At 38.6% G+C, this 144179-nt stretch overlaps 4 protein-coding genes across 5 annotated transcripts; 3 read left to right on the top strand and 1 right to left on the bottom strand.

Annotated features, from left to right (window-relative positions):
- The first annotated feature begins 83117 nt into the window (after window positions 1-83117).
- Window positions 83118-91838, top strand: FRG1 (FSHD region gene 1). 2 transcript variants are annotated; one of them, XM_053459024.1, is made up of 10 exons: window positions 83118-83280; window positions 83487-83590; window positions 85319-85386; window positions 86367-86489; window positions 86864-86921; window positions 87149-87263; window positions 88264-88368; window positions 88635-88726; window positions 90764-90874; window positions 91676-91838. In XM_053459024.1, the coding sequence occupies exons 2-10, from the start codon at window positions 83529-83531 to the stop codon at window positions 91710-91712; spliced, it is 771 nt and encodes a 256-aa protein (XP_053314999.1). In that variant the 5' UTR covers window positions 83118-83280; window positions 83487-83528; the 3' UTR covers window positions 91713-91838. The 2 variants fall into 2 exon arrangements, with proteins under 2 accessions (XP_053314999.1, XP_053315006.1); XM_053459031.1 differs by having other exon boundaries at window positions 83119-83241.
- Window positions 91839-93492: 1654 nt separating this feature from the next.
- Window positions 93493-103912, top strand: ASAH1 (N-acylsphingosine amidohydrolase 1). Its single transcript, XM_053459012.1, has 14 exons — window positions 93493-93710; window positions 95005-95051; window positions 95604-95694; window positions 96216-96302; window positions 98213-98291; window positions 98659-98733; window positions 99069-99114; window positions 100164-100308; window positions 100544-100598; window positions 100704-100785; window positions 101221-101352; window positions 101432-101555; window positions 101837-101893; window positions 103205-103912. The coding sequence occupies exons 1-14, from the start codon at window positions 93633-93635 to the stop codon at window positions 103292-103294; spliced, it is 1188 nt and encodes a 395-aa protein (XP_053314987.1). The 5' UTR covers window positions 93493-93632; the 3' UTR covers window positions 103295-103912.
- A 2651-nt stretch (window positions 103913-106563) lies between these two features.
- On the top strand, window positions 106564-110113 carry LOC128482978 (general transcription factor IIE subunit 1-like). The gene is made up of 4 exons (XM_053459001.1): window positions 106564-107011; window positions 107766-107967; window positions 108544-108773; window positions 109562-110113. The coding sequence occupies exons 1-4, from the start codon at window positions 106564-106566 to the stop codon at window positions 109948-109950; spliced, it is 1269 nt and encodes a 422-aa protein (XP_053314976.1). The 3' UTR covers window positions 109951-110113.
- Window positions 110114-113330: 3217 nt separating this feature from the next.
- On the bottom strand, window positions 113331-143621 carry PCM1 (pericentriolar material 1). The gene is made up of 39 exons (XM_053459043.1): window positions 143572-143621; window positions 140067-140180; window positions 137271-137513; window positions 136094-136369; window positions 135485-135655; window positions 135248-135361; window positions 130981-131158; window positions 130570-130679; window positions 129437-129644; window positions 129031-129211; window positions 128491-128679; window positions 128225-128382; window positions 127829-128040; window positions 127318-127472; window positions 127109-127238; window positions 126702-126842; window positions 125667-125851; window positions 124617-124826; window positions 123730-123952; window positions 123490-123635; window positions 122970-123166; window positions 122025-122202; window positions 121538-121887; window positions 120921-121079; window positions 119316-119488; window positions 119113-119235; window positions 118337-118454; window positions 118043-118174; window positions 117742-117875; window positions 117339-117473; window positions 116544-116741; window positions 116177-116233; window positions 115806-115935; window positions 115324-115481; window positions 115170-115236; window positions 114878-115071; window positions 114400-114489; window positions 114177-114306; window positions 113331-113595 (listed from the first exon to the last, which is right to left on the bottom strand). The coding sequence occupies exons 2-39, from the start codon at window positions 140160-140162 to the stop codon at window positions 113576-113578; spliced, it is 6069 nt and encodes a 2022-aa protein (XP_053315018.1). The 5' UTR covers window positions 140163-140180; window positions 143572-143621; the 3' UTR covers window positions 113331-113575.
- Window positions 143622-144179: the final 558 nt, after the last annotated feature.

Below are 144179 nucleotides of genomic sequence, written 5' to 3'. Positions count from 1 at the left end.
GAAAAAAAAAATCTAGCACTGAAATAAGAAGAGGCAACTTCATAAAAATCCTGTAGCGATTATTAATATGCTAACCAATTTAATCAGCAGAAACCTCTAATCCAGTATGATAAAAATACATCAAAGTCGATATAGCATAAAAGAGGAAAAGTATTGGTACATTCTCAGACATGTATGAATAGACCTGTAAGGGAAGAATATATATTAGTGTTTATTGCTATTTGACCTTGATAACCCTAGTTGCTCAAAATGTTTCTAAATAGGTTGTGCCAAAATTAGCTATCCAGCTGTTATTGAACTAGAGGTCCCCTGGTCTTTGGAAACAAAACCTCCCAACTGTCCTTTTCTAGAAGAGACAAACCCCCTTTACTCGCCTGTTGTCTGTCTTCTAGGAGCTCATATTGTTTGGTTCGTGGATCACAGTTTTTTACACCTCTAAAAGTCTTATTAATGTATATATTGAAATAATGACACTATAAATGCAGAATTCCTTAGTCAATTACATAAATATAAGCCCTACCCAGTGAGCAATTGGTGCCTACCTCCCAAGTGTCCCAATTTAGAAGAGGCTATCCTTTTCTTCGCTCAATCTCCTCTTTTGTAGGAGCTCACTGTGCTTACTGGGAATTAGTGCAATAAGTATAGAAACAGCAGAACATTTTTTTTATAAATTAAATTGTGTAGGTCAGTGGCACCAAGTGAAACCATCAGCAGGGATGACACCCTAAGCTGCCATCTTTTGATTACCTTTTTTTCTGCTCACGTGTGGAGCTTGCGTTCCTCCTTTCGGGACACTGTTGCGTAATCTGAGGTTTAAGCTTTCACAGGGTTGAGAGAGTGACAGCAGTGGGGACACATCATAGTTGACACATCCTGACTTCTGCACACTGGTACAGGAGGAGGTCCATGGGGTGACATCATGAGTCACCACACTGGGTGACACCAATCCTAGTGATCCCACTGGTGTATGGACAAATAGTCATGATCTAAATGCCTTAATCAATTAAATTAAGTAGCTGTCAACATGTCAATAAAGGTCATAGTAAAGCCCTGCCCCTAATCACACCTCTTAAAATAAAAATGTACCTTACTAGCCATTTGAAATGTTTAGAGGTATACTGGTGGCGGTGTTAAAGTATTGTAATACCTTTTCCTATTCTGGAATCTTTAGTTGGTTGAAAGGTTATCAAAACATTTCAGGTGCCCAAATCGGTGAAACGAGGGAGAGGCTGTCCAAGTGGTGCGTGCCATGGCTCCACCTTTTGTGGAAGAATTCCAGGATGCCTGGTCAACTGAGCTTATACTAGGGAGAAGCGGACGAAGAAAGAAGACAGAGAAAAGAAGACAGAAGAAGAATGGGCAAGAGAGCAAGTGGAACTGCGGAAAAGGAGACAGAGACATGGAAGCAGCAGGCAGAGAAGGTAGGGAGACAGTGAAAGAGAGGGAATTTCTGGGAGACTTGGGACAACTGTGCGTAACCCCTTGATGAGTGGCACCAGGGGCAGACCACCCCCTCAGTAAACCATTGGAGATGGGGATTGGACAGGACCAGAGCCATGATCACCTGTCCACCTTAACCAAAGGACAACCTTGCTCATGATCCCCACTGCCCATTAAGACAGTACAGTGGGGGAGCTACATGAGGCAGTATCTAAAAATTAGGACTATACTGAAAAACTGTGAGGTATGAGTTGCATATCTGATATAATAATGACCTTTTGAGCAGTTAGTAGCATTTAATGAGAGCTATTACTGTTATAGGGTGCCATGGTGGTTGGTAAGAGGAAAATTGTATTTTCATCTTGCTAGATGTTTACCTTTCCTGAACTTATAAAGGCATTCCACTGGCTGCTAGGCAAGTTGACTAATTATAGCCCCTAATGCAGAGGACTGCTGTAGAATATCAACTGCCCTGTAATCATGATGTAACAAAATTCCAAAAATACTTCAAAAATAATTTAAACTAAATATATATATATATATATAAATATATATATGTAAAGAAAATATCAAAATGCAGGTCAAACACATTGCAAAGAAGAACAACACTCCAAGGACTCAGTTTGACTTTGTCAGACCATGATTGAATGTATTTCTTGCTCACTACAAATGCATTTTAAGGGTATGATAAAAGTCAGAAAGATTTAATAGATGGATAGGATATAAAAAGAGAATCAATCTGAATTTTTCATGGATTTTCAACAACTTCATTATAGACAAATTATTCCTTTGAAACAACCTTCCATATTTTAAAACTTTAGCAGTCAACAATTAAGTCGTTTCTAATTTATACACAGAAGACTCACCAATTTCTTCTCTATTTTTCACTAGACTTTCTTCTTTAATTCATCTTAGACAGGCTGTGTTCAATAGAAGTTAGCCGCAATGAAGCCACAGTATAAAGTCCTCAATGGGGGCTTATTTCCTGGTCCAGTCCTTTTAAATGGTCCATTTCTGCGCCCCACAACAGGCATATGTCCCATTAATCCTAGAAAACTGTGATTTGACTGTTAATTATTTTTGAACACACTCTCATTAAAAGCTCACAAGCACTAGAAGCACCAGTCACCTTGTCCTGGTGAGCACCTTTAAGAAAACAGCGTCTATACCTGGGTGGTCACATGGCTTATAGTCATATTCATAAGAATTTTTTGCTAGTATAAGGATGCTATACATAATACTATACATAAGTTCCTTAAAAGAAATTGTAGTATATGGGTTTTGCAGAATATTTACCATTTTTAAATGTTGTTCCTACTTGCTGGTAGGCGTGGTCCCTTTTGTTCCTGTAATGTCTATATAAACTGCAGAAAATGCACTTAAATAATAAATTATGTACATAAAATAAATTTTTTATCTTGTAAATACCCCACCCTATTAAATAGATATTAATAGGTCACAAAGTAACAAACAGTTGTGTTAAAGTCGTGCTCCCCTAGCTATGTGAATTTATGTGCACTGCATGTATGCAGACAAAATAGAACATTTGACTGTTCAGACTGCTTGGTAATTATTTTCCTATCTAACTACACTATCTCTAAGTGTGAGAGAAGATAATAATCTACTAGATGGTAATTCCTGTTAAGATATTATTTGTAAAAAAAAACAAAAAAAAAAACTTTATTGTAATTAGCACATTTCAGAACTTAATAAACCCTCGTGTTTTGTCAAGATTAACTGTTTATACAGAAGCATGTTACCAGTTGCTGGTGCCATGTTGATTTCTAATTTATGCTGCATTTTTTATTTATAATAAGACTTTCAAATTGATGGATTATAATGAGATTTCATATAAATCCATAACACTAATACCTGCGGATGTATATTCTATGACAATTTCCCCTTTCAACGGTAGTAACAACCTAAAGCTGTTAAATTTCCCTATGAAAACTAAACGCAAAACATGGATAGTTTAAAAAAAAAAAATGAAAACCATTACCGGCCCTTATTATTGGCAGGTGTGAAGTTAAATTTGAAGCTATGTTTTGAGGAAATGAAAGCAAAAACTATACCTGGGAATCAAATAAACAGGGAGCTCATGGCCATACCTGGGAACTCTCTGGGTTTGGCCCAGACAACTCTGGGAGTAGCGCCACTTCTCTGGTTCTCCAGGTCAACACCCGAATCCTCCGGGTCATGGGTGCTCACACACATTTCCCCCTGGTTGCGTCCCCTACGGTTATGCTATGGGTAGCCAGGGCCCAAAAGTTTCCAGGTATGCTCATGGCTCTTCAGATATTAATCTTTTAAAAGTGCATCCATCAATCAAAGGGACCCGCTAATGATGACAAGTCACATATTCACTAAAATAAGTTTTGTTTGTCAGGGTATCCGAGTGTCTGCAAGACAAGGGCATGCAAATTCAATTAAGTATTCAATTTTTACATCTGAAACTTCCAACTCCAACTGCAATGTAAATATATTTATGGAAAGGAAGTCACCAGAATGTCCAATTAACCAACCTCACCCTTCCTCTGGAAGCCAGTGCATGGTGAGGGGTAATGAAATCAACTTGGGGGGTATAGTACCAAAGAAGAATGGGAGGGTTAAAATATATAACATTTCTAAAGTTACTCAATTGGAGGCAAGGACCTAAAGCCATGCTGCTCCCTCACCCACCTCACCATCTGGTTTCTGTTGGGACGGGGGGTTAAAATTAACTAAATTATTCCACTCCCTAATATTTTATTTTTTTATAATGACGTTATTGTGTAGGAGAGGTATGTGGACTCATTCATAGCTTGCAGGTTTATTTGCAAGTTGACTGCTTTTTTTACAACTCACATCCACCAGACTCTCCTGTAGGCATGTGGATGTTAAGAAGTCAAAGCAAGTTGTCTTCAGTCAAACTTTCAAGCACTCAAAGTTTAGAAAATAGACCCCATTAAGTCAGACTAGAATGTGAAGGAGTCAGTTCTAGATATGTGACCCTCAGACTCGGCCCATTTACGCTGAGACCAAAGAGTGGGAGTTATATGTAACAGGCATTTCTGGTGCATAGTTTGAAAAGTTGTCTTGTCAACTTGTCATTTTATTGGTGGCTATCGTGATAACACCACTTTCTAAATATGCTTCAAAATTACTTTTTTTATATACAGTACAACCCCTGTTGTATTTCAGATCATTCTGCAGGTTTGGAGTTTACAACCATACCTCAGTCCATGACAAATTATAAATATGAGTCATAGAGCATGTTGACAGCAGAACAATTGAACTTATATTACAAGTCTTACATTTCTTAATCCTTGAAAATATTCCAGTAGATTTATGATGATTGCATTATGATTCACATTATGAAAGTGCTTGAAAAGGTATTCTAGCCATGGATTGTTATTATAAAAAGTATGAAAAAATAATGAAAATAATATCCGTTATTTATGCTGTCACCCGAAACCACTGTAAATTATACAGTTATAATCAATTTAAATAATGCATAGTTTATAGCTTTCTTAGATTACTTCCAAAGTCAGGCAATATATAAAGTGGTTTTAGGCTAATTATAGTTTGCCACAAGGGTTGTCCACTTGTAATAAATTGTTAACCACTAAACAGGAATTTTAAAAAACAAGACTTACTGTATAAAGTGTCCTATATTTATGTTTAACAGAAAAGCAATGTACAGTATGTTATCAGTCCCTAACTGCTGCTTCTTGCAATTGTTGTTGTATTACCCTGACTGTGCGATATGTTTAATGCAACAGTCTAGTGTTAAATCATATTGAAATATTTGATAGCTCATTAATATGCATTTGTTAAACCTGTAGAAAAAATACAAAAGTACTTAACTTAAGGAGAAGCTGTGGCTTGAGAGGTGCAGTGCACTTCCCCCCCCCCCTCAGTCTGACTTTTCTTGCCGCTTTGGGCTGCTTGTAGCATACTAAACATTTCTAACAGAATTCCCTCTGGAGCAGCCAGTCAGGGTTAACTTGAATGAACAGACACAACTTAGGTTGCATGCCCTCACTTAATAACAGGGGCGTAACTAGAAGCCTCAGGGCCCGGGTGCGAGAATCTGTTACGGGCCCCCCAAACCCCCAAAAAACATGATTTTAACACAACAATTTTTTTCCAACAAATTACATATTGAATCATATTTGTCAAATGTTTCAACTTTTTACAATAACAGAATACCACATTACAATCCCAGGAACCAAAAGTGTTAAAAGGCCAAAATAAGTAGCAGGGAATGGACAGAATATTAACTCCTCACCATCCATGTATGCTAGATAAAGGTGACATCAGAGCTCGGCAGATGTATGAGATAGAATCTTTTGTGATGGGATTGGGAGTACATCGATACACTAAAAAAGTCATGTTACATCTGAAGCCACAATTTAGTGCCATTAATCATTTTTAATAAAATATGCAGATTGAAATCGAGTAAATAACATAAAACCTTTACCTTTCTTCTCACTGATTTCAGGGCCTAGAATATTTTGTCCACTGAAGTGACTACAAATTCAGAAAGGGCGTTTTATCTTTTTTTTTTTTAGGGCGTTTTATAACGTCTGGTCTTGAACATCCTGAGGAGTGTTTTGTCGAGGTTGCTGCAGTGCATTGCTAGGGGAGTCTTGTTTATTATTTTTACTTTTAATTTGAACACATATCACGTGATAGGGTGATCTATATTTGTTTTTAAGCCTTATTTATGTATACCTGTAAATACAGGGTTTTATTCAGTTGAGCTATACACGAACGTACTGTTTACATGTGTTGTTTATTTGATCTATATACGAACTACAGGGAGTAAGTAAGAGAGGTATGGTTTAGTGAATGAGGGACAAGGGGACTCTGGGGATGATTACGGGGGCAGAGTACCATGGTCAGGGTCAGAAGGAGGGAAGACTGCACCCTAATGTTAGGCAATTTTTTTTACTTTCTGTGGGAATAAATAGAACTGTGTAATTTTTATTTATCCAGAGATAAAACGTCCTTTCTGAATTTGTAGTCACTTCAGTGGACAAAATATTCTAGGCCCTGAAATCAGTGAGAAGAACAGTTACGTCCCTGTTGCTTAGATCTCTCCCTCACACAGTAATGATGTGGACATGATTCAAAGTAAAAAGTACTGTATGTACATTCACTGGTTTTCAAATGATTTATGTTGTATGGCCTCAGCATACCACTGTCTCTTACCATCACCTAGTATGTTGAGGTTTTGAGCATAGAGAGAATTATAAGGTATATTACACTATTGACTCTCAGACAGCCTCTGCCAAGTAATAGCAAGACTTGGGCAATTATACATACCAGAGCTGACATGTAGTCAGCTGTATGTTTCATGTGAAGATGATCCACTGCAGCATCTAGAGTGAAAATGTCATCCCTATTGTTCAGCAATGTGTTACCCTCAATTGGGCAAAGGACCTGCAATAGGACCTATTACGTAACTGTCAACAATTCCTTCCTTAGTTTCTATCATTCTACAGTAGAGCACTTAATTTTATGTTGAACAGGTTGAAGAATTCAGTCCTTGTTTTGCTGTTCCTTGGCCTAACTCTCGAGCAGGGCCGTCTGCTAAGATCTTCTCCAAGGACTTCTGTACAATTAGCTCATTAGCTTCCTCCCTGGCATGCTTAGGTACCTCTGTATGCATAGCAAACGTGTCTGTCACACTCTAAACATGTAATAGTGACTTTACAAAATTAGAAATTGTTAAGAATCTCCTTAGGTTTTTCTGTCAAATCATAACATTTTTAAGGGAGTGAGGCTTCTTGTGTAGTAGACACTGACATTCTGCTGAGAAGACAAACATGCAGTAGGATGAAGTCTTTTGGACAGACGCTGCCTTTCTATCATAACTCATAGCTTCACTATATGGACAAAAGTATTGGCATCCCTGACCATTACATCAAAAATTTGGACTGTTCCTTTAACTACTTTGGTATATTTCTCTCAGTGGAGCTGGTAGTGCATATGGCTTTAAAAAGCAAACACTCCAGAGCTGACCCCATCTGAAAAGCTCACATATACCTACAATGGAACAAGGAGGTACACATCAAACAGAATCAGGTCTATATCTGGAGGCAATGTGCAATAGGTATAGACAGCGAGATTATAGTCCTGTGAAAAAGAAAGGACAGGATAACAATCATCTGTTCCTTAGGATCAAAAACTGGTAAAACAACCTCAGATGAACATTAACACATGACATATTACACAGTGTAATGATTTATGCAACAAAAATAAAGACAAAATGGAGAAGCCATGTGTGAAAAACTTTAAGTACACTCTTACTGCTTACTGCATAGGAATTCAGATGCTAAGTAGCTAAGTAGCAAACAGGTGCTGCAAATAACACGCCCTTGATTAATTGATCATCAGCAAGTGTGACCACCTCTATAAAAGCCAAAGTTTTAGCAGCTTGCTGGTCTGGTGCATTCAGGTTTTTGTTAACACAATGACATGAAGGAAATACATCAGCATTATTGATCTTAGAGGAGCAATTGTTCCTGCCCATCAATCTAGGAAGATATAGTTTCATTTCCAAACAAGTTAAAGTCCATCATTCTACAGTGAGAAAGATTATTCAAAAGTGGAAAACATTTAAGACAGTTGCCAATCTTCCCAGGAGTGGATGTCCCAGCAAATTCCCTTCAAGGTCAGACTGTGCAGTGCTCAAACAAATTGCAAAAACCCAAGACACTACATGCCTCAGTTAGCATGTTAAGTATTAAGTTTAATTTTTTGAAAGGGTTGCCAGGAGAAAGCCTCTTCTCTCAAAAAAGACGCCACAGCTTAGGTTTACAAAAGTTGCATCTGGATACGAAGATCTCACATTATGGGCATTTTGGTACAGATACATGGTTATGTATTATGAATGCTTCCACCCTCTACACCTCTATACCACACGATAGTAGTTTGAAGGGTGTTACTACAGATATAGATGCCTTTGGAATTGATGAGGAATATAAGAGCCTTTCTTTGGGTCTCCTCCAAAATGTTCTTAAAATTATTTTAATTGCATTTGTTTACAAGTACAGGGGACACCAATGGGGACCAATGTGGCCCCTTCGTATGCCAATTTGTTTATGGATGGGTTTGAATGTAATTTTGTCTACACACATGAATGTTTTGAGCTGCATGTGGGAGTATGGCTTTGTTTTATCGGTGACAAATTATTTATTTGGCTTTGAACTGAACATGAATTACTGGCTTTCTGTGATTACCTTAATTCTAGATTAGACACAACTCATATACATTAGAATATGATAAAACAACTATTCATTAGTTGGATGGTCGGGTTGCTCTTAACGATTTAGCTTTATCTTTTGACCTATACAGAGAGTAAAATGATCATACATCATGCATCTTCTTTTCACTCCAAAAGTTTGATAGAAAACTTTTGCTATTATGATTATGTCATATAATTTATAATGAGCATACATATTTGTCAAGAGCTGAGGAAATTACTAAATATTTCATTTCCGTGGGCTATGACTCTAATCACATTAAGCATTGTGCAGTAAGGGCCCAGCAGGAAAATAGGAATGAGCTACTTTCAGGACAGTCCTATAAAAGCATCTTGAATAGAATTCAATGTGTAACTACTTGGTCCACCAAGTCAGGACAGGTGCACAATATTTTGATTTGTGCTACAATCAGATAAATAGATTGGTGGTTGGTTGGTGTTTGACCTTAGTGCAAACAGCATTTTCATCTGGGGTAACTATGCCTTTATTTGCAGGCTTATATCTTTAGATCACCCTTAAAAAAGGCAGCTAGCTGAAATGTTGGGGGCTCTCCACAACACAGCTCTCCCATCACTCTATTTTTTCTTTATTGTACATTATTTCTTCAAGAAAGAATGATGTATATTGGTATATTTTTCATTTTGTATTCAGAGTAAATACTTTGTTTTTGCTTAGAATTTTTGGTGTGCACCACTTTGTTCTATTTTTTTGGTGCATTTGACTTTACTCTGAGCTGTGTTATGCCATTGACACTTAAAGGTTCCTTGACTAATGAGTAAAAAGTTATTCTTTTGACTATACTGTTTTAGTCTACTATGATCGTATCTAAATCGATGTTGCTGATTCCAATATCCTTACAGTGAGCAGCGAGCTTTATTGACACAAATATGAACCGAGCATTAATAAATATGTAGAGATATATTACAAAACGGACGCCAAGGTCATGTGCATACCTGGAAACTCTCCAGGTTTTGCCCAGAGACTCTTTTCTGGGTCACCACTGGGAGACTTCGAGCCATAGGGGCACCTTTGAGGCATGCCAACTCCCTGCTCAATTCCCCTCCAACAATCGCCTGTGGTTAGCTGATATAACAATAAAAACGGAAGTGTCCTTTTTGGAGGGTGATCTGTTGGTGAGAACTTCAGTAAAAGACCCCCCCAGTAAAACAGCCAAAATGTGTATTGGGCTGGTTGAACTGTGCACATTAGAGACTTTAGAAGGGAAGAGAGGAACTGTGATGGCGCCAGGGAAACAAAAGGAAACAAGAATAATCAAAATAAAAACACAGAACAATTACAAATGGAATTACACTGACAACAATGGCAAGTGAATATTATCGTAAAACAACTAAAGAGATAACAACTTAAGACTAGACAGTAAAACATTTTTACAAACTAAACTAATACAAACTAATGGCACCAAGACAATAATAAAACAATACGCACCAAGACAATAATAAAACAAATAGCAATATGCTAAAGAGCATACTGTATATGATTGCTAATTATGTCATACATACAGTCACCTGAGCTTTGGGGACAATTTGCTGCTGAGTGTTAGGCCAGGTGACAATTAGACACCCCAGGAGTCTGGTGTATTATTGTAATCCATTAGATGAGCAAAGTGTTTATCTACATGGCTTCTTGTAAATCTGTCTAAATTTATTTGGCAGATCATTAGTACCAGGCTCGTTGCAGGATTATACATGTTGCTGTTTTCTGTGGTAAAAATAAAAGTAACCGGCAGTTATAAACAATGTTTTATACCTTTCTGGAAACTCAGCCAAATCTCTTCTGAAGTCGTTTTAGAAGTACTAGTTTTGCTTACTGAGGCTTCCTTCATTCAGCAGGGGAAGTGTGTGTTTGATATAGATGAGAAGCTTCAAGGATATTAATGCATAACAGCTATAAACAATCACTCTTCTCCACACAGCAAGATTTTCTTGAGGCAGATCTATCACTGCTTCAACTAAATGCCCTCACAAAATCTTATCAGAATACAGCGCTAAGTGCAGTGCCTCTCATGTCTGCCAAGAAAAGGAGTTCATTTATAAATAAAGAAAAAGAAGAACTACATGGACTTATGGATGACCTTATTGAAGCACTTTGGTCCTCCCAATGAACTTATGTCTGGAAGCTCTCACCTTTCTCCTAGAACATGGCATGATTAAAATATTTGATCCATGCACTTAACTAGACATAGAGAGCAGAAAAAAACAGGGGAGTGGAATGAAAAGGTGTTTGTCATGGAAGCCTCTGTGCCATGGACTCCTGGAGTGACCTGGTACAGAGTGCCACGTTTCCGAAAGTAAAAGAGACTCTAAAGACTGTGGAGCTTGGACAGATTTGGGGTTCCTGCATTTTGGGAGGGGGTTTATGGGTGTTTTATTCTCCATCGGACCAGGACTGGAGAGAGACTTCTATGGCCGGTATGTGTACCTGGATCTGATATCCAGCTGGTTTCAGCCAGAAGTCAGGGAAACGTGTTTATCATCCTCCCCACAGACTACAATAGCAACCCTCTTCTGGGCTGAGATAGAGAACTTTGTGCGGCTTATTGTGTCTATTGTATGTAAATTACCCCTTGTCCTGGTTAAATAACCCTATGTTTCCAAATAAACAGAGTCCTGTTTTCACCTCAACATGAGTGCTGTCTGATGCTTGGGATGGGCTGCTATGATCCTGTATTGTCCTTTTAGTAATTCTCTACACACCCTGGTTTGCTCTCCTCTTTTCCTCTCCCTCTAGTTGGTCTTGTCCCCTTCACTGTGGCAGCTGCTCCTTTATAGGCACACAGTTTAAGCAGAAACAGAGCTTGCCTGCTGCAGACACAAGGTAGTTTATTTGAAACATGTATTGTAGTCAGTGGCGGAACTACCGGGGTCGCAGGGGTCACGACTGCGACCGAGCCCTGGAGTTCTGCCAGTCAGGGGGGCCCAAGGGGTGCCGAGCGGTTGCTGAAAACGACCGCTCGGCAACCCTTGGGCCCCCCGACTGACAGAAATCCAGGATGCCTCTGCTCGCCTCTGCTCCCCGCCGCTGCTGCCGCCGTCGCCGCTGCTGCTGCCGTCGCCGCCGTCGCCGCCGCGCTGCCCAGAGTGCAGTGTTGGGAGCGTGAGGCGTTTGTCTCGGGTGCCGGCGCTTCACGCTGAACGCCGGCATATGACGTCATAGGGGAGATCGTGAGAAGGGGGGAGGGAGGGAGAGGGGAGATAGTGAGAAAGGGATAGATGGGTTGGGGGGGCCCTTAACAGATTCTCGCACCGGGGCCCTGAGGTTTCTAGTTACGCCCCGATTGTAGTCAGGGTTAGTTAATACTCCAGCTGTTGAGATGACATTTCCCATGATTCTCTGCCAGTCTGGTATGTTATGGATCATGGGTAAGTGAGTACTCAACAACTGGAGTCCCAAAAAGGTGAGTTTTTATAATTATGGATTGGTACTGCAGCTGTTGTAGAATCCACATCTCAAAATTCTCCCCTATCCATTTGGTTGGCTGAACATGTTTTTTTTATTACCCTTTAGCTACCCTACTAACTTTATTGCAATACCTCAGAATGTTTGCTGTGCATCACAGGGCTACACTACACTACACTATCCAACATTAACTTTTCTCAACTACAAATCCCATTATGTTGAGCAAGCAGCGCCAATCAAGAGTGATGATCAAATCACTCCTGACCAATAGGAATGATGTGATCATTATGACAGCCTCTAGATGACCCCTGTCCTAGAGAGAGAGTACATCCAAGGTACAAAAAAACACACACACACACACGAATTAATAATAAAAAATTATTATTATTATTATTATTATTTTTAATATATAATTATTATTACTACAGAAGTGTGAAATTACACTTTTGTTTTTATTTCTTGTTGCAGGTAGCCCAGCATGCAGCATGCATCCCAAAACATGACTGGAAGGTGAAAATCCTGTGATTTGTGTTTCCGTGGGCCACCTAGAAAGGTAAGTGAGGGGTGTGCGTTCCCACAACATCTGAGAAACCTGTAATCACCATGCATGTGGGTTATTGCTGTACCCAGGGGGTGTTGCTGAATACAAATTATAAGTTGTTTCAATAATTGCATGTACCCTGGGAAAGAAATGTACTGAAATACTCAATTTCTATATAATGGTTTGTTTGTTAAAATTGTTACATTTAACTGCAATGTTTGGCACAGGTTGGAGCTAAAACTGTTAAAAAGAAAAGTGTTAAAACGTGCCTAGTAAAATACTTTGGTTGTCAATTTTCAAAAAATTTATATTTTTGTTAAGTAGTTTTGCTTTTTCAAGCCACTATTGGGGCCCAACTCTCAGTATATCACATTTTGAAAAGATCTAATTTGGAAAAAGCAATGCACTTCACTAATATTTAGCCATGTAACTACCAAAATAGATGAACATACAAGGCATATGAGATGTTTTTTTAATTTGCACTGGATATGTATATTTTTATTAGGTGAAACTGTGAAAAAGTTGGCTTTTGTTTCTTATTTTTTTATTTTATTTTTAAGTTTTTTCATACTTAATGATGGTTTACATATATAATTATTATTTCAAAAGAAAGCCCTATTTGTCCCGATTAAAGCAATATATAATTTATTGGGGTGCACTAAATGAGTGGGAAATCACAGTTGAATAAAGACAACAACAAAAAAGTCCTGTAGCACAAACTTTGTAAAATAACCCCCTTAAAGGGTTAAAGGGAAAGCATACAAGTGTTTTGGGCACACATTTTATTGATAAAAGAAACACCTAGGTCACTTTTCAATATATTGGTTGACAGGCCAGTGGATAGACAAGCCTACCACCTTGTTGCAACTCAAACTCCCAAATTTGTGGGAGCGAATGGGGTTTGGTTGCCTTAAGAGTTAGGCGGACCAGAATGAACCAGGATCAATCATTATTTTTTTAATTTGTTTTGTGTTAAAATCATCCCTCTCTCTTACTGACACAATTTGATCTTATTGATCAATAATGTTTTTTTTTCATTTTCACAAAGGGTTACATCTCTAAAAACAACAATCTCAAAAGAAATCCTTATCTGTCCTTAAAAACCTACTCTAACAAGAAGGGGGAATAGAGGAATGGGCAATGTATTTTATAGTGATTGCTTTTCCTGCTTGTCTGTAACTCGGAGCTACTGGAACACAGGCATATAATTTCTCTATTGTACTGATGTACAATGTTGATGTATATCTTTTCATATGAAAACAATAAAATGTTGTTTTTTTTAAATAAACCTCCACTTTATTACCCCCACTCCTGCGCAACCTTAACTTACGTAAATGTGTGTATGAGTGAGTGCTAGGGTGTAAGTATACATATGGTATGAGTAATTGGCAGAGTGTAAGTTTTTATTTCATTAAGTTCCAAAGCTTGGGGGGGGTCTCCTTATAATCAGGGTCATCTTATAATCGAGCAAATATGGTATTTAAAATATATTTGATATTGAGATTGAAGTGCTGGGGATATCATACACTGATCAGCCATAACATTATGACCACCTGCCTCATATTCTGTAGGTCCCCCTTTTAGCACCAAAACAGCCCTGCGGTCGAGGCTGGGACTCCACTAGACCTCTGAAGGTGTGCTGTGGTATCTGGCACCAAGACATTAGCAGCAGATCCTTTTAAGTTGTGTAAAATGCGAGGTGGGGCCTTGATGGATGCATCCCGGTACCATGTGTTCTCCAGCTAAGCATCACACACACACACACACACACCAGGCCATCCGTGTAATGTAAAAGAAAACTTGATTCATTAGACCAGGCCAACTTCTTCAATTGCTCTGTGGTCCAGTTCTTATGTTCACATGCCCATTGTAGGCGCTTTTGGGTGAACAGTGGTCAGCATGGGCACCCTGACTGGTCTGCAGCTATGCAGTCCCATATGCATCAAACTGCGATGCACTGTGTGTTCTGACACCTTTCTTTTAGACCCAGCATTAACTTTTTCAGCAATTTGAGCTACAGTGGCTTGTCTGTTGGATTTGAGCATAATGGCCAGCCTTTGCCCCTCCACGTGCATCAATGAGCATTGGCCGCCCGTGACCCTGTAGCCGGTTAAACACTTTTCCTTTTTTGGACCACTTTTAATAGGTACTGATCACTGCAGATCAGACACACCTCACAAAAGCTGTATTTTTGGAGACACTCTGACCCAGTCATCTAGTCATTACAATTTGATCTGATCCTTACGCTTGCCCACTTCTCCTGCTTTATCAACATCAACTTTAAGGACGAAATGTCCACCTGCTGCCTGATATATCCCACCCACTGACAGGTGCCATGATAACAAGATTATCAGCGTTATTCACTTCACTTGTGAGTGGTCATAATGCTATGGCTGATCTGTGTACGTTTGTAGTCTTTTGGACCCTGGCTGGCTAATAATAACTTATCCACTTGGTTTGTAATGAATAAATGTATGTACGGTAAGGAAGAATTTATATAAAACCCTCATCGTTGAGTATTAATGATCAAATAATCCCTGACATCTACACTTCTCATTTCAACAAGCAAAAATCAGCTTTATACTCCCCTAAAATGTCACTATTCGTCTGTGAACAAATTTACAAGAGTCAAATATTTGGCAATGATATAAGCAAAAAGGGATGTTGTTCATTAATCTCAAAAGATACGGCTGGCAATTTTATCACATTTTCTTTAAAAAAAATCTATAAAGATTTAAGGTTAAGTTTTGAATTTAATTGAAGTAACCTTTTGTCCAATCCCACTTTAATGAAGTAAAATGCAGTTAAACTCCATGGGGGCTATTAATCTAAAACACTCCATTAAAACAACCAGAGGAAGATTTTTAATAAACAGCGTGAACTAATGCCCACGTGGAAAGGTAATTGAGAGGGAGCTCGTGCCTTGGCTAGACTGTTTATTAAATCTCCATCAAAAGCATGTTAAGTTTAAAACTTCTCTTTTTCAGATATAGGCTCCCAGCTGATTTATAGTATCTGTACTGTCTCAACCTAAAAGAGTACATTTAATAATGCTTTTAAAACATAGAAAAAAAAATATTATGCCCAGGCAATGAAACAACCAAGCAATTACTTACAATAATTTATATAGTGTAATATTCTGACCTTATTCTGAGCATAAAATATAGAAAATAAATACTATCATAAAAACTGTGAACCACTAAAAAGACTAAAGGTTTTATCAATTTTTTCGTAGGCAGACTGTGGGGCTCTATAAATATAATGCACTTTAATAGACATTTAAAGCAAAGATCATAATTTTAATCTTTAAAAAAAGGAAAAGAAGAAAGCATTCGGCAGAAATTGACCCAAAAGCAATAGTTTATAGTTTCTGAAAGGCTCTTGTTTCACTGACTAAATGAGAAAAAATGAAACATCTGAAAAGGAAATCAAAATGTGCTCTATAACTAAATCAATATCAGGCTTCAGCATTTAAATCAGTTATTTCTTGTTCTTTCTCAGCACTAATAACCCTTGCCGTGGTGCTTGTTTTATGTTATAACAATATATATAAAAAGAGAGGTATGGTTTTGCATCTTTTGATATTATTGCATTCTCTCATAATAGAATCGGCTATGGCTGATGAAGGTTTAGCCCAACCATATATTATGTAACTATAACCCATCATTATTTGACTAAGACATAAAAAATAAGCACACTTTTTTTAGGGTACAATAACTTCCATACAACTAAAGCTGCGAAAGAAGATCGCCTCAAAATATATTCATTTACATTTAAAACCAAACCATTATATTATATATGCATAGGATTTCCATCTATTTGGGCAGAAAATACAAGGTTCACATCTTTTTTTAAGTTTTTGAATTTGATATGCTGGCATTGTAACTTCAATAGCGGCCACAGAAACAAAAACCGCCCTACAAAAGTGTATGTGTCTGAAATGGAGATAGCCTATGGTGTTTCACTAAGATCATCTTTCTCTTTTTTATAGAGCCATTTCACCACTAACCTTTAAGGTGGGTTTTATGCCAAAATGTTCCCTACTGAACAGTAAGCCATCCCCTAGTTATATCCCCTGAACTATGATTATCAGCATTGGCTTTGTCATGTGAACAAAGTGATAACTATTTCAGCAATCACTGAAGGACTGCCAAGGGCTGCCATAGTTGTGAGGTAACTCTCTATACCAGGAACCAGCAGAAACAATGGTACACAGTTTCCTAGTGACTGTCCATGCTTTTGCAATGGTCCTTAAGCACCATTGTTTACATGCCAGCATGGAATGTCCTTTCCAAAAACAGCAGAAGCCAGAGCACTGATACAGTGATACATTTGATATGGCCAACCATGCATTCAGGCTTCCCCTTTCAGTAGGTGTCAATGCTGGCACCTGCTGGAAGGTCTCTGGATCTCCAGTTTCTCCCCCTGCTAACTGATCACACTAATTGAGATCAAAGGGAAAAAATGGAGAAACAAAGATTTAAATGAAATATAAATGAACAAAGAAAAAAGAAAAATCAAATAAATAACCTAAAAAATAACTTTTCAGGGACCCCTGTGATGCCATTGTAACATCACCAGTGTATGTAAGATATACACTTACTTTTTGAAGTGCCCTAATATCACTACAAGTTAAAAAAAACTTCACTACCCTCAAACCCCTTAAGCCAGTAGTAGTAAAAAAAAATCAATATAGGATGTATGGGATGAATGTGACCATCTAGAACCTAAAAACCTATGTAAGGTTGCTGAACATAAATTGGGTCATGGTTCGTGAGTGGAACCTATAGATTTTTTACATATTAGCACTAATAATAATTATGCTTTATGTATTTCAGATCATAGCCTTCTTGACATTTCCCAATAGCATTGTGGGTTTATTTTAGAAATTAAATAATAATTAGCCTGTGAGAACAACATCCTAAACATAGTTGCCAACAGTCCCTATTTGTCAAAGAGAGTCCATACAATCAAATATGCCCTGGCTGCCAGTATTCAATCTCATCACCCCAATTATCTGTTTAAAAGTCAAGGTTTTCCATGGACTGCCATGTTGTTGACATCATAATGTTGTCTACTTTAATAAGTAGTGCTATTCATTAATACTGTCTCACTTATGCATTTAATTTTACTCATAGTGGAGTGTGGTAGAACATCAGCAGATTAATGCCAGTTCCTCTTCCAGAAGATATACCATCAATGACAGTATTATTCATGGATTTCATTCTTATTTTTTTAGGAGCAAAAAATCCCAAAATCTCATTCATTATGCTTGTTACAAAAATTATAAAACTAAGCTGCTTAAATTGTGAATTTAATTAAAAATCAATTAAGCTTTCTTGGCAAAACAATGTAACTCAACACATAAGGCTAATTTTACATACCAAAGTGGTTTTCAAGAGGTAATGTATCGTCATATGTTTATCTGAAATATACTCACTTTCCATTGTCTTAAACAAGCTGACTTATCTGTATTTCCCAGATGTAAGTTCTGGCTGGCAGTTACACTGCTATGATGTTTTTGAAGAAAGTTAACCTAACTGAGCAAAGAGAGCAAACATCAAAAGTTGTTCTTAACAACTTTAGGGTTATATTGGATGGCTTGTTTAAATCCGAAAAGTTTAGAGAATTATCAATATGTTTCAGCAGTATTGGGACAGAAATTCCTTTTAAAACATTCATGTGTATCTATAATGTATTCTAAGATCTTGCTAATCGCACCGGGTATGTTTGTTGTACAAGAGGAAAAAGCAAACGAGATCCTTTCGCTTTCTGCAGAACATGCTGCACAGTAGAAAAAGTCTTGTCTTTTTACTGATAAACTGTTAAAAGAAAACAGATTTTTTATTACCCCAGCATGCAGAATTATCTGCATTTGTGAGACAAATCATCTTACACATTTGGTTCTAAAAGGCTTAATATCGGTCAGTGAATAAATGTCTAAAAATGCACCTGGCCAATAACAAATTGATTTATGCTCATTCATATTGTGTATATGTGTGAATTTTTTATTAGTCAACTATTAGTTGATCAGATTACATTTTTTTCTAATTTGAACAACATATGCATGGGTCAGGATGTCTAATAAAAAGGGATTTAATAAGGATATTATAGGTAGATGGACTACCAAAAAATGATTTGTCTACAAGATGTGGCCTCCACCAAATATGTTCTTTTCATTGCGAAACAAAAATACATACTAGCAAAGTACATTTGTGCATAAAGTGTGTACAATGTGTCCATCCAACTGATTTCACTACAGACAGATGGAAAGCCAAGCTTATTGATTCCAGATGCCCCCGCTGAAATAACCAGGCAATGATGACATGAGTGAGTGGAATCATCGTAACACGTCACATACCACCTAGGTAATGTTCCTACCGCCCATGCACAATGTCTGTGCTCGAAAATCTGGCATGTTGAGACACTGGTCTGGATAGTTTCTTAGCCAGAAATGTCCCCTTCAAACTACAACAGTATGACACAACAGCGAGTAGCAAATTTTTTTTTATTATTAAACCATCATTTAACATAAGCAGTCAAATAATAGAAATATTCATTTTTTGAAAAAAGAACACATTAAATATAACATGAATTATTGTAAAAAAAAAAACATGATACAAAGCGGTAATTATAGAAAGCATTCCTAGTACCGTATTTGCTCAGTTCTAAGACTAGGTTTTTTTCCCCATACCCATCATACCTGCACTGTGGAGCAGCAGGGGACCTGGATCCTCCTCTCTGGCAGCCAGTGGACATCTAAGACTAAACTAAGCAAAGGAGAGTATACATTTACAAATCAGTATATTTTTAACTTAAGCCATGGCATAATGTACTAATATTGCTATTAACCTTCACAATAGAAAATGTTCTATATCCAGAAAAAACTCACACAACACAAAAGCATACCTTTGGGTCTCATGACTCTGCTGAGAACCCATGTTGTACATACTACGTATGCATACATAGAAAAAAATCAGTTCAACAAGTCTGGGACTCACATCTTCATTCTAGGGCTCTTCCATTGAAACCAGCGTTCCACCGATTCAGGTGCCTCAGTAAGCTACATAATTAGAATATTTAAACACCAAAACCTAATGCAAGGAGAGCACGTAAGGAAAAAAGGTATATATAAAGTAAATCTTTATTAAACAATATGATTAAATACATTTAAAAAAAAATATATATATATATATATATATATATATAAAATAAAAAAGCATCTCGGCACCAAGACACATATAGGAAGGTACATATGAACAAGGGTACAGGACTACAGGAACTAGGATGGAAATACGTATGTGTATGAAGGCACACATAATAAACACAAGGATGACCACAGCGATAAAGTAAAAAAGAACAAATGAAATAACATACAGCAATGGTACATCGGTGCTCAAAAGTTACTAACCAAACCTAGAAGAAAGGCTGAAAACAGCAAAAAGCCTGGTGATGAATGGTGCCAAGTCCAAACGTACCAACCCCAACGTACGTTTCGCTGCAATAAGCTTCATCAGGGGGGCGTTTTCCTTACGTGCTCTCCTTGCATTATGTTTTGGTGTTTATATATGTACAGTGCACGTATTTCTACCATTATTGGTAGTTTGTTCGTTTTTGGTGATTATAATTAGAATATTATATGTAGTTGTAATATTATTATAATGCACACAGTAGCAATTAATTGAGTACTTAGACGTTATTCTGCATATTACAGAGACAAATGACTTTTATGAGCTGCCCTTTAAAACATTATTTTCTAAAGTATCTTTTCTCACTGGGGGGAAAAAGGTTGTGCTACATTACAGATGGTTGTATTTAAAGGTAAAATGTATTGAATGAACATGTACCGTATATATATTTATACTGAAAAGCTGCAATGTCTGAACTATGAGAAATGTTCAATAATATCAGGTAAATTAAGTGTGTTTATGCTGCTGGCACTTTTGTAATTTGTGTAATTTGTAATAATAGTAGTAATTCAGGTGTTTATTGTATAAAATCATATGTATTTATATGTTATAGAATAGCCATCTGATTTTCTCAACCTGTGATACAACTACCCCTATGGGGTTCTGTTAAATGGCGGTTGCTCAATGGCTGTAAAGATGTCTTACTGGAAACAGTTGATGTAAATAAATGTAGATATTGGGGCCTTGGATATGTTACTTATGTTAAAGACAAGGCCTCAATAACAATAAGCTGTCCCTGTGTGCATGAGAGAGACTGAAGAGAGAGCTCACGTATATAATTTACTATTACCTTTTATTTATTAAGCTCCAACAAATTATGCATCGCTGTACAATTTAAGTGGGGCCGTTAACACAAACATAACAGATATACATTAATACGTACAGACATATCAAGTGTTGAGAACGTTCCCTGTGAGCTGCCTTATGGTACTTTTACACAAAGTTCCTGGATTTGAGGGCCCTGCTTGTGAGCTTACAATCTAAGGGAGTAGTAGGGGTAAACTATACTAAAAAGGGGTGTTTTTTAGACATAATCAGGGCTAAATATATAACAAATCCAGCATAAACATGAATTGCAAAACACAATTAAGTTTCATAACAATGCGGATCAAATAAAGTTACATTATTTAGCTAAAATAGTGTTTAATCTACACTAGGCTTTTTTCCTCGATAAGTCCAATAGAAATAACTACGTGATGGCTATAGCAAACTGTTTGCTATGCAGATGGAGTTAAATCCTCTGCTGAATGATGTTCTGTGTAATCTGCACTATCGATTTGCAAACTAAAAGGAAAGTAATAAGAGAATCAATTTACTGTTGTGATTGAGTTTAAATTCAGTCACTAGCATGGCAATACACGGTAAGTGTGCTTGTGAATAAATAAGGCCTCCTTAGTGATAAAGCATTAAGTGAATGCTGTACCTTGACTGCAATTTGTTTAATGTTACCGTCCCTTGCCAAACTGTAGATATTTTTTTTAAAAAAAGATATGCATATTTTCCATAGAACAGGGAAGACGTTTTGATATTTTTTTCTTTCCCCACCACCCTGAAAGAATGTACAGCATGTACAGCATGTACAATTTTCCTTATACCTTTGCTCATCACAGATATTGACTTGGTCTTCAAGTCAGCTCACCTTATATTATCTTATACTAGGCAACACTGTTTTTTTTTTGTTTATTCCCTTTCCTGTCACAGATATTCAGTTTGTCTGAATGGAAAAACCACTTACGCTGTTTTTGTTACATTATAAAAATACAACAGCAGTAATTAGAGAGCCTATAAACAGCAATATTATGGATCAAAGCAAATCAGATATACAGATGTCCCTCTAATTGTCTCAAACCCACAGGTAACCTTATGATTATAATCTTCTTTTCGTGACTTGATAACTCTGCTATTAGATCAAGCATATAATGTATATAGAATCAGGTATACAGTATAAAGGTATCCAAACCTTTGAGAGCACAGATTTGTTTGGTGAGGTTATAATTGATACCTGTCAGCCAATTCAGGTGATAAGGCTGGTTTCTCTCAGGTATAAAAGGTATACCTGAACCATTAGGCATAAAGCAGAAGCTATTAGAGATAACACTGAAATGAGAGACCGTTTCTTCAAAGTATTTCTACTTGAAGATACATTTTTCATATGACTTGGCATTGTGCAAATGGCCCATTCGTTTTCCGGCAACAAATTATGTTCCCATCCTATTCACTCTCTCCCGCTCTCTAAATGTTTCCATACCTTCGATGCAGACCACTTCGCAGCTTCTTGTTCTTCATCTTTTATCTTCTCTGTTTCGCCTTCTCTCTTTCATCTTCACTTCAATACAATTTAAGAAAATTTTAAAAAAAAAGCAGTTAATAATGTACAAATTGATTCTTTGCAATGCTTTTCATTTTTGTCTTTATCATTTCTGTGGCAGTAGACTTTGCCTCATCCCCAGAAAAAATGTATTAAGGCTATACAATTACCCTTTAAGCTATTATCTAAGAACTTTATCATGTGATCAGCCATACCATTATGACCACTGACATGTGAAGTGAATAACACTGATAATCTTGTTATCATGGCTCAGTGGGTGGGATATATTAAGCAGCAAGTGAACATTTGGTCCTCAAAGTTGATGTGTTAGAAGCAACCATAAGGATCTGAGCAACTTTGACAAGGGCCAAATTGTGATGACTAGACAACTCTGTCAGAGCATCTTCAAAACTGCAGTTCTAGTGGGGTGTTCCAAGTCTGCAATGGTCAGTACCTATCAAAAGTGTTCCAAGGAAGGAAAAGCAGTGAACCGGCGACAGGGTCATGGGCAGCTATGACTCATTAATGCATGTGGGGGGTGAAGGCTGGCCTGGGTGGTCAAATCCAACAGACAAGCTACTGTAGCTCAAATTGCTGTAAAAGTTAGTTCTGGTTCTAACAGAAAGATGTCAGAACACACAGTGCATCGCAGTTTTGTTGCATATTGGGCTGCATAGCTGCAGACCAGTCAGGGGGCCCATGCTGATCCCTGTCCGCTGCTGAAAGCAGTAAGCATAAGGACTGGACCACGGAACATTGGAAGAAGGTGACCTGGTTTAATAATTCACGTGGATGGCCGTGTGTGTGTGACGCTTACCTGGAGAACACATGGCACCAGGATGCATCCATGAAGGCCCACCTCGCAACTTTCAGGACTTAAAGGATCTGCTGCTGACGTCCTGGTTCCAGATACCACAGCACATCTTCAGAGGCCTAGTGGAGTCCTTGCATCAATGGGTCAGGCCTTTTTTGGTGGCAAAGGGGGATCAACACAATAATAGTATGAAGTTCCAAATGCTTATAATTTTGAAATATATATATATATATATATATATATATATATACCTCTGAGTCTTTAATACGCCTAGACAAAAACAGCGGTCTGTTTACTTTTCTTTTTTTTTAAATGGGCCTTAATCAAATTACATTACATGTATTCATTTAGCTCCAGCAGATTCCTTGCCCTTGTTAAAACAAAGTCAGTAAAATAAATTAAAATCACAAACAATAACCAACTGGTACAAAAGGAGAAGAGCACCCTGCTCTTGCAAGCTCGCAATATATTCACGATTCAGGTCATCAATAATTTTACTAAACCTCTACATACCGGAAGTAAAATAACTGCTCATTGTAATCTAAGGCTTCCATTTATGCTGTGGAGTGCAGCTCCGTGCAAACACTAAAGGTCAGTAGCTTACTTGTACATGTTGTGCCAAGAGAGGCACAGACCTGCTTTCTTCTTTGTTTGCCAGGTCAATGTGCGATATATGATCTCCCAAACCAGCACTTCACTGCACCTTTAAGGCAGATGCGCAGGTGTGGTACTTGGGCATTTCTTAAAAGACCTCCTTAGGAGGAACACATAGACAGTGTATGTGGACCCTTGTTGAAGATCTGGCCCTTGCAGAAGACTACACTGTCCTTTGTGAATTCTACCCTAACCTGTCGAGTAATGTGTGATAGGTACTTGCCTGATTATACTATATACCTTTCTTGTATTAGTAAACAGAAAGTAGGTAAACCCCAAAAACAAGAAAAAATGTGTACATTTTAGAGAATAATATATTATTTTTTATTATTAATTTACATACCAAAGGAAGTCCAGAGTAAGAAAGCAGGATTTCATTCATTATTTTTTAATTATTTAATGCAATTTTGAGCAGGAAATTGGACTTTGAAACTCAGTGTAATGTAGGATCAGTTTAAATCAGCTAAATCAAATTAACAGCTACAGCTGTAGCATTCATCACTCAAGTATCTTTTCTTGGAAATGAGTAATAGTCATATTTTTTAGTTCTGCATTGTCAAGAGGCTAGATATATTTTAGAAAAAGGATTTCATTGACCTGGCAATGTGTAATATATATATATATATATATATATATATATATATATATATATATATATATATATATATATATATATTATATAAGGCTACTGCAGAACTGTTCTTAAATATGTCCTGTCCACCAAAGCAGTTTGAAAAATGAAGCTACCTAAATGTAATGTGGGTATGAAGTTCCATTTGTCTACTACTGCCCTCTGCTGGTGGCCTCATCACACTGCTCAGGTTACCATCTGAGATCCTTCTCTTCATGCTCACATGTCTACCACAGGTAAGATAGTTAATGGTGTGTGCAATTGAGGCCCAGTTTAATTAATATACCCTCTTAGCTGTGAATCTAAGAGAAAACAACAATGGAAATTATTTCCCCATGATTAGCGGAGGAATATAAAACCACCGCTTTCAATTTATTTTCTTTTATAATGATGCTGTATTGTGGAATATTTTAGTGGGAGTTTTGAAGCTGAGCAACATTAATAAATAATCCTTAGCGGGTTACAAAACACACACCATTAAATAACAATAAGTGCATGGCATTTAAAGCAGATAATGTAATCTTTATGAATGTATTATATGTCTCATGGGGTTCTTCTACTTATGTATAGAAAATGTTCCAGGAATTATCTTAGGCAGAATGCAAGCAATTCCACATGACCGCCACTCATCCCACATAAAGAAAGTTTAAAACAAAAATATTAGAACATCATTTTATATTTACATTGAAACGTAGTAATTTAAAGAATGTAGAAGTTAACGATCGTTAATGTTTGTTGCACTTTAACATTGAAAGCCTCAGCATCTTTAAGCTTCCAGTACTCATCTTCAGATCCTTATTAAATTATTTAGAATAATGCTATAGGGGTGGGAAAAAAACAGGTAATAATTCCACAACGATCCTTTTGTGCGTTGCTGCAGGATCTGCTAGCACTATACAAATAAAAATAATAATTGTATTCTAGTTTGGATTCTAGTCTGTCCTATTATTTTATTCTCTGGTTGGACTATGCAACTGCTTTAACTAAATGTTCAGACAGGTAAGCTGCATTCCCCTACTGGCTATAAAGTTTTCGTGGTTAGGCACTTGCAGGCTCATGCGGCTCCAGGAAAACTATGGTTAAACTCAAACAATGAAAAATCTTGTGATCTTTTTGATGCAAAAATAATATTATTAGGTAGCATGCACCTCTAGATCCTGTAATTTAAACGGCACAGACTTGTGAGAAAGAAGGGAATTAGAATGGACGGTGTTATTGTGTCATGTGGAAAGTGATAGGATTTATAGGTGTATAATCACCACTAAAGTCCCCCTAAGAGCATTGCTTGTGTTTTATAGCTAAATCATTGTACGGCTATGGTCTATGGTCATATGAAAAGCAAGATCAGACAAGACTCTGCTACAAATAACGGTAGTGAATTTATACCATGGACTGCTACAATGAAAACAGAACGTCTAGCACACTATAGATTTTTCCTTATGGCAATGGCTTATTTCAGTGGGTAGTAACGAAAACAAGAGAGTTGGCTCTGTAACCTGTAACGGTCTGAAATCTATGCGCAGGACTGAATATAAACAGCTCTTGGGCGTAATGAAGGTTGGAGACTACATATTATCATAATGCACCGTACAGGTGGCTCACAAAAGAGTAGCACGCATTATTTTATGTAACGGCCATCAGAATGTCAAATTCCCAGGGTCTCACAGTTTCATATTCTACTCTGATTTAATCATATCTGTACCATTATAAAGCTATACAGCTGGGACGTTCAGCCATCAGCCTGTATGTCAGCATTTAATTTCATTGCCAGATGTGGCGTGAGCTACCACATTGTATATTCTTTTTGCGAATATGGTCATGGTATGACCTTTCTACTACGATCACATTGTATAAAGGCACCAAGAAATGGCATTTAATATAAATATAGAGCAAAAAAAAATTATGAGAGTAACTGGGGAATTATAATATCCATAACCTCCAAATAATTATGTTTAGTATTAGAAATCTGTAAACTACACTGTTACAGGCTTAACATGTTGGGGCACCATAGCAATGTGCAACACGGTACATAATCAGTTTATGTATTGTTATCAGTTTTCTGCCTTCTTCAATAACATAGAATTTTTCTTGTAAGCCCAATGGTAGCCCAGTGATTTTGCAATTCTGCACCAATTTTATTATTTTTATAGAAATTTTAATCTGCTATGAGATTTCAGATGGTGATTGATGAGTGTGTAACGGTTTCAGAAAGACGTTGCTGTTCTCTAATAAAGTGGTACATTTCCCCTGATATGAGCAGTAATTGTGTGTTTTTGTTTTTCATGGTTTCACCCCACTTACGGATAGACAAGGTTAAGTAGCGCTTTTTATACAGTTAGTAGTAATTGCATGTGTGTCAGAAGAGTGCATGTTTCTCAGTTTGAGTACAATATCAGGATATGCCGAGGCTATTTACAAGTGTTATGAGAAATTACAAGGCACTTATGCCTTCATTTTGCTCTGTTGAAGATTTATTAGCATCCAAGCAGTATCTTTTTCGGTATTGGCCCCATAAAGGTATCAATGTCAACTTAAGATTCCAAGCTCTCTTGGGCTAGTATGTCAATATCCATTTTTCTTATTTAGCAATAGGCACCAGGCTTGTTACCTGGATACCAAATGCTATTGTGCTTTATGTGCATTTGTGTCACTCTTATGACTGAAGGCTTAGGCTTAAGCAAAGAGTCACTTGGAGAGACCAAAATTCATAAACAGGGACACCAAGAATGATAAGGGTTGTCCACACAATTTCAGTTCATGGATTGGCTATGTTGACTCAATGCCAATAAGGGCACTGGTATTGGCAAAAGGCTAATTTGCCAACCATCCAGGGTAATTTCCTACTGGATATATGATCTCAATGACAGGATGATACATTAACAAAACCAGGGTGACCAGATGGTTTCTTAAACCTGGAACACACATGGTAAATGTATGGTGGAAGTCTGTATTCAAACCAGGACAGCCCAACAAAATCCTTTCATACATGTTTTTAGCTAAAGGACAGTTTTGACAGTTTTTCTTGAGAGAGTGAGAGAGTTCTGTGTAGTCTGGCTATTTTGTATCGCTTGTAGATATCTAACAACAATTTTGGGAGGTTTTCCAATAGATCTTCCCTAAAAGATGGATCGTTTTTTATGCAATCACATACTGCACCCAGGTATGTAATGTAGATGAACTTATTTATCCCGCGTTCAGAAAAGTAAAGCAAAGGGCTTTATAGGAAATCAGAACTAGAGAGAAACTGTATTTCTAAATTAATAAAAGACAGCATACATTGAATTACAATATACGAATTCCACAAGATACCAGATAATACCTCAGTAAATACATTCTATTCTATTCTACTCTTTTAGGCCCATAGTCATTTTTAGCCAATTTTGAATCCATGATGACTTATTTCCAATTATAACAAATGATCAGGAACCCTTCTCAAAGAATGTCTTCATAAAAATATTGCCTTTTTATTTCAATTTTAGGTATTAGGGTGTCCTCAGATAATTTAATCATAATGATAATAATTGTGGCTGGATGTAACTACCAGTTCCACCAAGCCATTTTATATTGCTGATGTCTGCTAGTGTATATTACCCCTCATTCTCCTGTGTCGCATATACTACCTATCAGCTTTAATTACTATATGGTTTAACCTCTCTGCATCATGGGGACCTGTAGGATGTTGCTGACCACTCTAGCAAGGACGAGTAACATTGCATTGACCTCTATTCACTTTGTGCTGTCATATTTTCTTTATCTGATTATCACAAGAAGACCAATTACCTTTTTCTAGGCTGCCTTTCCTGCAATGATTTTACAGGGTCATAAGTTCCAATATGCAGAGATACAGAAATGTATTGATGAAAAGCTCCGTGCTGTAAACCTAGCATGAAACATGCGCAAAATAATTGAACTAGATTTGTCAATGAAAGAAAAATCAATAGAATTCATTTTATTTAATAAATGTCTCCTTTTATTTTGTCCTAGCGCTCTACCTGGATATTGAAAAACTTTACAAGTGAAGATATAGTTGCTGTAATTCTAAAAATTGGCGTTACATTTTATAGTTCATTTGTGTTTTTTTCTTTGTTTTCTTTCTTGGTATTCTTTAGGGTCTTAAAGGACAACTTAAAAACTAATATGAAAAAATCTGTATGTTAAAAGTTGTAGATCTCTTTTTTACATGAATATACAAAATCAATAGAACATCTCACGTCACATGATCCTGTCTCAATCACACACTGTATACTAAGGCATGATGACCTGAGTGTGTATGCTCAAATGCTCCCTTACAACATTTATAATCATGCCTATGCTGTATTAGGGAAGTATCCTCCTCCAGCGCTAGGATCTCTTCACTGTCCATTACCACTTTAGATGAGATAGCCTCTGAACTAGGCTGCTGCAACAGTGCTTCTATCTAATTATTCCACTGTACATATTTGCCAACAGCCCAAACTGGTGACCAATTCTGCCCACCAAGCATGCACTCCAGGGCTAGAGGCAGGGATTTCCATTTGGTGGAAAACAAAACATAGGCGACCGTACTGTGATATTACAATTCTAAGAAGTAATAGTTACAAAATGTGGGAAATTTAAAACATTGGATGCCAGGGATACAACAATACAGGCTCTACAGGGTTCCTAGGATCTTTGCCCCCACGCCCATGTCTTGAATCTTTTAAAGCTGGCACTAAAGAAATCTACTGCTAATTAGTAAATTACTAATAACTAAATAATGTATTATTTACCATGTACAATTTGTTTGTTTGTTATATCAAAGGCTTTATGCAACACTGAAATCTTGTCTTTGCTTTATCTTTATTACAGTGCACATAAGTGAATACTGATATTGCAAATGTAAAGGTGACATATTCCGAGATACAGCCGTTCTGATCCAAGGAAGCCCTAAATACAGCTTGCAGGGGACCTCAGCTTTTTGGGTTATGCCACCAAGCAAAACATCATGTTGAGCTGCAACAATTATATTATGCGAAGAGCTACCATATAAAGACATAAGAATATAGACTGTGTTAAAGGCAAATGGCAGAAATAAATATAACTAACGATAGTGTTCGTTAATAGACAAAGATGGATAGCAAACACATTTTTAATACCAGCATGACCGCCCATATAAGCTCCAAGATGGATAAAAGGTGCTAAGAGATGCAAAAGCACGAATACCCTTCAATACATTTCAAAGAAAAATTATTCAGTTTCTTAAAGAGCTATATTGATATTAAGCCAAGTGATGAAGTACAGCTAATAATGATGCATCTCATTCAGCTCATAAACCCTTTCTAGACATTCTTAGTACTTTATCCCTGTGGAGCCTTGCTCAATGATATTCACAATGCTTTTGAGCTGTATAAACTGACTAATCATAAGGAAATCTTACATCAGCTTCATAAATCTTCTTTGTCTGCAGTCTGATTGGGTTCAATGAATTCCAGCGTACTGGCATTTACAATACTCTGTTTCATCTGCCTGTTTATCAAAGCTCGTAAAGCCACGCACTTTTTTTCTAATTACATCAAAATTCTAACATTGCACACTATTTTAGAAAGTACCATTATTAAGAAACATGGCGCACAGGGGAATTTGTGATTTGCAATATTATTAATAACATCATTCTTTTTAGCAAAATGAATTCATTTGTGTACATCAAAATAAATTGTGGTATCCCGTAAAATGTTAACAGACTGTTTTTTGCTTCCATTATATGTTCTATTTAATAAATATAGCCTGTTGTAAAATATTTTATACGTGGCTGTTATCATGCATATAAAGAGTGCATCGTTTTTTTTATTTTGCACACCAGTAATGTGGAGCCTGTTGAGCAATTTTACGCCAGCTCAGAGAATTCTATAATTTCACGCTTCCAGTAATGTGCTTGTGAAGAGGGTACGTTGTGTTGAATTTGATAAATTCCTTTGTGTAAAAGTAAGGGTCTGATTCTCATAATTCTGTCTACAACCAGTTGTGGAGTAATGTGAACATTTCTAGTAAAGGTGCTGCCTGATTTGGTTGTTCTCTGTAATATTAAATACAACTTTTTACTTTAAAAAAAAAGAATAAAACTGAACACACTTAATCTTAGCTTTTTTTAGTCAAAAACCACATATCAGTGGAGCATACCCTTGAACATCTCATTAAATCTTGTTCCTCTACCAGATGTCTGGATTCACCTGAAGGCCTTTCAAGACACTTCATATATCTATAAAGTTTACAATAAAAGGTTACAATAATTTCATAGACCTGTATCTTTTTTTAATTTGAAAGTTGTTTTGGCATTTTGTGAACGACTTTAAGAAAGGTTTTTCTCCCAGGTTATACGGTTGTTCTTTTTCTGTACAAAGACACGAGATATTTAATCTATACAAATTCTAATGAGGTCAACAGTTGAAAACCATTGTTTTAGAGGCACTAGGAAACAATGCAGGAGGTTGATATATGTATAGAAAATATACACAGCTTGTTTGGGAGTTGTGGTGTGATTGTTTTTTTAAGATATATGTGTTTTTCTTTATAACAGTAAAAATATTGGTAAAGGTGTGCAAGGGTAGGCTGTAAGTTGAAGTTTTTAAATTGAGGAAATATCTGTATAATTGAATTCAGGTTGCCACAGTTTGTGTATGCAAGTGGTGAATTCCTCCTTATAACAAAGCATGCTGCCTGTCCTCCAAAAGACTTTTTATTCCATTGTTAAATGCAAAACAGCCCAACATAACCCAGCATACTACAGATTGCACCATCCATGCAGGATGGTGGCAGAGAGAGACTGAACTAAGATTTTGCCCAATGAATTGCTTGTGAGATCATTGGAGGTGTGCCCTCCAATTGACAACAATACTTGTTATGTCACAACAGGACAGATGTGGCACAGGCAGCCTGCTAAAGGTGCAAAGGTGGCACAGGCAGGCTGTTTCAGGGGCAGAGTTGGCACATGCAGGCTGTTTCATGGTCAGAGGTGGCACATGAAGGCTGTTTCAGGTGCAAAGGTGGCACAGGCAGGCTGTTTCAGGGGCAGAGTTGGCACATGCAGGCTGTTTCAGTGTCAGAGGCGGCACATGCAGGCTGTTTCAGGGGCAGAGGTGGCACATCCAGGCTGTTTTAGGGGCATAGGCCTACTTAGTCAATGTCTGGCTCAGTGCATAGTGATGGGAGTTACGCTGTACCACCATCAATGTCTGGCTCAGTATATAGTGATAGAAGTTTTACTGTACCGTATCTGTTCTGTAAATGTTATTTATTGAAACTTATTTAATTTTTTATCAACAACCGTCATTCCTGTGTTCCAATAGCAGAAAACCCTTTTGCAATCATGTTAGCACAGCTAGAATATTTCTTGGTTTCCATAAAAACTCTGACTACCATCATAGATAGTCGTGTATATATACAGTGTATTTATATTTATATATATATATATATATATATATATATATATATACCCCTATTTAACACCCAAAGTCATATAAAGATAGATGTCAATAATGTACATAAATATTCAATCATTCTTACACCGATTTGCCCATGAACAACCTAGTAACAAACGTTTGCTGTGAAATTGCATACTGCTTGAATTTCAGTGCAGTCCAGGCATATTTTACATTATATATCCATTTCCCATCCACTGTATCACATCATTCACATGGTTTCTAATGCTTCTGTGTATGTGGATTACTAATGGATTACTAGGAGTTTATTAAATGAAGACTGAATTACAAGACCACTATCTCTGCCTATATAATGTGTAAAGTGAAATACAAAAACTCCAGGATATATTTAAAACACACTCCTGCCAGTTTGTTTCCATCGTAAAGAAAGAATTATGATCATGTTTTGTAAATCGTGATGAAATACTCCAGATCTCTTTTAAAACAGTATCTTCCCCTGGGGAGAAAAGGGCTTAAGTGTTGCTATAGCCTGTGCTCACAGAATTAATTCAGTCTAACTGATGGATATTCCAGGTTTCGAGTGAATGGCATCTCAAGAGCATATTCCACTTACATTTTATTGTATTGATGATAATGGGTTTCAGAGCTCACGCTGCCAAAGACCACAAGTAACAGCTCAGCTATCCCACGAGAAAAGCATATTCCTCACTGTAACTAGCAAAATAATGTGGCTGCCACCTAGTCTAACAACAGTCGTGTTGAGTACTAAGACCAGTCCTGTTTTCTAACATCAGTGATATGTAATAGAAAAATATATTTTGGTAGGGTAGGGTATAATTAGGACTGGATTTACTTATATAATACAGCATGATACTCATGTTTTATTTTTTTTATTATTTTTGCTTCAAATATTTTGCTCTAGCTAGTGCTTACCTCTCATGGTATCAACACATTAGCAGTATACCCAGTTTTATTATTTTATATGTATTGAAGGAAAAAATGGGGGATTTCAATTCATAAAGAATGTAATTAGTACCTTTATTGAGACAAATATAAAAATATAAAAGCTCTTGCTACCAGTTGGTTTGTCCAAAAAATAGAAACGATATATGTATGTAAATGCATATGCAAGTTTTGGCTACAGGTGGTGTTTGATTTCAGGCTTATTAGCTACTTTTCCAAGTCGTCTGAATGTTCTTTACCGTTTGTATATGTGATTCCATGGGGATCTGCTTCTTGAACTTTATTGCCTTCTGGAGGATATAACTCTATTGTCCTTTTTTCAGTTTACCTAGTCGAGTCACTTTATTGCCATTCAGGGCCTAATCATAGTTGACCATCATATTAAGTTAATCTTTAAATTTCTGGGTTTCCTTATCTGATGAGGTGGTTTTGGCTCAGAAAATGTAGTTTTACCTCCAATATCTGTATATGCTTATGTTTTGTTTTTTTTGTGAGAATGTATTTTAGCCTTTATGTAGCTTTACAATCATTACATAATGAACAAACCAGACACTAAACGATGCATGTGTTTGTTGAATGCAGTGGGACAATCTTAACCCATTAAGGACCAGGCTGATTTTTTCTTTTTTTGTACCCTTGGTGATCAAGGCTGTTTTAACACTTTTGCAGGGCTCATGTTTAGCAATAATTTTCTCCGCTTTTATTTAGTGTACCCACACAAGTTATATATTGTTTTTTTTCAATATGAAGTGCTTTCTTCAGATATCATTATTTTGATTAAATCATCGAATACTACTATAAAAAAATAATAAAACATGGTGAAAAATAAAAAAACCACCGTTTATGAATTTAAATTAAAAAATCTTTTACTCACCTACAAAAGCAAGTGAAAAAAACTAACTACATTTTGCTGTTTGTACTTAGTTTAGAAATACCCAATGTTTTTATGGGGGTTATTTTTTTTTTTGCAAGTTATTGGGCATAAATACAAGTAGCATTTTGCTATTTCAAAATATTTTTTCCGGTTATTCTGCCCATATGTGCTATTTGGGACATGGTTGAAGCTGAACAATGTAATTTACCCCATCAAACCATATATTTTTGAAAACTATCCTACGGCTAGGTTTCCACTTGGGTTTTTGTCCAGCGTTTTTTTCTTGATGAAAAACGCCAGGAAAACTGCCAAGAAAACTGCCACTGCATTTACCTGCGTTTTGGCGTTTTTTCTGGAGTTTTTTCTGGCGTTTTAGCCTTTCTGTGGAAATTGCTTTTTTTGACCTTAGGCAGTTTTTCCAGCCTTTACAAGTTAGAAGTTTCACCCAGCTAAAAGGGATTAGGATAAATGGCAAGTATCTGCCCTCTCCTGATGTCATTTACTTGGTAGACCCTTTTGTCTCTTTTCTGTGGTTTGTAAGGCATGCTTTATTTCGAATGTCTGCTCCTCTGGGAAGATTGGCCCCAAATGATGGTGCAAATTGTTTGCTGTTGCTTTTGGCACGCAGGATCCGGTCGCGTATGTTTGTTTGTAATGGCATGTTTGTTCCAAATGGTGTAAAATTCAATATGAACCAGTCCAGGACTTTGTTTTGTGTGAAACTGTTTGTTTTCAGCCTATTTCTCATAGGACACACAGATACTGGGTCCATCCTCTGCATTGTAACTGTGGAAAAAACGCCATAAAAAACGCCAAGACAATAAACCCACATGGCTTTTTCATGGCGTTTTTTCTCTCCCATAGACTTCCTTGCAAAAAACGCCAGAGTGTCAACATGCTGCGATTTTGAAAAACTGCCACAGAGCCCAAAAAAGCAGAAAAACGCCAAAGAGGACTGAAAAAACGCCAGACAGAAAAACGCCAAGTGGAAATGGCATTTTGCGATTTCCTATTGAAGAACAGCTAACATCTGGCTGCTGCGTTTTTCCACTAAAAAAAACGCCAGGTGGCGCTATTGGCGTTTTTATGGGCGTTTTTAGCAAAAAAAAAACCAAATGGAAACCTAGCCTACTAGTAGTTTCATTGCCGCCCTTTCTCAAACTTTATGATAGTAATTTATTTTGAGGTTTTTAATTACACAAATTGTAATTCAGGTATAAATGTACAGCTCCTGGTACATGTTATTGTCAAACAACACCCCAGTATGTATTCAGCAACATTTCCGAGTATAGTGATACCCCCAGGAATGGGTTTGTCAGGTTTTTTGAGGGGTAAAACGCGACATTTAGGAAGTACACATTTTTCAACTTGGAACTTTGGCTTCTGGTCGTTTTGCCCCATGTCCCATTTGTGACATCTTTGAAGCCCGCTAATTCAATTTACCCCATTACCTATATATATATATATATATATATATATATATATATATATATATATATATATATACATATTTATTTTTTTAAACAAGATACCCCAGGGTATTCCAAATGATGATATTTTAACACTTTATATGCACTAATTCTACCACCAGCCTTTGTCAAAATTTGTGCTTGTCATTTTTGTGTTTTTTTTTTTTAAGATTTTACTCATCTTTTTTCTGGGCAAAGATGGATCAGACAAGCCTTTTAGGGGCACTGACAAGCCATTTGGCCGCAAAGATGCCACAAACAAGCTGTTTGGGTGCAAGGATGGGGCAGACAAGCCGTTTGGGCACGAAGATGCCGCAGACATGCCGTTTGGGGACACTGGGAAGTTTGGCCACAAAGATGGAGCAGGCAAAATGTTTGGGGACAAAGACCTCATCTAGGGGATCGTCAGTAAGCTAGGGTGACCACATTTTATTTCTACCATTCAAGGACACAGTATGGAGCAGATCAGATTAAATTATATAAATATATATATATATATACCGTATTGGCTCGGATATAGGCCGCCCCCGTATATAGGCCGCACCCTAAAAGTTTGGTGCTTTTTTAAAGAAAAAGTTTTTTTCTTTAAAAAAGCACCAAAAAAAAAAACATGCTGCCAATCTGTCTCCCCCCCCGAGATATGCTGCCACTGTCCTCTCCCCCCGAGATATGCTCCCACTGTCCCCCCCGAGATATGCTCCCACTGTCCCCCCCGAGATATGCTGCCACTGTCCTCTCCCCCCGAGATATGCTCCCACTGTCCTCCCCCCCGAGATCCCCCCGAGATATGCTGCCACTGCCCCCCCCGAGATATGCTGCCACTGTCCTCCTCCTCCCCCCCCCCGAGATATGCTGCCACTCTGCCCACCCCGACTTACCGGAGCAGACTCCCGGGTGTCTTGCGGGGCCAGCGGGGGGCATCTACGCAATACGCGTATACAACCGGAAGTTGTATACGCGTATTGCGTAGATGTCCCCTGCCGGCCCCGCAAGACACCCCGGAGTCTGCTCCGGTAAGTCTTGGGGGCAGAGGTAAAACGAATCGCCCGGACGGTCACCGGCTGCGGCGATGCGGGTAAACAACCCGGAGGCTGTTTACCCGCATCGCCGCAGCAGGTGACCGTCCGGACGATGCGCTTAGACAACCTCCCGTGCCGGCACCCCCCCCCCGTGGGAAGTGCTGGCAGGGGAGGCTGTCTGAGCGTATCGGGGAGTAGGATGCAGGTCCCCTGCACCGCTGCGGGGGATCTGTATCCTAACCCCGCTGCCTGCCCGGCGCCCGGGACTCCATGTCCCGGGCATCGGGCGCTAGACCCCGAATATAGGCCGCACCCCCACTTTAAAGACTTAAAGTGGGGGAAAAAAGTGCGGCCTATATTCGAGCCAATACGGTATATATATATATATATATATATATATATATATATATATATATATATATATATATATATATACACACTACCATACAAAAGACTGTGGCCACTTAGATGTTTTCATGGAAAACAGTGAATTTTCAAGCTGTAACATAATTGCAAAAAGGGGTTTAAATTATCAATTAGACTTTTAAGACTTCAAAGAAATCAGCCATTCCACCTACTATAATCATTCACGACATTAACAATGTCTGTGATGTGTTTCTGATCCATTTCATGCTATTTTAATGGACGACATTTAATTTTCTTTCAAAAACAAGGACATTTGTGACCCCAAACATTGGTGTATATCTAACATAATCACTGATTCACATATGAACACACCGTCAAATATACATCAAATACTTTTTTATATTATAGAAATTATTAGGTTTTGGGAAACATGCTAGAAGAAATTATCGGATTGAATAAGGGCCGAGCCTAGGGTCACGAACGAGTGTGGCAATATTGCTAACTCCTCCCCTTAACAAACATAACCCCTCTAACCACACCCTACTTCACCTCACCTATTTCACCTCTTTGCCCCAAACAGTTCGTCAGTGCCATCTTTGTCCCCAAACAGGTTGTCTGTGCCATTTTGGGCCCAGACAGGTTGTCACTAATATATTTGCCCCCAAACAGCATTACACTAAATGTGTCAGTGACATCCAGTATTCTGACTTTAAAGATGCCGCTGAGCAAGAGGGGAAAAGCTGTAGCTAGCTCTTTTTGTGCCCAAGGCAAGAACAGAAAATCGCAAACCCCCCCCACTATATCTTTGCTGGGATTTTTTGAGGAAAGTAATTAGGAAATTCATGATATTAAAACTACACAGAGTATAAAAAATATATTTAAAAAAATCTCCAAATGTGATTAATTCACATTTTGACACTGCAGGTGCCCTTCATTGGTTGATGCCAGAGGAGGCCCCAATAGAGTCACTCTTACAGACCTTCAACTCCTGGCACGATCCTACAGGTCCCAGTTAACCCTGCTATGCTACGTAGACAAGGTAGGCTAGAGGCAGTGACTTGCATGGGGGGGAGGGGCCAGGGAGATTAGGTAGGAGGTATTAACGAAGTTGAAGACGAACACGAAGATTCTTTGCGTTGTACTTCTTCGTCTTTGTGTATGTTTACCTGCCACCATATTAGTTTATTCAGTATTCGGTTTGAACATGAAAAGGCACCATTTGTGTTCGTTTTCACGTTTTCCCCAATACTAATCCACAAATTTAATAGAAACATAGAATTTGACAGCAGATAAGATTCATTCAGCTCTTTAAGTCTTCCATTGTCCTAAAATCAGTGTAGCTTTATACTGTACCTACCCCATGAGCTCACTCCATTAGCTTCTACTACTGCTAGGAGGCTGTTCTTGGCTGCCATAATACTCATGGATGCGCTGGGGAGCATTTAATAGCTAAACCTAAAAAAACATAAATTCAAAAGCAAAGGATTAGCCTAATCCAACATAAAAGGAGATCATTTTAGAGATAGGGTAGTAAGTAAACAATAGGGCCCATATATCTAAAGTACATTAATCACTAATTTCTAGGATTCAGTGCTTTTTTAATTTTGGTAACTGGGTTTCTAATCAAAATTATATAATCCTGATTTTGCTTGGTTTGCGCATGGATTTCTTAAATAATAGCATATACATTTAAATGTGTAGGTGGAGTTTTAACTCATATCAAATAAGTGATCTTTTACAGTTTACAGTTGAGAAAACAGCAGCACTGTTTTCCTGGGGGTACAAAGCCACTTAATACAGTTCTAAATTGACATTTAAGATTCAATTTCAGGTTTATTATTCGGAAAGGTTATAAAAAGGGGGATGTATCAATCATGTAACCAATGCATGCACTGATCATATAGTCTTACCACGCGAGAGGCCATAAAAATAAAAAAAATCATAACATAATCTCAGAGTACAAATTCAATGGCATCATCATGTATCACTGTCTAAAGGCAGCTAATCAATCTTGCTAGATAGATGATCCAGACTCTGGAAAAATGTATTGCCACTGACACTAAACCTTATACGTATAGGGACATAGATAAATGCCCTCCAGATAATAAACAGAGCTTAAATCTCTCAACAAATGTTTGGTGAAGAAAAATGTGCAAAAAGTTTTCATGAATTCAGAAATAACCTTTACCTTGACTGTAATAAACTCTTATTGGAGATTGTATTGTAAAGAATAAAGCTAGATTACCATTGCATATAACAAATAGGTCTATTGGTGAAAAGTGAACAGAAAATATTCTTTATTCAAAATGTAATGTATTCTTTTATGTTGTAAATAACCGAGTGGGCCCTAGCAAAGTACGTATTAAACCACTATTTGTAAAGGTGACCTGCTATGGTAATGTCAGATTTACATATTTTCATGTTACTGTTAATTTTCACTGGTCCTCTATTATAATAGTGCTACTGAATCTGCTTCTGCTTTATAAATAAATGTAATGTATTGTTTTTGTGTAATGTTTGTGTTTGTTTTTGTTCTTTAAACAGATATATATCCAGTAGACATGTGCAAATGGGCCCAAAACAACTTGGACACATTTTTTGGTTTGTTTTTGGCCCATTCGTTTTCGTGCAACGATTTATGTTACATGCCCATTCGGTTCAGATGAAAATCGGGGGGTCATTTTTAGTTTGGGAACAAAATTCTTTGCCCGGTGCCCACATTTACTTTTAATTCACTCACACTCTCATTCACTCTCTCTCACGCTCTCTAAATGTTTCCCTAGCTTCTCTGCCGACCACTTGCACTTCTTTCCTGTCCATACGTTAAAGCCTTTGGAAGTGTAGATTAATGCTAAAAATTCAGCAGGATTATTTTCTAATTAATGATTTTAACCTTAAATGATGTGTAGATGGAATAATTCATTCAAGATGGGCTAATGGCAATATAATTAGGATCCCTTTTTCGGTAAATTGTATATTACTGTATATTTTTATGACAATACAGGAAACAGAGAGAATAGTGTGTTAACAGCAATTCACAATATGCACAGACATTCATAGTTAAAAAAGATGGTTTGAAAACATAATTGATTTTAAAGAGCCCTAGACTGGATGTCACAATGGGTATATGCCCAGCCCCCACTTGGGGTTGCCTCCACACCAGTAGTTGTTTCTGTATGCAACCCTCTTTAGGGAAAGACTGGACATCATACACTGACCATGTTATCAACAAACCTTGTTTGTAGACATTATATCTCTAGGACATTGATCTGAGCTTACATCATGGACTGAAAGGTACTAGCTCTTCCATGCTTACAAAAGGGTTGACAAAGAGGAAAGAAGGTATTGGGGTGATTTATTTACTTGAACAACATGCCTGGAGAGGCGACATTGTATCTGCAACAAAAATATGTATAAAAGCTTGAAATTCTGTGTAAATACAACATTCTGTTGCAGCTTTAGGCACGGTGTCTTTCATGCTGTAGCAGTTCCTTTATAAATCATCCCACAGACCTGTAGTTTTGTCTAAAAGTTGTTAGAAAAATCCATTCCTGTTTCCAAATGCAGTTGAATATATTTGAATATATATGCGGTAACCGTGAGCATGGAACTCTTCTGAAAAATATAAAATATATCATGGTTTGATAAAATTTTAATAATATAGATTCACATACATTTGTTACCAAAACTAATGCAAAAATTGATTGAAAATTAAAACGACATTAAAAGAATAACCAAAATAATTTTCTAATACACACTGTCTCTAAACACTTTTCATTCACCACAACAGTAATCCTAGTTATATCTCTATTACCATAAATAAATTAATTATTCCGTCAACTCATTATGCTAGGTTAGAAAGATTAATTAACAGATAATCTTTTAGGATTTTCAAGATGCATTCAACGGCCCAGAGGCTTAAATTACACCATTATAACTGCAGTATAAGGTTGCATTTGTTTAATAATGCTTAGTTGTTTATTATGTTTACTGGTTATCTGTTGATTGTGCTGTAATGTTAGTGTATATATATATATATATAATGAATTTCATCAAGGTTTCCGTTTTCTGCATCTGTTTCCATTTATAATTTTTGGCATATATATTAACATTATACAATGAGACTGTCTTTTTTTGCAGAAAAGTACTCAGATGCATACGCAAAATAGTTTATAGCATACCAGCAAAAAATGTTTCTAAGCAGGTGGAAAAAATGGTGTGTTCTTATCAAGTCATCAATATTTCTCACATTTCTCACATGTCTAATTATTCATAACATGGGTGAAAACTCCATTATCCATTCACCACAGAGCATAAGAAAAATAAGTGGTGACTTATGATAAGAAAAAGCAGTTACAGCAGAAATTCTAGAATCACTTAGCTCTTAGATACTGCTTCCGAATATGATGCAACCAGATGGAGCTAAACATAAAATGAGGTTGAGCTGTCACAGATAACACTGATATCCAAGATATTATGCAGCTGTTATAGAGTTTACTACTTCAGTGAGTCCATGAAATTCTATTGTAGTCAAATAATCTGAGAAAAGGATGTGATTTGTAGAAAAGATGAGTGATTGTTATGGAAACTTATGTTAACTACATAATACAAAAAAAAGGTGGATGGGTGTAATAGACTGGAGACGGGACATCAATTTTGTAGAATGACATAGTAGTCAAGAAAGAAGGTGAGAGCCCCATTAGCAGCCCAATAACATAAATGTGGGGTGGCAAAAAAGAACAAACATATGGTCCATTTAAGTTTGGGAATGAGTCCAGAATTACCACAAGTAAAAGACGATTTTATGTGTCTGGATTCATGGGGGAAATAGAGAACAGTATATAACAGAAGCTAACAAAACTAAGGTATACCAGCCATAGTAAAAGCTAGCGTAAGTATGGTACCATCCATTTTTAGTCAGAAAATCACCTAAAATCATAGTACATCAGTGGAACTGAATTCATGAATAGTTACACTGCTGAAGTTAAATGGGAATGTGGTGCCTGTTCTCACAACAAATACATATTCATGTCTTACATTTCTGCTTTAGCATGATTAATGAATGGTGCTAAAAGGTTTGATCATGCATTTCAGTATTATAATATGTTGTATCATTGTTATGTTCCCAGGGGTACACATAGAAAATAAACATTCTTTACTATCCAACATTAAACTGAATCCAAATCTACATACATAGTGTAAAGCTAGATGACAATAGTGTTTGGCAAGTAATGCTTCCTGGAGGCGTGAAGAGGTGACCGACACACACGTCAGGAGGTGTTGCTGGTTGGCGCAAGCTACCTTACCCTGCGCTCCCATCTTCCCGCTTCAAGTTTACATGCGCGAGGAGATTTCTCCTGCGACATGATGGATTCAGACTATGCGGGCCTGGTGAACTTAGCGACCTGAAAAACCTGGTGGACTGAAGTAGACACAAAGTGGAGCTGATTAGCGTGCAAATCAGTTAGCAGTGGCAGACCCTCCTGAGACATTGAGATGATTTTTTCATGTGGGTATGTGGTGCCCTTTTTTACATCATACATAGCGCTTCGTGTTCTACTTAACCTGAACAACTTAACCTTAGTTTCATCTGTCCACAAGAAATTTTCCCAGTAGCGTTGTGGAGCGTCAAGGTGCTCTTTGTGAAACAGAGATGTCAAATTGGAATGCAGAGGCTTCCTCCGTGGTTTTTCTGCCATGTTATGTTGTGCCCTTGGAGTCTTCTTGCCTGGGTGCCCACTTCTAGGGAGTAGCCACAGTACTAAATTGTCTCCCTTTATAAACAATTTGTCTAACTGTGGACTGATAAATATGTAAATTGTTTCAGATTATTTTGTATCCCTCTCCAATTTTATGCAAATCAACAATTTTGTTTGTCAAAGTACCTCTAAAACATACCTTCAATCCCATCGCATTGATTGGACTTAAGGTTTGCAAACTCCTGACTCTAATTAGCTTTTGTTGAAGTGATTAGCTTAGGGGTTTAGATACTTTTTCCAACCCACACTTTGAATGTTTGAATGGTGTATACAAAATGGGCAAGAACAATACAATAATTTCTGTCTTGTTTTTTATCATATTCAGATTTTATATTTTAAGGCAAATTTATACATACAAGCAGGTCATTTCAAAGTGTTCACTTACTTTTTCTTGCCACTGTATGTACTGTATTTCTTAATATATTAGTGTTTTAATTAACACACAATGTTGTCAATAAGTGCTTTATATGAGCACCTGTGTTTATGATATTCTATGAAATTGTTTAAAAAACAAAAACAAAAAAAGTAATGCTCCCTGATATTTTTTTTGTAATAAACCATAACAGGAAGCAGTATAATTATACCCAGAAACTACTTGGCTATACGTAAAGGCTGGGAGTATCGAAGTTGACCACAGGCCTTGGAAGCAGGCTTTAATCTCCAGGTGGGAGCAATGAAATTTGGTACTGGTTCTTTACCCCTTGTTTCCAATCTCACCACTTTACCAGGAGCTAGCCATGCACCATGTGTAAATATCACCACCTCCATAACTAGGAACTAGGTTTGACCCAGAAGAGGAAGTGCTCCAGGTAGCCTGCTGTGGGAAGTTCCTGGTTATGTCCACCTTCTTACTATGAGGATGCTGAGCGACAAGCCACAGGACAGTATGTACATTATTAAAACACAATGTACACATTTCATCTAACAAAACAGAGCAAAATGATGCTATAGTGTCTCTGTTGTCAGGGTGGATCATACTATGCATGAAGCCTGTAAGAAATAAAGACAAATCCCTATCGGCTGCCAGGTCTAGGCTGACTTTTGTCTTGCATAAAACATCAATTCACTTAACCTTAGTAAATAAGCTCAGAGACTGGAATTTGGTGATATATTTATATTTAAAATGTTCACGTGCAACCAACACCCAACAGGATTCAGTGCCATCTTTGTCAAATGTTTGAGCCTCAGTGTTTTTTTGAGTATTACAGGTTGAGTTGCCATCTTGGCTGCATGATGAAATATTGATCCGCTAAGGAGCTAATAGATGGCAAATACTTAAGTTGAGACTTAACCGGTTCCCCAGTGGAATAATAATTTTATTTAAGCTTTACTTAAAGTTGCCCAAACTTTAGTGAATTCAGTTCTATTATTATCAAAAACAGCAACAAAACAAGCAGGACTGGATAAAGGAAATATTTAGCCCTTCAATTTGTTCCAAAGCATAAAGAAATCTATACATGTGTGGAGCATGGTGATGTAGCAAACCATTTTTGTGCCAATCCTGTGATGGAAAACATAAGCAAAATTGCAAAAGGTGTTTTCATTATTTTAGATGAGGTTTTAGGGAAAATAGCTGCAAGTAAAGTGTTACAATGACCCTTGTGAAATAGCCTAGATCGTCTGCCTTTCAGAAACACATACTTTTTTGTAGGACAGTTTTGTAATCTGTGATCACTATTATAGCTACAGAGTCAGCATCCCGGATTTAAAAAACATGTTTGGAAACAGTAATTACCCCGTGATTAAAAACAAGTTAAAATCCTAGGCATATGATGCTTTTTCCAAAGTCAGGGCAAACATTTGCATATACAGAGTAACATAGTAATTTAGGTTGAAAAACAACGCAAGTCCATCAAGTTCAACCTTGCCATCGATCCAGAAAGAAGCAAAAAAATACACATTGAAGCAATTTTCTATTTAATTATCTGGCCCATATTTAAAGGTATCTACTGGATTTGATAGAACAGCATCTGTGGGTGGTATTCTACATCATTATTGTTCTTACTATAAACAACTCGTTTTGCTGCTTAAAATGAAATGCATTTCTTCAAGTTTGAATAAATAACTACTTGTTCTTTGCACTGTCCTATTAATAACAAAATGATCAGAAAGTATCTGGTATTATCCCTGTTCGTATAATGTTATCATATCTCCTCTAAGACTCTTTTTTCTCATGCAAATTCAACTTTTCTAGTGTTCTATACTTTTTCAAAACTCCATAATGTCAGGCGCCCACACTGCACTGCATATTCAAGGAGCCTTCTTACCATTCAATACCTTTTTTATGCATGGCATTATCTTACAGGGCCTTGCAGCAGCTGACTGACACTGAACACTCTTGCTAAGGTTATTGTCTATAATTTTCCCCCAAGTCCTTTTCATTCAATGATTTTCCTTACACAACTCCATTTAAGGTATATTTTATAGATTTTTTTTCCCAATATGCATAACTTTGTAGTTGTCAGCATTAAATGTCATCTCCCAGTTATCCGATTACTTTGCAGGGAAGTAATGTTTAGTTCAGAATATATTCATTTACCTAATTTTGTGTCATCTGCAAACACTGTCACATGACATTCAACAACTACAGCAAGATTATTAATAAAGATATTAAATAACAATGGGCATATGACTGAAACATGAGAAACTCCACTGAACTCTATGTTTAAGAAAGTTTTCAGTATAGGTGCAAAAATGTTGCTTTAGCCTATCGCTTTTAACTTGTGTTCCCTTTTGGCTCAACTGTAGGTGATAATTAGTAGAGAAGACCTATTTAAGTAGCCTGTATGAGACAGTTAGGCAGCCACACCGTGTGCTGAGAGAATGCGTTAAGATAAAGAGCTGTACAAGACTGGTTGGAAAGAGCTTAGCTGTCCAACACAGTAGTGTGCATTATGTATAGTTAGAGCTCTAAGTGAGATCTAGGCATTATTTTTTATCGTATTTTTTTGTTTATTGATATCTGATACAGCTCTACTAAAACCTGTTCTATTAAAGTTACATTTTACATTTGTTTCAGCCTTTCTCTGGGAGTACAAGATCCTTTAGCAATCCATAGATGTCACAGTATACAAAGGCAAAAAAAAATATTTTAAACTTCTGCTTTCTGCTGAGCTTCTTTTTCAACTCACCAAGTTTAGACTGGGCCAGTGGTTTACTCCCTTAGTCTTTTGTCATGTATTTAAATAAAAATGTTAGTCTTGCTGTCATTGGTTGTGCATTTCATATAACCTAACCACTCTACTCAATCTTTTGTAATTTTTGTTAGCATTGTCATTGTATTTTATAAATAATGCTGCTGATCCCATTGAGTTATATATTTAAATGCTTTTACATTCCATTATGCTAAATTGGTTTTAATTTGCTTCTTTTATATTTGTTACCCAAGGAGATTTGCTTATAAGTATAATTTGTTAATGTTACTTTGAAGATACTCCACTTCTCTTCCATGTTTCTGCCTGCAAACAGTTCATCCCAGTCAATTAGCTCCAGGGATGCCACTAACCTGTTGAAGTTGGCCTTCCAAAAATTCAGTGTTTTCTTGGCTCCTATGTCACCATGTCACTGTTCGCCAAATGATCCTTTATTTAATAACTGCTATGCTACTAGTTATCACTAGATCCAGAAAGGCATCCTTTCAAACAAGACATGATGTAGTCATTTAACAGTTTAAAAAAATTGATGCCCTTTGCTGAACTACTTGCCCTGATATTCCAGTCAATTTCTGGGTAACTTTCAGATGTCACTCATACCATTAAATATAATTACGGACTGGATATCTCTCAGAGATGTACATGTGGGAAAAAAAGGAGAAGTAAACATGGCATAATACCCATATATATAGGGGTATATACATGGATGGTATGTATACTAATACATACCATACAGCATACAGAGTATATATTTGCATATATATATATATATATATATATATATATATATATATAAACCCCTTCCCCCCCAGAAACAAATAGCAATCAGAGCAGCAAAATATATCCATTTATTAAAAATCATCATTATAATACATACAAACGGTTAACCTTACTATACACCATGTATTAATAATCTAAACCAATCAAGTACTCAAATATTTAACTTATCCTAAAATCATATATAATATGAAATTGCATCATATATGCTTAAGGAATCCAAATATCATACACAGGAATAGTTATCATCTCACACTGTCATGTATAATATATTTGAAATCAAACCCAATTATGTACAGGCACTTTGCCGACCACTGTGTATAATTATTGTAATTGGAATTGTGAAGGTTTGTTTGGTTTCTTCATTCTCTGCTTTTTTAGATTTTTTTTTTGTTCAGATTAAATGAGGTGGGAAAAAATAGTACAACTGAAATCAATCTATCATAAAAAGAGTTTTTCTTGAACTTTTTCAGTACTGTTCTTGAATGTTGGGGCACAGTCGATGGGTTCTAGTAATACAGTATACTTCTAGATTCACTATCATAAATTTCAACACTGGGATTTAAAGCAACTGAGAAAAAAAAATATCTGCCAACAAAAACAATGTTTCTTACCAGGTCTAACGTCCTTTTTTACAAATAATGCATGGAAGGACACGGAAGGTGAAAAGCTGCATACAGATATGACAGCCCAAATGTAATTTATCTTTATTAGCTTGCAGAATATCCATTATGTGTGCTGCTGGCTGTAAATAATTTATAACCTCAAATCTGAACACCTGTATGTTGTTTCGGAACTATAAACTCCCATCTTAAGGATCAAACCTGTAAAAAGTGCATTATTTGACGCATTAGAACGGTTTCCCTAACACAACAGAGCAGATGTAGGGCAGTCTGAATAAAATATATGTTTTTTACATCTGTTGCCATCACTGTAATACGAGATTTTCCAGGCATTTTCCTTATGTCAATTTGAAATAATTCTGTATTGTCAGAAGGAAATAAGCAGGTAAGAAACAAATTTAAATATACATTCCATATGTACTCCAGGCTAAACAGTAAATCAATAACGTATGTCAGTTTTCTGCAAACACAAATGGATCTGCAGCGAAATAATTCAGCTCATATAACTGAGCTGCGAACATAAGCGGATATCACGGAGTTCAGAATCAGTGGGGTTGATTCGCTTAATGCTGAGTTGATCTTTTTATGCTAACACCGGTGAAGTGCATTAAAAGTGGTTACTTAGATTTGTGGTGGGATATTGGCCCTATGCTCTTTATCTCTGCATTGTCAACAAAAGTATTTTCCATAATTGTATTTTATTTTAAAATTCTACTGGGAATAAATTAAAAGAAAGTGTTTAGAGGTCCCACCTGCCAAGTCGTCATAATATCAAAAATGTAAGTGAACTGGCATATTCCAAAAGGTTAGTTTTCATTACCAGCTGCTAGTAAATATTGTCAATGGGCACCAAATATGACAGTCTAAGCCAACAAAGGCAGCAGAGTTTTTAGTTGTTATGAGTACCTTGTATGAATAGCAGTCTCCCATTAACATTGAAACTCTGCCATAACTGGACGCTAAACTCAATTACATTAGATAAGAGTACATAGACTGTCTGTTTCAGCTCTCACAAACACACTAACAATACAGTTGTAAAATGAATATGCTGAGCTAGAGTACAATTTTTATTCCATTTATTCTAACTATACCAAACACTAGGGGTTTCATGTCTCACCCATTGTCAATGGTGTCACATTATGGCTCTGATTTCTCTGTGATATATGATCACTTGTGATTAAGTTCTGTGTTGTATTGGTTTTACTTCACATTTTATCAAAAGAGTTGAAGCATGACACTCATTTTGGCGTTCAAATGGCATAAGTCAAAATAACAGCATGATTATAACCGTAGACGCTAAAACTAACCAATGCCTTCCCGAAGGAGAGAGCAAAATGTATAAGCAACCCTCACAGGGAATGTTTTTTACTTTTATATTTTCATGTAATATTTGGAATTCCAGAGTTAATAGGATGTCACATTTTACAACTTTCCAACACCAACTCAAAGGATTGAATTATAAGTCACCACTTATTATTTATACCATAGGATTTCAAAGCATAACATATAGGGTTGCATTTAAAAAGTGATATTGATAAAAAGTTGGAAAATCAGTTTTTCAAAGCTTTTCAAATGTGTCCCAAGAATTATACATAACCGCGCTGCTTTGGAGAATTACATTGGCAATAGAATCAATAACTATATGTGTTTAATAGAACCATCTATGTTCTTCATAGCCCATTTCTTCAGGTAATCTACAGTTTACTTTACCTAACCATGTAACAGTTTATAATAAATGTAATCAGATTTGCATGAATCTTCAAAATTCTCCAATATCTTAGAACTGAACCCATATCTGTATGATGGCTTGTGCTTATAAAACCAGAAGTCCCTATAAAATCACACATCAAAGATTGAGAAAACGATGCGGCACAACACAAACTCCTATAGGTGAGAGAAAGACTTTCAAATACTGAATCCATTTTAATAGTAGAAGAGGGGAAAAAATCCCAGTTAAAACTGCTCAAATTTGAGAAGATTAGGAAAGAGAAATAAATCAGGATTTGCTTCAGTGAGCTCTGAAAAATGTAGGAGTTTACCGTCCTTTTATAGTGACACTAGGCAATATAATCATGAATACCTAATAGATATGTATTTAAAAGTAGAGTTTTCAAATCTAGTAATCTAGGGCGATGTTCATATAAGGTTTTTAAATACAGAGTATGCCATATAAAGCTTTGTAATGTTACTTCTTATTTTTATTCCATAATTAAAATAATTTACCATCAGTTTAAAACCCCTGACAGCTGGGTCTAATAGGCTTGTCATAAAAGATACCTGTGCTTAAAACATTACAGACTTATTTTTAATAGTATTTGTTCTTTGTCGTGTTTTTTTTTTCTTCTTTTCAACTTGACATAATTTAGCTCACACTAGTCAATTCCTACCTATATTCTTTTTAATAAATGCTTGATTAATAATGGCTTGATTAAAACATTAAGCTTGATTAAAACTTAAGCTTCATTTGACAATTTCTTTTTGTGTTACAAAATGTTTTTTTACCTTAAGCCTCTACATTGTAAAAGGCATCTCAGGGGAACATTATTTAGCTTTAAACAAAAAGCTTTGAACAAAATACTGCGCAAGGAAAATGCTTGATAACTTCCAATTTGACAATGCTACATCTAATACCAGTAGCAGACTGCAGCTCTAAGCTCTATTTTCTTGAGTATGTATACTTGGCCAACAAAAGGAGACAAGAATGCCTCTGTTAAAGTCTCAATGGTAGCGGGAACAATAGATAATTGTCTCTGTTCCATGTACACCTCCAAGCATTCTAAATTAGTTGTTGATAGAGCCAGGGTATAGAGCCAATTCTATATCCCAGTGACTGACTATGGTGTAACTAGTGCTGTATTTACCTTTGGGGCTGCCCTAGGCGTGACCACCAGTCCCCTCCACTTCTATGGTTGGCATAAAAGGTGCTACATGCTTTTAAGGAACAGAACCCTGAGTTATGATGTCATATCCCAGCATTATGAAGCAGTCTATGAAGTCTATGAAGGCTGTGCTGAGTCGGCACAGCATCCATAGGATAGGCCAGTTGAGGAGATCAAAGATCTTCCTTGTAACCAGTCAATTGTGAGGCAGAACAACTGGGGGGGTTATTGGCTTGATCTGTATCTTGGTTTTGTACCAGGGGGACTGCCTCCCCCTGGACCTGCCACCATAGGCCTGGGCCTTATCAGCCTAGGCCGGCATACGTCACAGAGTGTCACTGGTTTGCACCTTGTGATAGATTTCTGTATAATGATCGCCGGGTGTAAAGATAGCCTGAGGCTCAGCAGTAAGCCGCCCATGAGCAGATATCGCTCTCAGCTAGTAATACTTATGGCTGGTTACAAGCAACCAAGAATCTACGTTGGAGAATGAACCATCTTACTAACCACCAGGAAGATGCATTTATGTATTCGCCCACTTATTGTGTGTCTGTATTCTCCTGTGTGAGTTTTATTCTCACACATAGCTTTTCCTATCTCATCCATATTTAGCTCTCAGACTCCTGTAGAGTAAAAGATAATACTATATAGTATTCTATGAGTCAAGCAACCTTGAATGTTCTTGGTTTTACATGTGCCATAAATGTAATTAAATTCTTCTTTTACCTAAATATAATAATATCATTATCCTATAAGATTTTATATATAAAGTAATACTTTTTCAAATAAAATTCCCTCCTTAATACATGTCTACATCTAAATTTTAAAAATAACCTAACACATAAAACATGCTATAAACCAACATACAACAAAGCTAAACCAGGCTGTTTTTGAAACACCAGGGAATAAGAGAGAAATGCGATAAAACCTGCCAAATCAGTACTTTATTATTATACGCTTCCCAATAGACATGATGGAAATGTTACAATCATCCAGAAACAGATGTATTCTCATAGTGAATTAGTATGTTTTTATAACAGATAGATGTTCTAAAGGGCACAATGAAGCTTCCCAATATGGCAGCTAAAAATATTTTTAGAATCTTACATAGTTAGTTTGCTTAAAAACACAAATCTATGAAGTATAATGATTCTAAATAAGCATTTTTGTCAGAAGCCAAAACATTAATAAAATATTGTCTTCTTAATAAGAAAAATAAATACGTTCTAAAAACAATCCATCTAGAATATATCTAAACAAGATCACTTTTTGTAGAATATATCTGGGGGTCCAATTTATATGCCAATAGGATAACCTTTTTAAATGTGAAATCTAGCAGTAGTATTGAATGATTTGCATCTGGAAATTAAGAAGTTAGGAAAATTTGCAAATACCCTTTTTTGTGTAACTTTTAATATATTTTGTAGCCATACCACCATTCTAGTCTACCTCCTTCCCACAATAACAAGGTTAATGTCACGGAACCAGGGCTGCTGCTTGTACAGGGTCAGCTTCATCTAGAATCCCAAAGTCCTCTTCAGCCCAGCCTCGGTCCAGAAGGGTCTTGTATCCTCAATACAACGAGCAGCGGCTTTGTGTGCTCCCGGGGTTGGGTAGGTCCCGGGTTGCTGGGTGTCAGTGAAGCAGCAGTCTTTCTGCATATGCCCCACCTGGTGACAGGTGAAGCATCGCGCACTATAGGCTCTGGCTTCTGGGGTGGTTTGGGTACGCAGGGTGACTGGTGGATGGAACACTGTGCGAGGTGCTTAAGTGACTCGGGCAGGGGGCTGGCTGTAATGATTAGGGTGCCAAGGTTCAAGAGGTGGTGAGTCTCTGTCATGGGGTGGTATGTAGCGGGCAGGACATTTTGGCTCCAGTTGTACTGACCTCCTAGAGTCCACAATCAGGTCACCAAGCATAGCAATGCCAATATAACTCTAAATCGTTGTTTTCGGGGTGATCCCAAGGTGCTCCCTCTCCCAACCGCCCCACCACCAGTGGTATATTTGTGCAAAAGAGTGCTCTGGTGGGGCCACGGGCATCCAAGATATTTGGGGTAAAAGTCCTCTGCAGTCCCGGGTTCCGTGACAGTTAACATAGGGTGCTCTGCCTTTGAGCCCCTCAAGGTGGCTCTTCAAGTAAGGTGGGTGAATGGCCACGTCTCCAGCCCTTCCCCTCCACACCTCAACACAGGTGTCCTGATTTGGACTCTTGAACTGAGTTAATGACTTCTAGACACTGACTAAAGTAAGGCTTCATGACTCTAAGTCCTCAAGAGTGGCAAACAAGTCACACTTGTTTAATAAAAAAAAGCTATAATAATTTATATAAGCAATGACAAATAGGATTATGTGTAAAATTCTAGTGTTATTGTAAAAGCACTCTTAATTACCATAGCAGCCAAAAAAAAAAGTTTAATCTAGAAATGTAAAAAAATCTCGAGCAGCACCAGACAGTGATAAAAACGATATAGCTTTATCGCTATTCCCTTAAAAAGGCTATCTTACTAAACCAGTTAAATGTATTTTAATTTTTTTCTACAAAGCAATCAACAATTGTATGACGCCACACTCCTTGAAGAATTGCAAAAAAATTATTTATTGACAAGAGCAACCCAGGGTGCTTTTATAGAACTAATGCACTGTAACATTGTTGACATACATAACTACAAAATAAATTAGCCAAGCGGTACAAAGATGAAATCCAAGGGAAGAGTTCTTTTGTGTGTAGAGGAACAGCTGCCGATGTTGGAGAAAAAGGTACCTGGGAGACAGTATCTATGTCTAATTATGAAAAAAATGGAAGTTTGAGATTTTAAAGCAAACAAAAGGAAGAGGAGGCAGAAAAGTAAATGACAACATAGGCATTTTGAAAGCCTTTTTAATGAATATACAATTGAGATTCCTGTATGAATTACTACTAAATAACACCATTAATGTAAATTAGCTAATAAAAAAAACAGCTTTGTTTTTCTTGGAACAAGAAGGACTTAAGAAGATGCATTGCACTAATTCTGTTTATTATGCATCACGTCTAGGGTTTGAGAGTTTTGCATGGACTCCAATGCATTTTACTGCATGCACATTCAAGCAAATATTCGGTAGGTATTGGAGTTGGAAAATATGGTATGTTGAAATTTCATGTCGTATTTAATGTAAAACTCAAATCAGCTGTTGATCTGAACAAAATGAAGAAAAAGGAGCATTCTATAAATGTTCGAAAGTAGGTAGTATAAATGCATAGGTTAGGAAAATGGTAAAAAAAACAAAATAACTTTCAAGCAATTGGATAGCCCAGCGAGCACAGTTGGATTTATAATCAGGAAGTGGAGGCGGCATTGCATTACTCAGCAACTGAGAAAAAGAAAAGCTGTCCCCCAAAACCCTGCACTCAGACAAGAAGAAGACTCGTGAGTAGTGCCGGATTAAACACATTGAGTTTCAGTTTTAGTCTTAAGTTGCAAAAAGGATCCAGTCATTGCATAAATGGTGCTTAAAATTATTATTATCCTAGTCTCTAGCAGTGTAAAATTGCTACCAAAGCCCATTTAAAAAAGAAACAAACAGTGGTTCAAAATGTTTTAAATCAATCCATGGAGCAGTTGCCTTCGTGCCCCACTTGCCATTCCCCGCAAGCTGCATTTGGCCGTGTGTACTCCCTAAAAGCTGTTTGGAGTTAGCCCTGCCACCTCCACAGAAGAGAGGAAGCTCCAGAGAAGCCTATACAGGAAGTTCCCTGGTATGCCTACAAGTACCGCTCCTCACAACACCCTAAATTTGAACAATAAATATCCCAAATATCCTACCGTTATTACAGAACTATTTTACAGAATGCAATTTCCTGTGAAACTATCTAAACGGCAAACTATGTTTGATTCCATTAGGATTACTCCATGGGGTACACAAGTTTGTAATATAAACCAGACAGATTTTATAGAGACATGTTGCACTTTTCTCTGGGTAAATTTCATTTTGCTTGTATTTATTCATAGATGTAGTATAACTATCCCGTGTCTTGTTGCTGAGCTCAGTTTGCCAAAGTGTATGACTTTTGATATTCAACTTTCTTCAGCAACCTCACCTTGTTTGTAAATTTGGCTGTTTTTCTCCCAGTCTTATTCCTTCTACACAGCTGTTTCTGTTAATGATTGCATTTTAACGTACATATTAAATTGATAATCATTAGCACCTGTTTGGTGTGATTGTTTCATTATACATCTAACTATATGCCTACAAAATCCCTGACTTTGAGCAAATGTTGAGCAAGGGTGGTCACACCAAATATTATTTTGATTTAGATTTTTCTTCTGTTCTCTTACTTTGCATTTATAAACATAAACTATCTTTTGAAAGCATTCTTGCTTTACAGCATTTTTATATACATGTATACACACGCGCATAGATAATGTCTTTCTGCCGTTATAAAAATTGGTTTGCTGACCAGACTGATGAGCTCACTCCTTTTGCTTTGTTAGTTTCGGTACTGTATTTAAGGCATGCGTGATTTTATGGATAGCTAATCAGGAGTTTATATGCCTACGCGCTACATTCTGAATATCAATTTTATTCCAGAAAAAGAACGCACAATTCATAGAATCGTGCTATTCATACAATATAATACATGCACAACTGCAAATACATCTGTACGAGGGTAAACCAAAAAGATAAATGTTCAGCACTGAATACTGATCCATTAGAAATGGGCAGCGATTACATTGGTGTGATTTAAATGTAAATTCTCTTGAGCAAAACAGAACTGTTTCATGCACGGTAACATAAAAGTGTAACAGTGTCTTTTAAGCTAGCCAATTTCAACATATTTTTATAAACACTCCAGATGCCATAATTTATTCATTACCAGTCATGTCACATTGCTTCACAATCACGGTCTCATATATTTTTTTATAGAGTTGAAGAACATTCTTCTATGACTGACAACAAATGCAATTTAGATATATATTGTATCTCCTTACAGCTATACTATGTATCCAGTATTGTGTTTTTAGGGTAACTGCTGGGTGGGGAGGGGGTCCTGATCAGTTTACCTAAACTCCACATACTTTTGTCCATTTCTGCTAATGACACTCATCTTATGACTCCTACAAAAGGGAAGGGGATATATATATATATATATATATATATATATATATATATATATATATATATATATATATATTCCCTCCAGCAAATCCTAGATCTGGCAAAAAAGGTGGACTGGGGCGCAATGGTGCCGCACATTTTCCTTTACTACCACACTTGAGGCAGATTCAGTGTGCATTTACCTGCTGGATACACACAACCATACACACCAAAAGTGTAAAGGAGTTGCGTATGGCACTGTGTATCAGGCAAGTGGCTGTGCATAGACCCTTTGTTAAACTCCAGTCATCATCACCATTAGATAACGGATTACCACCTATTTGTAAGGGCGAAAGAGGAGAAAGTCTTTACACTTTGCTCTGCAATACATGTTTTATGGAGGAAAGACTTCTTTGAAATATTTTTTTGTAAAGGTGGCCATGCATTGGGTACACATTTTAGATTACATGATGGATGATCTTTAGGACCAATTAGGATTCATATAGGATTTGTACTCCTTTCAGAATGTTAGCAGCAAACATGTACAATGAGATTTTGGGATGTTTAATATCTTGGAAAATCGATCTTGATGGAATTGCTTCATTTTCAAACTCAGTAATTATGTAGCTATTAAGTCATACAATGAGATTTATACTAGAATAAGGCTATCCTGCTATTAGTGGAAAACAGCTCTCCATTATCTAGCAACTGATGAAGTTTGTGTTTCAGCAATAACTAGAAAGTCAAGAGTTTGCTAAATGAAACTCAGTCCACTGCTTCAACATTAGGATGCCTTGTTCAATTAAAAAACATTAAAGATACAATTAAAGTGTACAAGATTAATAATGAATTAACTTTACCATACAAAACAATAATTACAGGTGTTAAGTATACCATTCACATCCTCTATGTTGTGCTGGCTAACCAATCTTCCCTTCTTCCGTTTGTCCCTTGACACCTCTGATTCTGTATTAAGCTTCAAATTGCTTAACCATCTAGACCTCCCTAGAATATTTTCTACACAAAATGAACAAAAGGCTGTGTTAAGCAATTCTAGCTTGTGATAATGGATATACAGCTTCAACCATATAAAAATAAGTTATCATGTCAAATCCAACTAATGTTCCACAGAGACATGCTTATTAAATACAAACTGAGATTTTAACTTGCTATGGAAGCTTCCACATGCCCTTTTTCTGTCCCTTTTCTCCATAATGTGGCCAGTAGCATTATTTTAACATCAATGTCTGGCTACCATAATTAGCTTCAGGTTTGGTTTTAATATAATGTTTACTATATGTTGGATGCCAATCAGGGGAAGGCTGGTATGGCAGAGGGGTTATCGCCTCCTGGGCTGGTGCGATAAAGCTTTTCATCCACCACCTGAAACTTTTTCTGCGTGTTATAGCCACGCGAATGTCTAAAGTAACAAGTACTTTATGTGGCATTTCCATGATAACTGGACGCCTTTTATACACATTTTTTCTATACATTCTCTTTCTGTAAATGTGTTTGGATGAAACCGGATGTGCACATAGGGCATGTTCTCATATTTATGTTACAGGGCCACATGGCTGGACATGCCGTCTGGGCTAAATGTTGCCAGCCAACATTGAGGTCAATTTTCAATTACTTACAGCTTTAAAAGGTCCAGATTGGACCTGCTAGAACACGTTTGTCAAAAATATCATTAATTTCTTTGAAACCGCAGGCAATGCCGTAGCTAGGCACTCATTGACCTTGACCATGTCACAAGTCTTAGCTTTACTTCATTATAACATCATAAATTGTTATATGACTTTCAGTGCATACCGTTTATAAAGTATATTGGTAATGTGAGGGAAATTTTGATTGTAAGCTTATATTTAGTAAATATTTTAGCAATTTACTTGTGAAAGTGCTAAGATATAATTTCATTTAATTTCTGTATTATTTTAAACTGAAATTGCTACTGGATAAGGTATATCTCAGACAAGTTAATTGCAGTGTTATACCATATCAGGTTAAAAACTGTATAATTTGTCATAAAGCAGGATTTGTACTAGCATATCTTATTATTGAACGTTAACTGACCCAGTTCTTTAACCTTTCTTAATATAAACATTTGAAGAATAACTGCTGCCATTGCAATCTTTGCATAATACAAGCCTACTGATTATATACCAAAGCATATTTTTTTACACGCTTCCATGAGGAGGTAAGCTATACAATATTTTTTTTTCATTGCAATAGCATAGTGTTACACTCTATACATTAGGAAAATACATTAGGATTTATGGAATGGAGATTAATACACTGTAGTCTTTGGGCATAATGTCAGGAAAACATATTATGTGAAATGGTTATTATTAAACTGGATTAAACACTGTGTCATAGCTTGGCTAAGTCATCTTTCCATCCAGAAGGTGATGTCATCATCATGTTTTGTCATGTATTTGTCTCAGTCCTCATATTAGCTTATTCTGTCGTGACTGATGTGTTCACCAAGTGGTAAATTGTAAAGGAGTGCTACACAATACCCACTGTGAGCCTGGGATACAAATGCTCCTGGAAAAGAGAAACTTGATGTAGAAAAGAGTAAAAAGAGCAAAAGGTGGCTTTGGGTCCAAAAAAGGAAACGACAAAACTGGGTAGTCGTATAGTATCTTAAAAAAATTAAGTATCTGTAAAAAAATAGAAGGAAAAGTATACAATATGACAGGTAAATATGTTCATAACCATAACTATGGCAACATAACTTACTTAAACGTACTTAAACTGCCATTGGCTTTAACACCCCATTATGGATGTTTGCATTTTATTGAATACTGTAATTTTTAGAAATATGTGTCATACTATATTAATAATGTTTTGTCTGCCTGATGTTCACTCGAGCCATTTATAATTTTTTAATTTATGGGTATGTAGAGGTCACAGCTTGAGCAGTTTTTTAGAAGCTTATTCTTGCATTGGGAACTCCTTAGCCAATGGATCCAGTGAACTTTAACCCTCTCATAGTAATTTAGTATTGAAACACATTAAAGAACCCAAACTTACTTTGCAGTGCCCTCAAAATTTTGAGAAGTCAATTTGTACTTTAGAAGTTCTAAGCTGTCTCATGGCAGCCATCACTGTCTTCTTATAGACAGTAAGCTAATACTTGCCCCTCATTAGCCCCTGGTTGCAGCTGATTGGCTGAGATGTACGCTGACATCATGAGTACACGTCTGCCACTCACCAGATGTGAATCAGACATCTACCGAAAATTGGGTGTATCTCAGCAGATGTGTCTAATTTCTTGAAAACATCAATTATTTTAAACTGTATTGTGTCTTTAATGTCGCATCCATGTACCTTTATAATATGTATCAAATTATGTTCAATTTATGTCTCACTGACTTCTATCTACTAACAAAATTCAAGAGGCGGCTATACAATTGTTTCCCTGTCAACATCAGGTCTTGTTTTTTATCGTTTTTCCTACTTGCAAACACAAGAGAACAAGCCACAAATACATAGACAAAGGAACAGATGTCTGAACAAAGTCTCTCTACAGAGGAATATCTTGAAAGCATATTGCCATTACCTAGTGGGAATGCTATGGTAAAGGAATCCCACGAGTCTTGCAATAATACTAAAAACGCATTTTCAATCAGGCATTTAAAAGTTTTTATGATTTGTGTTATGCTACATCTAGTTGGAAAAAGGCAATCAGACTAGTAGAGCAAAGCTGAAGAAATGAACAGAGCTTAGAAAAGCTAATAAAAGAAAAACAAAACAACATAAAACACAAGGAAAAGCATGTGGCAAATGTGTTTCTATTCCACATTACTGTCACAGATATTGTGATTTTTATATATACTGTATACTGCAAAAAATAATGCAGACTTATATAACCCGGCATTGGCATTCAATCAAATATACAAACGGAGATATAAAACAATGTTTCCATGTATGTTGTGCATCTTTAGGAGACTCAAATGCATCTGGCTCTCCTTCTTCCCTGGCCTGATGCCCTTCATTTTTAGGAGTTCAAAAGTATTTGGAATATGGATGTATCCAGTGTTCTACACCCCTAACAGGTACAGTAATGCGTGCATAAACAGTAGAAAATGTGTTTATACATTTTTTATTCAAATGCGTTTTTCTTCTAAGTGCTGAATACAATTTCATAATGGTTCTCAATGGGTCCCAAATTTACAAGAATCATTTGGTAACCCCTGCCCCCAGTCACATCTCTATCCACAGCCCTTTAAAAAAATATTTGGCAATTTGAAACCTTGAGAGGTATAATATAGTTATGAAGTCGTTGCTGCTCTCCAAATATCCTCTCTGCTGACGTCAAATCCTGGCGCTCCACCTCAAAAGGACGCACAGTTAGGAATAGACCTCCAGAGTGCAACGCTACGTTATGCTCCCCAACCAGCCCATTGATATGTGGGTCACCTGAGAGCCAACGGGGTCATCCACCCCTCCATTTGTGGCTGTGGGGCTGCCTAGACCATGTGAACATGCAGCATGTTGGAGATTTTATTTTAGAAAATCACCTTTGGTATAACAGTATTAGAAAATGATTATTTAGATTACCGTCTACAGCTGTTCTCAGTGTCAGGCAAATGATTAACATACAGGAAGTAAAGATAGCTTCCATATTACAAGCCTATAGCACACGTCCTGAATATATTGCACACTGCTGGGCCAGGTTTATAAATATGCAATTACATTGCTCGAAAGATACTCGGGAAGAGCTTTGCAATGTACATATTGATGCATGTGAGCCAAACAGATGAGACAGGATTGAATATAATGGAAAACAATCAAATAAAGAAAATACAGGATGTTTTTACCTTCTAGACACTGAATAACAAGATGGTTGGTAGGAGCCTTTACAAGAAAAGTAAATGTTTCTGCCACTCCATATTATATACATATTTTACTTAAAAGTTATTTGTTTCAAACAGTGCAAAAGACTAGGAAAAATACAAGCGTGAGAAAGGTAAGGTCAGATTAAAAAAAACCACTTAATCACTGCTTCCTTAAGGAATTATTGATCTTATCTATATATCCTCACTGCAGTCTAAGAAATATTGCTGAACAGTAGATCTATTTAGGTGGGTTGTGTTATTAGAAAAATAACCTGTCACCTTATTGGGTTCTAAACTCACACAGTATGCATTGGTAAGGCATGGCAGATGAGCTTTGTGCCAAAACAAAGGTCTTATAATTATTTAATGGTACTTAATAGATTTCAAGCCTACAAGAGCACGACACTCTTCTCCTTCTCAAGGGAGCACTTGCATTTTCTGGCCCAGAGGGGCAAGTAAAGTCAAGTGGCCCCATTGGTCACTTGCCCCCTCCACCAACGTACACACTGGCACACACATACGCACACACACTCAAGGTACCACACATACACATGCTTACACATATTTACACTAATCTATGCTTACTTATACTCGCTAAATCACACTCCCTCACGCAACTTACACTTACACATTCATGCTCAAACTCTTACACATTCATGCTAACACAAAAATACTTACACGCAAACAATAATGCTAACAAACAATTACACATTTATGGTCACACACAAGCGCTTACGTACACTAACGTTCAGGCCCACATTCACTAAAACGTCTACATTCATGTTAACACACACTTACAGTAATTATACATTCTCATTCTAACATACACACTACCTCCCTTGTCCTCTCACTTGCTCCAAACTCCACGGCACAGAAATACAAAAGTACATGGATGGAAACATGTAGAAAGATTATGTTTCTGGTAAAATGTTTTAAAAAAAAAAACATGTTTTCTTTACTTGTAAATTCAGATCTACACAGTATGAAAAAGTTCCTTAATGATCGTTTGAACTTTCAGATAAAGATGTAAATTCTATCAAGACACAAGTGAAATAAAACAGATGAAGGCAGTAACAGTATCCTAATCCTCCTTCCCTAAGCTGCAGCCTAAGGCAACTTCCATATGACTCATTTGCTTTCCTGTCTCTTTCCAATTATTGTATAATGTGATACCAATACATTGTGCAAATACAATGCTAACCAGATGACAAATGTAAAGTGGACACATACAATAAAGCGATTGCATTGCTGCCTCTGTCAGTCCATTTTTTACTTTATGCAAAACGGGGGGGAAAACACGCACAAGCAAATTAAGAAAGAGCAATATAACTCTATTAGAATGCTCTTCATTTTTCACACAGGGTAATATCAACATATATTTTCTAAGACAAAATCATTTAAAATGCAACAAAAACAATAAAGTTAGAAAGCCCTTTAATTTCCATCAACTGAACTTCTTCCTTAGCAAAAAAAAGATGAGAAAGATATAGTGTTGGGAAAATATAATTATAAGCAATGCATTGGGAAGGATGCCTGCGGTGAGGTATAAGATTACTAGTGCTGTTTTTATTGATATTTGTAGCCAGATGCCATGTGTAGTGTCGCTGAGTTGGAGAAATATTACATAATGGTTAACAATAAAAAATAATATATATGTTTATTGCCAGAGTTACAAATATCTACAGTAGTACCTTCATTTTAAATGATGAAATGTTGAAAAAAAATAATTTCTTATGTGATAATATTGTTTATAGGTCTATACTATGGACTGTTCTAGATTGGCTTTAGGTTAAAACTTAGAAGATAGGGTTTCTTGAGCTTAGAACACAGTTTTCTACAGACAAAAAATTGTCAAAAAGGTTACAATATTTATTGATCCAGAAGAATGACTAATACAAAGTTTCATCTTATTAGGTGTGAAAAACCAATTGTTTTTGGCCTGCTACATTACATCTCCCAGTAATTTTCTCTAGAAATGGTTCCTGCAGGTGCCTTGCTACCAGCCACACCAAGCTCTTGTGTGTTATGAATATTTGTAGAGGTTAGCAGCTGTACACGCATTTTGTAACACCCTATGTGCAATATTAGCAATGGTACTTGCTTTTAAGTAATATGTGTGATCTCAAATGAATTCTATAAGGGAAAACAACAATGATGTACCGTATTTCCCCATGTATACGGGGGTCTAAAAACTAGGTGCGTCTTATACAGTGGTTGTAGATTGCAGTTACTGCTTCCCAGTTCCTCCCTGCAGTCACACTGATAATAGGTCTTCCTGCAGTTACACTGCCGATTGGCCCCGCCCCTTTCCTTATAGCGTCCACATGGCTAAGCAATTCATCTAATAGTAACTAAAAAAATTAATATTTGGGCTGCTGAAAGTAAGGGGAGGTGGGGGTTAATTTAGGGGCATTTCTGGTTAATGGGGCATTTAGACTTAATTTAGGGGCAGTTATGGTTGATGGGGTCTTTAGGGTTAATTTATGGGCAGTTAATGGATGGGAGTGCCGAGGATGATGACTATGAATTTTATGATAATACATTTTTCTCAAATTTCGGGCCCCAAAATTAAGGTGCATCTTATACATGGGAGCGTCTTATACATGGGGAAATACGGTAGGTTGCGGGACATTAGGTGATACACATATATTTAATGCAAATTCATCGCCAAACCACCTATACATTTTCTCTGCTATCTGAACTATTTTAAGCTATGAGAACCTACAAAGTGGGTTCTCAGCAGGGCCGGACTGGAGATGGCAGGGGTGCCCCAACACTTTAGGGCTTTTTATATGCTCACATTGGAGCAGCAAATCGGGTTAGCACTTGGCACTGTCGCCCAGCAGCCCATTTTAATTTTATGCCTCCACAGAGAACCTGGAGCAGAGAACCTTTATTTTAGGAAATAAGTCAAAAGTCACAAATTGTTGTATTACATATAACACATCTTGATAAATGCAGATTACAGAATCATCCTGCCTCCTCTACATCAGTAAAATAAAAAACACAAAATAATCTGGCAATGGCAGCCCTAGTGTACAATTTAGGAAAGAGCAGTAAAAATATGGATTATTATTATACAACTGCAGAGCATGTAAGTTAATGTTAATTAGGGGGAATGTCAGATGTTATTTTGAAGTAAAGAAGATTTTTGTTAATGCTATTTTAAAATAAAGATACAGATAAATAAAATGCACTTCAAAAAACAAATGGTGTATGCAACATGTTGAATTTCATTTATTGTGTTTGTAATTTTTTATTTTAAAAATCCTCAATATGAACAAAATAATAGTGTAATGAGATGCATAGTGTATTACATTTCACCAGTGAAACAGTTTGGACCAGGAGAACCATACAAATGTACTACTACTACTGCTATTCTTCCAGCAGTGAGACAATTGCGTGGTGGAGCAGGTGAGTGGCACTGGTCTACACATTCAAGGAATACATTTGTGTGCAGGTATCTTTACATGTTGCATCTTCAGCAGATATTTTAGCGTTTAGGCTAAAGTCTGTTTTGAATAGTTATTTTGTTTGATGATAGTAGGTGATCAGCTTGGGGGAGCTGTCTTGTATATGATTACGAAATTACACTTGTACTTTTTTGTGTGTGGGACCATTGTTTTGTAGTAAGGGGATCATTAGATCTCTAACCCTTTCCACCACAGAAGGAGCTAGCTGAACCTGTGGTCATCATGTTGTTGGGAGGTCAGAAGTGTGCTGATATTATATCAAGGAGACATTGGCTAAAGGGATAGCAGTTCAAAGAAAAGCACTGGATTATCAGGGGGTGTTTGGATGTTATGTTTTTCTTGGAAATAATGAGTTCGTGATTGAGGGGTTTTTTTAGTTGTAAATTGATCATTGTTGACTGGAAGATGAGATGGTAGAGCACAAGAAGAGAATGCATGGTTGACATGTCATTTGGAGCACGATAATAATAGAAGGGTAACTGGACAAAGGATGTTTTATTACTATATCCAAACAGGGGCTGAAGAGATACCAAATGAGATTTTTCCAAGAAGACCAACATGGTTTAGATGAAAAAACATTCAAAAACTAGGGCAGTCTAGTAATATTTAGGAAAGCAAGAGAACTCTAAACTTGTGTGACTTTTCAGAGGCATTAAAATGGAAGATTTGTCAGGGGTTATAGTTTCATAATGAGTGAAAAGAATGGGAACTGTTTAAAAGACATGTAGTAGGCAGGGTGAGAATCTACATCTAAAGAATGTCAGTTCACTTAGTCCAAGGGTTCATATTAGCTGTTTTAAATAACTCAGTTACTATATTAATAAAATACCCTGAGGTTATTGAAGTGACTAAAGCATAATACTGGAAGTAAAGTAAGTTATTTATTTTTACAGAAAGTATATTGCTGTGATTGTATTTTTGGTGGACAGATTTGTACAAATATTTAAATGTGCTTAGGCAAACCATGAGAAAATATCTCATCCAGAATACTTCTATGGAGAAAAGGCTGCATCGATTAAAAAATAAAAGTGTTTCTTTTGATCACAAAGTATTAGATGATAGAAAAACCCTGGAAAAGCTAATCCCTAATGACAAGAGTCATTATTTAATCTCTGTTGAAAATTTTGTAGGATTTATGAAATATGTTGAAAATAGCATTAATCATTATGTTATGCTTAAGCTTCCTAATAAATGAGTGTATCTTCTCCAGCTGCTCCAGACTTCAAGACAGTTTCTAGGACAAGAAAAAAATTATCTGGAGCAGTGAGTGACATTGTGAATTTCTTCTTGTTATAATATAAGTCTCAAATGTGACCATTGTAATGATTCAGATTTTTACACCAAATGGTAAAAAAAAACCACATTTTATGGAGATCATGGTGAAACTGAATAATACTCAATGAAGAATTGTTTTTATATATTTTATATCTTTATGTTATCACCAATGCTAAAAAAGTAGATTTGGATTGTTACCATTGTTTGTATTTTTCCATCGAAAACTACGGTATATTGATTTTTTACAAACAAAGAAAAAGAAGCAGTCTGGATCCATATAATCTATAAACAGTACAGCTACTTATTCATAAATCGCAGAGGCAAGGAGAGAGAAAAACAAACAGGAGCAACAAGCAAAGTAAAGAAAACAGGAGGATAAACAATACAAGACACAAGAATAAACTTAAAAAAAAAACAAATATCTATGAGTATTGACTTCTTTGTTTCTTGTGCCTTCTATGCAAAGAAGAGCAATTTGCTTATGCTGGGGCATTAAATTTTGCTATAAGTCTCAACATTTTCCCTTGAACCTCTATTAACCTGCAATTTTTTCTGTTTTGACTGCGATGGAAACGTGTTACTTAATCTATTACCATTTAAACCCTTAAATGCTGCAAATATTATTAATTGAAGGGATCTATAGCGTATTATCAGGGAGAACTGCTAATTAAGGAAAAGTTGAGAAGATATTTCATTATGTCTTAGTAGTTGTTGTGACTACTTGGGTGGTTGAATGGACTACAATATGCAACAGTATGTCCCATGGGCAGAAGAGGGTATGACTTATTGCCATGACATTGAACATCGTATTAAAAGCTTACTGGTACACATATGTTGGATGTTTCCGCAACCCTCAGGCACCCCATTTTTCTGGTTCCATGTTTATGTGATTCCTGTGATGACCAGTGATAGTGATCATAGCTAGTGTTTATAAACAGTGGCTTTCTCTGTAGCGTTGTACCTCTCTTTGAGTGAGATAGAAAAGGTGTTTAAACTCCCCTATAGATGTAAGCCTTCTATCACTGATCAATCAGGTCAGCACATTATTTAGAGGGCAAGGTAGAAAAATACATATATATTTTTAATAATTTTAAATATATATTTTAATAATTTTAAATTATAATATTTTAATAATTTGTTATTGGGGCATTAGTGTTAGTTTAGGAATAGTTAGTTTTGTCCCTATAATTATACATATAGATATATATATATATATATTGTTTTATTTTTTCCAGGATCTGGACTGAGTCTCTACTCCTCTTCCCGATCGTACCGAGCTGTCAACACAGAGCCGGAGACTGTAAGATATACAGAGGGAGACTTGTAGGAATTCATGACCCAGTACAGTAGCAGGGTATTTACTTACAACAGCTCGCTAAGTTGTAGCTTGGGTATTTTATGGGCACTGGAACTGCTTTGTCACTAACTAAGATAACAAAGGAAGAACAATATCTTGGTCAAGCATTCCAAAGTCAGTATATGGAGAGACTGCAGAGGCCGAGGTCAATAGGAAAGCTGGGTTAATTACACTTGAAATGAAAATAGGTATGCGGTAGGAGACAAGATGATATTTGTTGACAAGACACGGGGATCATTTTGGCATTGCATACAAGCTGGGTTCAGTAAACGGAAAAATAGCGATCAGAGATCAGCAAGCTGACTTATTGAAGCGGCAACAAACAGTGGGGCATGTGAGTATTTATAGGTGTTCCTTCGCAGTGTTGGTGATTAGCAATTGGACATATTTTGACCATCTTTATCTTGACAGACAAACTTGAGTATGTCAATTTGGAACTATACTCACAAATTGCCAATTTATATTCCAACCTACATCCAAGGGGAGGTCAAAGCCAAAACAGATGGGGTGAGTATCCCCAATATTTGTTCCTAAACAGAGAGCTAACTGAAAGTATTTGAGCTTTAGCAGGTTTGTGTATGGCTTCCATATGCTATCAAAAACACTCCCAAGAACAGACAATAATGGTTTGTTAGGGAGAACAGTATTGGGAGGATAAATTACCTGCATTATCCGAAGGTCTCGGTTACTAAGTCTGAGAAATAATTATGCTTATCTTTGCTTTAGGTAAAGAATTATCTTATGCTGGAATGAGCTATGGCCTGCAACAGCCTGCTTTCTGTATTCAGACTCACACCTCTTTCCCACAGCTGCTCCGAACGTCTTTCCATAAGGATACACGCGCTTAACGCTGCCTGAATCGCTAATGTCGACATATTTAAATGCCTCTATTTTACCTGTGTCTTAGGTTTTCATAGTATTATAAACATGTAGACAGGTTCATATGTGTGTACCATAGACTTATTGGCTTATCACGCAATGGAGTAAAAAAAAAACATATAGTTGATGAGTTTAGGAGAGGTGATATCAATTAAGCATTATGGAGGGTGAGTTTCCTCCTACTTGGAGATTTCTTCAATACCCCATGCAGTTGTATGGGATTTGCCATTCCTCTGCATAAGGTCAATTAAATGAAATGTTTCAAGCTCAATGTTTAGCAAATAAACCCTAGTATTATAAATACTGTATAAAATAGAATTTTGAAGCATTGTACAGCTCTACAGAATATGTAAATCCTTGGGAATAATATGATATAATCATGAAACATGTTTTTGCTATGTTAATCTAGACTATGAAAGTGATTAACATGTTAATAATTATTTTATATAAATATAACAAATATTAATAATGTATTATTTACATGTAATATAGTGCATAATTAGAACAATGTTGGAGGTATTTACATACATTTGGCATTTTGTAACAAAACGATAACTCTGCTTATGGTTAAAAATATGATTTTTCAACAAAAATCTACCTCCATGACAACAAAGGGGTTATATTAATTATTAATGTTCTTAAAATTGTGCAAATCAGCCTCTTTTTTTCAACTAATAAAAACAAAGGGGTAACATACACTATATGGACAAAAGTATTGGGACACCTGACCATTGCACCAACAGAGACTTTTATGACATTGCATTCTAAATACATAGACATTAATATGTAGTTGTCCCCCCCCCCCCTGCAGCTATAACAGCTTCCATTATTCTGCGAAGGCTTCCCAGAAGATTTTGGAGTGTTTCTGATGTTTTATGAGAAATGTCCATTCTAGTTTATCCCAAAAAGTGTTGGTGGGGTTGAGATCAGGGCTATGTGCGGCCAGTCAAGTTCCGCCACATCAAACTCATCCAACCTTGTCCTTATGGATCTTGCTTTGTGCACTGACCTCATGTGCATGTGCCTGCTGTATATTCTCATTCTATGGTCTGTACATTTACAGACAGCAGTCATTAGAAGACAATCAATAGAGAAAGTTTAATGCTGCTATTACATTTATGCAAAAAAATCTGTTTCCTATTTGGATGCTACAGACAAAGGTAACTCACATCACAAGTAATTTCCCATATACCTAGTTGCAAGGCATAAGTCATCTATAAAGAGGAAAGAGAAGGGATTTACACCACATGTAGCCACGAATGGGGTTTAGGAGAATGTGCCCTTGTCCTTCAATTTTACCTTTTATACACATCAGAAAATGTAAGCCTTTCTAGTTAATGACCTGTATCAAATGTAAGTTACATCTGACACAGCCATGAAGAAAAAATATGTTACAAAAACTGTATGTCAAAGTAAACTTTTCATTCATGGTTTAAAGGTGAGATGGATTCACAGCGCCACCTGCTGGACACTCAGGAGAACAACGGAACACTGCATTCTCTAAAATCTGCTATAAGATCACTATATCCAAGAGAGATGCACTGTGATCGAAAGTATCATCTTCAGGTTCTGTGCAGCTGCTTAGCCATGAAAACCCATTTAATGAGGTTTCCGACACACAGCGCTTGTGCTGATGTTACACCAGAGGCAGTTTGGATCTTTGTAGTGAGCGATGCTACAGAGAACTTTCTTGTTGTCTTTACTTCCAGATGTTTTGCTTCCAGATGTTTCCACTTCACAATAATATCACTTACAGTGGACTGGGCAGATCAAGCAGGGCAGAAATTTCATCAATTGATTTGTCCCAAAGTAGCATCGTATGACAAAGTCACTGAGCTCTTCAGTACGACCCATTCTACTGCTAATGTTTGTCTATAAAGATGGCTGCTTATGTGCCTGAATTTATATACCTGTTACCGTGTTTCCCCGAAAGTAAGACAGTGTCTTACTTTCTTTTTATCCCTAAAAGCCCCACTATGTCTTACTTTCGGGGTATGTCTTATATTGGGAAAAAATTGTCGAATTTTTTGTTTTAACCATAAAATTAACATTTATTAACAACCTGAACAGTATTGTATTCACCACAAAACAGGTTAATAAAAGGAAGTGCACACCAATCCACACACATATACACCAATCCACACACATATACACCAATCCACACACACATATACACCAATCCACACACACATATACACCAATCCACACACACATATACACCAATCCACACACACATACACCAATCCACACACATATACACCAATCCACTCTCACTTAATGCTTTCCTACCTTTCCTTTCTTCTTTCAGCTTCTTTTCCTCCTCTTCGCTCCTCTTCTTCAGTTCTTGTCTCCTTCCGGGTCAGAGGGCACGGACAGCGGTGGGCGCGGCTTCAGTGTTGTGCGCCGGGATCTGACAAGAAACCCCGGCGCACAACAGCTGTTGCCGCGCAGATCACAAGGGAGCGGTATCGGAGGTCATTAACAGACCTCCGGCTCCCTTGAGTGATTTTAAGCCGGGTTGAACCCGGCTTAAAATCACTCAAGGGAGCCGGAGGTCTGTTAAAGACCTCCGATACCGCTCCCTTGCGAGCCTGCTCCTCCAGCGGCGGACATTACTGTCCGTCTCTGGAGGGGTGCCGGGTGCCGCAGGTTGGCACCCCCTGGAGTGTGGCGCCCTGTGCGGTCGCACACCCCAAAGGTCGGCCCTGCTCTAAGGGGCCGGCCTTAGGGGTCTGCGGCCGCACAGGGTTTAAATAAAAACATCGGGGGTTTTTTTCAACTTTATTTAACATCCTCCATGTTAAATAAAGTTAAAAAAACTTTATTTAACATCCCCCGTGTTTCCCCGAAAGTAAGACATATGTCTTACTTTCGGGGTACGGCTTATATTAGCTGACCCCTCTGAAACTCCCGATACGTCTTACAATCGGGGGTGTCTTACTATCGGGGAAACACGGTAGCAATAGATGAAACACCTAAACTCAATAATTAGGAGGTGATACACTATATCACCAAAAGTATCTAACACCCCTCTACTTACTCTTTGGAGTACAGATTTAATTTCATTGCTGTAAGTCGCAAGTGCTAGCATGGTCACAGGAAAGTCAAAGGTCAGCACATGATGGACCGATGAACTGGAATTATCCACACCACGAACTTATGTTAGTGGAAGTCAAACAACAAGTAAAAGCACCTTTAATAGGGGATAGAGATATTGCATTCTGATTCCTGAATTGTGTCCCAAATGTGAAGAATTATGCCTGATACCTGTTAGCAATGTATATCCCATGTGCCCTAATTTTCAAAGGACATTTTGGGGTGCTGTCCCATGCAGCTGCCTCGCTGTACCGCTTTTGCCTGTGGGGGATCAAGAGCCTCCTGGGGGGATTGTCTGATTTCCCATGACCATACCTGGGAACTCTCCAGGTTTGACTCGGAGATTGCTGGGTGAAGCTTCTCTGGTGCTCCGGGTCAAAACCTGAATACTCCACCTCGCGAGAGCGGGGTCTTGACACACCCCGCTCTCTGCCCATTTTCCCATTAAATGGGGGTGTTTCCCCCGTCAACGGGAACTCCCACCGACATCACAGGACTGCCCACTGACATCAGTGCGCAGTCCTGGCCACGTCCAGCAAGGGAAGGCTCCGGGGAGCCGGAGTCCTGAAGTTCCCAGGTATACCCATGACCATCGCAGGTAGCTGTAAAATCAGTGGAGATCTGTGCCGTTGCTTTGCATTAAAGCTTGAGGATTTCCCATAACCATACATAGTATTGTGTACACGTTAGAATTCCTGTCTTTATATATAAAGATAGCAGTCCTGTAATTTTCACAACAGTGCATATCCAGAAATAGCTGCTGAATTAAAAGCTACCCCAGGAAATAATAATGAGTGATAGGCAGGCAATAGTTTTTGCCATGCATTAAAGACAGCTTCGGACATCACCATAGATTAAAAAAGTGTAAAGCACTAAAAAATGATCATGAGAGATTTCACTTTGACGCGCAGTTTCTGAATTGAAATATAGTACTTGTGTTCATTGATTTTGCTTATAGACTCTGGTGAGAGCTGTATATAATTATCTAATCGTTAATAGATTTCAAAGTGGCTGTTATTCTGTCCTATGAAGCAAGGAATGAGTCATGGGTGACTAAATGTTTACTTAGAGATCACTGATGAGAACTATTGCTCTTTGAGCTTCAGGTTAGCTTAACCCTGTAACTACAAAGGGCATTCACAGCTGAAATGCATGGTGATGCAGATAGGGAGACCAAGATGAAGATAGGAATGCAGCAATATTCAGATCATTAAACTCATTCCACAGCTGTAAAAAAAAAGGCTCGATCCTTAAAAAGTTGACGGAAATATAACATTAAGAATACATAGTAATTTTCATGTGTTTATTTGGCCAAAGTATCCTTCCCTTCAGGAACAATACTTATGGGGTATTATGGTTTTCAAAGTGATTCTTTGAACTGAGATGAAAGGGTTAAACATGGACACATTTTTGTGTCCAAAACCTGGTTAATTGAAGAGGTCCATAAAGGGGTAAGTGAACCGATATGACTGATAGTTCTCAAATCCGGCCTGCTCGTAACTCTCAGACGGCAGCTGTGCACCCGTGGGTCACAGCATGGATGGTTTTTTCTCGGGGGTTTTTCATTCTCACCCGTGGTATTGTGTAAGTGTTAGAACTGCTGTCTTTATATGCAAGGATTGGTACGCACTCTTTGCACTCCCGCAATTATCACAACTGCGCATATCCAGAAATAGCAGCTAAATTAAAAGCTATCACACAGGGAAATAATAACGAGAGATAAATAGGCAATAGTCTAAAGAGCTGAGAAGCTACCTGAGATCGTGTTAATTAGCTTATGTTAGCTTGAAAAGCTAATTATGCTCAGTCTGCTATTTTTAAGAGCTTGATGGTGGCTTTATATTTCGGATTTGGCTCACATATTGATTGGCACCAGTGCTTTCTGCCAAGCTGGGATTTAGATAGATACCACCATTACCTATCTGTCTCCGGCAAGAGAATTTTTGTTTAGCAGTCCAAATTGTACATTTTATAGAGGACTGACGTTTCTCTGCTGTGAGATCCATAAAACGCATGCTAGTTTACTTGAAAATCTCTGCATTTCATTATATCTGAAATCTGTTGATGAGACATTATTTGACGCACACAATGATCAGCCTGCCTGCTTTTTTTCCAATGAACACTAATGTCCCATGAAGTTATTTCTCAAAACGTCTCCGTGGTCATCTGTGCCCTTTTGCTGCACCAGCATTCAGTGGAATGTTCAATTTCCATTAAGAATCGAACACTGTGTGCTTCAAATGTCAAGAATTCTTTCTCTTTTGACTTTCACTGCGATTTCTTTTTTTGTTTCTTTTTAAATTAACGTAATCTCTTTTAATTTGGAACTGACACAACAGGGAATTATACCAAGCCATCATAATGGAGGTCACATCAAGGTTAATTTGCTCAGTTCTGGAGCGCCTTCTTCTAAAGCATTGATATTTCTGTATCTTTTCTCTCTTCCCTGTAATCAACACAACCACAGAAGCTATGGCGGCTTTCCGCATGGGACAGGACCGCATTTGACTAAAAGATGGGGTCTGGTAGTTTAAGCCCAGCAGCCCAAAATAGTGGGCAGGCATGGGCAGCAACATTTTTTGTGAAGGATAAATGTTCTTAATCAGCAATGACTTCCACACGCCTGTCATGGACACTGGTGTCCACATATGGTCACCTTGCCTACCCCTATAGTGTGAGGGTGCCTGAAGGATACACACAACAGCTATATTTCTACACCCAGCGGCCTTTACAGCATGTATTTATCAAGCGGTTGGCTGCTACTCCATCATATTGGCCACCTAAATGCATTGAAGCTGGATAGTATGGATTTTCAGACATTGGCTTTGGCGTTAGTTTCCGGCAACCGTTGGCCAATGCTTCTTTATTTTCAGGAGTTATAAAAAAGTTTGGGTCTAAGGCTAGGTTTCCACTAGGTTTTTTTTTGCTAAAAACGCCCATAAAAACGCCAATAGCGCCACCTGGCGTTTTTTTAGTGGAAAAACGCAGCAGCCAGATGTTAGCTGTTCTTCAATAGGAAATCGCAAAATGCCATTTCCACTTGGCGTTTTTCTGTCTGGCGTTTTTTCAGTCCTCTTTGGCGTTTTTCTGCTTTTTTGGGCTCTGTGGCAGTTTTTCTAAATCGCAGCATGTTCACACTCTGGCGTTTTTTGCAAGGAAATCTTGGCGTTTTTCTCCAATAGAAGTCTATGGGAGAGAAAAAACGCCATGAAAAAGCCATGTGGGTTTATTGCCTTGGTGTTTTTTATGGCGTTTTTTCCACAGTTATAATGCAGAGGATGGACCCAGTATCTGTGTGTCCTACGAGAAATAGGCTGAAAACAAACAGTTTCACACAAAACAAAGTCCTGGACTGGTTCATATTGAATTTTACACCATTTGGAACAAACATGCCATTACAAACAAACATACCCGACGCATCAACTGGATCCTGCGTGCCAAAAGCAACAGCAAACAATTTGTACCATCATTTGGGGCCAATCTTCTTAGAGGAGCAGACATTCGAAATAAAGCATGCCTTACAAACCACAGAAAAGAGACAAAAGGGTCTACCAAGTAAATGACATCAGGAGAGGGCAGATACTTGCCATTTATCCTAATCCCTTTTAGCTGGGTGAAACTTCTAACTTGTAAAGGCTGGAAAAACTGCCTAAGGTCAAAAAAAGCAATTTCCACAGAAAGGCTAAAACGCCAGAAAAAACTGCAGAAAAAACGCCAAAACGCAGGTAAATGCAGCGGCAGTTTTCTTGGCGTTTTTCCTGGCGTTTTTCATCAAGAAAAAAACGCAGGACAAAAACCCGAGTGGAAACCTAGCCTAATAGTCTTATATAGCTTGTCAATAATATTAGCACAGAAATTTGCTGCAACTAATACATCCTACTAACCCCCCTTTTTTCTGCTTTTTGCTAATTGCAATTGAATGACAGGAGTACCAGTGTAACCATAGCAACAGATTTAATTAATTACAATCACCTGTGTCTCTTATTAGCAAGCTTATAATAAAAATAAGAAGCAGACATACTGCTTATATCAGTTAAAACAAGAATCACAAATGAATAAGCTTTTAAATGAAGCTGATCTCAATAACTCAGTTGCAGTATAGGACCAAAACGCTTGTCAGTTACCTATATTAAAAATAACAAATTATAAAGTATCGGTACAGGTAACAAACAAATCAATTCACTATTTTTAGTTCATCCCTTATGCATGTGGTTTTATTCAATATTTCGAACGATGTAAAAAGATGTTAAAAAGAGCATAACTACAATGATACATGTTACAGATACAGACATAGTAGCAGCCAAAGTCAGACTTTGTTGGCCCAAATATATTTAAAGGGACAGTCTAATGTCCCTTACACCCCTACTATGAAGAATGTGTGTTAAAGTGCTCCTGCAAGTTTCTTGCAACTGATTGGCTGCTTAAGCTGTCAATCAGTGGCAGTAAAATACTTCCAATGAAATCAGTGGGAGTATTGCTGTGTCTGATTGACAGCTTAAACATAAATGTGAAGACTTTACACATGCGCACTGGGGTCTAAACCTGCATATCTAGAGCCCTGCATGCAGCATTCAGCTCTAGATCTGACTAGGGGTGAGCATGTCGTGTGCAGGGAGATGCATTCAGCCGAATGCACCTACTGCAGGGCATTTAGCTCGGGGGTTGGGAAAGGGGCAAATGCATTTGAGGGGACCCTGTAGAATAAAAGGACCATACACCTATCATTTGCATTAGCGTGCATATGATGGCTGGAGTGTCCCTTTAAAAAAAAGTGAATAAAACATCAATTAATTAATGGAGGCCCTCCATATAGAAGATTACTTGCATATTCAAGTAATATGTATAATTGATATGGTCACTCACATAGTATGTATGAAAATTAGAAAGGTAAAACTAGTCTTTATGTATTCACATAATTGGCCCAGCGAGAGAAGCTTTAAAAAATGCAGTATTACGCATCAGCCTTGATTTTAATTGCATACAGCCATTTAATTGAGATTCACTATTGTTTGCAATGTTTCTCTGGACACGGTTCCAGAGTACCGAACACTTCAAAAACAGCGAAAGAGCTCATTTTTAATCTAAGCGTGTCGTCTTGTCTATAGCGAACTGTTCAAAATGCAATACCAGAGCCTTAGCAACAGTAAGGTCAGGAGAATTATCTCAATATATATAGCATTTATCAGTGTCGAGAACTCTCTGTTATCAATACATGTCAATCCTTTAATGCCATTAGGCTTTCTCGAGCAGCCCCTGGGATTGCGGAGCCGGCTTGCAGGGACAGCATCTCGACAATCACTCACGGAATTGGAGTAATATAAAATAACCTACTGCACTCATCGATTTTATATGCTCTGGTGCAATGTAAACATAAAATTCAATATATGGTTGATCTTGTGTTTCATTTAAAATGCTAAATCACTGCTTGCACCAAATCTAAAATGCTAGAAACACAGAGATTAATCAAAAGTAGGGAAATAGCATTTTGGAGAAGGTTTTAAAAAAAAATGGAAAGAGATATGATCCGGCAGATGGATGTGATAACTGTATAATAAAAGACTTCTTGCAAGAGACATTGACCTTCTATGTATTGAACAAATATAAGACAGACACTGTCAGTCTGTTCCGTTCACTAATAAGAGGAGCCTAGACAGAAGCAGGTCAAATGAGGTCCCAGAGCTACTAAATGATTGAGTACTGCGGACGTTGCTTTATATATGTACGCCGGAACGCCATAAAATCTATTTTACACTTTAGAAAGCACTCGCGGAGTAATAAAATAGACCTAACACTATGTGTCACCTCAATTGGGTAGCAAGTGAAGTGATTCATGCAAAGTTAAGCACCAACCATTCATCTGCTCCCACTTGGAAGATTGGATAGAAGCTCCCAAAAGTCAAAATAAGCCAGAAGAAAAGAAGATGGTGCTTTTTTTCCCACTAACCTGCTACATCTAGTTAACCGTGAGTAATGAGGACAGGGCCCTGAGCGACCATTTACAAGTGCTAACAAATGGTGTAAATAATGATCTAAAAAAAAAGAGGATTGTTGCCATGGTGATTACAACTTCCAAGGTCAGTGTTAAATATCTGATTTCTATCTTTTGGAGTATTACGTCGAAACTATATTTAAACTAGATTTAAATTAAAAAAATAAAGCAAATTTGCTTTGAAAAAGTCATCTTCCACATGCCGCTCATTCACCTGGTCGGAAGTCCAGCCTTTCTATCTTAGCTCAGCCAAATGCCGGGTTTGGTACTCTAAATGGGTAGTCAGACATGGCCAAGGTCGGCCGTCGGGTAGGTTCAGGCAATATGGATACCTTGCTCCAGATAGCTGCCGTTTGGCTGTCCATAGCGGGCCCCCGATGTCCTACACTTCTATCTTCTATCAATCAAAATATTACAAATATTACATATATGATCATTTTTTTCTTTCAGGCAGCAGGAAACAAATGTTCATGAGCTTCAATGTGCATCGGTGCATAGAAGATGACTGTCCCCGGTTTGCATAATAATCCTGCACAGCCTTCTTTATGAATATATCCACCATCATCATTTAGTTTCTGGCATTTACAGGTTACTATAGTAACTGCGCACAAAATCCATGACATCAATGCCCTGTTTAACTCATACTCATCCAATGAGGGGCATTTAGCCTCATAGAGGTTTTTGGGGGGGGAATAAAAAGCAATATACAGACTCTGTTTTCCAAATGAAAAAAAAATCATTGGTAATATTCAGAAAATACTTTCTATCACACATACCTAGGATAAAAGAAGCAATTACCGGGAGTCGTGGCATGGTAACATTGTATTTGTATGTGTCAAAAGTAATAGGAACCCCTTTCCAAATGTGTGAACTCCACCGATTCAGCAATAACATTCTGATGGAGTTATTAATATAACACAAAAGCCTGTGATGTGCAAGCAGCAGACACTCGTTCACTACCTATTTGTACTTTGTAAGTCAGCAAATTACTAATGCCTCTCACATCTGGACTATCATGTTTAAACAGCTTGATACTTGATGGAAAAAGTCAAGCAAGCATTAATATTGCAGAAGCCACGTTCAGACTAATGGAGGTACATCTTGTCTCCGAACGTAAAGGCGCAGCGCAGGCGGAGGAAGCATGCAGCTTATGTTACAAATAGCCGATTAGGTGCAATCTGACGTCTGAATGGTCCCCTGAGTTTCCATGATCACTGTAACCCTTTAAGTACTGGGTGTCCAAGTATTTTTTTTTTTTTTTTTGGTGTATAGGTATTTAACCATCACTTTAATAGTTAATCATACAAATAATCATTATTAAATGCTAGCACTAAAAAGTACCATTACATGTAAAAAGTTGGATTCCGCGATACTGGCATCTAGTCTTTAAAGATTTGTTTTAACTATGGGAGGCTGTTAACACAGACTCCTGAACATTTTATGCATGCATTTTTTTTATTAAGTTTTGAAAATGAACGACGTAAATTTATTTCCCATTGACCTCTTGAAGAGCACCCCATGTGGCCCTACACTTTTTTTCCCCCAGCATGCTTGAAAAGGGGTGGCAGCCCTTCTTTCTACAAATACCTTCTCCTTCCTTCCTTTTTGTCATATGATTTCCTCCACCTTCAGCTTCGCTAACCTGTATCGGAAACATTACAAACCTGGGAAATTGAGGTCTCCTCGGATATTAACCCTGAAATAGTCCCACTGTAGTCACTGTAGTGCCAGTCTAAAGGTGGCAACCAAATGGTTCTAATAAAGGTTCTTATGGAAATCATGGGTATAAATATTTTCTGGATACTGTACTCAAGCTGGGATTTTAAATGAGATAAACCAGTGAAAACAGCACCAAAACCAGTACGCTCAGGGATGTGTGGCCCTACGAATCCTCCCAGTCACCCCCAAAACCCTGAGACATGGGAAATGAGAGGTTGTATAGCCATAAATTCTTTAAACAACTGCCAATGGTATAATTCCATATCCAAGCCTAAAACATCTTATCAGTTCCTATGCCGCTGTTTGACTTTGAACTCCATAATTCAAGAATAAAAGTAATTAAGAGTTTCTTAATTAAACACTATAAGCCTGTGTACACTCTCAAACAAGCCTTGCAAAACGCTTGGTGAAGGATTCCATTTACAGAAATGCCAGCTGAAGTGTTGTTTTAGATCTCCTATTCCAAAATATTGTTTTAATGTGTATAGCATTCTTCATTTCTTATGAGTGTTTGATTATGATCACACATGCTTCTTAACTAGACTAACCGAGTGTGTAATTTAAAATGAAAAAGTCAAATCTGGATGAAACAAATAATTTATTCATAACTGCTGTAATTAACAGTCAGGGAGATCTCTTGGGGTCTGAAAATTATCATGTAAATTCAATTGGAAGCTGCAATGGATTTATATTGTTTTTTTTAGTTCTTTTATATTTCCCTAACGTAATCTCATGTGTTACATCCGTTTAGAAAATAATGCGCTTTGTCTTCCTAATCGTGCATATAACAATTTTTTGCAAAACGATATTTTCCAAATTTTCACATACGGAACCGGTGTTATGGAAATGTACATTGGATGATGAGCTGGGAAAGAGCCAGTCTTTTATTTGCTGAAAATGTCCTGCTTCCAAGATATTGTGTACAGTATACTCAGTGGATTCTACCCCTTATGAGTTTTTTCCAAATGATTTAACAGGAGGTTATATTTTTTCCTTCGTTTTCCACCTTGAATGTGACTCTGTTACATTTTATATCAATGCATATGCTGCCAAAATCTGAAACAATGTCCTCTGTATATCTCACCTATTCAGGACTTCGGCTGCTTTAACCCGTTGAGTGCTAGCAAGGAGCACAACACTTTGAGTATACTCTTCCCTTGCGTTAAACGGGTTAATTGTAGGCTTCTTTAAATACTTAATAATAGGTGTTTTAAAATGTTTAAATATTTGACCATGCAGTCTTTAGATGTTATATATTTAAATCAAAAGTTAATCGCCACACCAATAACTGATCAGAAGAAATCCTATGTTTGCAATTTGACATTTAATATACAATCATATACATGACATGCATAACATAATCACCTGGGAGAGCGGTTTCTCCGGTTCTCCAGGTCACCATGCGTTTAGGCATACCCACTACCACTCCAATACAGATTTCGGGTTATCTGCGGCTAATCCTGTCCTTATAGATGGTGAGTTCTGTCGCTTTCATGGATATACCCACCCGGTATAGTTTGTGTCACGTACCAGAGACCCGCCTGCGGCAGCCAAATTAAAGCTAGCCGGAGTGAGGTCTGCTGGTCGTGCCTACCTGATTGCTGTCTCCTGAGCTTTCATTTCGGGCGGTCTGCAGTAATTAAGGATCTTTTGTGACACACACTAGGGCCGCGTCCATGATGTGTGGCGGGAGGTGGCAGCATCTAACTACCTGACACTGCTGTATACAGGCACCCTAGTGTGGTCCTCTGTTTGTAACAAAGTTTTGGTGTTTCCTGAAGCTGTGTAGGACCCCTGGCCTGTTTGACTACTCTCTGCCTACTGTTTCTGTGTCTTGTTGATCTGCTTCGTGTACCTGGCTATCCCTGACCACCTGCTCCATGTCTATGTCTGACTACCGACTTAGTGAACCCGGGATCGGCTGCCTACCTGTCTTGTGTACCTTGCACAGCAGACTGGGACTACCTGTTCTGTGTATATCCTGTGGCATCTCCTGTATGCAGCTATCTGGCCCTCCAGCAGTTGCTTTGCTACTCTACAACTCAGTTCATACTGTATTTGCCTCTACCTAAGCCCCCAGGGAGTGGGATGTGCCTGTGACCCACCATTTCACTTTAGTGACCCAGAGAAGTGGCGCTTCACCCGGAGTCCCAGATAAAACATGGAGAGTTCCGTGGTAGGCTTGCGACTGGCCTCAGGTTTCTAGTGCCCTAGACAAAGTGCATCTAACCCCATCTCTTTAGTCTTTTAGTAACGTTTGTGCAACACTAGTCAGCCAGTAAGATATCAGCATGTATAAAAGGGGTATATCATCTTGCCTCTTTACAACTCAATGCACTGGTCCTTAAAAAGAACATTATGGAACTAGAAAAAATGCAAAGGAGGGCTACACAATTAATAAGGGAATTGGAATACCTTGGGGAATATTATAACATTGTATAAATAAAACATTATGTGCAGGACCATTATAAAGAACAATCCTGTGACCTGTTCATTAACAACAACGTACAACGTACAGGTCATCCACTGAGACGAGAAGAGAGAACAATAGGAATTTATTCTTTACAATATGAACAATAAAGATATGGAATTCACTGCCTAGAGAGGTGGTTCTATCAAATACAATGGGTGCCTACAAAAAGGGTCTGGATATTGTTTTTAGAAAAGCAGAACGTGCAGGGCTATAAATAATAAAACATTAATATTTAGAGCTTCTTGAGCCTATGAGAAATCTGATTACCTTTTGGAGTCACAAATTGCCTAATTAGGGGTGTTTGCTTTCTTTTGGATCAAAAGCAGGTAGGGTTGAGCTTGATGGCCCTCCATGTTTCCCTTTCATTATTCTTCATTATCAGTTCTCTTCCCATTTAACTTCTCCCTAAACCATTCCCTCCTTTATTACCCTACTCCTCCATAAATGTTTTTCAACTCCACTGCTTTTTACCAATTTCTCCCAATTTTCTCCTTGAATCCCTTATTGCCTTCCGCTGCCTTTTTTGTCACTATCTTTCCTCTGTGATATTCTTTAATATCTTGCTATTCTAAACTGGTCAACATTCCTGAAGTAAGCTGAGGAAATTTAATTTGGAGATGAAGTTCCAATTTGGTCAAGACAGCCCTGAGAGTCTTGTCACGTTGAATCCAGGAGACAAAAGTAGATGTTGTAATTTTGCACATTCCTTTGTGTTATCTTAAGAGGACTCACTTTAACTAACCTGCAAAGTGACTGCGGCCCTCTAAAACGAGTGCAGTGTCAAATATTGGGCCGCCATTCTCAATTTGCTTATTGTCTACTAACTGCAGAACCACAGTTTTGCCATTCGATTCTTGATATGTGTTTAAATGCATCACTTTTTGTCAATAAGGCCCCAAGGCGAGTAGTGAGAAAATGAATTCTATTTTTCAATAAATTGACAATTAATTTTACCATTGTCCTGAGACAACACAAATAATGTCATCTGTATGAGTAGGCATGAAAATTTACCGGTAATTGTTTATGCTAATAACAGAAGGTTGGCTTTGTGCAATAACTAATTATCGGATAAAATTAGACATCCCGCTTGTTTTACTTTTAAAATCTACATCATATTCAAAATCACTTATACGTGGGACGTATGAATATTTTTTAGCTCTCCCACAATAAGTAGCATAGTTCACACCTTCTTTGCAAACCTAATTAACACAGCTAATTATGATTATTATTATAGCAGTATAGTATTAGTAACATATGTATTACTTAATTATGTATTACTGGGGGGGAGTAGGTTTGGGCATTTATCTTGCTGTATGCAAGACAACACTATTTTTAGAATATCCGCTATCATATTACATACTGTATACAAAGCAATATCACATGTCACAATGTTACTTACATTGTTGACGCATAAAAATGTCATGTCTATTTTATTTTAAAGCTTAAATAATTGCTAGAAAATGTATACACTTAAATATTTCACATTTACTCAGTATAAATTCCCAGCCTAATAACCAATGTTTTCTTCGACCATGTGTAAAAACTGTTATAATTTAGCTTACAGTGATTTCGTTACATTAACAGCATATGAATAATATAGGGTGCATTCATTGCTAAAACGTATGATATGACACAAGACATCGTATATGTCTTTTATCAATGATATTTCCTGGAAGATAGTAGATATGAGTATATATGCTGAACATTGAGCACTCCAAGGAAGTTACTTAGTGTAATAAACAAGCTCTCTACATCTATTGAATATAATATGCTACAATATGAAGCTGCCTGGCAATTTCAGTACAATAAGATTTATGACCACTGTACCAAGAATAACCGGGTATTCCTTAAAATTTAAATTTTACAGTAGCAGGCAAGCCCCATCCATGTCGATATATTTGAACTTCTCTAAATGTAACATGCGATCATTGTGTCTTTATCTTCCCTGGATTTCCTGCATCTCTCATCTGATCACCAAGATCACTGCAATTATTTATCGGTCACCGGCAGACCAAGTTTGCCAATAATAAAGAGAGAAAGGCACAAACATATTTCATAGTGGACATTTTTTAAACCAACTGGATCAGCAGAGGACACCATTTTTATTCATGTAAAACAATCCTAGATTTCCTTGGCTAAAAATGTATTAATTAGCCATGTGTTTATAACAGAATCACTATAATCCCTTTAAAAAGGCAAAAAACCAAAAGAGTAATGAACACACTGTAAAGCTAAGCCTTTTGCAAATATTGATGCTGTGATTTAAAACGCTTGAAAACTTAAAAAAAAGTAATATGTCTATGAGTAATAAAGAAAATCAGTGATGAAATATACAAATTCTGTCACATCTCAAAAAATTTATTAAATCAGTAAAAAAATAAAAAATGTATGTGTGTTAAAATTTTGCTACATAACTTATATAATACCTCAAGGTTATATGTACTATATGCCCGATTATCCTAAACCATTAAATGGTTGGCTTACGATACAAAAAGACAAGGCCCCTCAAGACTCAGTTTGCCATCTTGCACAAACACACTCACATGCGCACAGACACTGACACCAACAACCAGGTACTCAACACTAACATTCATTCTAACACACACATGCACAAAGACAATAGCATTTCCACATTCACACACCCCCACACTCACACTAACATACATGTACACAGACACACACTAACATACAGACTACACCAGCAGACACTCACACCCACACACACAATCACACAAGAGCTTATAATAACACACCCAATCATTCACACCAACACAACCAGGCACCCGACACTAACATGCACGCGCACACACCAACACACACTACCATACCCAGACACTCGCACACACCCGAGTTCTCATCGAAAGGGTAGTCAACGCATTCATTATATTCAGACTCTATATGACGTAAAACAAATTGAATATACAATTCAAAGTGCATAATCTCCTGGAGAGCGCTCACTGAACGCTTCCCTTATGTTAAGCGTTGTATATTGTATGACTATGTTAGCGCACAATACGTTGCCGCTGTATTAGAATAAGTTCGTTTTCGGCGGGCTCCCCAGAGGGCGCTGCTGCCTTTGCTTCCCAGGGATCAGTACTGTTTGTCCAGAGTCTGCCGCTATGCGGCCAGTTTCGTCATCGCGTTTCCCTGGGAAAGCCTTCAGCGCTAATGACGAGAGTTTCCTATGGTTAGGTAATTGTTGTCCTCTTAGCCTTGTTATGCTCCGCTGTAACCGGACCGGAAACGTGAGTTAGAGGTACAGTAGTCAGGGAGTTATTATATACGTGGTTATCAGGTAATATACGGATAAACGATTATATCATATACAGTAAACGTGCGGGGTCTGAACTTGTTATTTGCTCTCTACATTTTTAAGCATATTACACAGGGTACTGACATTTTCTGGAACCTCATGGAGTTAGTCCCAGTAGTTTGTGTTTTTCACTCCATACCATGCTTTATCCGAGACTGAGATTGTAAAGCTATTGTTGTTATTTGCAGCTGTGGCCCCAGGAGACCTGGACTGCTGTCTATTAATAAACCATGGCTGAGTATGCAAGAGTTAAATCCACTAAACTGGTGCTAAAGGGAGCAAAACATAAGAGGTAAGCAATATTTAAATGGCTAAATGTCCACACAGCTTTATTAAATATTGGCAGTACAAGCTAAAAATGAACAGTTATTTAATGTATGCAGGGCCAAATCAAATGAATTGTTCCCCAGCACTATACATTGTTGTGTGTCCCCAATTGAGGGCATAATATAAGTCATGCACAGCTTTACCAAAGAGAATGCATGTTAATGTACTTTAATGTTAATGAAAATAAAGCTCTTACCTGAGTGGCTGTTTGAAGTGCATCGCTGGGATGTCTCTGTGATAATTTAAAAGGACCGGTCATCTGTCATGTATCATCTTTTCCATGTTAATATGATGACTGCAGTGTCCTTTAAAGTAGCCATCGGGTCTGTAAAAGCAATTCATAAATCAGAGCCATAAGCAGTGCACTTAAGTGCCCACCATCAAAAGTCAGATCTTCATCTTTAACACCTAACATTCTACAAACAAATCTGACCAGACTGGAGCTCTTTAGAAATAACTTACGGCCAAATGAAAACTTTAATGCATTGTAAAAAGAGTGTATTTGGCTGGCACTTTTTGTCACTGTCCTGCAGTGCTGGCAGGATGCCAACTACATGAGATGCCACAGATTTTGTAGTATTATTTTATTTACGAAGCAAGTATTTTTTCTACGGATTTTAAATGGATAAAGTAATGTATTTTCTGTATAGAAGTTGGGCATTTTATTTCAGTTTTACAATTTTGTTTGGAAACCTGAAAAGGGCATTTGAAGTGCATCATAAAAGAAAACCAACTAGTTTGCACGTATGATTGTTAGAGATAAGAAAAATCCATTCCATCTGCAGAAGAGACTGCTGAAGAGACAAGTTTATGGAACTTTACATGCTTGATGGATCTTTTTCTTTGGTAGCCCAATAAAAATGAAATACTTGTTAGAGATGACAAAGTAATAGGGCTGCAACTAACGATTATTTTAATAATCGATTAGTTGGCCGATTATTTTTTCGATTAATCGATTAATCGGATAAAAAAAACAATATTTAATAATTTAATGAAATGCCCTGCACCCACCCACACTCTGCCCCATCAGTTTCCCACCCGGCAATCATATTCATTCTCTCTCTCTCTCTCTCTCTCTCTCTCTCTCTCTCTCTCTCTCTCTCTCTCTCTCTCTCTCTCTCTCTCTCTCTCTCTCTCTCTCTCTCTCTCTCTCTCTCTCTCTCTCTCTCTCTCTCTCTCTCTCTCTCTCTCTCTCTCTCTCTCTCTCTCTCTCTCTCTCGCGCGTCACATCCGTCATTACGTAACTTCAAGCAGACGGACACTACAGAGCTCTGCAGCAGAAACGGGGGAACGCTGCTGGCGGAGGTAAGTGAAAGGAGCCGAGCGCTCCAACGACGACTCGATTAATCGATAACGGAAATCGTCGACAACGATTCCCGTTATCCATTATTATCGATTTTATCGATTCGTTGTTTCAGGTCTACAAAGTAACCATCAGGTTTCTGAGTTTCATCAGCCAAAAGCTGGAAACAAAGTTGATGTGTCCCTCCTGTATAGATAGACAAGAACATGGTGTAATATTTTGATTTCAATTAATTAGTTTTCTAAAATATGTAATTAAATGCCACCTTAATAGTCTACTGCATCATTTTTAATTGAAGTTTCTCATTGTAAAACTATACGCTCATTGAAAACAGCAATGGTTTTAAAATAAATGACAGAAAGTAATTTTATATTAAATATCCTTGTTTAGTAAGAAGAAAAACAAAGAAAAGAAAAGAAAGCGAGACGAGTCTGAAGAAGACAAACTGGATATTGTAGGTGAGAGCGCTAACCGGAGAATACTTTTTGCATTGTTCTTTTGAATTATATCTGCATAATGAGTGTAATGATTATGTGAGATGAAGAATACTGTTGGATTTATTCTACAAAATAAGGTGAGCTGATTATTATACAGTGATGTCAAAGAGTTGCTAATGTGTCTGGATGGCTATTTTGTGGAGTCACTAACAGGCAGACTTTCACAATAACTAGCATTTGGATCTTAAAGTATGAGCAATTGTGCTTGTGTGAGAGAGACAGCTGAGATAAGAGCTGTCCCAAGGGTAACATTATTCAAGGTAATTGGTCGGCGGCTTGTGTAAGCAATGTAAGAAAGAAAAGTAGCCACTTGAATCGTGCTCCGAGTGTCCACAATTATTTTCCACTGCGTGTTCAAGATCGTGGGGGAAAGTATTTATTGCTTGTGCTGCACTCCAAAGCAAATGTAGCTGGCGCCGTGAAGTAATTTCAGTAGATGTGGTTTTAAAAACATCTAGTGTTTATTCTAGCTATTTTGTAACCAGACAAGTTCAATTTAATACAGAATTAGCCAGACTTTGTGCCTTATCACCAGAGATATCGTAAAATATTTATTTGGACATTGAAAAAATGCATTACAACTCTGTTTCAACTTAATTTCCTGGTGGTTAGGAAGTAATCAAGCTCTTTTATTTTTGTTAAGCAGTGTAATAAGTAACTTCTAAATAAATCTTTCTCCTCCTCCCATCTTTGTCGGTTTTAACAAAGAGGATATAAAGACTTGCTAAGACTTTTTGAATGGTATAGTGACAACCATCATCGGTGTTTATAGAATGCCAAACCTATTTACTGCTTCTGTGACAGGTGTGCAGTGTTTGCTTGACAATACAGTTACAGGAATGTTTATTTCGAATGTCTGTCCCCAGCTTAAAGCGTGTGCTGGTTTATGTTCCCTTCTCTTCTCAATATGATGTTTTCAGTTTATTCCATCTAATTCTCAGGAAACTGGTGGACTGTCCAAAGCTTTGGTGACGTTTCAGGAACAGTGGCTATTGAAATGGACAAAGGGGCCTACATTCATGCCCTAGACAACGGGCTTTTCACAATTGGAGCTCCACACAAAGGTAATTTTATCTAAAAGGTGTCTGACCAACACAGGAACACTGATTCCTGTCTTCCTGCTCCCTTTCATGCTGACTGCTTCCTCATATAAGCCAGTCAACTGTGACATGGATATGCCCAAGTACTTGAACTACTGTGATCGCTTGTATTATGCATTCATGTGTCCGTATGTGCTTTGTACAAGAGCTGCTGGGTACTTGACTCACATCGGTAATTGAGTGTTTCACATAGAAGGACTGGCGGACTGGAAGAACTTCAATATGTTATTATTGTAAGAGGTTCATATGACACAAAGGCATGTTATCCTTTACTAGTAACTCTTGGGGTATTACAGGACTTATTGCATTAAGTAAATGGTAACCTTCTTTCCCCACAGATGACGAGGGGCCTGCACCTCCAGAGCAGTTTACTGCTGTCAAGCTATCTGATTCCAGGTAAACTAATAAATAGTCATTGCATATGATGTTCTTTCTCCTTTCCCTCTCCTTTGGTACGTATGTTGTGTGGCAAGGCTGACATGTAAAATACTTCTAGATCTGTTCATATGCTAGTCTTCAGACCACAAGAATGATTAAAATTTTCTTGATTTATGTTAGTCTTGTCAGCCGTATTGCTTTTTCTATGTAACCGCATTTTTGTCTTGCATGATATTCTCTCAAAGGATTGCGTTAAAGTCCGGTTACGGGAAGTATGTGGGCATTAATTCAGATGGCCTGGTCATCGGTCGTGCTGATGCTATAGGGCCAAGAGAGCAGTGGGAACCTGTGTTTCAAGATGTAAGTTTTCTCTTGTATAATGAGCGGAACGTGTATGAGAACTCACCATTGCATTTTACTAGCAGCTTTAGCTTATGTAAAAAAAAAAAAAAAAAAAAAATTGTGTTTTTTTGTTTTTTTAGCCTTATGTTTCCCTTTACAGGAACTGATTAAGCCACACACACCTTGGCACGTCTTATTCTAACTGCATGGGTCAATTAAAATGACATGGACAGATTTTATCTGTGGACTATTTGACATGTACATTGTGCTTCTCAAATTGATGATATCAATTCCAATGCCTGTAAATACGTTTAGGACGGCGTACAATATAATTGTATTGAATATATGTAAACAAGAGGTCTATTTTCATTTAAATGAAATATTAATATAGTTACAGTGTATCTACTGTTTGTGTGTATTGAATCACCCCCTTATTCCATTGAGTGTACATGTGGCAAATTAAAGGGATAGATTTCTGCAATTTACACCAATTTAGTTTGCTTCACTAATTGCTGGATCTACACTGAAAAGTGCATACAAAATCTCAGTCCATGTGATCAAGTGAGCGTAGTTCAATGATTTGAAAAGATAACACAAGGCACTCTTCACACCTGCACATCGTAATGCGATGGGTGGAACTGGGATATCTGCTTTTCCATAAAAGCAAAGCAATATTAAATCAATTGAACCTTCTCTTGGTGAATAGAGAACTCAAATCCAAGGACATTTTAGTTGGCAAGCAGAGACTGTGTCACTAGCTGCGAATAACGAGGCGAGTCCTTACTCAAAAGAATAGTCCGGGTGACTGGAATGTTAAAAATGGTCGAATTTTGCTGGACTGAAGGTCACAGATTGCACAGTGTTGACTACTGAAACTAGAGTGGATTCTTAAACCTTACTAAAGTGTGTTATTAAATCATATATGGTAGAAAACAGTCAGTAACCTACCTATGTGATAATCATAATGTATACTTGATTTAATTTTTTTGAGGCTGAAAGTTGTGTTTTACCCTTACAGAGAAAAATGGCTCTGCTTGCTTCCAATAGCTGTTTTGTCAGCTGTAATGATGAAGGGGATTTAGTTGTACAAAGCAAATCAGCCGGTGAAGGAGAAATGATAAAGGTACAGTGCTACACCTTAGCTCATTGTGACTGATACCAGTTATTTTATCATAGTGTGTGTAACAGTACGTTAATGTTTATCATTTACCAAAATGCAAAGTGAGCAAACAGAAGAAAAATAAATATTTGGCGTGACCACCCTCTGCCGTCAAATACTGTGTATTATGTATATATATATATATATATATATATATATATATACATACTGTGTATTATGTATATATATAAATATACAATTCATTTGATTCTCCTTCTTCTTTCCTGTAGATTCGTTCCTGTGCCGAAAGAGAAGGCAATACAAAAGATGACATCCCCGTTGAAGACAAGGGAAATGTTAAGCAGTGTGAAATCAATTACATGTATGTGTTGTCTGTCAGCCCCGTACTGTATGTTCCTGGAGCCTCACCGAGAATTGATTTGTTTAATAATTCCATTTCTCTCAGAAACATTAGTTATGTTCCTCCCTATAAATAATCAGCTGTGCTACGGGGTGTTTTAATATTTTATACAGCTTTAGATAAATGACATTGACTAGCAGCTACATCTGCTGGCTAAACTTAATTAATTTAGTAAATCTTTTAACACACATTCCCTCAGCTGGAGCGTTTATTGATGATGGTCAAAACACACAAGCATATGTAACAAACATCCAGCTGTGGATCATGTGAATGAGTAGTTACCGTGGAAAGAAGGAATTGGTTACATTTATAACGGAGCTCAATTTTCATTCCATGCATTAAGCCATACATCAGACTGATGTACTCCGGTTTACATTTGCATGCCATCGGTATAGCTGTATATCAGAATGTGGATGAATGAAATGCCGATGGACCCATACTGCATTGCATCAAATTGCCCACAAGGCACTGTCTTCCACATTCATCACTACAGGAGAAATGTCAACGGTATTTAAAGGGACTCTGTCATGAGATAAACAGTACGGACAAACCAAAGTGCACAACGAACATATGATAATACAACATACTGACCACAGGATAGAGTACACATAGTCACCAAAGCTATAATACACAAACAAAATTGTTCCTCATGATCTAGTGATACAGCGAGGTAGGCAGAGTCACGACCCACAAAATCTGGATCCCATACACCCCCAATGCACAACGTCTCAGCACAAACAGACATTGATGTGCGCATGCAACATGCAAGTCAATTGCAGATGCGAGCGCCGTTTCTATGGTAGCGCTATAATTCCGTCATTGCTAGGGCTTCATCTGCATGTGAAACCTCATTCTTTCATTGGAGGCTGCAGGTAGATGTAGATTTTTGGTCACCGCCTTGATCATTCTTGTTATATAATTTTTGATACATAGATAGATGTAAACACACAGGATTCTTTCAAAGTTATATGTTATGCATTATTTATTTGTCGGTTCTGTCGACAGTCTCTTTAAGGCAAAATTGCTCACAGTCTCGCGTTGTGCATTAGTCATTCATCCACGTGAGTTTACAAGAGACCATGAAAACTTTCTTTTTATAGAAAATGTTACTTATTTTGTTATATTGTTGTGCCCCCAGGAAACTGATTATATATATATATATATATATATATATACCGTATTGGCTCGGATATAGGCCGCCCCCGTATATAGGCCGCACCCTAAAAGTTTGGTGCTTTTTTAAAGAAAAAGTTTTTTTTCTTTAAAAAAGCACCAAAAAAAAACATGCTACCACTGTCCTCCCCCCCGAGATATGCTGCCACTGTCCTCCCTCCCCGAGATATGCTGCCGCTGTCCTCCCTCCCCGAGATCCGCTGCCCTCCCTCCCCGAGATCCGCTGCCCTCCCTAACCGAGATCCGCTGCCCTCCCTCCCCGAGATACGCTGCCCTCCCTCCCCGCGATACGCTGCCGCTGTCCTCCCTCCCCGCGATACGCTGCCGCTGTCCTCCTCTGCCCCCCCTCCTCGACTTACCGGAGCAGACTCCCGGGTGTCTTCAGGGCCGGCGAGGGACATCTACGCAATACGCGTATGCAACTTCCGGTACCGTTACCGGAAGTTGCATTTGCGTATTGCGTAAATGTCTCCCGCCGGCCCCGCAAGACACCCGGGAGTCTGCTCCGGTAAGTCGGGGGTGGGCAGAGGTAAAACGCTTAGATAACCTCCCGTGCCGGCACCCCCCCCCCGTGGGAAGTGCTGGCAGGGGAGGCTGTCTGAGCGTATCGGGGAGAAGGATGCAGGTCCCCTGCACCGCTGCGGGGGATCTGTATCTTAACCCCGCTGCCTGCCCGGCGCCCGGGACTGCATGTCCCGGGCGTCGGGCGCTAGACCCCGAATATAGGCCGCACCCCCACTTTAAAAACTTAAAGTGGGGGAAAAAAGTGCGGCCTATATTCGAGCCAATACGGTATATGTTAACTATGTGATTCTCATTTTACAGAAAGAAGTTCCAAAGTTTTCAGGATCGTAAGCTTAAAGTAAGCCAAGAAGACCACAAAGATCTCAAAAAAGCCAGAAAAGAAGGAAGTTTCCACGAAACCCTTTTAGACAGGTACATTTGTCACATGCCATCGTTTAAACTCATAGCCACTTCACTTTATGTAACTCCTGTCCATTCCAATCGTAATCATTAGGCATACATTTTTTTATGTTCCTTTCGAGAGCCACTCCATTTGTTTGTAATCTTTTTATTTGATCTTCAGCTGGATACATTCACTAAAGGCGGTGTTTTTAATGCATTGTTAAATGGATAGTCAAGCCATCCTATGCACCTTAATTCGTATTGTATTTTTCATGTATTTCCCGTTGAAAATGCATGGGGGATTCTGTAAATATGCATTTGCCTGTTACCCTGCAAAAATGCCTCCTCTCCAACTCCAAGGCATGCAGGCAATGTGTTCAGCTGAACTAAATTCATTTGTTGGTGAGGCGGCACGGTATATACTAGACTGTTCATTTATACTTGCGAGGAGAGTTTAAAGCTATCCCCCACTTTGCCTATGCATTATGCAGGGGCTGTTCATAAGGCTCTGGGATTAGCCCTTCGTGATGTATATTTAGATCAGGGACTTGAACTTTCCTGCTACCTCTTCAGGGCCAGCCAATCTCTACTTGCAGCAGACATTCATTGGCATAGGCCCCAAAAAGCATTTGCTTTAGTGAATAATCCCCGGGGAGGACTCGACTCTGCAGATAACAGTTGCAACTGGGTCAGGTCAAACTGGAGCAGAGCAAACGGATTTGGTACACAAGCTAATAACACGTAAACAGTTATGTGAACAGACTTGTAAAACATATTTGTAACTTTGTATTAATTTTCATTTGTAAAATTATTTTTGTTTTTATTTTGCAGGAGATCTAAACTGAAAGCAGACAGATATTGTAAATAAAAATCCGTGGATCAACGCGACAATGTCTGCTCATTAATGTAAAGTGATTTTTTTTTTATTGCTATGTATTTGTTCCAGATTTTGTACTTTTATTTCATTAAAACGATTTTATTACCACCCTGGAAAGTCTCTGAATATTAATATGAGCATAAACCTTTAGTAAAAAGGAGCATCCACTTAGATCCTCCACTGAATCCAATTTGTGGATTGTGTTGTATATTAGCCTAGATCACATTTTAACGTAAATCTATATATAATGATATTTGTAATGAGGTTATTTTTATTATAAAACTTTACAACTGTGGCTGTAAAAACCCACATTCTCAACTAGGAATGATCTTTTGCGTATACACTTACAGTACGCGGTACAACAAACCCAAACTGGCGAGTCCATTTACTTTGATTCTCCTGCTATTTACATATAGCTGCTGACATGAACACAAAAGATGCATAAAATCCAAATGAATAACATGAATAATTCTACTTCTTTCGAAGTGTCCAGAGTTGTCCGATTTGAGCAGTAATAATAATAAAGCTCTATTTGAAATATTTAATGAACAAATTATCAGCTCAAGGGAAAAACACTAAAAATGCTGCAATACTATATGCCTTTTTAAATAAGTCAGTTTAGTGTCCCTGACGGTATTACGAAACTAGAATGTGTACTATGAGTATGTTAATGTGTACAAGCTTCAGAAACAGGAAAAAAAACTTCAGCTCAGCGGCTGCAACCGCTGTGGCCCTCTGTGGGCTGACGATTCTTGCCATTGATTGGATGCCTGAAGACAATGCAAATTGGGGGATTCTGCAGAATTCCCCCCCTCATACCTGGCAATAAAGACTCCACGAAAAGAGTCCACGCAGCTATCATGTGTAACATGCACATGGAATCCAATTGTCCATTAAGCGTTCGGAGGGTAGTTTTTTACCAAAGGAATGTTGATAAATCTGATATTAACTTACAGAACTTTTGAAAGCCGTTTGTTACGAGGACACATCACTTAGGAGATTTGTAATTCCACTCAAAAACACTCATCGTATGTAACAGTCATCCCATCGCATGCACATAATATGACACCGATCCCACAATGATCAGTCACTGGAGTCTGTGAGAGGCCGGCTATGATTATACTGATGGCTGTCTGATTATACTGTAAGCCAGCAGTGGAGTGATTTCAGACCAAGATCCTGGTCCGAGCTCCATATAGAAGCCTCACCTGGCCCTTTATTTCATGGGGCGAGTGACTGGTTATTGAGCCATTGGCTGCGGATGTTACTTGTTCGGCTGCCAGGAGTAGACTGGGCCCCAGCTTTATGCTTTCCTGCCTATTGTTCTAGTTTCTTTGTTGTAATCACGGAGGATCACAAAATACTGATATTTGATGTCACGTGTTCTTAAGAGCAGGGTGCCCGCCGCAGAGCCGTAACTAGGGGCCACTTCGGTTATTTACTAAACAAAGACATCAGCTATGAGTATTCCTTCAACCGACAGTGATGTGCAGTAACATAACACATCCTGTGTGAATTCATGTACCGAAAGAAGGATGTCAGCCGCCTATCACCCGGGACCTGCTCGAGTTGCCTCGGCGTGCGATAATGATGCCCAAGCGCCTGAGAACTCACTCGAGAGGTTCACTTCCTGTATGGCGTTTAGAAGCCATTGCGCTCCACCACATAACCAACTATCATCACACATAGCAACAATCCCGTGATATAACCCCAGCGGCACATTCCCGCCACCCCCTCAGGAACGGATTCATCTTCTGCTCAACGGGCGTTACATATGACCGCGGCCACCCCTCTCTTTTAGGAGTGGTACGCTCCGATGTCTGTCATGTGACAGGTACAGTATGTGACACTGATTAGTCAGGGAGCCGTCCCGGGAAGTTGCTTCGTGTTCTTTGCAGCGGGTTCGGGATTATGGCTGTCTCCGTGTGCGCAGTTTATATTCTGCTGGCCGTTTGCGGGATTGGCGGCCTGGCACAGGACGTGCCCCCGGTGAGTTAACGCCGTATGGACTGTAAGCAAAGTTACATTAAAGGGTTAAAGACCTGGACTGAACTAGTTACGGTATCAAGTGCAAAGTTTGAAAGGTGGTCTTATCACCATAGCAACCGATGGAATAGACCAATCTGCAGTAACGTTCCCCAGGTTGCTATGGGGATAAGCTCACCTTTCAAACTGCACCAAAACCACAGTTATTACCTTCTATATTTTCCGAAATCGAGGAATCGTTTGGTAAAATTAAAATTCTAAAATGTTTATAAAGTTAGACTATTTGGCTTAATCTAAAGAAGCGCTGGTTGCAGAATCCCCCCGTGTTCTGCTTAATGGTACACAGCACCCAGTCACCAGAAATGCATGATACTTCTGTGAAATGCAGGGTGCAGGGTTCCCTCTCACATTGATTGGTTCCAAAGGCTATGCTTCCTGGTTGGGTTTATGTAAACCTGGAATCAGATGCCTTAATAAAGCTACAGATACTGCGCTATAGTATATTTATAAATATTGTGTACACTAATAATAACTATAAAACCCCAAAGAACCACCAAACCAGGAGGAGGAATAACTAGGATGCTGGCCAGAATACAGTCAAGCTGCTTGTCCTGCAACAAATAACCCCCCAAAAACTAGAGAGGAGGATAGCAAAAAATAAATAACCCAACAGACCGTGCTTTAATATAAACAATATAATAATAATAATAATAAATATAGAATTCCACTAATGAGACACAAAGAAGTATATAGAAACTGCGCATGTGCTGTTAGGAGGAGCCAGGTAGTTACTGGAGATGAGGTTTATGCAAGACTTTCGCCTCCATGGTCATAGACAGAGATCCCACCTACTAGATCACATTATTATTATTAATACTATTATTAATATTATTCAGGCCGTTTTTCAGCAAATTTATTTATTTCGAAAGCCTCCGTGTGAGATTACCAGCCAGCTATAGTGTCTATATATATATATATATATATATATATATATATATATATATATATATATATATATACAAATGAAAATCTAGATTGATTTTTACCACTACTATATATATATATATATATATATATATATTAGTAATAGTATATTATTATATTTGCCAATATAATATTATGGGGTCTGATATACTGAGATTAATTGCATTGGCCGACCGTATCAGTTAATGTTCTTTTTTTCATTTATTACAATGTATAGCAAGCAGTAGATTATGCGATGTCATCGGGGTATTTCGTAAAGACACTTATTTTGGGGAAGTTTGCATGAAGTAACGTTGTGAATGACTCGTTTCAGTACACAGAGGATTGCAGAAGTGGAACCTACCCTCCCAGCGGGCCAACGTAAGTCACCCAGAAAAACTTCAGGAATAAATTCTGTTTGGTATCATGGGTTTAACGTTAAACAATTATTTGTATGGTGTATATGATGCTTAACATTGGAGATTTCCTGTAACCTTCTATAGTTAGTATTTCCTGATAGCAACATACATTTAGTGTTTGGCTAATTTGTTTCAGACAATATATATGAAATAATTAACCATTTCATTGCACTTTAATTTATTATCACCATCAAAGTCTGCAGGGTGCATGGGGAGGGGGTAATAAGTCTGTGACTGTCCACATGTTCACTTTGTTAGTACATTAATAGCATTCTTCAACCTGTTTAAAGCAGTCAGCTCCAGAAAACAGCTCCCAGTGTTTTTTATGCATGCGCATCGGGGGGTTTCATCATGCCCCCTGGAACTCTCACACTAGCTGGAGCTGGCAAAGAGTTTATACCGTGCTGGTTTAATGATTATTAAAACATAGCGCTCGGGTCGCATGTATTAATGTTTGTGTGAGGCTGGCGTTTTTCTTTATTTCTTGTAAATATATCGACACATTGTGTTTTAGGTACAAAGGACCTGTGCCGTGGTATACAGTGAATTTAGATCAGGCTCCTTATGAAAGGTGGCAAAGTATGATAAAGGATAAGAAAGAACCAGTAAGTATATGAAACTGTCAATATGTACCTTTACAGGAGGACATCTGTTTGCGGTATGAAAAGACTCTTTATTCAAGATGGTCCAACAACCTAGGGCACGATTCCTGAATTAAAGGGCGCCCGTGCCTGAAACACTAAGCTTCTCCTCCAAGTGTGCTGTATAGTTAAATCTTTAAGGACATCATCATTTAAAACGCAATATTCAGGTCCACTCAACCCTTCTTGCAGGAGGAGCTCATTGGGGTTGGCCTTTCAGAATGAACAGTAAAGCGGAGAATGTTTAAATAAAAGTTTTTTCAGGACCAGCTCTCTTTAAACCCATGTAATAAAATTTCACCTTCTGCCTGCTCAGTATACCAATATTTCAGTCCTCAAACTCCATTTGGTATAGAAAAACAAATACATTATTTTGTTGAATTTATTTGACAATAAGCTGACAATAAGTATACCGTTTTATACTTTTAAAATTTATTTCTATTACACCTGATTCCTTTTTGCGTCCTTTTCTGCTTCATCCACAGCTAAACGATGTCATTCAGCATATTAAGAAGCTGGCCAATTTTGTTATCCCTAGTGGAAAGCTTATAGTTTTAGTGGATGCCCTTTTGGTAAGTAACACTTTCCTGCCATTTGTAGATACACATCATTTTTGTGTCATTTGTTACACTAGTGAAAATGGACCTAAAATAATTTTTTTGTTTCCTGTTTGGTCCATTCATTTTTGGACAACAGATTCCTTTTGCTGCCCTTTGGGTTCGTACAAAATTCGGAGGGATTTTTCCATTCTGAAACAAAGTTTGTCGTCACTAATCCTCACTGACATTCTCTCACACTCTCATTCACTGTCTCTCATGCTTTCGCTCAAGAGAAGCATTTGTGCCGCTCTTTCTCCAAGAATCTGTCTGCGTTATTCTGGCTTCTTGGAGTACTTCCAAAAAAAGCCTCTCCCTCGTTCCTCTAATACGTGTAGAGAGTGTGTGCAGAGACTCTGCCCTTTTTGTGGAAGTGCTCCAGAGGCGTGGTTAACGGAGCTGATACCGGGGGAAGCAGACGAAGAAAGAAGACAGAAGAGGCAAGAGAAGAAGTGGAGACGTGGAATCATTGTGAGGGAGAGTCAGGGCCGGCCCTATAATGGGGCAGACTGGGGCAATTGCCCCAGGCGGCACTTTAGAAGGGGCGGCACTTTGCCGCCCCAAGCGCTTTTTTTTTGTTTTTTTTTTTTGAAGCGGAGGAGAGAGAGAGGGGCGCCGAGTGGTTTTCGCTTACCCGCTCTGCGCCCCTCTCTCTCTCCTCTGCGGCGAGTCTCCCTGTTCGGTCCCGGTGCCGGCTTGTAATGCAGAGCGCCGGAAGTGACGTCAATTTCCGGCGCTCAGCATTACAAGCCGGCACCGTGGCAGAGCAGGGAGACTCGCCGCAGGACTGTTTACCGGGGGGGAGGGCGGGTAGTAGATAATGGCGTCGGCGTAGTTTAAAATGCCGCCGCCGAAGCCCCCCCCCCGGCGTCGGGGGGGGTTTGGGGCGGCGTTTTAAACTTCGCCCCAGGCGGCGTTAAGTCTTCGGCCGGCCCTGGGGAGAGTGAAACACTGTCTGCTTTGTTTTGGTTGGTATAACCTCCAAGTCTACTAATCATACATACATAAGCCTGCCCTTACACTCATGTCTGCTCATACATGTGCCAGCCCAGTACTAATTCTCAGTTTTAAGTCATAGGCTTCCTCCATCCAAATAGTGAATCAGAAACCTACAATCTTCCCTTCTCTCGTTCATTTTTTTGTTGGAATATATTTGATTCCAATGTATTTTATGGGAAGATTTATAAAATAATGCAGCCGTCGATTAAAACAAAAATGTGATTCAGTTTTCTAGACATTTTTCTTTCCTCTATGGAATGAAAAATGACAGAGCTTTTAAACCCACAAAGATAATATTACAGAATCCCGCGTAATAAATTAGGGAATGTCTGGTTTGTCAAGATCTCAATTTACAGAGATGCAGAACTACATTTGTCGTTTTGTTCTTTACGCATGATCAGCGTCATCTCATGTGATGCTGTCCGACATCCCCGCTTCCTTCTGAGGATGAGAAAGCTTGTTGCCAAAATAGTCATTCCAAGTCAATATGGCTTTCCTCCTCAACAGATCATGCGGAAGAGTTTAACTAAAATGTACATTAGCTATATTTGGTCTCATTCCTGATTTTCCCAGGGATTACTTAATTGTCACATGATACAAAAGCAGGATCTGTTAGCGTGTTGTTTTTTTTAAGTGGTTATCCTTTAAGAGGAAAGAAGGAAAATGGATTTCAGAGGCTTGGAACCGTTCCCCTTTTCCTACTAACTAATGGAGACAGCGCCTAGCGCTGTGACATGCAAACCGCTGTTCAAACAGTCCCTACGACAGGGGCACTTGCACTCACTCAGTTATGTTAAAGGGCCTGTTAACGCTGCTCTCTAGCCGACATACATGTCTTACTCAAACCCTTCATGTTTCAATGAGCGAGCCGTGTGTTTGTTTTGTAGCCTGGCCTCATTGGAAAGCTCCCGTACCCGTTTGGGGAGGAAATTAAAGGAGTCGCTGATGCTGCTGAAACCCCCTTAGGTATAGCAATCTTTTTGGATGTGTTTTGCTATTGGAAATATTGGTTTGATTTTAATGTATATTAATTCTGAATTATTCACGTGCACGGCTAGAGGATGATGTATTAAGTTGGGTGACTGCTTTTTTTTTTTTAAGTTTGAATAGGAATATTATTGCTATTGGGTTATTTTTTAAGCTGACCTGATGACAACCTTTTTAAAAAGACATCAGTTATGGTGCATCCAGTTGTGCTTTCAACTTCAAAAGTGGCAATATTGTTTCACTTTCGTATCGTAGATCTTTTCCACTGTGTTCTGTTATCATTTTAACAATGCTAATTTGACACTGAACCTTTTTAATTCAGATTTCTGAATTGCCTCCCTTTTAGGAGAAATCCTGCTATTTAACATATTTTATGAAGTCTTTACTGTGTGTACATCTGTGGTGGCGGAAGACTCATCCGGTAAGAGCAATTTCTTTCTCTGATGCTCTTTTTTCCTGTGATATGTCCAATGCTTAATATACTTAGCTGTTTTCAAGAACAGAAAACTGTGCTAACATAATTGCAAAAGGGTCTTCCAAAGATCAATTAGTAGTTTCCAGCTACAATAGTCGTTTCCAACATTAACAATGTCAGCAATGTATTTCTGATAAAGTTGATATTTTAGTGGACAAAGTTTGCTTTTCTTTCAAAAACAAGGACATTCCTAAGTGACTCCAATCTTTTGAATTGTAGTGTATACGCATAGTGTGTGTGTGTGTGTATATATTATAATAGATCTGTGTTTCCATTACCAGGAAAGCTCTATCATGCCAGAAATCTGGATTTTGGATTATTTCTTGGGTGAGTTGGATGTAATTATATTCATATTGCTTATTGCCAGTTCAAATGGAGATATGATCCGGTGTAATTCATGGTGGATATTGTGGATTATGTTAAGAGATTAATTTCCAGAATGTCTTTGAAACTCGGTCTGTTTTATCTAGTTTTTTCTTTATTACATTACTTGACCTCTTCGCTTTACAAAAGCATAACATAAGAATGAGCAGACCTGCCAATTATAACAACATCAGACGCACAACGCCATTCATGACTATCAATGTGCCGTCTCCCATGTAATCCGAGTACTGTCAAATATCTAGAATCGTAATTAGTCAATCAAAAATGGCTCTGGTACAGGTTTACAGCTCGTTTGTAGACAACAATACGAGCATTTATGGCAAATCACAGAAGCATTTTTATTTTTTAATTGTATATTATTTTTACTAATGACCTAAAAGGCCTACAAAACTGTTCATGGAGGAAGTTTCATGCACATCACATGCATGTTTTTAATTTCATAGTACTGAAATAGTTTTAAGGGCATATCATTTAAAAATGCATGGTGTAGGTGTAAAGCTATACTGAATCTAAGACGAAGACCAAGGATCGATTTAAGGTCTGAGTCTTTACTTCGGCAGACATGATGGGCCACAATCCTTCACACGATATTCTCAGTGTTTGCTCTATTACTCTGCTGTAAACATTTTCCCTTAAACGTTATTAAATACAGAATATCGAAGTCAAGAAATGCCACATTCTTTTCACTGTCCGTGCGCATAATATATTCTTACAGAAACAAAGAGGCATTTATTCATGTGGTTGTCTGTTTCATTGTGACAGAAGCTGATAAAGATTGCTGGAACGCTGTTCATGAATGGCTTTTTATTCCATCTGTCGTAATTAAATTGTTAGCAATTCCATTAATTAACATTTTTTTTTTTTTTGCTTTTAATGGGGCACCCTAATTAAATGAACCAATTTTTACCTACTTCTTACTAATGCATGGCCCTGGGTAGACGTTTGATGTTTATTTTGGTGTTCTTCTCTCCTGTGTGTTATGTGAACTTTAGCTGGGATGTGAAGAACAGTTCGTGGATGATCACCGAGTTACTGAGACCGTTGGTCGTAAACGTGAACTTTGTGAGAAATAATAAAACGGTTTTCATGTCCACAAGCTTTGCTGGATACGTGGGAATGTTAACTGGAATGAAGCCTGTAAGTTTTATGCTATACCTTTGTGTTTATAATGTACTATAGGTAATCAATAAAAATGAATGTAGCTTGTTTAGCTGTATACGGTATGCATTGTAATGCATTCACCCCACTGGTTCAAAATCCAATTTTTCCTTGTCTGCTGTCCATTAATTTTAGACTCATACATACATACATACATAATCTCAGTTGCAATTAGGATATTTCCAGAATAACCTGGTTTAAATATCTCTTGTAGGGGATCTTCACTCTTACAATGAATGAACGCTTCAGTCTTGACGGAGGTTACATTGGTAAGTCATTACTTCACTCTTTGGTACTTTTGCCTGATTCCCCCCCAAGCCTGTTATAGATGCACTAGGGTCCATTCTTATCCCAGCTGGATCTTTCCTGTGCAGGTGTGATTGAGTGGATTCTTGGTGACAGAGATGGAAGTTGGATGAGTTTCCTTACAAGAAGTGTACTGGAGAATGCAACAAGGTATGTACTTTGCTTTATTATTATATTTATTATTATTTAACTTTATTTTATAATGTTAGTATTTCTTATTTACCCAGATGATATGTACAAGATCTGAATAGAATGTTTTATAGTTTTCATTAAAAGGCTTCACTCTCGCACGTTCTTCAAATAAGTTCTTGGCACATTGGATTCATGTAATTAATGTGTAATACATTACAAGGGGTGTTCTTTGAAATATATTTATGTAAACTTTGCCCATCTTGAAAGTTGAACTCACAGGGGTCCCTTGTAATGTTGAACCTCATTTTTATTATTTTAAAATCTCACATCCTTTCCTCATAAACGCTCCGCATCATATCAAGTGTAAAACCCAAGGATCTGCACTATAATGAATGTGGCTGGCAACCCTTTCTTCAAAGTCTTCGATTTATATTGTCTGTCGTATTTTCACAGTTATGATGAAGCCAAAGCCCTCCTATCAAAAACCCAAATTCTTGCTCCAGCGTACTTTATATTAGGAGGAAATAAGTCCGGGGACGCCTGTGTGATCACACGCTCCAGAAAATCCTGCCTCGATATCTGGGAGTGAGTATTGATTTTCTTACTATGGAGAGTTTTGATAATCTGGTAATATCTGCGTTGATAACATGGCTCTGTTTTTAAGACTTGACACTAAGGATGATAGATGGTACGTACTGGAGACAAACTACGACCATTGGAAGCCCCCGTTACCCATTGATAACAGAAGGGATCCAGCAAAGAAATGCATGAACAGAACTGGCCAAAAGGTAAAGTGGGAAAGTGCATCCTAAAGTATACTATACGCTTAAATAAATATATACCCTGGTTACAAACTAAACATAGAAGGTGTAGTAACAAAACGGAAGGCCTTCTAAGAGATTTGGAAGTGATCATTTGCAAACTGAGGTTTTTTCAAACAGGGTGGTTTCTGCTAGTTCGCTTTCAGATCATGGAAGTAGAATAATGTATTTTGTAGTCATGGATAAGACATCATAATACTAGCAATAAACATGTTGCTCTGATGCTGTATTTTTTGTTATCTTTTCAGAATATCTCATTTACAACTATGTATGATGTACTTTCAACCAAACCTGTCCTTAACAAGGTAACAGCCTTTAGTATTTTCTTACACTATTGTTGCAAACATGAAAATGAGTTCACTGGTACAGAAAGGGTTAGCAAAGCATGTCCTCCTTAGGGTGACCACATGTCCCGGACAGTCCCTCAATGGGACTTTAAGTGTTTAAGAGTACATATTATGTAGTTAAAAATGCATGTCTAATGCATAAATAATACATACACACACCTGTGTGTGTGTGATCTCATGCGCTTCATAGTGTGTCCCTTAATGGCAGAAATAAAATGTGGTCACCCTAGTCCTCCTACATGTCTATACATCTGTCAAATGACAAATCCTGTCCTAAAGTTCTCTATCAACCTAACCAGTCCACTTTCTAGAAGCTAGTTACCCAAGAAGAGCATCAAGACGGGATGGCTCCAAAGAATACGAGACATCAAGTGCTGGGGCTGCAAAACCGCCCAGCAGCCAAGCAGTTTGGTCACGCGACGGCTCATGATATGTTCATAGTTATGTCAAGAATAGGGTTATGGCTTCATGTTAAGGATATATGATGTATATGTTCTATGAGCTGTGCATTCTTCCCGGTGAGAGTGACCACCTGATATATCTTGATGTTCTAGTCCTCCGTAAACATGCTGGCCCATTAGGACATATAGAAAGCCCTTCTGTAAGCATTAAATCACACGCTGCTTGCTACCAAGGCAGACCTCTGGACAAGTGCTGTAATATTTTTGTAGCAGATCCGAAGCCAGCAATAAGGATCCCTGTGATCCATCAGGAAAGCACACTTTCTGCTGCGGCCTGTGCTGTTGATTTTTATTTTCTTCTGGCTGGGCTCCGTAGGTGGTTGATTTAAAGGGATTAGTGCTAGATATGGAGAGAAAAAACTAAAAGTATATTTTAAGTTAAAATAATATTAGACTAAAATGTGCCCGATGAAGCTGAAGACTTTACTGAAAACGTAAATGCACATGTCCTGCTTTTGGCCCAGTACCTGGGTCATCTCATGGAACACAGCAGTAGTTCACGTCGAGAAGTTACTATTAAGGTCTGCAGAGTATAAATGGAAAATTAGAAAAAGAAAGTTAATTATGAAAGTAATAATATGATTTTCTTAAAAGCCACATCTAAGAAAGATGTATGTCATGTGTGATATATATATAAATGCAGATTGCCCACTAAGCCTATGTTGGTGACTATACTTATCACATGGTAGGTACACCATAAAAGAAGACAAAATATAGGTTAAATTGTCCCCCTCCCCAGACACTGTATATAATTATGGCTCCTTTATACAGAGAGATTAATAGTTATAACTTTTTCTCCATTTCACAGCTCACCACATACACAGCACTCATGTCAGTTTCAGACGGCAAGCTCGAAGCATACCTGCGAGACTGTCCAGATCCGTGTGTCCCTTGGTGAAAAATATTATTATAGCGAGGGTTAAGTACAAAATATGATTCTGGGGCAAACTTTAGAAAATTGCCGACACGGTCAATGTTTATGCATAGCCCCAACGTAAATGTAACGCAACCAAAGAAACTGCCAGCTGACTCCAGCATCCCTGAAGAAGAGCAAAACATTAAAAGGAAAAGAGAGAAGAGGGAATCCTTCTGTTTGGTTGCGTGGAAATAGAATCCATGGCCACAGACACTACTGATACGCTTGATATCGAACGTCTTATAATGATTGCACTGTATTCAGAAGAACTTCTACACTATTGTGTGCTCATCTGGTCTATAGATGTGGATGTCTCACCTGATCATTTAACATCAACATGTTGATTCTTTACTTTATATTCATACCTTGCATCTTGTTCTCTTGTTTTGTATTCTAATTAAACGTAACGCTAAAGCAGTCTTATGGATTACATAAAAAATGTACAGGAAACAGCACAAAATAAAGAGCAAACCTGCAGTCGGGTGTATTAAGAATTATGCATAACATTGATATATGATTCTTTAAAAAAATGGTTTATGGGGTGTCTGGCTCTGTGTCTTTTTGTACTTTCTACTGATAATAAAAGAGATTTACACCTTCTCCGCAGATGCTGACTGGTTTAATAGTCCATGGATTTCGAGTGCCGCTTGCCTCTTCGGAGTGCATGCCTTTTGGGCGGCGGGGTGGGTTCTGGATAAGCCCCGTGCTAATACAAGAATTTTCTGTTAAGGAAATAATAAAAAATCTACTCCCACTTTTATGGAAGGAGCTCGTGGCAAAATTTCCTTACTGTTACCATGACAGTGAGAAAAAAATAAAATCCAAATTTTTTGGATGGTTAAAAATACCTTTTCTGTAGAAAGAAATAATTGTTGGTTTACATTTGCTGCACTACGTATGAATGTACAGAAGGAATTCGTAGAAGGCTATGTGACTTACTACAACTTGCAATCTGATTATATATATATATATATATATATATATATATATATATATAACCTGTTCCAGTCTTTATCAGTGTGAATCTGTGAGACTGTAAATGCTGAGATCCATTTTCAGAAGCTGTGTAATCGAAAACTGCTAACCCCTGCAGCTCCATACATATTTAATTTAAGTGCAGCTGAAAAGTGGTTTGTAATTAGCCTGTTTAATTGTTTTATTTCGGCTCCCCCTGTTGCCTTGGGCTCTACTAGGAGTTATATTGCCTCCTAACTCAGCAGAGGATAGGTAAGTGAGACCCTGAAAAAGATTACGTTACTAAAGTGATGACAAGTGATAAAGAAGTAATTAGATCAGTATCTGAGGCCCTCACTACAGTAAGCTTTAAAATAAAGATATCCGTACTCCATCAACCATTATACAATAGCCAAAATAACCCCCACATAGACTCTAATCTAGAATGTGGCCAGGCCGCCTTATAAACAATATGCCCTTAAACTCAAAAGGGTCACAAAAAGCCAATATGTTATTAGGTGTCTAGTTATGTCAATATTCTTACCTATGTTTAAGCAGGGATACACAGAAACTCGGACGTGTTTGCATTTGCTGTGTGCTACACCTGGCTTTCTAGGTTTAGGTAATAGAGCCCACTGTGGTATGTCCCTTTAATACCCTATGATTTAAGATAAAGAAGGCCATATTTTAATTCCCCATTTGATGCAATATCTGAACAACGAAAGGACTGAAAAAGGACTGAGAGGGACACTTGTGGTCCTGTGATCAATACAGGTGAGCTTATCCATGATTGGAATGAGATATCATTAATCAGACCTGTAAACATTGCTTGCATCATTTCCCAGTTATTGTATGTATTTTGTAAAGTAATCTCTCCCGGATTCTAAGCAGTTACAAACGTGTATTCTGCCTTTTTCAATACTTGCAAATGTATTTCTGTTTCCATCCACAACCCCTGTGCTACTGATTTCCTTAAACCTCCTCAAGCTGCCAGCTTTCACCCAAGCAACGATCTACACTAAGGGGTCTATTCACTAAAGGAGGCGTTGGCAGGGAGTTAAGTGGCTTTAACTCCCTCACTTCACTATTCGTTATGGAGGGCCGACACTAGCAGGTTCCTCCAGAAAGAGGGGCTGAGCTGGTCCTGTATAATGCATAATTCAATGTGTGAAGACACAATGATTTAACTATACTTCATACAGGGTCAGGCAAGTTCTTCCTTCAGTAGAAGCTCACTGGAGTTGGACCTCAATGATGTATAGTGAAGTCGAGGAGCTGATCTAACAGACCCCTAAACACAGGTGTAGGCCCAGGGGCCGCAGCACTTAAAACATGTTTCATCACAATGTATATGGCTGGACTGGCAATCTGGCAAAACATGGACTTCTCCAGGTTTTAATAAACTATCTTGGAGCACCACCTGTGTATACAATTATTAATAATCATGTATAAATGTCCCAAAAACAATTTATATTTAATGTATAATTCTTCCAGGATGAGTAGCCTCTGTTTTAAATAAATAAAGCAATTGTGCTCTCTGTAAAAATCTCAATAAAAGGGGAGCTGCGCCTCCATCGCCATTCAGTAACCTTAACTTACCTGTTGGCGGCAATCTGAATTATGCCAGTCACCATAAACGAGTATCTGAAGAGTTTTTCACGCAGGGTGGTGTAAGTCATTGGTATGGAAGCCTACAAAGCTTCCAGAAACACACTGGGGGTCCTACGTCACGCTTCTCATTGAAACATATCTGCAGGGCTTCAATACTTTAAATTAGGAACATTCCTATTATTATTGATTTATATAGCACCATCATATTCTATAGTGCTGTACAATGGGACGGCCATGTAAAAAAAATATTGGGATTACTCTTGGCACAGGATTGACGGAGCTGCACTTCACGACGGCTCTAGAGAAGCGGGTTTTCTACCTCTGATGTAGGTGCATGAATAACAATCCTAAATTCTCTCACAGACACAAACGGCTCTAGTAGCATGATGCAAGCACCAGAAATGAGGGACTCACAGTGTCTCATTCGTTACAGCGACCCGAGATCCTGGTGGATACATCTAGATATCTCTTCCTTAATGGGGAAAAACTCTTTATTTTTTTTTCATCTTGTGATTATTAGCCGATTAAGTATTTTTGGCTACCTGCAGGCCACGCTTGGGTGAAGGAACTGGTATTGAGCAAAAGTTGTACTCAAAATACCGGAAGCTTTTTCCGCAAAAGTTGTATAGAAGTAAATGAATTGATGTTTTCATGGTCTGTTTTGTCATCGTACAGGTTTCGTTACAATGGGTGATCATGATACCATGACAGAAGTTCCCGCTGCTTTGAAGCGTCTTGCCAAGTACATGGTGAGGGGCTTTTATGGGTTGGAGCACTCTCTAACGCTAGATGTGCTCATTAGATATCCATGTGTTAAAGAGGATGACATTGCTGAACTTCTCAAGTTTGACAAAAAACAACTTCGGGCCGTCCTCAACACCCTGAAAGCCGACAAGTTTGTCAAGTGCAAAATGCGAGTCGAAACTGGTCCAAATGGGAAAAGCACCAAGCACAATTACTATTATATCAACTACAAAGTTTTGGTGGACGTCATCAAGTACAAACTGGATCATGTCCGTCGCAAAATAGAGTCTGATGAGAGAGATTCCAGCACCAGAGCCTCATTTAAATGTCCTGGTTGCCAAAATACTTACTCGGACCTGGAGGTGAACCAGCTCTTTGATCCGTTCACAGGTATCTAACTTATGGCTTTGGGGGCTCCCCCCCCCCTACGTCTTTATATAATTACTGGGGTTTAAATATTCCTTGTAGCATAACAATAAACGATAAAATGGTCTGGCATCAAATGCAAGTGGTCCGCATACTGGAGTCTTTAGAGACTGTGTGTTAAGGAATGTATAGTATTTACTAAATAACATTGTTTTGCAGACATTTTAGTGCCTAGATGTTGATATTATATTATGGCATTTAATGTTACCATTTAATACATTTTAGTGCTTGACATAGCGGTGTTTGTAGAATACACAGTTACAATATTTATTCATAGAGTTAAAGAACAAAATGATTTCACTCAAACTGCTCCGTCCCAGCACTCCAGTTACAACAAGAAGAAATCAGCACTCAATTCTGAACCCATGCCCTAATGTTTTATGTCAAATTGTAGCGATCGGGGGTTAAAACGGTACAGAATTGAGCCCTTTGTTATATTTAACAGATATCACTTCATTTAAAGGGACACTCCAGCCATCGTATAGACTTTAACGCATATGATAGTTGAACGGCTCCTTTAAATGCCCCAGCGAGCTTCCGTGCAGTGATACAGTTACCACCTGACAGCTCCAGAATTGGCCTAGTGGTCTGTTCATTCGTTTTGATTTTTTTCGAGAGCTTTCATAGCTAAAGAAAACTTGTTTGTTGGGTGGTATCAGATTGAATCCGAGGAAAAGAAAATCATTATTGTTTATTCTCTTATACTCTTCCATGACAGAGCTCTTTCGCTGCACATATTGCAATGTTGAAGTTGAGGAAGACTCTTCATCTCTACCTAAAAGAGATGCCAGAACATTACTGGCGACGTTTAACGAGCAGATTGAACCTATATTTGTGCTTCTCCGTGAAACAGAAGACATAGTTCTTCCGTGTGACTTGCTAGAACCCCCACCAACCGATATTCCAGGACTGACAGATATGTATGTGCAAAAAGCCTCCGCAGATCCTTCTTGGGATTGCCCATCATGGCCCACCTAGAGAAACCAGACTTTTCTTTCAACCATAAACAATCTACATTATCCATACGTGTCGCCAATTAAAGAGCATTTATGGCTGCTCTTCTATCCCTCCATGACACACATCACACACGCATATTACAGACGTGTTCTCATACTTATTCCCAAGTCTGTGTAGACTCGCTTTAAGCTGTTAAAGGTGCCGTTCCACCTACTCTTCTGACAGAGTAAAGAAACTTGTGTGCAGGACTCTCTTTACCTAATGTATCAGTTAGTTTTAGTTTTGCCATTCTCTTTGAGTGCATGGGCTGTAAGAAGCGCTGCGGACATTGTTGGCACTACATAAAAGATAAAAACTAATAGTTTATTTCTGAGCTTACTAGAGAATGGCGTTAATGTGCAACAGCACCTTAAACATACCCCCCTTAAACATTTAAAATGGCCAAAGACGGACACTTTTATTTGAAGGGGTTTGGCTAAACAACGGGGCTTGAACGAAACATTTGAGGCCTATTGTAGCTGTATATGTTTTTATTTCAGTGTGGAACAGCAGCCCAACGCAGTATTTATGGATCCAGAAGGACAGTACGGGAAATGGGCCAACAGAAGTTCATATGTAGGCAACCTGTACGTCCAGAGCGTGACTATTAATGTCAATGAGCCTGAACTTAAGAAGAAAGGGAAGGAGAAGAAAGTAAAGGAGCAACCTGTATGGATGAAAGTGAGCACCGTACATACTGCCCCCCAAGAAGAAATGAATACTAGTCTACGTAAGTAAAAATGTAACGTACTGCTCCTGAGCCAACAGCCATCTGACCCGCGGCAGGCGCTGGAAAGAGTTGTGTTTACTGTTAAGTGCGGTGCAGATAAATCGAGCTGATGAGTGATGGGAGTTAATAGTCCAGAAAGGCAAGCGCACCAGAGGTGGAAGAAGGTTGGCGCACTTGTGGACATATGTACCGTGTACCTAAACTTTGTGTCTTTGGTATGGTTACATAATTTAACCCCTTCATGTGACCTTCGGGGGCTGCATGTGCAATCTACGCACATGAAAATTATTCAGCTTTTTTTTTTTACTTTTTGTTTTGTTTTTATGAGAAGTATGTCAGCCTTTTGCTTTTCTTGTGCACCCGCTTTTGTGGGCCGCAAATCCCATCACCCTTATCAGCTTGGCATGTATGTATGTATGTAGGGTACTTTTTACATTTTTTACTTTTATTTGAAGGTGGGGGAGGGTGGCTGTGTAATATTTCCTTATCCCCTGCATGACAGGAGGGACCAGACAGTTTTTCATGTGCGAGCCAGCTGATCTACCTATAGATCTGCTACCAACCTGTTGGTATACTTTTTTTTTTTTTTTTTTTTTAGTTTTTGTTTTAGTTTTTTCTTTAATCATTTTTATATATAAATACATTCAATGTAAGGTTACTCACAGAGTACTTAAGCATGCATTCTTCTATAGTACGGCTGTCTGAGAGATTATACTGTCCGTATATCGAAAAATTTTACAAGATCAAACTAAAGTTTTTCAATTCATGATTCGTGATTTTCCCCACAGCACAAAGCGACCCAGTAACCCCTGACGAAAATGCCAACATGAATGAAAGCTGTGCTGATAATGAAGTCATAAGAACCCTTCTAATTCACGAGATGAAATCCGCTTCCGGACCAGCTGCTACTCCGTTCCCCAAGAGTGATTCGGAGAGCGATACTAGCGAGAGCGATGAAGAAAAGAAACGTGCAAAGCCAAGGGTGGCTCAGCCAAGCAGCAGCGCAGAGCAAGAGGAGGAATCGGAGACCGTTGATCCTGTGGTCATGGTTGGTGGCCAGCCTCATGTCTACAGTGAGGTCAGTCAGAATCCAGAACTTGTATCTTTTATGACAGATGAAGAGAGGGAAGTCTATATCCAAGTAGGACAAAAAATGTTCCAGTCTGCCTTTGAATGAAGACATAGGAAGGTTGGAATTCATCTGCACTCTGCAGTAATGTGGACATTTTTCACATTCTGGTGAATCGATCCTCATCACTTAGTTTGGGCAAGTAACGTTTCTGTTTAGGTTGGGTCTTTCTGTTTTGCACATTGATTTCAGCAATAAATGGAGTTTCTTCTTGGCATTTTCGACTTATGTTCTTGGCTCGATTTATGGGAAATTAAAGCCAGGCTTACAAATACCGTTTTCTGGTTACTAGTTTCCGATTACGCCTCCCAACGTTTCAAATTACCAAAGACAGATACTTTTGAAGCTTACTGTAGTGAACCCTTCATCATGCACAATACAGTCAAGGTGTTGGAATATTCTCTAACAAAAACTCATTTCAGTGTGTAAACCCTGATAAGATAGTCATGAAATTACGGTAGTTCTTCAGGGCAAATCTGCTTTTTTGCGCCATTTATGTATTTTTGTGTGGTCACTAAGGAGTCTAATGCTGTCATAATAATAAGCCATGAAGCTTTGTTTTTACCACTGTTGACTCCAATACCTTCTGATGATATAGATATTATTCTCAGAATCTATGTTGTGAACTTAATCCAATGCATTTCTCTCAAGGTCACAAAGAGAAAATTGTAAAAAATGTAATGCCATTGGGGTCAAAAGGCTACTGCTCTCCAGTTTAGGTATTATAACAATGCCCATAAACATAAACGCCAAAAGAACAATCGTGAAGGATGCAATGTGGTCTCTTTTGAAAACAATGCATTTTGAGCCCGTACATGTACAGGCTTTGTCATTAAGGGGTTAAATATTGAGTTCAATCACTAAAGGCAAGTTGCTGTTTCTGCTTCCTGACTTTACTGGTATTTTTATATGACCAACCCCACTGAGCATATCCTGCAAGAAGCATTGAGCTTGTCCTGCATAGTGGATGGTTTAATTTAAAAATAAGATAAAATCTAAATATGAACTCTTTCAAAGGAAGCTAACCAAGGGCAAGCACCTCCCAATGTTCAGCAGCGAAGCGGTAGACCATGCGGCACAGAATATGGCTGCTGATGTGGCTAGTGTGTAAAAATGATCTTTCTGCTGTAGCTTCATGATAAGGGTATCCATGGCTGAGCAGCTGACCACAAGCCAGAGATCTTTCTGTACAATGTCAAGTGAGTGGTGTGGAGCAAATGGACTCCGGAGTAATGGAAATCTGTTCTCTAGAGTGATGAATCATGCTTCACCATGTAGAAATCTGAAACGAGAGTGGCTGAAACACCTAAACTCAGTAATTCAGACAGGTGTTGTGACAGCCCATCGGTTTATACCCTATGTTATTTTCACAAGGATTAAAAGGTACACGGACCCTGTATACCACTATTGTTGACTAATGTATACCACTTGGCGCCTGACAAAGATCTAGCTGTAAATTCATGGAACTATGCGGCTAGGAACCGCGACGATGCCCGCCAATTTAAACTGTGTCGCTATGAACATCCTTTGTTCTACCCTGTTGCTCTTTTGAGGTTACATTAAACTTGTGGTGGGCAACACTCAGTGGTGGTTACAGAGAGGGCGCTCATTTGGGAACCCTGGTTTTTATTACCAATCTTTAAGACTGGGGTTACCCAGCCGCGGCCACGGAACTCTGGTTTGGCTAACGTGCAAACTATTCCTGGGGAAATTTCCGACGCTGTCGCACAGGGTCCCGGCGTTAGATCACGTTGCTTTTTGGACCATGAGCTCTCCATTGGTACCCTGGGATTGACGCCGCTCCCTCGGGATCACCGCGAAATAGTGACTGTCATATAAATACCTGGGCTGTCTTCAATAGTCAGTTCTGTTTTATGGAGGCGCTGGGCTGGGAGGTGACGAGATTATACCTTTAATCCTATGCTTGTGTATATAAATACCTGGGCTGTCCTCAAAGTCAGTTCTGTTTTACCGCTACAATCTCAGCTAGTGCTTGGGGTAATATGAAGGGTTAATCCTCAGACTCCCTCAGACTTTCTGCCTCGTACGCAACTTTCAAAACCTCTCTGAAAACCCACCTGTTCAGGGAAGCGTACAACATTCCTTCCCAGTACTCCCAACCATCATCGTAATCAAGCCATCTGATCAATCAACAGCTTCAACACATCATCGGAACCGGATCAACTCATCCCCATCCAAGCAGTCCTCTCCTATTGTCTCACTTCCCCCTCAACCACCGACTAGATTGTAAGCTCGCAAGAGCAGGGCCCTCTTCTCCTTTACACCAGTTTGTTATTGTGTTTTTAACCCCTTCCGGACCAGGACGTACCTAGTACTTCCTGGTCACGTCACCACCAGACCGGGACGTACCAGGTACATCATCCCCAAAAAACGCCCCCACATCGCCACAATCGCGGGGGGGGGGGGCTGCTGCTGCGGTCTGCCCAGGTGTCTGGGCAGACCAGCACACCCACTCCGAGACCGCTCCCACGGAGTGATTCTGTAGGCTGAAAACGCATTTGCCGGCAAACCAGCAATTGCGGTTTCAGCTGCCACAGGCAGCTTCAGGAAAGGGGGTTGAGTGTTGATTGGGTCCCCACACAAATTGGGAAGCCCAGGCAGACCAGCAACAGCGGAAAACAAGCCCCCACAAGCCCTTTGATGATTCCTGTAGGCTAGAGACTCCTCCCTGCAATGGCTGGTCTATAGACCAGCAATTGCGTCCCAGCTGCCAGAGGCAGCTTCAGGGACGGGGAGAGGTTTCTTCGGTGTCCACATGAGTGTGAAGACCAGCCCCAACCCTCCCCTGCTGCCTGATCGCTCCCTGAGAGCGACAGTGCAACGTAAACCCCTTCAATGCTGCTATGTGTATGACACAATGGCGGAATCACAGGGGTTAACATTTGTCCCCACAAGCTTGTGGGGACTAAATATCCGTCAATGCTGTGCTTCAATGGAGCATCATCGAGTTAAACAAACAAAAAAAAAAAAACCACAAAGTCCAGGGTGCTTCCAGGTCAAATGCAGTGAGTTTAGTAAGTCTGCTGATGATGATCAGATCACTCCTGGCCAATAAGAGTGATCTGATCATTATGGCAGTTGAAGAAAGACATAGCAAAAACACAAACGGCTCCGGTCTTTTAGCGCCACCTTAATAATCAAAAACCCGGTCCTAAAGGGGTTAATTGTTCTCCTGACTGTAACAGCGCTGCGAAATCTGCCGGTGCTTTATCAATAAATATAATGTTAATCCCTTGAGCAATTAAGCTTTCAGCAGTAAAACACTTCAGTATTTTGCCTGCTGACTTCTGCCTTAATTCTGGGGGGGCTTTTTTGGGGGGCTTTTCTGTAATGCTTGGGGTACCCTCTTTTCCGGGATGCAAATAATTGCATGGATTTATTTTCTTAAGGTAATAAAACAAAATGCAGACAAGCAAAAAAACTTTATTATAACTTGCTTCCAACAATTGTGAAATTACAAATAGAAAAACAAATTACAGAAGAGGAAAAACAGTGCTTGGACTCTTGGATAAACAAAACAGCCATAGAAAGGTTTTATTTAACAAAACCTGACATTTTCAAAATAACATTGTAAAACAACGCCAAAACAGAAGCTGTAGTGCATTTTAAAAAGGTCTGCTGTATAGAAAGTGTAACTAGGAGAATTTTTTGTTCATGCAGAATGGAAGTTTTCTGGAAGAAAAGAAAGTAAGAGAAGAACATTAAAATCAACTTTTTAAATGAATCCATGTTAGTTCTGTATTTTGTTTTATTTTTTAAATTTGGTATATGGTTTAATAGTATTACAAAGTCACTTTCTGAAAAGTAATCGAGTAGGTTGTTACCTGCTCATTTTTTTAAATATATATATTCACATAAATACAAGCATGTTGGGTTTTTTTTTGGGGGGGGTAGTGGGTTTTACTTGGGAGCACCTGTTACATCTCAATGATTTGTGCTTTATAGTAAGGAGAGGTAGCTTCAGGAAAAATGTCATCACTCGCAGGCACATTGATGGCCAAATATATATAACATACATGGCGAGTACTCAAAGGATTAAAAGCCCTGTGTCCTTTACATAAATGCAAGTGCGTGACAACAGAAATATCAAAACATATTTAAATAAAATCCAGAATTTGTAATTATCCAATATGTATACCTAGTTTTACACACCTCACACGTTGAGATTTCTAGACTTGAATCTGGTATCTTTCTACACAGGGAAACGAACAGTTTGCCCCTACAGAACACATCTTTAGTGCGTTACCCCTTACCCGGGTCTTGCAGGGAAAGGCCATCTCCAGCCAGCTCAACAGTAACATTTCCTTGTTCAGCCAAATTAAGGATTTCTTCACATAAGTTGTTCTTTTCCTCCTCTTTCTCCATTTCCTGCATCAGGTTCGACTGGGGAGATAAAAAGAGTAGGTCAGCATCAACATGATCAGAGAAAACAATACATATTTGATACCCACTGCCCAATATTAACAAATTAAATACCTTGGGTATATTAAGCTTCAGTGGCAAATCATCAACTTTAACAAAATCATCTTCATCAGACTTCTGACTTGTGTTTCCAGAACCGTTTTCCTATTCGGGGAGACAAAGTATAAAGTGAGGTATAAATATACTTTAGGGGTTATATGAAATGAGCCAGCACTTCAAATATTAAACAAAATGCTAGTATTCTTAAAATTAAGTATCCAGTACAAATATAAATTCCAGTAGTGTTATTTTTAGTAATTTTCCAGTGATGTAATTTTAAGATATTTTCTACCGCATTGTGTGCGAGATAAAAATAAACCATTTCTCACCAAAAACGCAAAGAGCTTGTAAGGCATAAATGTAGACATAAAATATTGCTGTCAACAAAGGATTGCACATAAAAAAAAAATAAGTGTTACCCAAGAGGGTAATAAAATAAATAAAATGTGGCAACCAACTAAAGAGAAAACATACCCGTCCATTTAATACTTACACATTCAACTAAGACGGGGGATTCAGTGGCAGGGCTCTCGGCCCCTGAACTGTCAGATGAAGTCAAAGGTGGCTTTGCATTTTCAGTCATACTTGCGGATAGCACTTCGTCCTTCTCTTTATTCAATAAAAGGGGAGAAGAAATGTCTGGCACAGCGGAGGTTACAGAGTCCTCCTCTTCTGCCTCCACTAGCCCTGCTGTGCAAAGATAATTTTAATAAAAATAAATATATTTGTTTTGTGAATAGATAGAATTGTGTCCACGGAGATGTTTTTAGGTAATTAACAAATACCTGTATAATTTGCCAATATTTCCGTTTTGTCACACTTTAAGGTTTCTTCAGAGGTGTTTCTTGAAACCTGTGTTTAAATGGAACGAAAATGTTTCTTCAATATAAAAATAAAGCCCAAATCCCTTTGTTATAACAGACAACGCTGACGGACTACCTGGTCCTTTTCATTGTCCTCGGCAGCGTCATTGCTAGCTTCCAAGGATGTCTGGACATCAACAGGCCCTGCCTCAAACTCCTCATTGTCCTCCACTTCGTTCTCATCTTCGCCACTACCGTAGTTTGTCAAAGGTTGTGTTTCAGCTTTGGATAGACCTGAAACACAATATTTAATGTGCAACTCATATAAAACCAGATAGCAGCTTTGTTGTAAGATATGGGCATTTAGAGACTTGCATGGTTATTCTCCTGCCAGTATCTAATGCGGCTGTATAATATATATATAATATATATATAAATAAACGTACCACATGGATTGTAGCAGGTTCAAGAATTGTTTAAGTAAAAATATACTATGTTCTATTAAAAACAGTAAGTTGAATGTCAAAATCATTTTTCCCGCAGCCACCACGACCCCCCCTCCAAATAAAACTCCATTGTTATAATCTAAACCACATAGAAAATGTGAAATATCCCTACTAATGGAAACAGGCAGGCTATCGTTTGCATCCTCCTCCTCGGAAATATCAGATCTTCCGCTCTGGACTTCCGAACCATCAATATTTTCTCTTTTTTGTGCTTTTGTCACAGTCTCCGTTTCGTCTTTGTCCTGATTTGTGGCAGCAAAAAAGGATAATTAACTCTAAAAAGTGATAAATGCAGATGCACCAATACCGACTACATGAGATTATTTACTTAAAATGGCTTTTGTAAGCTGGTGTAAAGAAAGTGCCATTATACTCCGTTACAGCTGCTGAGATAAGTGGTTATAGCGGAGTAACGATAGGGCTGGAGTGAAGCAGAGAGATTACACGTTAAACGGGACTAGTGCTAGAAAGCGGTTTACGTACTTTATCTTCATCGTCTCCAGTAGCCACACACTGCTCAACATCAAACAGTTTCTGAGCCTGCACAAGGAAAATTCAATAAGACATGTGACGTCACGTAGGGCAATTACCATAGCAACCAATGTAACTTTCCTCTTGTCACTTTGCACAAACACTTTTTATCCTACATAGTCCCAAAATAACACTATACAAGTTCCATTGTGAACTGCAAATTACACCAGCATGCTGGTTAAGAGCGTCTGCATTAGTCTTTTGTTGGAAATATCCATGGAAACTATTGTAACAAAAAGTCATTTCAACACTGTAAACCCTGATTTTTGTACAGATATATATCTACTAAAATCTAACAGAAATACGTTAGGCCGCCAACCTCTTTGGTAAGCGACTGCAGGACCCCGGCTGCATCAGATTTCCTTTTGCTTCTCCCCTGAGCCGCGATGCTGCTGCTGTCCAGATCTTGCATGAGCCGGAAGAAAGCCAACTCGTTGAACAGGACTTCCGAAATCTCAACAAGGAGATCCTCACCACAGTCCTTTAACTTCTTACTGCTAAATTTTGCCAATGAGTCCTACAAAGGGGAGAAAATAAAAGGAAACATACGGTAAGGCAGACTGCGTAACTATTTTACCTCGAATAGTGGATGCTAGCAAAGCGTGCATCAATCTGACTCAGATGTAAGGATTACTTAATGTTGAGGAATGACTGCAGAGCCTATGGACAAGACAGGCAATAAGTGTTGACATTGGTCGGGCAAGTACATAGAAACAACATTGTTAATGTATAGATGTCTATACCTCTTCCATGGCTGGCTCCTTAATCCTATTAGCAAATCAACATCCCTCTTAACCCGAAAACATGTATAGTGCCCCAATTTATTGGCCAACTAAAAAAAATGACTATATACTTAGAATATGTAGTGACAACATAAAGAGTATTTGTCAAAATAAAAAGACAAAAAACAACACTATATACATAAGTGTTTTATATTAAATATTGTGCCTCTGTGCATGCTCTGAAGCAATTCCTTCTCAACACCACAATTTCATATTTTTATAGAAACTAAACATATGGGTGGTGAAATTCTCTGTTATGGAAGAGAATACTGAGGATTGAGATTGAATAAGAACTATGGCAATCAAAAACATGAAGTAACGGTAAACTATACCTGTAAAATGCTTCCTAGCTGCTTATGGAAGAATTTCACAAATTCTTTGCTCTCATCGTTTTGCTGCGTCAGCGTCAAAACCATTCGCCTTATAGATGTGAGCAAGTTAGGAGAGCACACCTCTTCCATGTGTTCCTAAAACAGATCGAGAATCAAACGGTTAAAAAGGCCGGTTAAGTAACATCATTAACACAAAGTAACTATACACAATGACACGCTACTACAATCCCAACGTGCAGTGATCACAGTACCGGTGATCAGCCAGCAGGGGGTGATCAGAGATTGCAGCAGGGTCCGGACAGTCCCTCCTGGGTCTCCACTTATCCACAGTCATTCCAGCACGTGCCATATGAATATGGCATTAATAGGTTAAAAATGGTGTAAGTATAACATATATATGTACCTTCAAAAAAGGGATGACTTCCTTCATAATTGCTTTTATTTGTCGGTCAAGCTGTTGTGTGTCGATGCGTGGACAGGGAACAGAAACTTCATCTGATTGCTGGGCGTTCTGAATCTCTCCATCTTTAGGAGCGTCTTAAAAACACAAGCGAAATGTTTTTAGTAGAACATTTTTTTATAACAAACTGTAAACATAACCAGCAACGGGAATACTTTTAAGTGAAAACACTTGTCTTACAGTTAATGCAAAGTGTGCAGGCAGTAAGCGGGGCTCCATGCACCACAATCTGTTAGTAGGTTACCTTCCAAATTACTGGCAGCACCGTTAATATTACTGCCGCTGTCAGCAGCTAAAGCATTTTCAGCCTCAAGTTTCATGCGTTCATATTCTCTCATTCTTGCCAAGGCTTGATCTAAATGAATCACGGTATTGCCTATAAGTCAACAAATAAAACACTCTTCAGAAAGGAGGCTTCGGAACATTGTGTGTTAGAACGCATTAGCAGCTTTTACTTTAACAAACTTGCAACCGACTCAAGACAAGCAGTAAGCATAGAGGTCACAGCAGCAATAAGTAAATAAAAATAAAAGCGTACCAAGGTCATCTGTTGCAAACGGCTCAAAATTTGATGAGGTTGACAAAGTGCTAACATTATCACCATCATTGCGTTCTCCGAGAGCACCGGCGCAGTCTGACGTTTTTGCATACATTTCCTAAGAAATGGGAAAAAACAATAATTCAGACAAAGACTTTTTTCCCTTGCTAAACTAATGCACATGGCATTGATAGAAGTCACACTACCAAGTATGTTATAACATTAACAAGCTCATAATACTGGGGGTTATGTATGGATTCTGGGGGAAAGTTTCAAAATTAGTCTTATCACCATAGTAAGCAATGGACTTCTGACCGCAATCACAACCGCTTTATTGAAATGACTTTTTACACATAATCCCCAAAAATGTGCAACAAAAAAGGATGAAAGATAATGAAAGGGGGCTTATTGTTCTTGAGTATTCATGGTGACTGAACAACATAACTGTTCTGTTACTAATATATACAGTTACGTCGTTCGGTCAACATTTAATACAGTTTTTGTTCTATTACTGATATATACAAACTGTATTACAACTTATTTCTTGTGGTTTTAAAACACAGCATCAAAAAAAATAAGGATCCAAGAAAAAATGGACAGGGTAAAGAGGGGGGGTGTTCCTAAATAATCATTAAATATGACTGTTTGCTGAAATCAGTATGGTCTAGTAAAACACAAAGTATCGGACTATCGTTATTCCAGGACTTGAATGAGAATACAATTTAAATAGGAGCAGACACAGTTTAAACAAGTGTGAACAAAAACGACAATCTTACATCATCGGTCGTAGCCAAGCTTTCGCTGGGTGTTAGCTCAGAATTAGATGCCATCCATCCAGCGGATTCGATGGTCTTCATAGAGTCACGCTTATTGTCAGTGATCCGCCTGGTCGCAATATCCTAGATAATTACAGAATACTTCATTAAAAGCTCCTAAAATTAAGGTTATGCAAAAACCAGAAATGAGGAATTTTTGTTACCTGCAATGCAAACAGTGCCTTTTGCCGAAGGTAATCTGTATTCAGAAGCTGCAGTTCATGGAAAAGTTCAATAAGGAAATTAGGACGAGATTCATTTTGGGAAATCAGGGTTGCCACTTCCGAGTAGATGGTGTCGCGTAAAGCTTCAAACATCGAAAAGTCGCTGCCGGCTTCTAGAACAGAAAGCACACAAATAAACCAGACGCCATCGCTGTCACAGCCTCTGACATAATTCAATATTATAAACTACCTATAGCTTCCGTATTGCTATGGTTTTGGAGACATTTAGTGTAAGCACCAGCCTCATTAAAAGGGGATAAACGAAAATATAAGGCAAATAGATGTACCTGCTATATTTATATATACTACTATATAATAAAGGACACTGTCAGGAGAGCATTAAGAATTATTACATAAAGAACTTGGCGAGGTCATCCTGTCCCTCACTTTATATACCGCTTTAGGTCTGCCTTTCGTCATCACCCATTGTGGAAGGCTGCAGGCCCTCGTGGGCCGTAGATCATAAACGACTGGCCCCACACACCGCGAGAGCCTTTACTCACTTCACCATTGGGATATCTTCAGTCACTTTTGGTCTACTTGAACATGGCTTTAATTCCTCGCTTGGGATAGTAAGACTTATCTGATCACATACCAGGGAACCCTATTTCAGGATGGTGCAGCCTTATTCCGGACAATGCATTGCGAGCCCGTACACGTACAAGGCTTTGTCGTGAAGGGGTTAATGTGAAAGTTCTTCCCTTGGGACACAATCTCGCCCTGATGCTGCAGTAGCACGTGTTACAGGACCTATATCCTCGGGGTTATTATTATATTTTTAGATATTAATTAATAAGAGGATAGCCTTGATTTTTAGTGAGTGGTCCAACTCTGTCCTTTTGTTTCCCCATTGATATGTTTTTTTTGGTAGATCTGATTGGCTAACCTCTAGGAAAACACCTAGGATGCCATTGATATTTCGCTCCTCGCCTCTACCCCGGCACTTTCAAAAAGTGCTCTCATATTGTGAATCATGCCCTGATACGTCCCTCTATAGAGGGTGCTTAAGGGTCCTTAAATTAACATCCAGACTTCTAAGTGGGATTATTAAGCCTTGATTCTCACGAAGAGTAGTCGGCTAGGCAAGGTGATGATCCACTATGAGATGTAAACATGTGGTTCTGAAAGGTTAGAAAACCTAACTGTAAGTTTCAATGTGACGAAGCTTTTGGAACTCCAGCTAGCCTAACTTTTTGTTTTTGTTCCCTGTTTTCAGCAGGCTCATTTAGAAACTCCTTCAGTATTACTCTTGTCAGGATTTACTCCAAGTATTTATATGTGGTCTCTGTGGCTAGTTGCACCCTTTGTGTTTTTATTTTCTTTTCCAAAGCTGACAGTCCTTGTTTGAAGGAAAGCAGCGATCCGTCATGGGACGGCTTATTGACAGTTTCGGAAAAAAAAAAAAAAAAAAGAAAAAGAAAAACGCATGAAAAAGCAAATAAGGCTTATTTGTATAAAAAATTCCCCTTAGGGGTTTAAATGTAGAAATACGTGAGTTAATGATAAATGATATTACGCAATATTTAAATACAATGTACACAATACCTGAGGACATTTCTACATGCTGGTCGTTTTTTCTCATTCTCTGCAAGTGATCAGCATTGCTTGGATTCTGAGCGATTACAGCTGGCTCCTCGGTCTGCGAGTGTTTACTGTCACTCTGTTTCAGCTCACCAACGCTGGATCCACTGGCACTGTGAAACCCTACAACAGAAACACACACTTATAAGTTGAAACCCTGGGAAACTGCTCAGTTGGAAGTTTAATTGTAAAATTCAAGGAATGGAGATGATGTGGAAGACGGCAAGGGTGGTCATCCTAGTATACATTAACAAAAAAAACAGAAAGATGTGAATATAGAGTTAAAATATTATGCATAGACACACACACACATATATATATATATATATATATATATATATATATATATATATATATATATATATATATATATATATATATATATATATATATATATATACACACATACACACACACACACACACATACATACATACATACATACATACACACACACACACACCTTTGCATCAACACAGGATTAACCTGTAGCTGAAGACGTATATACCACGTAACACACACCCGCGGCACCCATGGGCACATCAATAGTGTTTGTAGTGCACATTGCTAGAAATACTTGCCAGAGTTCTTTAAGGTTCTGCTTTTCTGATGGGAAATCTTTCTTTTCTTATTCTTTGCTTTCGGCGTCTTGTCTTTGGAGGCCAGGCTGGCTTGTGCTACTGCTTTTCGCGCACGGAAGGTTTTGGTGAATGTAACCGAATCCACAGGATCTGGCATGCTGCTCAAACTCTCCATGGACTCTTCATCAAACTGCTTCACTCGGTGGGTTTCCTCTGACTGCTTCATGGACGGCCCAGAAGCTGAATGGCCAGCATTCAAAAACGTTGATTTTTTCCCTTGGTCATTATTTTGATCTTGTGGCCAAAATACTCTCGTGTGGTCCCCCTCGCCAACTGATTTCTGTGCATTCCTTTGAAAAAGAAAAAATATATACTCTTACATAGCTCTGCTCACCTCTTATGGTGGGATCATTGCAATGTCTTTTTATATTACTATAGGGTGGGGGTGCTGTAACAAAAGGACACCAAACTTGTAATGGACCATTACCTTGGTTTATCTGCTGGATTTGAAGAAGAACTGCTTTCAAAAGGTTTGGGAAAAGCCATATACTCAGTCTTTCCAGATGTGTTTGGATCAGGAGGATGGAGAGGCGTATCGGACTGAGAAGGAACACCGTGTGTAAAATCGCCAAAGCCAGGTGGAAATATAGAATTAAAGTTCATACCTGTGTCAACATCAACATGAGAGTGAATTAACAAACCTAAACACACCTCATACTGTCCTTAGTTTACTTTGTTAAATCTGCTTCAATATACAATGATCTTAGTACTGAAGGAGTATTTTTTTGCAAAGCGGATTTGTGTATAACATCATTTTCTATAAGAATTCTGGCCTGATTAATACTTGCATACTTTCAGTGGAGCGTCTCGTTAGTCTATCTGTGACTAGAGAGTAGCAGACAGGTTTCTGTTCGGGGCAGGGCTGGGGAGTTAAAGCGACTCCCGCACTTCACGACGAGTGGCCGATAAGAGGCTGCAGGCTATCTGTGAACGTGTGTATTCAGCTTGTGGCTGCACATTTAAAGGACCAGATCTGACCCGTGAACAGCAGTAAATGTAAGCGACTTGTGCCATCTGACACCAGACCCCCACGCAGAGCAGGTATCTAGAGTCCAAGTCATCTTAATGCTCTCTATACTAAATGTAAATTATATGAAGGCGAATAAAGATCCGCTCTGAAATAATATGGCAGAGCAGGCAGCTGGATGTAAGCGATGCCATAAACGGATATAATCCCCATGGTGTCTTGAAGACAAATGCAATAAACAGATTTTGCTAGTAAAAGAGAACTACATTTCCTGATTTATGTGGAGCTCTGTGAAAGCTGTCATTTGCCAAGAGCTGAAAACAATCATAACAGCAGCAATCGAAAATAACACAAATATTTATAATAGCATCAGTTGGTAAAGGGTCGCATTGAACATTAACAGACCTGGCACCACATTGGGGACACTTCCAAAGGCAGGCATGTTGAAAAAGTTCATGGGTGGTGGAATGAAACTGAAGTTAGCAAACATATTAGGAGATGGAGGTGGGGGCACGCTGCTACCCCTGTCCTTCCTCGGATTGCTCTCCTGTGATAGATGTTCTTGTTGATGGCGCATAACATCATTCAGCATTTGTTTTAGCCTGCAAAATGAAAGTTTACAGCCAAATTTACATTTCAATTTTCATTTAAGTCTGTGGAGGAACTGTCTATTAGATAAACATGGCTTTATTAACGTTGCCATAAAGTCAGCTCAGTTGTGTTTGAGCAGGTAAAGTCAACGAAACTACCTTAACTACCTGCAACGGTGACCCATAAGAGTGCAAACAAATGAAGCGTATCGACATAAAATAAAAATAAGTACACGGCATGATTTTTTCCCCAGTGGCAATTCCCCTTAATTGATGATAAAAGCACCATGGTAGCAACTTCTAATAAACACAGACACATGTACTCCGTTCTCTACCTCAAGACATTGTTCTGTTGCCAGTTAAGCTGTGAGTAGCACTGGTTGAGCTGATGAGTGAGGAGATGGAGCTGCGGTCCTCCCACGGCCCCTGGCATTACGTTGTAGGGGTTCACCAGAAGGCCCTGCATCATACAGGACAGCGTCTAAAATTGGAAAGTAACATTTAGAAGAAAAACAAAAAACTGCTAGATTGTGGGACAAAGACCAATACCGATCACATTTTACTTTTTTTTTTACCTGATGATCTCTCATGAGGGTCTGACAGATATTTGTACTGAAATCAAGCTGCTTCTTCAGCTGGTCAAACTGATCCTGCCAGTGTTCCTTCTCCTCCACATGAGAAAGCTCAGACACCCATCTCAGATTCTCTTGCCGTCTCATACTTATATTCTGTTGTTGCCTTGTTTTGGGAGAGGGACGATAATTGCCATCAACTGAAAACGGACGCTGGCTTTTCCACCTAGAAAGAAAAACGGTGTTAAATATGAAATCCGTTGCAATGTTAAGTGCACATAGATTTAACCTTTTAGTTCCTGGAATATCCAAGCTCCATGAACATGCATGCACACATTGTGTCCATTACACAGCTATCACATACACCACATTTCCTAATCTGCATTAAAAAATTGCAGTGCAGACACAACAAGTTTAATGTTAGAAAAGCCACTCATTTCAAAAGGGTTGTACATTACAAGAATGTGTACCAGGGTCAGAGAACATCCAATCTCTGGCAGAGATCAAAACATTGATACCCTAAGAAAAGTGCAGAACCTGGGGCTACATATGAATTCTGGCACAAAGCAGCAAAAGTTAAGCAATAAACAGGAATATCCTATTGACTGCACCCACTTATATTCATACCAATTCCAGTTTTGGAATATAATCTGTATGTTTCTATATGTTGCAAGAAGGAAAACTATATTTTACTTGTCACCCCTGATGTACATAAATCAACAGTTTGCAGGATGTTCTTCACAATACACAATATGGGCATTCAAAATGGTATACGTTATTATTTATTGTTTTATATAGCGCCATCAAAATCTGTAGCGCTGTACAATGGTTTGTTGGTCCTCACTAGTCCACTTTGCCTGAAAACACACAAAAGAAACAAACACACTTACCCATTTTTACTACGGTTTCCACTATTGGAAGTTTGGTTTGTGCCATTTCGACGGTAAGAAACATTTTCGCAAAAGGTGTCTTGCTCTTCTTCTTCTTCATCCTCCTCCTCCTCTTCTGCCTGATTTCCATCTGAAATGTAGGCACGATCACCTTCCTCCTCCTCTTCATCAAGAGCACACTGGGTAGAACCACCCCAGGTAGCCATGGTCCTAACACAAAAAACATTGATAAAGCATCAAGGTCAGAGCAGTTAAATGGTCAAGGGTATTTTATACCTCTTTAGAGAATACAACATGACCAGCACACCCAAGAGATCCCTGTTTTGTAACCAGTTGATGCTTTCTGTGAATTCCCTATAAATGTATTTAAACGTTTAAAAGAAACGTGTTTTCAGATCTTATGCACATGGAAATAGGAATCTTCAGCAATGTTTAGATGTGTATATGACAACTGGAGTAACCCTTTAAAATTTCAGGAGCCCCCACGTGATTATACTCTCCTTGCTGAAACGGCAGCATCTTGCGGCTGTAAAGAGCTAAGGAAACAATGATTGTTTCCTTCGCTCAGCCGGTGTTGCCATCGAGGTATTGAATAAATAAGTAAAAACCACCAGGGAGCCATGTGATCACTCTCTGGATTGATCAAAAAGAGCCATATTGACAGTAAAAAGACAGGTACTGCGATCGCAAATGTAGGGCAATGGAGCCCCATAAATATAAAAAAAAATATATATATAAAAATCTAAAAATGGAAAACAATCAAATCTATTTAGTAGGTTTTTCATTGGCTTTTGTAGGCAAGTAAAAGAATTTCCAAACAAATGAAAATATAATAAAGCCCGCGGACACAGTGGACGGGATGATCATTTCTTCCCCTTCCTCTCATTCCGCTCCCTTTTTCTATTTTCTCTTGGGCTCTAGCTTTACAACAACCATGTGAATGTTTTTTGGGTCGTGCGACAACCACTATGAATATTGTTGGTTTGGTTTCCATATTGCAGGGTTGGGTCTTATGTGGTAGTCAATTTAAAAAAATAAAAAAACACTCACTTCTCCGTCTTGCTTTGCTGATTAAATCCTTGACCTTCAGAGTCATCACTTCTTAAAGACGCGGCAGAATTTGTATCTGTTAATCCATGCCTCCTCTGTTGCTCAGCCATCAGGGACTCTAACTGCTTTCTTCTTTGTCTTAAATCCTCCCGAACAATTTGATGTCTACGGATCTCAGACCACACCTAAAAAAAAAGAAAAACTGTAAATTAAAGCAGCCGTGTGCTTAATAAAAGATAAAAAAAAGAATGGTGTTTAACAATGTCCACAGAACACAAGAATGTAAGAGAAAAAGATCACTTGTAGCAAATCTGAAGTCACAATGTATTTTAATACTAAAAGACTGGGCTAGGACATCCACAAATCCAAGCAACTACATCCCTCCGTACCAGTTCTGCCCCATAACATGGCTTTCACATGGGTACCATGAATTCAAAATGTTATCAGGAGCTCTTTATTCACTATATATTTGTACTCATACTTGACTAAACAGTCTTGTTTCATTAAGTTTACTTATAGGGTATTATTAAATGGTTCAGCTTCACTTAAAGCTCTTTATCTGTCGGCGCTTTATAAATAAAGTATAATATTAATAATAATAATAAACTGCGTTGCGACGCAGGACGTCCTATTTCCTTCTTCAGCCAGTGTAATAAATAGTATGTCCTACGTGTCGGTCGCCTCCAGCGCAGCTGCCCTCCATACAGGCTCAAATGAGACAGGGGCTCAGTAAAAACGCAAATGCGTACGTTTAACATCCCAAAAACATGAGAAATCTTTGTATGTGGAGCAGCAAATTTTGTTCCGTATTTGCACATATTCTGTTAAAGAAATCATTTGCAATATTGTGAAAAAATATGTATTTTTGCTCACTTTTTTTTTTATGGAAGAATATATGGTTTGTGTAATAAATGAGAGAGCAGGAAATCACAAGCAAGACTAAGACATATCAAAAATACTGAAAACCTGTGTCCTCAAGCGTAAAATGCCTGCGTCCTGAAGAGATTAAATATTTAAACAAAAATATGAGTTCACCTCATTGTCCACGGATGATGAATCTTCAGGATCAGGCATAGGTGGGACAACAGCGTTACTACTTTCAAGAACGTCGGGAGTTGATGCGGTTGTTGTCAAATGTCTATTTGCAGGGCAGGTTCCAAGACTAGACGTGGACAACTTTAGAGCGTAAAAACAAAACAAAAGAAAAACACACATTATTGGTAAATACAGGCGCGGAGGCTTGTAAGTCTTATAGAAAATGTGACAGTAGGACTCTTTTGGTTTTCAAATTGTGAAATTATCTGAGTAATTGTAGTCTTGCTGCTTTACTATGAGCTGTTCAACCAATGTTGGGGGATGGGATTAAGAAATCAAAACGGTACCATTTGGCACCACTGCAGCCTTCTTCACTGCTCTTACCAGCTACCCTGCCTTTTACATACCTGTAGGTCAGGACAGGCCTTGCGCAAAGTCTGGATTTTCTCCTGAATTTCAATAAGTTTTTTCCGTTCATCCTGTAACTGTTTCAGTTCTTTCTGCTGCTGCTTAAGTTTAGACTCATAGAATTTTTCCCTGAAACAGAAACGTCATTAAAGCCTGAAAGAAGAAAACAGTAAGTTTGCTTGGCATACAAGAGAAAGCGGGTCTTCACCTTGCTTGCTCCTTAAGTGCCACATCTTTTTGAACTGCAGACATATTCGGACGAGTGTTGTTAGGTTGTTGCTGACTGTTTTCTGCTCCTGATGAACGTTGACCCTTAACAGAACTCTCAGCTGGGACAGAATCAGACTCTGTATCATCGCCATACTGAAACGAAAACAGAACAGATGCATTAACTTAGTTTGCAGAGAGCAATCTTTCTTAGTTACCTGCCCAGCACACACACTGCTCTCCCTCCAGCAATTAGCTTCTTGATTCACCCAAAAGAGGGAAGAAATTGAGGAAGGTCAAAAGTGGAGGATTTTAGATCCTTTTCGATTCTTGTTTGATTTTCTATTTTATTATACAGATATTAGCACTAGGTTATGAGATTTGTTTACAGAGCTACATAGCATTATTAAGAGGAATAAAGGGTGTTCAACTATACAACTAAGCTGTACAATCTACCTATCTATCCATTTTGTAAAATATTAAACATTCTAGGGGGAAAAATACACTTGTACCATTGCAACAAGATCCTGCAACTTTCGAAGTTTCTGTTTGGCTGCAATAAGTCGATTGAACTTTTGTTCAAAATCAGTATTAGAGTCATCCGCAGCACTGCTGTTACTGGACACGGTGGCTCTGCTTGCGCGGTCCTCCTGGGCATCATCCTCATCAACGTCTGGATCACAGTCTCTATCTTTACCAATTGCTTCTCTGTTGTATAAACAACCTAGAGGAATAGAGTGGGATTGTTGGCGTTCAATAAACAATGCCTAAACACTATGAACATTCATATAACAAAACTGTACATCGTTACAACAAACAGTTCTGGAATTCATGTTATTTCCAAGACTGAAGAGAGGTTACTATTATGATCAATCACATTAGGAACCACACGACTAAGTGAAAGATACCTAATGCAGAAGGTACATTGAAGGTTCTTGAATTAACAGCTGATCTGTTGTTTATTTCACACTCTGTGTTGAGGGGTCTGTCATCACGGTTGTTTGCTGCACACTGTGCACTGGCAACGCTGTTCATTTGTCCCCAGTTACTGGTCCGGTGCGGGTTTCTAATAATAATACGAAACAGCAATTACATCACTGAAAAGCAAACATTTCACTGAGGAAGGCAAGAAGAACTAGTGTGATAAGATCTTGCAGCGGGAAAACTTTCTAACCGTATGTTAGTGACGGGCTGAACCTCATCCTGCTCAGAGTCAGAGTCATATTCAGAATCTCGGCTCTCCTCCTCATCCTCCTCTTTAGTGTTTTCATTTACAGCATCTGCCATCATGTCAGACGTTTGCTCATAATAATGAACCAAATCACGCAACTCATTTAGCCTCTTTCGAACTTCTTTCAACTTTCTAAAAAGAGAAAGAAAAAAAATATATAAAAAATAAAAACGACACCTAAAGAAATCAATTCAAAATGTTACATTTCTCTCAGGAAAATATATTTCCTGTAGTCGGGTAGCAGCATGGGGTATCTGAGTTCATAGACAATGTATTTTCCTCCTGTGGCTGGGGATCAACAAGGAATCTAGAGCAACGCAGATGTTAGCCATACAAATAGATTTACCTCAACCTTCAGAACTGAAATCGGTGGACACAAAGATCGAATATTTTGGGGACGCACAGAAAAGCTACATAAAATTGTAACTGTGTAATAGTTTCCTTGATGTTGGTCATTTGGTAGTGAGAACTTGAAATACATACATCAGTTTTTCTGCCGGGTTTTGATTCTCTTCATCATCGCTTTCATTTAGAGATGCTACGGAGGCGGACGGATAAACGGCTGTGCTGTTGGCTGCTCTATTCTCTGAGATGAGAGGAACCGAGGCGGCTGAACCTATGCTTCTTTGATCCATGCTCCTATGTGGGGAGCCCGAGGCCATGACTAAAATAGAATTAAAATGCTGTATTTAGAGAGAGGAACAAACAAGTAAGTATTGTTGTGAGCTTGGGTTCATTCCTACGTCCCAAATTTTTACATCCATACACTTAAGAGGTTCAGTTGACTAAAGCAATATGCAATGTAGATGCATTAACCTTTTTAAACCTATACGCATGCTGGTCAAAGCCAAACTCTGTCCCCACAAATATAATCTATTGTGCCACTTACAGGTTGTGTTATTTAGATGATTATCATGTAGTTCTCCAAGAAGTGAGTCCATTTTCTGTTTCTTTTCGAGCAGTACCCCAACCTTATTGAACAGAGGGTCTTGTACATCTGAGAGAGGTTCTGATAAAGAGGAGTTTCTGCTTCGAGCAACTTCCCTTGCAAGCGAGAGGCTTTCTGCTTGTCTTCTGTTATCTGGTACAGGTGGACCCTGCAGTGTGAGAACAAAAATATCAGTATACATATATAGACACACAAACACACTGTTATATATATATATCACACCGTCCTGAAAAAAAGAAAGTACACCCTCTTTGAATTGTATAGTTTTACATAACATTTGCAACAATCATTGTTGAGTCAGCTATAGACTCCTCTGTATCCCAAAGTATTCTAGAGGCCATCTGTCGGAAAGCTAAAGCTTGGCCGAAATTGGGTCACGCACCAGGACAATGATGGCCTGTTAAAGTCCAGACCTCAACCTGATTACAATGATGTGGCTGTGTATAAACAAATGCCAACAACCTTTAACAAACCGAACTTTGTAAAGCGTGGGCCAAAATTCCTCCACAACTATGTGAGAGACTGAAATTCATACAGAAAAAAATTACTTCAAGTTATTACTGCTAAAGGTGGTTCTGCAAGCTATTAAATCATAAGGTGTACTTAGTTTTTCCAAACATGGCTTCTCCATTTCATCTTTTTTTGTTAAATAAATTTAAGCATGCATGGAACAGCTGCATAACCATCTTGAATCTAACGCAAGATATATATATATATATATATATATATATATATATATATATATATATATATATATATATATATATCTTTCCTTAGATCCCTACTATTTCTGATAGAAGGCTGTACAATTTAGCTACCACCTTCTCAAAAAAGTGAAAGAGACAAAAATAAGTTGAACTATGAAATTTTTTAATAAAGATGTGAATGGCCTTTTGTAAGAGCAAAAATGACACCTTTCTAGCAGACACGAGGCAAGGATAGTCAATGCTTGAGTCTCAAGTTACCATAGTTAAATATTTAGAAAACAAAAAAACAAGACACTAATAATTGTAGCATGCAAAGGCCATGGTCTTAGATGCGTTTATTTCATATATTTAAGTAGCACACTGTACCTGAGCATCATGCAGCTGGTTGTGAAAGCGCTGAATTAGATCATTTAGCTCTTCATTGAGTTCTGATGTTAAGCTTACACCAGACACACTTCCTGTAGTTTCAGTGATCACTATGGCAAAAATGTAAAAAAAAAAATAATTGGAAACAAGTTTACATAGAGAACAATAAGAACGTCATGCAGGAAGCAGAACATTTCATTATTTGCTTTTATGTCCACTAAGACAAGCAGTAGCTCAAACTTCCATTTCCTCCAGTCAGCTTATGACTAAACGCGTTCTAAACGCGGCCATAATATTACAGAGAATAACAAAGATGTCCGTGTTGATTTTCCACATCGCGGCATATCCGTGGACAGTTTTTTCAGCGTACTGGTTGTATTTCTGCGTAACATTAGTTCAAACGTTATTTACCGGATTCGTCCATGACAGCGATCGCTTGCTCTGCCTTGTGCTGTAGAGCGAGGAGAGCCGCCTGTCGTCCTTTCAGGGCCCGGAGCTGTTCTTGCTGCTGAAGCATCCTTGTTAATAAGGCGTGCTGTTTCTTCATGTTCTTTAGTTCCTCTTTGGCTTCTTGTTGAGGATCTACTGCCTGCGTACAACAAGACAAGAACTCATGACATGGCTTTTAAACCACCACACACACTGAAAGCTTTTCAAAATATCAAATACTTTATTTCTATGCAAGACCTGAATATAACAAATGTGTGTAATTCAACCCTGCCAAGTATTTTTGTTTTAGGCGTTTCCTGCATTACATAAGGCGATTCTTTAACAGACCTTAATAAAGGCTTCTCTGAAGTGTTCCTAGGTGCGTTGGGGACTCATTGACTTCACTATGCATTGTGAAGCACAACCCTACTAAGCCCCCTCTAACGAAATGGAGTCAGATGCCTGATGAGACCAAGGGAAATATTGAAGAGGCATCAAACAACGTAATGTTCCGCTTGCATAAGACCATTGAGGTTAATCTTTCAGAATGGATAGTCTGACTCAAAAGGCTCAAAGGAACACATAAAAACTACTATGATAAAAGCCCAGAAGAAGATAAGTTTCCTAGATTGTGCTCAATTCTGGGTCAGTTAAGAGATATCTCCTTTATTAAATAGTTTATAATAACTTAGATTTGACACCTGTAAATAGTGACAAGCTGTCATTTCAATATGCATAAAGCCTATGATTTCAGTGGGGTCCCCCTTTAAGTGTTCATGTTTGTTTTTCAAAAGCAGAATTTCTCACATATCCATTTGCCCCGTCCACCCGCCCCAGACAATCTCTGCAAGATGTTCTCCGCCTGATGTACTCCCCTCCGGCGCTGGCGTCTCTTCAGACCCACGTGCCATTGATTGCACTGCCATTGATTCCAATGGGACGACCATCCTGCCACCAACTGACTGCTTCAAGCATCAGGGAGGAGGGCAGCCTCGTCCGTGCCGGGTAAGCGCTTTGTGTCTCTATTTTGGAAGCATGCATATTAAAGTACTCATAGGTTACAGTAATATGCATTCTTCTATAGTGCCAGGGGGTTGTCAGGGACAGTAGATTGTCCTTTTCATTTGTATGAGAATTTTTTTAACCAATGTTTAAACGTAAAATAAAAGACCTCTCGCAAACTACAAAAAACACGAGACCAAGTAATGAAATTGTTAGATTTCTGTGGTTTCAGGGAAGCATCTCGTGCCATAATGCAACATGAATATGGTTTCTTCCTCCCAACAGAAACAAGAACAATTTACTTAATTCTACTTTTACAGAATGATATTTCCACAGAACTACCTATCAACCTATAAACTGACTGCAGATCATATAAAAAAAATAACTGAAGCAGAATAAAATATTTCCTGCTAAGAAGCAGTTTACTTATTTGAATAAAACTTGAGAAATCACAGACTTCAAGCGCATCTCAAATGTTGAGTCGTCTGGAAGCGGAATTAAGGGTTTTACTTCTGTACTTAAAACAACACATTACAGCTCGACAAAACACACACAATCACTTCAACAGTATTTATACACAGTGGTAGAGAAAGTAAAAAATGAGACGTTAAAACATGCACATATTATAAAATGCATTAATAATTCCCCGCAACACACGCGCTGAAGTGAGAACAGCTACAGTCAAAAAATCCTTTGAACACAAACCTAGAACACAGCTTGATTAATAGCTTTTTAAACCAAGGTGCAGTTTGCTAAACATAACCCTAAAAAAACAGTAGTTTCAGTCGATGTAAACAATTAGGAACTATAGCACATATTTGTGAATTTACGTTAAATACAACCTGTCAGGATGCCAAAGAAACACACATACACACACATATGTCAACACAAATCATCTATACATGTAAATGAACTCAGACTGTTATAAGCTTACTATAAAACTACGTTTGGCAGTTCAGGCGGTACTGCTCTAGCTTAAAAAAACAAAAAAAAAAACTATTACCAGCAAGCACTTAACTGAACTATAAAATTACAGCAATGACCGCTGAACTGGCGCAAAAATAAGTAGTAACGATACTCTACCCACTTGTGGAATAACAATAACCCCAGCACAGAACAACTCTACTGTTTGTAAAAAAGCCAATCTATTTTTTTTATTTTTTTTTTTTTATTTAGGGTTGAACTTGATGGACTTAGGTCTTTTTTTTTTGTTAACCTTATGCACTATGTAATTAAGTCCAATTTTGTTTTCTTCTGACTTCATGGCCTACACATATAAAAAATGTTGTGTGGTCTTTGTTTACAAAACTTTAAACACCGATAAAATCACGTGACAAAGTCCAGACATTACTTTTTTTCCCCCCTCAAATTTATGTATTTAAACACAAACGCCTAGGGACCTTTCTTTCTATCGATATCTACCTTGGTGTGTAATCCGCGGTGCTGAACACTACTGTTACTTGGCCGCATGGCCCTGCTACTCACAGGGAGCCTGTCATCTCTTGGAAATGCAGAAACCACAAACTTCACTTGTGAAGATGAGTTCCCTAGATTGTCCTCAATTCTGGGTCGGTTAAGAGATATCTCCTTTATTAAATAGTTTATAAGATGTTAGATTTGACGTCTACAGCCATATACACACATTTATTTACTTTTTAGATGTTACTATTTTGATTCAGATTTAAAAAAATCCTAGGTTTTCTTGAGCTCCTGCAATAAGGTCAATTCTAGTTGTCATACCCTCTGAACATGAAATATATATATATATATATATATATATATATATATATATATATATATATATATATATATATATATATACACACACACACACACACATATATATATATATACACACATACATATATATATACACACATACATATATATATACACACACACACACACACACACATACATATACACACACACATATATATACATACAACATACATACATACATACACACTCCTTACATGTAGTAAAACCGTTTATGGTACCTGCACTATTGGATCATTCAACGCTGAGTGTTGCAAATTTGTAATCAAGTTTTAGAGCTGTTGGAATAAGGGATCTAGATGTAGTCTTGTGCTAATATAACTAGTTAAAATGCACTTTGCCCGCATAAACGTTTAGAAGCTGGCGCTGCTGGAACATACACCGCATCTCCCAACATATATTTTCTGCGAGGCAACTTCTCCCTGCACTTCTCATTATTTCATTCTCCATGTATATCGCACAGGATTTTGACCACAAAAAAAAAAAGTCAATATAATCTGCCCTTAAATTCGGTGAGATAACAGTTATAGCATTTTGGGATCCGTCTCCTTAAAGGTATTACGTAAATAAACACCCCTAAGTCTTTCTATTAAAAAGGCTCAGTGACAAGAAAAAGAAAAATTAACAGGAAACTCCCGATTTTTTTACTAGCATCAGATTGAAAAGGAGCCTTTGAAAATATAGAGCCATTTTACTTTTATTTTAGTTTGCATAAATCAATATTTTCTAGACAGCTGTATGTGTATCTACTAGACAAATACCCTGACTCCTTATCATAATTCCTCATGGTAAATAGAACAGATTCTAATCACCCAGACACTGATGAGGACTAGTGAATGTCTATAAAGGAAAGGGGTTTAAGTGGACAAGGAGACCGTTTAGCATTTCATTAAAGAATCATCTCAGTGTGGTGTGTGAGCAGAGAAAGCAACCCAAGGAGCAATATAAAAAAGCCAAGTTTTCTTCAACACTAAGCTACATCATCGTATACGCCACTGTCTCTTTTTATATAAATATATATATGACTAAGACCATATTTGGCATCAATCGTTTCCTGGGAAGGGTTTGGGCATTAAAGCTGATAATTCAGAGGAAAATGATTTGCACTTCTCTCCCAGTCTTTATTTCATTGGACTCCTTCCTCCCCATGAAAAACAGTCTGTGTGTTAACTTCCTTTCATCAGCTTTCTTCTGTGCTCAGGTTACTTCCCAACCATGATCTCCTTCTCTCCCCTACACCCTTCTATCCACTTACATTGAAATACAAAGCTTCATGTGAAGAGAGTTTGATATTATTTCTACTGATCTGAAGTTCTTAAACCTGCTGATCACTAACAGGTATAGAGAGGACATGTAACTAAATTTCTGTCCGTGTACTTCTTGTCTATTACAGAGGTATTATTTTAGAAAGCATTATATCATTTCATGCCCCTTTTTGAATCTGAATGTCTCTTCTTTCTCTTCTTACCGTGGCATCTGAAGCCTCAGACTGCCCATCAATGTTTAAGAATGAGCTCTCTGCTACAGAACCAGATCCCACCGCTGACTCTACCGTGCGCCTTTCCTCCGCATTTCCACTACCCTGTAATATCGCATCGGCACAAATAAAGAGGGGATGGGGGGTCAAGAGCCAAGGAAATAAACACCAGGCAATATGACAAAGTGCAGACACATAGCATGCATCTGTAAAGAAGATAACACTTACAAGCATTTTCTGAAGGAATGTAAAGTAAGAGTTTTCCTGGACTTTCAGGAGGTCTATTAACTTTGATAATTGTTCAACATTTGTAGACCTTTCCTTTTTCTCAACAAGGTCATCTCTCAGGGAACTGGCCTTGATGATATACTCACGAATCTTTACAAGGCTACTCACAACCTACAGAAAAAGCATGAATTGCAGTAATCGCCCGTAAAGAATTAAGTTCCAGAGCAAAGACAGAAAAGTAGAAACATACATACATACGTGTGTGTGTGTGTGTGTGTGTATATACGTATATATATATATATATGTATATATATATATATATATATATATATATATATATATATATAATTATATACATAGGGATTGACAAACCCCAGGAGCTATGGTTCCAGAAAAAGTTACTGCTGGAAATAATTCAGGAAAATAATTGGTTTTTATAACACCTTCTAGTATTTCTTAGCTGTGTTTCCCTCACAACGCAATTAATGGGATAAATTATGTTTCTAATTTCCGTGCAGTCCTTGCATGTATTGTACCCACTCGTCTATATTGTAAATAGTGATATTTAGACTTTGCCTGTAACAGTATACGGTAAGAAGAACATATTACCTGACTTCTATCAATCGCAGCTTCTTCTTCACCATCTTCCTCCACAGAAGCCTGATAATTCCGGGCAAAATCTTTATTGGGGGCTATGGTGAGAAAATCCTTGGGTAAGGTGCTGGCACTACTTTCCTTCTTTGGGGGGCTTAGGGAAGGAGAAGCCTTTTCTTTGTTGGTGTTTAGCTGTAGCGGAAGGAAGTTGAACGGCTTGCGAGCTTCACCAATCTGCCGTTTGTTATTTGCTGCTGTCACCCTGCCTTGGGAATCACTTCCAATGCTCTGCTGTTAGGAGAAAAAGGTAAATTTGATGTAAAATATCAAGTATAAAGACTTAAAACTATAATGAATTTATCAAAAAGGCTTAATCTGTCCTTTTTGTTTAGAATCGGTGCTACTCTACCAGTAGTGTCTGGTTTCAAAGTAAGAGACCATTTTGCATCGAAAGAAGAGAGCGTGTCAGGTACAGAGCTTTCCATGAACGTGCCTAAAGTCTCGTAATAACTGCCAAAAAGCAATCCATGAATCTGAAATCATATAAAAATAATCCTGGGTACTGTCTGCTGCAATGTAGGTTACTGTTGACAAAAACCTGTTTTTCTGTCATTTTGGTCTAATAAACTTCCATTATGCGCAGTCCAGGCGGCTGCTCGTGTGACCAGGCATGTGATATTTGGGTGACGTTCCCTGCTCAGCGGATACTTTACGGTGACGCTAATGAAGTCTGTTCCTCCACAGAGGTTTAGTATAGCGTCTGCAATTCATTTACACGAACCGCTACGATAACGAGTCTAGTAGATTGGGTTAAGGTAATAGACGTAGCTCACAAGCAAATGGCTAACATGGAAGCTGAAAACTTTGTTTGCTCAAACTAACACTAACCGTTTTAAAAAAAGAAAAACAGCACAATATTTAGCAAAAAAAAATTATTTTTAAGAAAGCTGGCCGGAGTTCACTTTTAAAAGAGAAAATACAATATTTCTAGAAGTCATTTTTCACTTGGTACTTGTAATGAAGCATCTCAGTAAGAGTTTTCCTTTAATGAAGAACTGTTGTAATGTCTGCCCGCATTGTCATACCATTACATTAACCCATTACGTGTACGTTTACCATTTAAAGGTAAATTGTGAGATTTGGATTAATGACAGGCCCATTTTAAGAAATTCATGGAAATATAGAAGCATACCTGATCTAAATCCCCAAAATTTATTTTCTGTTTGAGCCTTTCCAATTCCGCCTGTTCTGGCACAGACATTTGAGACACATATCTGGTGTGTGGAAAAGTGTGCGGCGTTCTAGTCCTCCTTCGTCCAACGCCAGGGGTAGATTCGGGAGAGATGGAGTTTGTAAGTCTTGTTTCACACTCTGCTCCAAATCTTTTCTTGTTCTTCTCAGATGACCTGTTGGCCTTTTTCTGTCCACTCCAGCTCTGAGGGAAAAAACAAAACCATACTAAATTAGGGTTGTGTTGGTAAATCGCTACCGACTGTATGATTCATATAAGTTTGCCTGAAATCAATTTGTTTGCGTTTATAGAGTACTGTGCAAAAGTTTTAGCCAGGTGTGGAAAAAATTATGTGAAGTAAGAATGCTTTCAAAATAGACATGGTAACACGAAAAAAAATCTACGTCTTGCATGACCACCGTTTTGCTTAAAATAGCATTGATTCTATTAGGTACACTTACACAAAGTCAGGGATTTTCTAGGCATATACAGTTAGGTATATAATTAAACAACTATATCAAACAGATGCCAACGATCAGCAGTTTAATACAGGGCTTGACAAACACCAGGGTTTTGTAGGGCTGCCATCACAAATCCGGCACCCTATGCTTTCCTGTGGGGGCATGGAGTGGCGAGGGGTCACCTAACATGCATTGTGTGTCCCCACTGGGAGCCTCACAGCACTCGCCTCACCATGGCCCCCACAGGAAAGCATAGGGTGCCGAATTTACGATGGCAGAAGATAGGCAGTGGGGAGAAGGAGAGGTGTGTATACTAGTGTCAGTAAGTGTGTATGTATGTAGGGCTGCAACTAACGATTATTTTAATAATCGATTAATCGGCCGATTATTTTTTCGATTAATCGATTAATCGGATAAAAAAAACAATATGCAAATTTTTCGTTTATTTAAAAGAATTTAATGAACTGGATGTTAAAAAACAACTTAAAATTTACATTAACATTCTTATTTTGTTATGATGTAATAAAAAACAATATTTTCAAAGTACAAGAACCCAAACACAATATTTATGAAACAAAATAACCCCAAACATTCTGAAAAGAGGTGGACTATTACTGTTCAAGAAACTTTGCCCCAGCACTTTGCACTTTGCACCCAGCACTTTGCACCCAGCACTTTGCACCCAGCCCTGGCACTTTGCACCCAGCACTTTGCACCCAGCACTTTGCCCCAGCCCTGGCACTTTGCACCCAGCACTTTGCACCCAGCATTCAGCACTTTGCACCAGCACTTTGCACTTTGCACCCAGCCCTGGCACTTTGCACCCAGCCCTGGCACTTTGCACCCAGCACTTTGCACTGTGCCCCTGCACCCAGTCTCTAACTCTGCCCTGCACCCAGCCCTGCCCCCACATTCTGCCCTGCACCCACTCTGCCCTGCACCCACACTCACACCCTGCCCTGCATCCCCACCCCCACTCTGCCCTGCACCCAGTCTCCCACTCTGCTCTGCACCCACACTCACACCCTGCATCCCCACCCCCACTCTGCCCTGCACGCAGTCTCCTGCCCTGCACCCCCCACCCCCACTCTGCCCTGCACCCCCAACCCCCACTCTGCCCTGCACCCCCACCCCCACTCTGCCCTGCACCCACACTCACGAACCGCTCTGTGCGAATGGAGCCACTCGCACAGAGCGAACCGCTCTGTGCGAATGGAGCCACTCGCACAGAGCGAACCGCTCTGTGCGAATGGAGCCACTCGCACAGAGCGGTTCGCTCTGTGCGAATGGAGCCACTCGCACAGAGCGAACCGCTCTGTGCGAATGGAGCCACTCGCACAGAGCGAACCGCTCTGTGCGAATGGAGCCACTCGCACAGAGCGAACCGCTCTGTGCGAATGGAGCCACTCGCACAGAGCGAACCGCTCTGTGCGAATGGAGCCACTCGCACAGAGCGAACCGCTCTGTGCGAATGGAGCCACTCGCACAGAGCGAACCGCTCTGTGCGAATAGAGCCACTCGCACAGAGCGAACCGCTCTGTGCGAATGGAGCCACTCGCACAGAGCGAACCGCTCTGTGCGAATGGAGCCACTCGCACAGAGCGAACCGCTCTGTGCGAATGGAGCCACTCGCACAGAGCGAACCGCTCTGTGCGAGTGGAGCCACTCGCACAGAGCGAACCGCTCTGTGCGAGTGGCTCCATTCGCACAGAGCGATTCGCTCTGTGCGAGTGGCTCTGTGCGATCCGTGCACATAGACATGAAGAATACTTACCTCCGGAACGCGTCACATCCGTCACGTAGCTAGAAGGCGGAGACTGCAGAGCGTGTAGCAGAAGCGGGGAACGCTCGCGGAGGTAAGTAAAAGGAGCCGAGTGCTCCAACAACGAATTGATCACTCGATTAATCGATAACGGAAATCGTTATCGATGATTTCCGTTATCGATTATTATCGATTTTATCGATTCGTTGTTTCAGCTCTATATGTATGTATATTTATAGTGTTGGAGTCAGTCAGTATATGTATACAGTAGTGTCAGAGTCAGTGTATGTGTGTAAATGTAAAGTGCTGGAGTCAGTGTGTATATGTGTATACTGTGTTAGACTGTGTAGTTTTATATATGTATAGAGTGCGTGTGTGTGGTACTAACGTGTATGGTGTTGTTTATGTTACAGTATGGCAATACCATGAGTGTGTATGTCAAATAGAATATTTCCACCTATCCACGTGTGACTTGACAGTGAATAGACAATGATAAAGCAAAGGCTTAAGTCAAGGAGCTTATAAAAAAAGTACCAAATTGTTTAGTCTGTCTTCAAGGGACTCGTGGCTCCAGTTAGGTAGATCCAGATCGCTGTTCACCTCCTCAGGTGCACCGCCTCCGGTAGCCATGATCAAAAAAGCAGTTTCCTGTGAGATAGAATACAAAAACTACAATGAATAAGCTTAAAGCAACACCGCTGGGCAAATCCAGGAGGCAGGTAGCTTTGGATATTTTTTTTTATCCAACAGCTACATAGTCCAGGGCTCGACAAATCCCAGGCGCCAGGTCGCCATGACGACAGAGAATTTTGTCCTGGCGTCTAGGTTTAGTCAGCCTCTTAAATCCAGAAAAAATTGTGGATGTAAGAGGCTGAGTCACCACACGGGGGCGCTGCTGCTGCTGTCTGCCCAGGAGTCTGGGCAGACAGCACTGCCACACAGGGCCCGCCCCCGAGCCTGAGATCACTCCCACGGAGTGATCCTGTACGCTGAAAACACGGTTGCTGGAAAACCAGCAATCGTGTTTTCAGCTGCCACAGGCAGCTTCAGGGAAGGGGGTTGTGTGTTGATTGGGCCCCCACACAAGTGTGGGGACCTGACCCAACACCCCCCCTGCTGCCTGATCGCTCCATGAGAGCGGCAGTGCAGCGTTAACCCCTTCAATGCCGCGGCATTTAGGGGTTAATTCCGGATTTGTACGGGGCTCTGCTGCTGGTGGTCTGCCTGGAAGCCCACCAGGCAGACCAGCAACAGCAAAAACGAGCCCCCACAAGCCCTTTGATTCCTGTAGGCATGGAAGCCTACAGCAGTCATCAGAGAGACTCCGCCTGCAATGGCTGACAGGGGGAGAGGGTTCTTTGGTCTCCCCATGAGTGTGGGGACCTGACACAACACCCCCCTGCTGCCTGATCGCTCCATGAGAGCGACAGTGCAGCGTTAACCCCTTCAATGCCACAATTGTGTATGACACATTCGTGGCATTGCAGGGGTTAACATTTGTCCCCACAAGCTTGTGGGGACTAAATATCAGTCAATGCTGTGCTGTACTCCAATGGAACATCAGCATCGAAAGAGTTAAAAAAAAAAATTAATACAAAAAAAAAAAAAACAGCTCTGACCTGAAAGTCCAGGGTGCTTCCAGGTCAAACGCTGTGAGTTTAGTAAGTGGGCTGATGATGATCAGACCACTCCTGACCAACTGTTAGTTTAAAAAAATCCTGGCTCCTAACTTTTTTACCTGGCGCCTAGATTCACAACAAATTTGTCAAGCCCTGACATAGTCTATAGTGAAGATCTGCCTCTCGGAAACTCTGATCAATATGGAGAATGCTTATCACACAGCGGCCACATGTTCACATGTACCCAATGTATTCCGTTCCATTAAAACGTCTCACACAAAGTTGACTGTTTAGAAAACCTGACAAACTCTGGTCTGTTGTCCCTCATGAATAAGGTAGTATTATCTGCAATTACCGTATTTCCCCATGTATAAAATGCACCTTTTTTAGAAAAATGAGGTGTCTAAAAATTAGGTGTGTCTTATACAGTGGTGGTAGATTTTTTTGTTTTCGTTTTTTTCTTTTTACTGGAAAGGGGACCTGCTGTTTACCTGTGTTGCTCAGCAGCGTCTCTTAATCCGTCAAGGCGAAACAGTGGAACCCAGTGGAGTCACGTGAATGCACATCGCATCACATGACCTCGCTCAGTTGCTGTTCGAGCAACGCAGAGGGAAACAGCGGCCCCCATGGAAGTCTGGGAGCGGCACCAGAAGATCTGCAGTTCAGGTAAGGCAGGGAGGGTTAAATGAATGAGAGAGTGTGTGTGTGTGTGTGTGTGTGTGTGTTAGCATGGAACCGTGTGTAGGGGGCACAGGGAGGATGAGAGTGATGTACATGTACTGGCTGCCTGAGCATCATAGGAGTGCGATTGCTTACAATTGCTAGCAGCTAACATCTATCATACTCATATCATTCCCAGGCAGCCAGTACAATAACTTTATGTAATATATATTTTTTTAAAATTTCAGCCCCCAAAATTAAGGTGCGTCTTATACATGGGGAAATATGGTATATCTGAGGTTATAGCTACCCTAACAACTAGTCAATAATACATGATATATAAAATTTTAACTCATCAGCACCCATAAATAAATGGTTTATACAACCTCCTGCGTTAAGGATCTAACAGAACAAACACTGGATCTAACAATGATCTGTTTACCTGAATGAGCCATTGAGCTATTCAAATAGCTAACAAAATAAACCCTCCATGCAAAGAATGACACCACCACTTGTATATTAGAATAATAATAATAATAGCATATTAGATCTATGAAGGTGTCATGCCTGCTTGCTATCTATATATCAAAAGCAATAAAGTAATGTCAAGGAATTATTACACAGACACCAAAAAGAAATTAAGATAGCGGCCCCCATGGCGGGTCTTTAAATCATATATCATTCCAAACTGTAAACTTAAACGCAACAATTTATGGAATGTGATTTATAGAATACTAAATGTTAGCTTTCTTTACATAATTTCCCCAAATCTTTTTTTTTTTCATCTATTTTTATCCACCTCCAGGCATGTGTGTAAATATAGGAGGTACGATAAAGTCTGAAGTTTTACAGAATTCCCTTCAGTTTCTCTGTAAGGGTCGTGTGTTCAATTAGTGAGCAAGATCACAGCAACCCCATCACACATGTGCTGATCCCAGTCACGATACTGCGTTGGTGCATTACAGCACGTACTATACCAGCGTATTAATAACAAATCACTAGCCGCTTTGCCCGTAAGGGACGACGATTCACTGACTAGGTATCATTAACAAAGAAAATCATATATTCTAATTTAAAATCCAACTCGAGCCATTATAAGCACTCTAAATAATGCAATAGCCGAGAGGTCCCTTTAATTGTCGTAGTGTCCCCTCAGGTATACCCGCCAGGTATTTTCCATACGCAGCCACATGATTACTTGGCAGCAGCCGTGTGATCGTTTCAGCGGCACGGATAGACCCTGCAGAAGGTTCTCTCTTGTTAAGTGCTTTTATTTATTTTTTTACTTTTTTAAAGGTTTAGTATGCATGTTCCTTTGGTCCCTTTAAGTTCATGTTTTGCGTTAGGATACATTTACAATGGCTCAACCAGCTTCACTATAGTTCATTAATATAAAAATGCATATTAACTTAAAAGTATATTAATCGCTTAAAACCAGCACAGAGCGTTGCACGGTAAACTTTCGCTGGGCACTGTTTGCTATTCTCCAAAATGGCTGAGGAAAGTGTTTACGGTTCCCATAGCAACAATGTCAGGGAACGTGTACAGTGCTAAACTGCTAAAGACCCTTAACAAGTAAACCGTGTCCGTGATGATATAAGAAGAGATCACGGATTACCACAGTACGCACACGGAGCTTGATTTCCGAACGGAAGACAGTCTGCAGGGCTTAGTTATCACACACAGAGCACAGCCGGTGCACCTGCACAGAACGCACGCAACACAAAACGGTTCCACACGCGACAGCTTACCAGACTTACCTACGCAGACTCACCGGCTGCCTTACCGCTCAATATACAGTTACCGGACAGAAACGGAGCTGGGTTTACAGGCGGAAAGCCGACGTTCTCACGGCTCTGGCTGTACGCGCACAGGGGGAGGGGCTTCACCGATCCGCCTTCCGCCCGCGGGGACAAACAGCTTCGCCAGGAAAACGCGCGCCACATGCCGCGAAATCCCGCCACGCTGAGGCGCTAACAGTAACGGACAGACTAGTCACCGCTTAGCCTCAAACACAATGCTGACACTCTTGGTTGTTCATTTACGTGATGCGGGGTCACGTCAGACTTGCTACACCTCGGGTCCAACCAGAATACCTTGCTTTTGCCCCGTTGATAACGGTCGGCCGCATAACGGAATGAAAATTGGCATGGCAGCGATAAGACATTACCGTAACCGGAGGTCTTATGTCTGCGATCCAAACGGGTCCCGATTACACAGGTTCTGGGCAGTAATAAAGACACGCAATGGGCTCTATTCGCTCGGGCTTCAACTCCTTGACTTCTCTTCTCAGCGCTGGTCGGTGCCGCCGGTCCCTGCATTAAGAAGCGCTGCCCTGCCCTTGTACGATTCATAATTTAACGGATGA

Source organism: Spea bombifrons, chromosome 1 (assembly GCF_027358695.1).
Source record: "Spea bombifrons isolate aSpeBom1 chromosome 1, aSpeBom1.2.pri, whole genome shotgun sequence".
In the NCBI taxonomy this organism is placed as follows: Eukaryota; Metazoa; Chordata; class Amphibia; order Anura; family Pelobatidae; genus Spea; species Spea bombifrons.
The sequence above is the reverse complement of the archived record's forward strand: the minus strand, read 5'-3'. Positions and strand labels throughout refer to the sequence as shown.

Bases quoted from the DNA above. Each gene is read 5' to 3' on its own strand.
- FRG1 (XM_053459024.1), top strand. From the start codon at position 83,529: ATGGCTGAGTATGCAAGAGTTAAATCCACTAAACTGGTGCTAAAGGGA. The intron at 86,490-86,863 runs GTAATTTTATCT...CTTTCCCCACAG, and splicing joins AATTGGAGCTCCACACAAAG to ATGACGAGGGGCCTGCACCT. The intron at 88,369-88,634 runs GTACAGTGCTAC...TCTTTCCTGTAG, and splicing joins GTGAAGGAGAAATGATAAAG to ATTCGTTCCTGTGCCGAAAG.
- ASAH1 (XM_053459012.1), top strand. From the start codon at position 93,633: ATGGCTGTCTCCGTGTGCGCAGTTTATATTCTGCTGGCCGTTTGCGGG. The intron at 96,303-98,212 runs GTAAGTAACACT...TTTGTTTTGTAG, and splicing joins TTTTAGTGGATGCCCTTTTG to CCTGGCCTCATTGGAAAGCT. The intron at 100,599-100,703 runs GTAAGTCATTAC...TTTCCTGTGCAG, and splicing joins TCTTGACGGAGGTTACATTG to GTGTGATTGAGTGGATTCTT.
- LOC128482978 (XM_053459001.1), top strand. From the start codon at position 106,564: ATGGGTGATCATGATACCATGACAGAAGTTCCCGCTGCTTTGAAGCGT. The intron at 107,968-108,543 runs GTATGTGCAAAA...TTTTTATTTCAG, and splicing joins ATTCCAGGACTGACAGATAT to TGTGGAACAGCAGCCCAACG. The intron at 108,774-109,561 runs GTAAGTAAAAAT...TTTTCCCCACAG, and splicing joins AGAAATGAATACTAGTCTAC to CACAAAGCGACCCAGTAACC.
- PCM1 (XM_053459043.1), bottom strand. From the start codon at position 140,162: ATGGCTACCGGAGGCGGTGCACCTGAGGAGGTGAACAGCGATCTGGAT. The intron at 128,680-129,030 runs GTATGTATTTCA...TTCTCTTTTTAG, and splicing joins AACCCGGCAGAAAAACTGAT to AAAGTTGAAAGAAGTTCGAA. The intron at 115,936-116,176 runs GTACGTAAACCG...GCCACAAATCAG, and splicing joins CTGGAGACGATGAAGATAAA to GACAAAGACGAAACGGAGAC.